The sequence below is a fragment of the Aphelocoma coerulescens genome, chromosome 1A (assembly GCF_041296385.1).
Source record: "Aphelocoma coerulescens isolate FSJ_1873_10779 chromosome 1A, UR_Acoe_1.0, whole genome shotgun sequence".
Taxonomy (NCBI): Eukaryota; Metazoa; Chordata; class Aves; order Passeriformes; family Corvidae; genus Aphelocoma; species Aphelocoma coerulescens.
In genome coordinates, this window is record NC_091014.1 from 53,833,854 (window position 1) to 53,969,549 (window position 135,696).

The window sequence follows — 135,696 nt, forward strand, 5'->3', positions numbered from 1 at the left end:
GGGACCGTGGGAGCGGTGAGCCCTACCCTGCTGCATTACCCAACTCTTCCCCATCCCAGCCTGGTGGAGTGGGGCCGGGCTGGTGTAGAGGGGCTCACCCTCCCCCTCACGGCCAGAGCGGCATCAGCCAGAGGTATAAACCTTGCCACCACGATCCTGCAGCCTTTGGTAATGAAATCTGGATGTTCAGGACAGCGCAAAGTCCCCAGCACAGCATCACTTCCCCTGGCAAGAAGCTTTGTAGAAGCATACGGCATTTTTTTCCTCAGGGTTGCAGGTAAAAGGATACCCCTCCCACCCTGATCTGCACACTGTGGGGTAGGGTGGGCTGGTCCAGCACTCACGTGGGTTCCTTTCAAATCCACTCCCGCCTGGCCGCTGCCAGGGTGGGCGTGCAGCAGGCGGGGGGTGACGCAGCAGGGTGCAATCCCCTGCCACGGTTAGCAAGGGACAGGCTGGAGGCAGGTGGGCTCCCTTCACGTCACGGGGCGCAGGCTTCTGTTTCCGTCCCACGCCAGTGCCCACTCGTCCCAGCACACCAAGCACTCACCCTCCCAGAGCGCTCACTGGCCTCACCACCAGGGCCAGATGCCTGTTGCTTGGGTTTTCTTCACATCCACTTGCTCAGCCTGCTCCATGTCCACCTCCACTTTTCCTCCTCATCATTCCCTTCATCTCTCCCTCTTCCTTGAAACACCCCATCTGTCTTCCTCTCCTCCTCCCCACAGCCTTACAACACCACAAGTCAGGCAGGTCTTGCTGGCTCCAGGGTGAGGGTTTTGAGGGGCTGGGGTGCAATGCATTCGGTGGGGAGAAAGAGTGACTGTACCCTGTCAACAACATTCCCCTCCCTGCTCTCACAGAGCCAAATTTGAGGAGTCTTTGTAGCTCTGGCTCCCTTGCTATCACTCAAATGTGCCTGGAGGGAAAGATGTAATTTTTACCGTTGTTTCATACCCAGCACTGGGGCTGTTTTAAACACACATGTTTCTGCTTCCCTGCCAGCTAGGAAGGATTTCCTGCTGTTACTGAGTAGAGTTTGAGATTGATTTTGTTCGCTTTCCCTCTTCTGCTCCTCTTTTCTCGGCAGGGCTGCATCGCCAAGGCCCCAGTGTGCCTGGGGAACAGGAGAGGGCATGGCACAGCTTCTGTTGGAGCAAGGAGAAAGTGATTGTCTCAAGTAGCTCGTTTATGAGCAGTTCAGACTAGAGTGATGGTGGGCAAGATTAAACGTATTTATTTCCCAAATAGATAACATGAGTGTGAGGGGCAGAGGGTGAGGCATCCCATGGAAGCTCTCTGCAACAGTTCTGTCTGAAGTGGGAGAGCAAGACAGCCAGAAAGTTTGCTAGTTTAATTTTTAGGAGAAAGGCAAGGACGAAAAGGCCCTAAAGACCATCACGGGGAATGACTGATGACGAGGCTCTCACCCTCGGGGTGTCAAGGGGCCCTTTACTTCCAGCCTAGGCATCTCGCAGGGAGAAAATCCTCCCTTGGGCTGTGCCGGAGCAGCATCCTCTCGCCAGAGGCTCCCGCCGGGCTGACTTCAGCGAGCTGGAGTCAGGGCTGGCCCCGTCCCCGGGTGCCCCCGGGGTGTCCTCCCTCCCCTTCCTGTCCCCTTGTCCGCTCGCCTCCCACCGCTCGGACCGTCACCCTTGCATCCCGGGGAGGGTGCTCAGCGGGAAGGGGGGGGTCACTGAGAGGGGCACGGCCGGGGGCACGGCCGGGGCCGGGGCCGGGGCCGGGGCCGGGGCCGGGGCCGGGGCCGGGGCCGGGGCGGGGGCGGCGGCGGGGGCGGTGCGGTGCGGTGCGGGCGGCGCCGCCCGGCACATATAAGCGCGGCGCGGCGCGGCGGGGCCCCGGCGCCGGTGCTGCTGCCGGTACCGTCCTTCCCCGCCAGCTCCCTCTGGGCTGCCCGTCCATCCCTCCGACCGCCCGTCCCCCTCTCCATCCCCGCCCGCTTTGTTTTCTCGCCGTCCGCGGGCTCGGGCCCCCCACGCCGCTGCCATCCTGAAGTTTCTGGCGGTGCTGCTGGCGGCGGGCATGCTGGCTTTCCTGGGGGCCATCATCTGCATCATCGCCAGCGTCCACCCGGCCGGCACCGCCGCGCCCGCCGCCGCCGCCGACAATGATTCGGCCGCCGCCGCCCTCCTGCCCGCCGCCGACAAGGGGCTGGGAGCGCTGCACGGCCCCGCCGAGGCTCTGGCCAGCGCCGGGCCGCGCCTGCCGGGGGGGCCGCCGCTCTTCAGCCGCTTCGTCTGCACGCCGCTGAGCACCGAGTGCCCGGCCACCGGCACCGGCAGCGCCGCCGGCAGCGCCGCCGGCCCCGAGGAGCTGCTGGCGCTGCGGAGCGCGGCGGCCCAGCTGCGCCGCACGGCGCTGGAGCAGAAGGAGCGGATCCGCATGGACCAGGAGACCATCCGGGAGCTCACCGGCAAGCTCAGCCGCTGCGAGGGCGGCCTGCGGAGCCCCCCCGCCGCCGCGCCCCCCGCCGCCGCCGGGCTCCGCGCCGCTCCGCACCCCGGCACCATGGGCCACCCCCCCGACGAGCCGCCCGCCGTGCGGGAGCTGGAGGAGGCTGTCCGCACCCTCCAGGACCGAATCGACCGGATAGAGGTGAGAGGGATGCTCCTGGGGATCTGGGAGGGATTCTCGCAGGGGATGATGCTCCCAGGGAAAGATGCTCCTGGGGGGTCTGTGAGGGATGCTCCCAGGGGATGTTGCTCCTGGGCTGATGCTCCCACACGTGCCATTCCCCAGGCCTGCAGCCACATGCACCCCGAACCAGCTTGTCCCCCTCATGAGGCTTCAGGAAGGTTGTCCTTGCCTCGCTCTTTCCTGAGCTCCCTGCCCAGGGGCAAGGGAGCCCTCCTCTTGAGCCCCCCTCTCTTCCCTCCATGCAGGGTAGTCCCAAAGCACCAGGGCTGCCCCACTTTCCCCCCAGTCTGCACCCAGGTAGGGTACCTTGCTTGCCCCATAGCACCTGCCCAGGACTCCTCCAGAGCAGGTTGGCAGCTCAGGGCCAGATGCTGCCCTTTAGCAAAAAGGTAAATCCCATCTGATGCCTCCATGGCTATGAATGGGATGTCTCACAAAGTAAAGTGCAGTGCCACCCACTGTGAGCCTGGCACCCTTTTCCCACATGGTCCACGGGAGCTGGAGAGAGAAGGGCACAGCTGGAGTCATTCACTGTGCCCATTCCTGTGGCACTGGGCTGTTGGCATTTGGGATGCAGACCCCCGGTCCCCACTCTGCAGCAGTTGCACAGCGTGTGCTGGGCAGGCTCGGCCCTGGCTCAGTCACAAGCCAGTGGCACCAAAGGCTGTCCCGTGATGCCTGTCATGGGGCACATCACAGAGTGCAGATGAGTGTTGATTTATTTGGGCTGATATGGGCTCAGCAGTCCCATGGCCCTTGGAAGACTTTGCAGGATATGTCTGTGGCAATAGTTTTGGCACATATGAGCTGCAAGAGGAGAGTTGTCTGTTCTCCCTGTGGGAATTGCTCCAGGCAGGGATTGCTCCCTGAGGTCTGTCAGGTGTCAGAGCCACCTGCAAGGAGCCTCCTGCAAGTCCTCAACGTTCTCATCTTCCTGTTCAGTTCCTTGTTGCCCTCTCCACTCTTCCCTGGAGCGTGGAGCTAGGAGGGAGGTCATGCAGCACTCCAAGGGGTCCCTCTCCTCAGCTTTGCCCTTCTGCCCCCCTCCCTGCAGCCACGTGGGCACAGCAGCAGCAGGCAACGCATAGGAAATTCAGAGCCACTGAGGTCACAGGCTGAGAAATGAGACTGGGAGAGAGGGTTATTGTAATGGATGGAGATATGAACAGGAATAGAAACAGAGAAAGGCGAATAAACACATGCACACAAGAAGGAAAAGAGCTGGAAGAGCAGAGGAAGCACCTGTGAGTTGCCAGGGTGGGATGTGGAGCCTGTTTGACACGCTGCCCAGAGCCAAATGCAGCCAAAGGGAGGGACAGATCCCCCCCCAGAAAACCCCCTGCAGCCCCAAACAAATGATTTTTCCATCAGTGGAAAAATGCAGCAGGTATGCTCACCTAGAAATAAAGCGGGGAAATAAGTCCCTGCACACATATACCAGGTGATGCACGGTGGGATGGTGCCCAGCATATCAGTTTAGATCTTGTGGAGCATCAGGCCATAGAGCCATGCTCTCCCCCTTCTCCGAGGGGCAGCACCACCCGTGAGCTGCCCTGGGCCCTCTCCTGGGGTCTCTGATGATGGTGGGAGGTTTGGGGTGGAGGAGGAGGGTGAAGCTCACAAGGGCTGGAGCAGGCTCTCGCACGCGTCTGGGGAGCCTAAAATGATGCTGGGAGGAGGCTCATGCACACACTGATGAGGAAGCCAAGTGACACGTGACAAAACATGTTCAGTTTTGTGTTGCCAGGGGCCTCAGGGTCCCAAGTATACTCTGCAGGGGAGACACAGCACCCTGAGGCTCAGTGAGCCCTGCCAGGTGAGGAAATAGGGCACTGTGTTGCAGGTGGGCTTGCTCCTGCCTGGTGAAAAGTGTCACCCGTGTGCACCACACCCCTGTGATGGCTGCAGCCCAGCCAGCTGAGCCTCCTGGTCACACCTCAGCCATCCAGTGATGGTTGCCTGTGGCCTCCCTCTCCAAATTGCCTCCCACCGCCCCCCCCCCCCCCCCCCCAGAAGCAGGCACCTAAAACTTCATGGTGGGGTACCCGCACTCTTCTGTCCCACATGGCTCTACCTGTCAGCCCTGGGAGCCTTCCTGGGGTACCCCATGACATGGGAGGCACTCTCAACCTCCACAGCTATCCTGGATGGTGGCAATGATCATCCCAAAAGGTGACCTGGATGGGGACAGTCCCGGAGTGGCCCCCATGTGCTGGAGACTCTGAAAAACCCATTGGGAAGGAGAGGAAATGCTGCCAAGTCTGTGGTGGCTTAGTCTCAGAAGAGGGTTGACACAAAATGCCATGAGCTGCTCTGGGAAGGCTGCATCCCAGGGAGTCTCCAGGCAGGTTTGCCAGCAGGGATTACAGCTGGATGCTTCAGAGCAGGGACTGCGGGGAGGGGGCTGGTGGAAGATTGCTGATCTAATCTGGGCACTCTCAGCCCTGTCTGTAAGGCATAACAAGATTTATTCGTGTACTGAAAAACCTATTAAGGCATTTGTTTCTTAATTTTGTCAGCATGGCAGAAGGATTTCCCAGGGGAGGATGCAGGGAGGGCCCCCATGGTCTCACTCTTTGTCCCCTGCCATTTCCGTGGGGCTGAGTTAGCATCAGCACAGCATTCCCACATCTTCCCTCACCTCTTCCTAACGTCACCCGAGGCACTGATCATCCTTTCCTCATGCACAGCAGCCTAGTTAGGCTTTTTCATCCTGGTTTTGAGGGTCCCCCCCTTTCTCTCAGCACGTGCTCATGTCTGTACACTCAGGTGCATCTTGGAACACAGAGCCAAGAGACCCAGGTGCTCCTTTTCCATGCTTCTGGTTATTGCTGCAAATGGAAAGGGAGCAGGGAGAGAATCACCTTGGCTGCCCGGGCTGTGCTGAGATGCAGATGCCCCCCTTCTCCCCATCATCCCTTGCAGGAGAGCAGAGCAGGAGTGGGGACAGCCTGATGGGCTGGGGGTACCTGGTGGAATTGCAACAGCCTGCTTGCTCCTCACCTGGTACGTGGCTGTGCCATTGTGGCTGGTGACCTGTTTGCTGGCAGGGAACCCTTGGGTAAGGGAATGGGAATGGTAGTGACCTAGCTGCTTCCCTCCTGTCTGCATCTCCAGCAGTGTGGGGATGTAAATACCCAAATTGTGACAGTCCCAGGCCCCCCTGAGCGAGGTTTTAGGGGGACAGGATCAAGAGTGAGCCCTTCCCTTGTGAGGAAGGGGGAAAGGCTGATGCATCCCTGTTTGTCTTCTACTCCATGCAGTCCCTGTTGGAGTTTAATGATCCCCAAGGTCCTGCCTGGGTTAAAAGAGGTGGCAGGGTCCAAGAAACCTCGGTGCAGCAGGTGTGCTGTCCTGCAGCAGTGAGCATCCCAGGGTGGGAGCCACTGAGGAGTTTTGTGCAGGCTGGAAGGATTCATGGGTCAAGGAACAGAATGGGTCTGCTGTGTGCACGCACCCAGCTGAGCATCATGATCCCTGGCATGTGCCGGGGCTGCATCCTGCAGGTCATGTTCCGTGCTCCTGCCTGCCCTGCCCCAGCAGCCAGGGTGTGCTGGTGACTGAGGGGGAGCAGCAGCGCCCAGATTTTACCAGATTTTACCAGATTTTAATGCCAGTGCATTAGTAAATGAGACTGTGATCTCCTTATGTAAATCAAAGTGTATTTGCTGACTGAGGGCTCCAGCCCCAGTGGCACACTCTGGCATGGCTGCCGCAGCCCCCAGCCCCCACCTCCCCCTCCCCACCCCCTTGCCAGCCACTGACATTCAACGTGATTAATATTACCTGGCATCTTTCAATCTCTTTTGCCGGTTCTGGTGGCCAAAAAGCGTGGAACAAGCCTCCCCCACACCCGCTGCCCACTCCCCTGCTGCCTGTGTGGCGGCAGATGGAAAGCCGGGTGCCTGCTGAACAGCCAGGGAGAAGGCGCTTCCCCCCCTCCCCTCCCCTCTCCTCCCCAAAGGTCACCAGTAAATAACAGCTGCACATCAACCATTAATAATTTTGCAAATGATTTGCCTTGTGAGAAAGATGCTCGAGCAGCAGCTCAGAGATGGGGATCATGGCTCGGGGATGCAGCCCAGCCTGGCATCAGGGGGATCATCCAGCACAGCTTGGCTGCATGGGGTAAAATAGGGACTTCAGTCATTGTCTGGCTGCAGGGATATGGATGGTGTTTGCTGGGATGGCCCTGAAGCTCTGCCAGATGAGTGTACTGGCTACAATCCCTTTCCAGAAGGAGCATGGGGTCAGCAATGGTTCAATTGACCATGTGGCTCTGGCTGCCAACTTGGAAGGACCAGCAAGAGCTGGAGAGAGGGCTGGATGGACAAAAAATCAGGAAGGGGGAAGAAATTGAATGAAAGGGGAAAGACACTGTGTATGTGCACAGAGGGAAGCATCAGGAAGAGACGCTCTGAAGTCAGAGAAATGAAAAAGCCATAGGGAGAAAAGTTACAGAGGGAAGAAAATAGCAGCAAGGAGAAAAGCAGGAGGAAGAGGGGGGTAAAAAAAAAGTACTCAGTCACTACTGACTAATGTAGGGCAGGCTATCAGGGGCTAGTGAGAGTGACAAAATTTCCCAGCCTTTTCTTTTTTCGTCATTAACAGATGGAGCCGTGCATGAAAGCAGGGACGTAGGCTCCAAACCCGCAGCTCGAGCAATCAAAGCGTGCGGCAGACAGGAGCGTGCCAGCCTCCGCTGTAGCCAGGCGGCCTGAAAGGATGAGAAAAGCTCTTGGAGCACACGGGATGTGGCCATAGAGGCAAAGGCAACACCATCCCACCTGTGCTGCCTCTGCCAATGCAGCCAGCTCAGCTTGGGTAGAAATGCAGGCAGCCTCAGGTGGGAATTATCCCTGCCAGGAGGATGAGAATTAACCTTTCTACTTCCCTTCCCTCCTGCCAGCTCTACCCTGCCTTTCATCCAGTGGATCCCCAAGATCCCTTCCAAAAAAAAAGGTAAAAGAGCTAAAGCCCCTTTCTCATTGTCTAATCCCTCCATTTTGCAAAGACCAAAGGTAGGATGCTCTTTGCTGGGCACTTTTTCCTTCCCAGAGAGGTTTTGCTCGCTGCAAGAGCGTCCTTAGTGCTGCCGGAGCAAGCGGGCAGCGAGAGCTGGCATTAGGTCAGGGCTGGCAGATGTCCCCAGCACAACCTCTCCTTTCTTGATGGGTTTTGCTTTTCCAGGTTGGTTTTCCCCACAGAACCTGTGGGTTTGCCCTGGCAGACCCTGCTGGCAGCTCTTGCAGACCTTGGGGCATAACAACTTCTGTTTTATTTGTAGCCTGAGCATGTTGCTGCCCAGAGTGGGTACATTTGTGCTCATACCAATGCCATCTTCTCGCTTTTCCTCTCCCTGCTGTTCCCATCCGCCAAGGTTGCATCCTGCCTAGCCAAACCTGACTTTCTTCCAGCCTTCCCCTCCCTCTGTTGTTTATGTTGGATAGCAAAGATTAGGAGTGACATAGGCAAGCCTCCCTCCCCTTCAGCTTTGTGTGCATGATTATCAGGTCCTGTCCAGCCTGGAGAAGCTGGATGTAAGGAAGAAGAAAAAGCAGGAAGCTACAATCACAGATGAGCATGCTGACCACCTCCAGGCCAGCTCTGAGGCTGGAGGGAGGCTGTTCAGATCAACAGGGATGGTATCCCCCTTGTTCTGCCAGCACAAGCCACGAGAATATCCAGGGTTGAAGTAGCCATGCAGATCCCTCAGTGCTGGAGGAGCCAAGGCAAGGGTCTCCAAGGCTGCTCCAGCACCTCTGGGAAGGTCTGGCAACACAGAGAAGGTGGTTGTCATCTTTCAGAGTCCATGACAGAGACACTAGTGCGCTAAGAACATGGGGGAAGAAGAGGGTTCCTATTTACAGGGAAACCCCAGGAGAATGGCAAAGGGTCACCTTCTCCTTTCTAGACTGCTTTTCTTCGAGCTGGGGTGGGGTCTCTCAGTAAGGTGGGATCTGGGGTCTTTGCAGAGTGCAGTAGCAGCTGGGAGCATCTTCACCAGCTGCCGTGTTGGATTTGCCATGGGAAGAGTTTTGGTCTGAGTGTTAACCCTGATGGGACAAGACAGGCTTGATGTCCCCAGGTGATGGTTCGTGCCTTGAGGACTAGAGACACAACAGCCTGGCACGAGTCCCACTTCTCCCTGGCATCCTGTTGGCCTGGGAGAGGTTGGCTTATGGAGAGCTACCTGGCACACGTGCACACACCCCCACACTCTGGCTGAGCTGGGCTAAGAGGATTACAGCCCCATTAGTGATGTTAACGTGCTGGCTATAGGTAAGCAGCCTCACGAGCAGCAGGAGTGACCGGGAGCTCTGAGGTCCTTCCTGCATCATTTCCTCGTGGGAGGCTGCCTGCAGGAGCAGAGCCAAGGGATGACCCAAACATCCCATCCTTGCTCTGCCTCTGAAGCAGCAGAAAGTCATTAAGAGCAGCAAAGCTTTATTTCGCAGTAATGAACTCAATGGGGGCTCTGAGAGGGGAGGTACAAAGTCAGCTGGAGGCTCTTGGAGAAGACCCCAGTGCGGATATGGGACTGTCATCCCAGCACTACCTGTAGTGCTGCAGGCTGGGCATGTCCTTATTTAAACTCTTATAGAGACACAGTGCTGAATTTTCCCTTTTGTCCCTCCTGTTCCCTCCATCGTGTCTGCCACCAAATGCAGCAGGAGCTGCCAGCCCGCACCAATGGCTCAGCACCCACTGCCCCGGCACTTGCCCGTGATGCCCTCCACACCAAGATGGAGCAGCTGGAGGAGCAGCTCCTTTCCAAGATCCTGACCCTGCAGAAGGAGCGCCAAGCCGCCAGCACTGACCGCAGCCAGCAGCAGCACAACATCGAGAAGGAGCTGAACTCCCTCCAGAACCGGGTGACGGAGCTGGAGCACGGTGAGTCCTGCCCGACGGGGATGGAGGTGGGGCGGGGGGTTCCTACCCCGAGGTACATCGCCAGGAGAGCCCCCGGACAGGTCACCCTCATCCCCGTTAGAGGTGCTGACCTTTCTCTCTCCTCCCCATCCTTGTTATGTAGGACCACTGGGCTACAGCCCTCCTGATGCCTTCAAGGTGACCATCCCAGTGCAGAACAACTACATGTATGCCCGCATGAAGAAAAGCCTGCCGGAGCTCTATGCCTTCACCATCTGCATGTGGCTGAAGTCCAAGGCCCTGGCAGGAATTGGCACCCCGTTCTCCTATTCTGTCCAGAGCCAAGCCAACGAGATCGTGCTGTTGGAGTGGGGCTCCAACCCTCTGGAGCTACTCATCAATGACAAGGTCAGCCCAGTTACAGGAGGGGCAGGAGAGAAAACCCTGCCCTCATCTTCCCTGCTTCAGTCACTCTAGGAAATTATATTCCTGGGGGCACTGGTGTGGGGGAGCTGGGAGGAAGGGGCCCTAAGCTTATGGTGGGAGGCAGGAGGATGGGGAGGATGGCTCTTTGGGGTGAGTTTTGAGAGGGATAAGCAGCACATCTGGTTGTCTGTAGATTTTGGGATGCTACCACCACGGGGGTGCACTGCTTGCTCTGTGAGGGGCTGGGGAGACCCTGGGGTCCCCCAGCAGTCCTACCAAGCACTGGGATCTTGCTCTTCTCTCAAAGGTTGCCCAGCTGCCACTGAGTCTGAAGGACAAGGCCTGGCACCACATCTGTGTGGCATGGACCACCCGGGACGGCAAGTGGTCGGCGTATCAGGATGGTGAACAGCGGGGTGCTGGCGAGAACCTGGCCTCCTGGCACGCCATCAGGCCCCAGGGTGTCATCATCCTGGGTCAGGAGCAGGTATGTACCAGTTTGACACCCAGAGCTGCCAGTTAGCATCGCTCTAGTGGGAACTGGCTGGGGGGAAAAGCCCCTCAATGGGGCGAGGGCAGGGGGCAGTGTGGGAAGGAATGCTCAGCAGGGCATTGGCTCTCCTGCCTGTTCATCCAACCTCCAGGCTCGCCATGTGTGCTCACTGCCTTCTCTTCCCTCTCCCTATCCCTTTGGCCTCCCTGCTTTGTCTTCTTGAATCTCTTCCATGTATCCATCCCCTCCCCTCCTTGCCATCAAGCACTTTGCTCTGCTTCTCCCCAAACCTCTCCCTCTCCCTCTTGCCCTGTTTGCCCAGTGGATGCATGTTCTCTCCATCCCTGTCCAATCACCTCTCCTGCTCTTTCCCAGGACACCCTTGGGGGCCGCTTTGATGCCACACAGGCCTTCGTGGGAGAGCTGGCACAGTTTGGCGTGTGGGACCACATGCTGGCGCCAGCAGAGATCCTGGGCTTGGCTAACTGCACCTCCCACCTCCAAGGGAATGTGATCCAGTGGGATGACCAGGCGGTGGAGGTCTTTGGAGGCGCCAGCAAGGCGGGCTTCGCTGCCTGCGAGGAAGGGAGGAAGGCATGAGTGGCCCCCAGCCCTCTCCCCAGCACCAAGGAGCCCAGTGGCAGCCCCAAAGCAGGGAGCCCCTTTCTCCCCTCCCAGACAGACCAGTAAGCCTTGCTGGGGCAGTGCTTGAGCCCCTGTGCTGGTGCCCCAGGAGGGAGAGGGGCCCCTGGAAGCCTCCCTGTTGTCCCTGTGCTGGTGCTGTGGCTTGTCCTCGTTCCTGGCAGGCTGGCTCCTGAGTCTCATCTCACCCCACTTCTGTTTTGGGTGGACCTCAGTGTACCTGCAGCCGTCCTTGGTACGGTGAGGGTCCTCACCTTGTCAGACCTAACAGAGAGTGGGAAGGAGAACTCCATCTAGTTTGAGTGCAGTCCAGCCTCAGTGGGGTGCCAGGGTACAGGCATCACCTGAACACATCCCCTTTCCTTATTTATTTCTAGCAACCTCACTGTCTGGGTTTATGAGCCTGCATTCCAGGATCTCACCTCCAGCCCCATCCTTCTCCTGCTGCCCTGGTTTTTTAAATGTGGCCCCAGGGAAGCTGAGGGAGAATGGCAGAGAGTCACTGGGACAGCACTTACCCCCCTGCATCCCTTTCCCTGCCTCTGCTGCCTGTTTGGGCAGGGCTGCCGGAGGGGAGCCAGGCTTCTGAGGCTGAGGGAAGGGAGCATTCCCCACCACCTCCAGGCTGGGGCATGGGTCAGCCACTAAGGGAATGGGGGGAAAGGGGCAAAGCATCTCCCCCAGCGCTGGCCGAGGGGGAAAGAGTGCAGCACTGCCAAGGGAGCAAAAGCAAGAAAAAAAGAGACAGAGGATGGTGGTGGTCAGAGGAGCCCTGCCATCCATCCCCCAGTCTTTTGGTACTGGATTGGGCTACTGCCCTTGGTTCCACCCCGGTCCCCTTCTTTAGCTGCTCCTTGCCAGGAACAGGGCTGCCACTGGCCTTGGAAGTGGGAGGGTGAGAGAGCGGGCTGGTGTTTTCCCTGTGGAGTGCCTGAGAATACGCTGTTTCCACATTGCGTGGTCACCAACATCTCGATATGTGAGTGTGTGTATGTGCACGTGTGTGTGTCTGGGGGTGGGGTGGGAGGGTTATTTCGGGGCTCTCATGGTTGCTCAATGCAGTGTTCAGCTTCCAGTGTTCCCCCCTACCCCAAGTCCCACTTTGGGTGACAGCTGCCCCCACCCCTGGGGGAGGCGAAGCTGGCAGAAGGGACAGCCCTGCCACCCCGCATCCCCCTGCCCAGGGTCTCTGCCACTGGTGGGGGACACGGTGGGGATGGGGAGCAGCCCTTGTGCCAAGTGGGAACACTGTGACCTTCGTGCACCCGGAGGAGCTGCCCCCTCTCCCTCGCTCGCTCGCGCGCTTTCTCTAATGCACGTTCGTGAAAAGGGCCCCTGACGTGCACCCGTGTTGGGACATTTCTTTTGTAAAGCTGATGGTGAACAATAAACGTGATGTTTTCTGTTCGAGCCTCCTGCGGAGTGCGAGGTTGCTGGGGGGATGGAGGGGACTGGCCAGCCCAAGCTGAGGTGACCTTCCCCAGGGTGCTTAGGGTTGCATCACTGAAGGGAGTTGGCCGGGCCCATCTCTGGCATTACAGGAATATCATCACAAGGGTTTGGTATTGTTGCCTCGGGGGGGCAGGGGGGTGGTGTCACAGTCTGGCCACCTTTGATCTACTCCACTGCAGAGCAGTATGGGGTACAGGCTGCTGCTGGTGGGGTATGAGGGCTGGGGAAACACCTCTGATGGGGGAGGAGGAACCCCCATCCTGACAACAGGGAAGCAGAAGCAAGTGAGAAATCGTGGCCTCTGGGTCAGAGCATGATAGCAAGGAACTCACATTGAGTATAAATCTAATTAAGTACTAGTAATGAGTTTCTGATCTAGCTAGGCACACAATGGTTCAGGCATGGCTCTTGGAGCACCTATTGTAGAACAATTTGTGACCAGGTCTGCATGGTGCTTTTGCCCCTCTGTGGGTCCTGCTCCTCCTAGGACAGGGACAGCCTCATCAATAGTTGGGGAAAACAGAGCACAAAGCCAGAGGACTGAGTTTTCCCCATTGCTGGCATGCTGGTGGGATCTCCTCCCTGAGTCAGAGCTGGCCCCCCCCCCCTTCTGCTTCTGGAGGTTATTTAATGCCATAAAAGAAAGCCTGGCATTCTCACCTTCAGCACCTCTCCACAAAGTTGGGGGCTTTTTTTGAAGAAGAAGTATGTACTTCAATTGAAGGCTCACACCCCCGTTACTGAGAGGAGAGGGTTCAACAGGTGACATCTGCTCGTGTGCCCAAGTAACAGCAGCATAATTAAGAAGGGCAACATTTTTAGAGGGAGAAATATCAAAAAACATTGCTGGGATCATAAACTCAGAGGTTAAATGGAGGGGAAACTGGTCCAGAAGCCCCTCCCATCAAAACTGCAGAAGCACTGTGAGAGGGCTCTTGGGGCTTCTGGCCAAGGCAGGAGAAATGTGAAAGGATGAACAAGGATGGAAACAGCCTGGCTGCTGATGTAGGCTATTGGCATAACACCCATCTCCTCCGGAGCCCGGAAACCCAGCCCACGTTGAAATTGTGTGTAAATCCTCTCCAGAAAAGCAGAAACAAAGGGGACACCAGAAGATGCTTGATCAGGGCCTTTGGCACTGCCCTCCTCATCCCTGCCAAATGATGCTGGCATGATCCCCATCCAGCCATGTTCCTGGGATGTGGATCTGTCTCTTCTGGAAGAGGAGACTGGGGGGAGCCTGGCGGCACAGCTTCTGCAGGGTGAGCTCCTCTCCCCCAGAGATTCACAGCCAGTTAGGCAGACCTGGGGGCACATAGGAAAACTTGATAGAATTTTCCTAAACCTTTTAAAAGCTTCCAGCAAATTCCTCTACATAAGGCTGTTCAGGAAACAAAGGCATTATGGAGAGATTAGAAACTGGTTGGGAGACACAAATGAAGAGCAGAAATAAATATTTGATCTCCATCCTGCCCTGGCTCTCTGCAGGAAGCAATGTCTCCTTCTTGCCTGTCTGAGGAGGAGGAGAGCAAGATGAGACCATTTCTTTTCGGTAAGCCGAGCCTTGCAAGAGCTGCAAACCTGCAACAGGGCTTAAAAGGTAGAGGAGATGACAAATCAATAGTGTTGCTGGCTGCAAGGAGTAATTACAATGACTTACACATATTGCTTGCTTCTAAATTAACCAGGAGCACTCAGGAGATGCCCTGCGTCTCTCTAAGGGCAGCTGGTTGGAAAACAACCTGTTGTGCACAGAAGAGATGAGGAACAACAAAGTCATCCTTGGCGGGGAGAGGGGGGAAAGAGAAGGAAATTTTTAACAATGGTGCGGAGAAGAAGGTTTTGTGGTTGTGGTAGGTGCTTCAGCTGGTTGGTTGTGTTGTGTCTGGATATCCAGGATGGGGGGAAAAGGTGGAGGGCACCCAAGAGGTGGGCAGTGCAGGGCAGGGGCACTGCTGGGCTATGGCAGTTCAGCAGGAGCTGGCACAAGAGGAGATGGTGTGGGAGACAGGCAGGTGTGATGGATGCCACCCACGTGCTGTCCTCTATCTCCCTGCCAAGGGGCTGTAAGCACACTTTGAGGAGAGGAAAGGGACTGCCATTTCCTTTCCTAATCTGCAGGACTCGCCACTGCAGGGCTTTCTGCTACCAAGGGCTTAGCCAGACTCAAATACCACCCACCCCATACTCCCAAAAGGTTTTGTCCTGCAGTGAAGAAGACCAAGTCAAACATGGCAACAGGAAACCTTCAGGCCTGATGGCTATTAATTATTGTGTTTGGAAGGAAAACGCTGACATTTCTGAACCCCTCTGGCCCTACCCCTCTTTCCAGAGGGCACCACTGGCCACTCAGGCTCTGCCCTCCCAGGGACATGGGCAATCCTGGGACCCCTGACCTCAGAATGGGCTTCGGGGATCTCTTGTGGTCCCCAATACCTGCGACCTCAGCAAAGTTTGCATGTCATGGCTCCCTGCAGTGTGTCAGCCTCCTGGTGCCCTCAAACGAGGTCAAGCCAGCCCATACTTGTCCTCAGGAGGCGGCTTCCAAAGCCCCCATTACCTGCTCTGCCCTAGCAATGGGGCACTGCCTAATTGCCTCCTTCCACATCCCTGTCCTGCTGGGAGCCTCCTGTGCTCCTTCCCAGAGCCAGGAAGGCTCATTAAGAGTTGTGTAGTGCTTGCACAGGGAACGCGCCATGATTCCGGAGCATCTGGCACAGCAACAGCCCCCGCACGGCTGCCAGTGCTGCAGCACAGACCTTACTAACAGTAGCTGTCGTTACTAGAGGTAGTAGCTACAGCATCACGTGGGGCACTGTGTTTCCCAGCAGACATGGGGATCCAGCTATCCCAAAGCAAGCTGTTCTCTGGCACAGAGGCTGAGCTGCTTCTGGCTGCCACCCATTCTTGCACACCATCATCCTCATCTCTGCCTTCCCTCAGCTCAACGTGGTGGGGGTTCTGATCCCAGTGAAATGTGGCTTCAGCATTCCCACGGGGCATCCTGAGCGTTCCTCCTGCCTCCAGAGAGCTGCATCCACAGCATCCTCGGGCAGCTGCAGGGCGGACCTCGGTGTGACCCACATCCCCAGCCTTGGCCCTCTGTTACTACCCAAGGCAGTGGGAGTGGTGCCCAGTCCCTGGGCTGTGGCTGACAGGCTGGACAGCAAGCTCCAGCCTCCCTGCTTTATCACAAAGATAAGAGGAGATGGGGCATGGTAGAGCCTGTGCCCACAGGGACAACAGGGAAGTCCCAAAACCTGGCCAGAAGCAGGTAAGAAAAGAGAGAAAGAAAAGAAAGCTGTCCTCCACCTGATGAAGAGTCAGCCTGCTGTCTGGTCAATGAAGATGGCTAAAAGAAAGCACAAGGCAATATATTTATTCCATATATGTATATTTTGCAGTCAGTGGTTACTTTTCTGTGTTCAGCTAAGGAGTACAACATGCCCTCATGTCAGGAGGCAAATGGCACTTTGTTTCAATGCATTTCACTGTGGCTGCTGAAAACAAAGGGATGAAAGAGTTTCTACCTCTGATTAGTGGCAAATAAGGCATGAGCAGCTGGAGCAAAGCAACAATTCCATCTCCCTACAGATCCACAGGGGTGAATTGGACCCTTGTTCTGGATTTGCTTTCACCTAAGAAGGGCACCTGATCACTTGGTATTGGAAACTAAAGACCAGGTGACGTGCTGTCTCTGCTGTCAGAGCCAGCAGCAAAAGGACCAGTACACACAACCTTTGTTGGCACAACAGGGCTCTGACTGGCTTGCTGAGTTATACAGAGACAACCTCTGGAAACCCTGCACTTGAGGGTCCAGAAACCAACTGCTCACATTTTGTTAAGGCACGGTAGATGGAGACAGGCCAGCAGAATGCTCTCCTTCTTAAGGAGGCATCTCTATCTTGCAGCCCCACTGTATCACCCACAACAATCACAAAAACATTGTTTTTCCTATCTTTGGGCCCACTGCAGGCTTTTTTTGGCCATTTTCCCTTAGATTCCCACCTCGGAGCCACTGATGAATAATCCTCACAAGCAGTCCCAGCATTCCCCGAGGGAAACGCTCCCTGGGGTCACAATGATCAGAACTAAAACACGTTTAATCCAACCCGGACTCACACAGACAAGTGTGCTCCCCCCTGCCCCACGCACAGAGGCACATGCACAGAAACACACCAGCTCACACTCACTTGCTGCTTGGTAGTAAAAGTGGGTGAATTACACAGGGATTAAAGCATTAAAAAAAACACAGCAAGAATACAGTGCTTGAAAGTGCCGTGTCCCTGGAGAGATTAGAGTAGCTGCCTGGAGATAAAGTAATGATGATGGAAAGATCTTCTTCCTCGCAGAGATTCTCTTCCTAATTATCTCGTCTGCAAAGAAAAAATGATGATCTCCCAGCTTTTATCTGTCTCTTGACAATTTTAGCTCTGTGCCTGCCTCGTTGCAAGAGGCCCAAAAGAGGAAGGAGAGGGAATTAGCCCAGGAGGCAGGAATGGTAGGAGAACGAGCAGCACAGGAAGCAGTGCTTCATTTTTGTCACCACCAGCAGCGACAGAAAAGGAAAAGATGAATGATCACTGCAGCTTTGTCTTTCCAAACCCAAAGGCAGCTTCCCTGCCTCCAGCACTGCTCTGTCAGGCAAAGGACAGCCAGGAGGTCGGATCCACTGCTGAACCTGTTAAAGAGATCACAAGGTGTTCTCCCTGTAATCACAGGGCAGAGCTTCATGCTAGGGAAGAGGACTCCTGAGCTGGCAGGGACAGGAGAGCGCCTAGATTGTTCCTCCCCCACTCTTTTCCTTCTCAAACAGCTGGAAAGCAAATTCTTCTTTCAGCAGACAGCGAGCAGCAAGAATGTTTCAAACACACGCCAGCCAGAAGGACCACGTGAAAAAGCAGACCCATGAGCCACTCTGCAAGACAAGGATGGCCACTGATGGATACCCAGGCATCACAACCAGCAGCTGGGGCTTTGCACAGGAGAAGTCTTTCCCTTGGTGTTATCCTGGAGCTTGCTGATCTCCATGTCTGTTAATTTAAGATGAATACAACCCTAGACCTCCCTGAAAGCTGTTTAAGCCCTGGTTTAGAGGCTTATTTGGCTAGCAGGGTGCGGACACAACAGAGGTTTTGTAGCAAGCCCAGAGCCAAGAAAAACCGCAAAACAAACATACATTACAAGCACAAAGCTATGGAGGTTGGGAGGGGATTTTCTCAGTGGGGATGGAGGCTGGTGCTGTAGGAGCTGTTTGCAAACTCATGATTCATCCCCTCAGTCTCACTTTCTTCTTCTTTACACTCCCGTTGACATGCAAATGTGAGCTGTTGCCTCTCCCACAAAATGACAGCTGTGTCCAGTTCTAGAGCCCCCAGTTCAGGAAGGACATTGAGGTGCTGGGGCATGTCCAGAGAAGGGCAATGGAGCTAGTGAAGGGTCTGGAGCACAAGTTCTGTGCAGTTGAGGGAGCTGGATTGTTTAGCCTGGAGAGGAGGAGGCTCAGGCGAGACCTGATCACTCTCCAATCCCCTGAAAGGAGGCTGTGGCCAGATGGGGGTCAGCTTCTTTCTCCCAAGCAACCCGACAGGACAAGGGAACATAGCCTTAAGCTGCACTGGGGAGGTTCGGGTTGGACATTAGGAGGAATTTCTTCACAAAAAGGGTGGTTGGGCATTGGGATGGGCTGCCCAGGGAGGTGGTGGAGTCACCGTCCCTGGAGGCGTTTAGGGGAAGACTGGACGTGCCCCTCAGTGCCATGGCCTGGCTGACAAGGCAGCGTTCGGTCAGAGGCTGGACTCCACTATCTCAGAGGGCTTTTTAAACATGATTCTGTGATTAAAGTAAAAACCAAAATTGCCTCAAATCGCTTCTTGTTCTTATATTTATCCTTGTTGTTTAAAAGAAAAAATAAGTAGAACCAGGCCCCTAAGGGGTTTTAGGTCAGCAAAACATCGAGCTGCCAGACGCCAGGCTGGGGGCCGGCGGGGCGGCTCTGCGGCCGGGCCCGCACAGCACAGGCGCTCCGTGGCCACCCCACCGCCGCCAGCGTCCCAAGGCCCCGCGCGGCGGCCGGCAGGGAGGCAGCCAATCAGACGCGCCGAGCGGCGCGCTCCGTCCAATGGACGCCGAGGTGGGCGGGACTTCCCGCGCCCGTTGCTATGACAAGCGCGGCTCTTCCTTAGCAACGGCGCTGGGCCGCGGCGGCCGCGCAGGTGAGGCCGCGCCCGGAGCTCCGCGGGGCCGCTCAGCGCCGCTGGCCGAGCTCTTCCTCCGCGGGGCCGAGGGCGGCGGACCGGCGTGGCGGGGCTGCTTCGGGTGTGCGGTCCACTCGGGCCGCGTTCCGCTGCCTCACACCCTCGGGCTGTGGCCGCGGGCACGCCCCGGGCTAGGGCTGGGTATTGAAGTGGCTCCCGGGGGTGGTGCTAGCCAGGCGGGGGTTCTGTCCTGCGGAGGTCGTGGTTTGGGACATCTGAGGGTCCCGCGGCCCCCATGTGAGGGTTGGTGGTCTGTCTGACTTGGTGCTTTAGCCAACAGCTCTATGTACGTGGCATAAACGATTGGTGCGTCGCCTGACACCGTGTTTGTTTCGTTTTCTTTTTAATATGGGCTCACCCTTGCTCTCCCTGGGTGGGAGAGGAAGATGCTTTGTTGTGGGTGAAAGAACCAGAGGGAAGACCGCGGTGAAATGCTCTGAATCTCTCAGTCAGTGCTGTGCCTCTGCGTTGCTCGAGTAGAGGCAGGTTGGTAATGAGGCCCTGAGGCACGTCCAGAGTTTTCCCATATGGCCCTCCCCAGCTGGCAAATGCTCGGGGATCTGAGGAGCAAGTGCACAAACGAGACCAAGATGTTCCTGTTAAACATTTCCGTCCAGACAAGTACGCAGATTCTGTGCCTAAAATACTCCTACCCTTCTCTTGTCGTGTGCAGTTTGAAACTCTTGCAGATAATAGCATCCTGGGAAAATCCTTTTGGAATTAATCAAGAGTGGTAGCAGCTGATATATTGTTCTCTTGTCCTCTGTTGAAAGCTGTACCTTGGCTCAGCTCTTCCCTTAAGCTCCATTGGTGCTTCTGGGAAGTGCTGTGCTCCTCACTTATGGAAAACGATACGGGTTAATAGTTTGTTTGCATTAGTGGTCTGTGAGCTAAGGCTCTCAGTGGGGTGTGAAGGTGGTGTTGCGGAAATGGCGAGTGAGTTAGCATGATATTCTCGTAATAGTTTCATTTGCCTTTTGTTTTAATTGAAAGCCATCTGTCTCTTGCCCATGTTTATTTTTGTTGAAGCAGTGTCCTCTCAGCCAAGAAGTGACTCCTCCTGCTGAAGCTGGTCAGAGAGGAGCACAGAGCCCTGCTCCTCTCAGCCGGCTGTGCCGTAGCACTTTGCTGAACTCCAGGCAGCCCCTCCTCCCCTTCCTGGACTCTCTGTGGAAGGACCATGGAAGAAACTGAGGAGGAAAAAAAGGACGAGGCTGATTATAAAAGGCTTCACAGTTTTCCTCTGATTAGGGTAAGGAGGGGGATGGATTACACATTTACCAGTGTCAGAGATATGAAAATCTGCCTTCATTCTTACTATCCTTCTCCCACTGAGTAGCTATTGTGAGAACATGTATACTGATGGTCCTGTGGAGGGATCCTGGTTGTCACTGCTGCTTTCTCCCTGTCCTTGACCTCTCCCAGGGAAATCTAATAGCACTGGTGTTCCCCATGTCAGCCAGAGGAAGCCTGGGGCAAGTGATCCATCAAACAGATTGAGAGCACGCTGCCTTTGGAGCCCTCTCCTGTGTTTTGGATGCAGCTTGCTTTTTGTCCTAGAGAAGCTGGGGCAAAAGATCTTGGTAGCCAGCCAGATAGCAGCAGCAGCAGAAGAAAAGGCTGTGTAATTTAGACTTCTTTGTTACTCATATAGCAATAATTAAGGACTGTGGTTAAAACGGTATTAACATGCTTTCCCTTTATCTTACAGCAGAAAAACTGGCAAATGTCTTGATCTCCTCCTTTAAGCTGTGCTTACACAGTGCTAGTTTTCATGTAGGTAGAGAAGAATTCCTCATTGGCTGGAGGAATGGTTCACTTATAATGCAATAAGCCATTTTCATATTTACTATGTCTAAGCCCCCAAAAGAGCCAGTGCAGAAGTAAGAGCGACTTACTGTTGTCTTGTGTCCAGCTCTTCTTTTTCTGCTTAGTTGCCTTGTCTGTTTGCTCTTCCCAGCACTCGGACATGCCGGAGGAGATGCGCGTGGAGACCATGGAGCTGTGCGTCACGGCGTGTGAGAAGCACGCCACCAACAATGAGGTACTGGCCACCTCCCAGAATAGGCAGCCCGCTGTTACTGCAGCTCAGGGCACCTGCAGGAGCAGGGGTAAGAGTGCAGGGCAGAGCAGTCAGGTCCTGACATCCTATTACTCTCTCTCTGCACTGAGCTAGGGTAGAAGGAGGCAAAGAGCTTGGCTGGACCTCAGATTCAGTTCCCTTGGTCTGCAAGATCCGTAAGAGCACTTTGCAGATATTAGTAGTGATGCTGGCTCCCAAACTTTACCTCCTTGCTTATCCTGCCTTCCTGACACATGCGTCCACTCTGTTCATAAAATGCCCTGTGTCCTGAGGGCTTGGTTCAGAACTGTGTGGAGTCTCTTGTTTTGGGGATGAGTACATGAAATTCTGTTAAGTATTCCCTTTTGGCTTTAGGACCAACAATAAAGGGAAAACATACCTTGCTTGATGGGCAGGGCACCGGCTGTCACTGCAAAATCTTCCTCTGCTTTTTTTTTTTTTGGATCAAGCAGAGTGTGATCTGGGAGAAATGAGCCTTTTAAAAGTCAGCCTACTTTCAGTGTTTTGGTAATTACCTGGAGAAAAATAATGGACTCCTGTAAAAATAGCTGCAGCTTAGTGACCTGAATCGCCTCTCATGGTCACTGCAACCAGCATAACTCCAGCAGCATCTAAAGCAGAACTCTTGCTTCAGACTGTGTGAACAACAGAAGTGATGCAGTTCATTGAATTTCTCCTAGCTGCTGTGCTGGAGGCTGCTGAGAGTTCTACCCTTGGGTGTACCTCTGGGGAGCTCCCAATTCCTGTGGTGCAGCTGCTGTACCTGTTGCCCGTGGCTTGAGTAGTCTTAAAGGGAGGAGAAGACTAGGGGGATGTTGGCATAAAACCTCCTTGGTTGCTTTATCTCACCCTATGTTCTCTTCCTTAACATTCTCCAGAGTGCTGCCAAGATGATCAAAGAGACAATGGACAAGAAATTTGGGTCCTCCTGGCATGTGGTGATTGGGGAAGGTTTTGGCTTTGAGATCACTCACGAGGTGAAGAACCTGCTGTACATGTTCTTTGGTGGCAGCCTGGCCGTGTGCGTCTGGAAGTGTTCCTGACCCCTGGCCGGGTCCCAGACTTGCTGAATACAAGAGATTTCTTCCTGCTCTTGACAAGTTTTGTATGATCTGGAGGTGGGGCTTTATTTTTAATACTTAAATGTCAAGATTTCTTTTTTTCATACTGACGTAACAGTTCTGTGGGATACATAAAGTTGGTGTGTGTGTGTGTATAAACTTGCTAAACTGTCCTGTCCTTGCTTGTGGGATTTCTCATCTGTCTGGCTCTTTCCTTGGTGTTTGAGCTGAAGCAGGGGAGAGATGAGGAATAGGTAATCTCACAACACACTACACAGCAGCGCTAGCAGGGGAAAGCAAAAGCAAAAAGGTGCTATCTAGCCCTATGGTTTTTTAAACTCCCACTTTTTCCACATAGTTTCCTCTCTCCTCTGCTTTCTCCACTACCATGCAGTATGGCTCTGACCAGCACCTGTCTTTCCTCTCTCTGGATCTGCTTATACATTCTTCCTCCCTTCTAAGATGTCTGTGCAGACCTGACAGCACCAAGGGTCTCCCTTCAGGCTGCCTGTGGAGGTGTGAGCCACAGGGAAGCAGTCCCAGCTTGCCCTTCCCTGCTGTTTTGGGAGGGTATAACAGCTGAGCTGCCTGGGTGTAGGAGGTTGCTATGCAAACTGCCCCCTCCTTTCTCACCCACAGCACACGGAGACAGCATGAAAACACAGGCGGCTGACGACGCCTGGGGAGTGGGTGAGAGCTCTTTTTAAGGCTCAAATGCCTCCCTGTCAGTTCCTGGGGGTGTTGCAAGTGCTGTGTACTTTCAGCATCTTGTTTGGAGGCTGACAGAGGAAGGAGGCTCCATGTGAAATATAACTTGGTCATCAGAAACCCAATGTCTTTCTTTTAGCCTGTTTCAGTTTTTAAAACCGTTGGTGTTGGAGGATCGAATGAGCGTAACTATGTTACGTGTATGGCTTATTTATAAAACCTGGGCAACTGTGTTTTTACAATAAAAGTTTAGTAAAATGTCTTTGCGTGCATTTATGTAGGCCAAGTGGTTCAACAAACATGGAAATAAGTAAGCAATGGTGTAGCACAGGCAGAGGACAGTGACAGATCTCCATCCTGCAGGTTTCCTGTGTGACTCTCAGCCTCCCTGTTTCGTTCCTTTTACCAGGGCAAGCCACGATGGTGAGGAAGGTTGCCAGGCCCATGGTGCTGCTGGCCACATCCTTCTGTCCAGGCAGCTGTCTAAGCAGTAGCAGCAAGGGAATGCTGCCCCACCAGTGTGCCTCGACTCTGACCATTGGAGTCTCATATTTGTGGCTTCCATAATTTTCAGATTTCCTCTCAGAATATTGCCAGCTGACACTTCTAGTCCATAGTTCCAAGTCTGAAGGATCTTTCTGCATTAATGCCTGTGGTGGATCAACCTGGTCTTACAATTCCTTTTGTTCCTTTTCTAAACCTCAAGTGTTAGGCTAGAGATGTCCTTTCTCAATTTCATTATGTCAGGGAGCCAGGAATTGGAGTAATACGAAGACAACTAAGAATTATTTCAAATTTGGACCATCTGTGCTTGGCTGGGCCAGGGTAGGTTGGTACCATGATACCTGCCCCATGATCAGGATTGCTGTGCTGTGTAGAAGAGCCCAAATCCTTTGAGCTATCTCATCGTGCAGTTGCTCTGTGTCCCTCCGGCTGGCTGCCTTTACATGAAGATAGTGCTGTTGACAACACTTTCTGCAGCTGGCAGGTGGAAAAGATTATTTCATCTTCTGCAACTTTCTGTCTCTTCTAAATTCAGAGGAAGAGGTAAAGCCAGTGTCTTTGGAATGCCCCATGCTGGAGTAGGATGATACCTTCAGCCATACCACGGTCACTTTAATTGTGCCTCTTTCACACTAATGAATAATTAACTGCTCTGTGCATATGCAGAGACATGCTGGTCATGGGCATCTCTGCAGGGTCGTGGTGACCTGCAGATGACCACAGGGAGCTGCTGACCTCAGCACACAATCTCTTGGACTTGCTGCCTGTTTATCTTTTTGGCCACCAGCTGACCCAAGCTAATGTCTCTGTGACCTGCATTGGCAACAAGGGTGAGTGCTCCCCAGCCTTCTCAAAGCCTGAGTGTGCGAACAGATTGAGGTGAGCTTTGTGTGAATGTGCAGCAAGTCAGCTTCCACACTGCCATTCTCGCTAGGTGAGTGCAAGATGGCTCATAGGAGAGTGGCAGGCTGTTTTTGTTCCCAAGGGTAACAGCTTTCCTACAGGAAGTTACCATGAAGAGGCAAACCCTTGTTAGCTGGTTTGCATGCCCGTTGTTAGCATTGTACCTGAAAGCACAAGCCTCAGTCCAAGAAAAGCTGGAGAGGGACTTTGGCAGGGCCTGTTGTGATAGGACAAGGCTTAGAGGTTTTAAACTAAAAGAGGTTTGTTCCAGATTGGATATAGAGAAGAAGTCTTTTAGAATGAGGGTGGTGAAACACTGGAACAGGTTGCCCCAAGAGGTGGTGGGTGCCCTACTCCTGGAAGCACTCAGGGATAGGTTGGATGAGGCTCTGAGCAACATAATCTAGTTCAAGGTGTCCCTGCTCATTGCAGGGGCATTGGACTGGGTGACCTCTAAAGGTCTCTTCCAACCCTGACTATTGATTCTATGATGCTTTGGAGCCTCTAAGACCTCTCTACTTTTTACTATAAAATTGCTCTGGATGATTTTTACTTACGGCTTTTCAGTGGAAAGTTGGCAGCAGTTTGCTTGCTATTATGTTTCCCTCTCATTTCATGCCCCCCTGCATATTGCTGCCATTACCCATCAAAGCATCAGGCTGAGTCAGATGTAGAAAACAAGATGAAAAATGGAGAGTGATGGATGGGTGCCAGCCAAAATGACTTTTTCTATCCACCCGTCCCCTAAATCTGTGATAGCAGCTCAGAGGCTGTGCCTCATGACTTCATCCCTCCCTGCTGAGGGGAGATGGGAACATCATTATCAGCTGCTGATGAGTCCTGATTTGGAGCCGGCAGTGAAAATGTCCTCGGATGTAGGGCTCCTCCTCCGCCCCAAGGGTGACTTGAATGTGCTAGGAGGATGGAGGAAGAGCTGGAGGGGGGAGATGAGAAGAAAGAGGTGCAAATTCAACCATGTCTCTATGATGATGTCATGGCAACAAGGTACATCGAAGTGCTTGTCAGGTGATCGGGTCAGGCTTTGAAGGTCTCCAGCTCTTCTCTGTTGCTGCAGGCTCATGTCTGACTTGCTGAAAAATCTTTTGGTTAATATTTAGTGCCACTATTGAAGTGCTAAGGGTGGCAAATGCCTCACCCAAGCCCCCTGCCTTTACTTTCCACTGGGATGCTAAATCAGGGTGATGGGGTAGGATTTTAAGCTGCAGTATCTGGGAACGGGACTAACAGTAGGGTGGCTTCAGCCCATAGGGTCCCTGTGCCTATCTGACTCAAGGACATGAGAAGGAAGTTTCTATCCCCTCCAGCCTAGTTTGGAGCTGGTTTGGGGCACCAGAAGGAGGAGGTCTCCCTCTCTTCTCTGTCTCCAGGGCTGGCTCTGGAATAAAGAAATCTGTGGCCCTGCTCAGGGAGCCGAGCCCAGGTCCTCTGATGCGATCATTTAGTACACGGAGTTTTGGTTGGTTGTTTTTTTCCTAAGCCATGACCTAATGATCCCATGTTCCAGCTACAGCCCCTCCTAGGGGCCTTCTTTCTGAACCGTGTGTCCGGACTGAATTCAGCGAACTTCCCGAAGCAAGACGCTGTGTTCCCCCACCCAGGGAAGCCATCTGCTCCCCTCCACCAGCTCCTTCTGCGGGCCTTCGAGCTCGCCAGCCGGGCTGGGAAGCTCTCCTCCTCCTCGCCTGCCCCGGCTCTCCTCGGCCATCTTGTCAGCAGAAGGCAGGGAACGCGGGGCTGGCTGAATCTGGGGCGGTGATGGTGGCAGCCGGAGGCGGTTTCCAGGCAACTGTCGCGCCGTGGGACACGCGAGCCAAGAACACCGGGGACACCGCGTTCCCAGCGCGCCGCCTGGGAGGGGACCGAGACACACACGGAAGGAGCCCGCACAGGACGGTGCGGGGAGGGCAGCAGAATATCCCCTCCTGCCCTCTGATCATCATACTCGCCCTGGCTGGGAGTGGGGATTTGCAAGCTGGCTGCTGGTGCATCACGCGACAAGGAAGGACTATAGGATGTATGGGATTTCACGTGCCTTCTGCACCCTTTGGAAGATCAAAGAGAAAAGAAATATTGTGCCAGACTCTGTACCCCAGCCCCCAGACTTTTTGCAGGTGGTCCTGTGCTTCTCTGTCCCTTATCAAATACAAAGCTCCACCCCTACAAGTCATGAACCATTTTTGTGTACGTATCCCAGCTCTGTGTCCCTGGGTGTCACTGAAAAAGTGAATTTCTTGTAAAAGGAAATGCTCTTCCCTTCCACAAGCTGCCAATCCTCCCCAGCACTTGGTGGGTCCCACTGCCCCTCTGTGCCAATGCCGAAGGCAGTTTCCCCACTCCTGCCTGCCTGCCTCCCCTACCTGCTTTAGAGGCCCTGGGAGCATCCCTGCCCATGAAACTCAGCAGCCTGGTAGCCCCTCCTTACACTGCCTGCCCAGCATTTTCCCTCGCAGCAATGTTGATACCCCCATCCCCTTTATTTCACCTAGTTTGAGTGTTTTTTGAGAGGGGGCTTGAGTACAACTGATTTTGAATGGATGGGGAAGGGTGATAAAATTGATTTGGCTGAGCAATGGGAAAAAAAATTCTTCTGGATTCTGAGAGTGCAGCTATGATGAACATGGGGAATGGGGCTACATAGTGCTTGGCAGGGTGTGTGCTGCAGAGGGGCAGAACCATTTTAATGCCCTGTGTTCAAGGAAATGTTCTGCAGCCCTGTGCAGGTGGCAGCACAGAGAGACAGGACAGTGGGGGGTCATCTGCACCTGTTGCTGCCCCTGAGCCAGCCTTGCAGCTATTGATTTGGAACTTGCCCTGTTCATTCTAACCTTGGCAGTGCCAGCTTGACCCTTATCAGCGCTGATAAACCCCACCACAACCTCATGTCCCATCCTGGTGGTGTCACGCTGTGAGGTGCCGTGGTGACAGATCGTTCCTGTCACTCTGCCTTGCACCAGTTGCTCTTTAGCTGCAATGCTCTAAATCCAGGAAACCTCTCTCCTATTTTTGCACGGAGGCTGTAGCCACACCAACATTTTAAACCTTGTGTGGATGGCCACCCCTTGCTGAGCATTTTGTATGAGGAAGGATGCGGTGCCGGCTGCAAACGCTTTTCCAGAGGAAATTTAAAATCAGCCTTCTCTTTCTTCTGCTCTTGGCCCTTCTTGTGCACCTGGTGATGGATTTGGCTCTCCCCACAGCCCACAGGCCGTGTGGCTGTGATACAAAAGCACCAAAAGCTGTGGGTGTCCTGTCAGGCAGCCCCATGCCGGCCGACCTCAAAAAGCTGAGCCTGCGAATCCTTCAGGATTTCAGTGGAAGCAATGGCTCCTTGGAGAAAAGTTCCCAGCCATGGAGAGTGGGGCTGCATGCAAGGGCTGGAGAGCCAGGGGTCCAACAGCAGCACGAAGAGGGGAATGCAGGGTGGACCAAGGGATCAAAGCTGGCAGCACTCTTCGAGCATCCTCTTTACAACATCCCAATCCCAGAGGTGACAGAGAAAGACAAGCTGTTTATCGTCAACCCCATGGAGAAGTTCAGCCTGCACAGCAGCGGGAGTGACGAATGGTGAGGAGCAAGCTCAACTCTAGCTTGCATTTGGGGGGTATGTGGGCTTGAGGGGACAAGCAGCAGGGACCAAACGTGTTGTTTCCTTATGTAGATCAGCATCCTACCCCAGAGGGACCCCCATTGCTAAGCATGCTCTTCTTATATCTTAAATCCTCTCCTAGCCCTGAACTTTTGGGCTGCTACCCATAAGCTTGTAGCACACAGCAAAGCCAAAGGCAACTCTTGAATTATTCACTGTATTATGGATATCTATTAGGTGATCTCCTCAGCTCCTTCCTTTCCCTAATGCAGACTAGCCCTTAGTCTCTCTCTCTGTATATGAGAACGTCCCTACTCCAGATTTCTAACCAGTTTTATCCCCCTCTCTTGGTATGGTGAAGATGCAAAGCCTGCAATGTAGGTTGCCTCTAACCGTGAGACTGTTTCTGTCCTGCATTTTGCAGGATATTGCCTGACCTCTTTAGGCTCAGCTGTATGGTGAGCTCACTGCTGATGGCTGTCTATTTTTATCTTTGGACTACTAACCTCTAATTAGAAGGGAAGATATTAAAAGCTTTATCATTGTAACACATAGCAGCTTCCATATGGAAAGCACACCTTCCAAAAGTGGTGCCTGCTAGAACTGGGAGAGAATAAAAGCTGGCTTAAGAGCTGTTTTCCACAAATGGGCATTTGCCTTGTCTCTGAGGACCACCTATCGGTAGCCTTGGGTCTGGTTTGATGAAATCGATGCACAGTCTGTTTTTTCCTAGAGGGAGACATGGATTTGGGTTATAGGTGCCTTAGGCTAACTGTGCCATTGTGGTGCCCGTGTGTGCTAGCACAGAGATGGGGCAGATACCCCCAGGGGCTCCCTTGAATGCCAAAAAACTGCAAATTTGCAGGATGCACAGAGACAGGCATAGTGCTAACCCAAACTTATCCCCCTGGGGAAACCAGGGGTGTGTGATAAACCTACCCAAGGGGAATGGGTTGCTGAGGATGAGAGTTCAGGTCAGTGCTGGGGATGACTGGAAAGCTCATGCTTCTCTACCCTTGTTCTGTGGACACATGGAGGGGTGTAGCAGATTGTACTCCTGGGAGCTAATCCATTAGGGAGAAACAATGAGGTGATCTGTTCCGGCAGGGAAATAAATGCATGGATGAGAGAAGCAGGATCAGCCCAGGGATTTTCCATGGGGGATGGAAGAAAGACGTTGTGGCCCATCCAGCCATGCTGGTGGGTCTTCCTGGCCACCAACTTTGTGTGGGATCTGCCAGGTGCCAAAGGCCCCGTGGAGGCCATATGGGCCAGGGGCCACCATGAAACCTGGAACCCATCCAGGCCTTGCTCTGGGCTTTCTCCCCATCTCACCCTCCATGCACCAGCTCCCAGGCTTCAGGACCCATCCTGTCCCAACTAAAAGCTGTCATTGTTGTTGGGGTGGTGGTGGCTGTCGGGCTGCAGGGTCAGCAGCAGTAAAGCCGAGACGCTCCTCCCGACAGGGAAGACGGCCTACGACACCTACCCCACCTGGCTCAAATTCCATGTCGGCATCAACCGCTATGAGCTGTACCCCCGCCGGGACCCTTTGCTGCCCACGCTCCTCTGGGATTTGGCTACGCAAAGGATCGTCAGCTCGGGTACCACCTCCCTGCCTGCACCCCTGTCCACAGCCCTGCCCCCCTGCCTGCTGCCTGCCTCCCTCATCCCCATGTGCCTCCTTTCAGTCCAGAAGTCTGGCGGGACCCAGCTCAAGCTCATCATGACGTTCCCGAACTATGGGCAGGCCCTCTTCAAGCCCATGAAGTGAGTAGAGCCTGGGACAACCCTGTATCTCGCCCACACGGTCCTGTTAGGTAGCGAGGAGTGGTCAGCTCGTGGAGGGAGAAATGGAGAAATACTTCACGCGCTGCCTCGCTTCAGCACCTCCATCCCAAAACTGAGGCGAGCAGAATGGTCCCCTTTCCCTTGCCTTTCCTGGCCGTGCTCGCTGCGAACTGGATGCAGCTTGTGATGGGGTAGTGACCTCCAGTGGTGGAAAGAAGAAGGTGGTCCATGAGGACCATCCAGGAGCCTCCAGTCCATGAGGGCTTACCCACCCTTGAGTTGGAGGCAGGGGTTGCATGGGAGCCTGGATAGGGGGCTTGGAGCCACACCACCCATCAGGAAGTGACTGGAGGAGACTGGGTCTGGCTGTCTCCAGTGTCACCGGGGGGAGAGGTGAGTGGTGGTTTGGAACTAATCCCATGCTTGGAGTGACCCCATTCATGATGATTGCCCCCACCGTCCCGTCTCCTTCCAGGCAGACCCGGGACCAGGAGACCCCCATTGATTTCTTCTACTTCTCAGACTTTGAGCGGCACAATGCAGAGATTGCAGCCTTCCACCTAGACAGGTGAGCATAAGCTTTGCATCCAACCCTGCCCTCCCATACTGGCAAAGCACCAGAGAAACTGCTCCTTCATCCCACTTCCTGCTCGCTGTTGTGAGGGATACCTGTGTCTCCTGTCGGTTTTAATAACTCACTGTGATTAAACCAGCTGAGGTCAGTAAGAAATGGTTCCAAGTTCTGTGTTTCAGGATCCTGGATTTCCGGCGAATCCCCCCAGTTTCTGGTCGTTTGGTCAACATAACAAAGGAGATTCGGGATGTCACCACAGACAAGAAACTGGCCAAGACTTTCTTCATCTCCCCAGGTGACCTTTCATGCTCTCCATCCTCTCCTGTGGCCACTTGGATGGAGCTCACCTGGAGCTCACTGCTGCTGCCCTGGCTCTTCCCACACTTGGACAAACTATCCTGCTGGGGACTGTTCCAGCTCCCATGGTTACCCTGCCACAGGCCTGTGCTCCTCACAGCCTCCCTTGCCATTGCTTTGCTAGTGGCACATGGCCAGACTGGATGGAGCATCCTCCCCTGGCTGCTTGCTTGACCACTCTGCCTGGGGGTCACGGGCTTGTTGCCTTCCTTCTCTTTGTCAACCTTTGCTTTGTCCCCATGGCCAGCGGGTAACGTCTGCTTCTATGGGGAGTGCTCCTACTACTGCTCCACCGAGCACGCCCTCTGCGGCAAACCGGACCGGCTGGAGGGCTCCATGGCTGCCCTGCTCCCTGACAAGACCCTGGCCAAGCGCCGCTCCTGGCGCAGCCCCTGGCGCCGCTCCTACCACAAGAGCAAGAAGGCTGAGTGAGACGGGGCACGGGGGGTGTGGGGACATGGGCCAGCAGAGCCATGGGATGGCAAGGGGCTTCTCCACAGCCGCTCTCATGGCCCCATTCCCCTCCCCGGCCTTTGCCACCAGGTGGGAGCTGAACCCCAACTACTGCGCTCAGGTGCGAGAGACACCGCCCTACAACAGGGGCCATCGCCTCCTCGACCTCATCGACATGACCATCCTCGATTTCCTCATGGGTGAGCCCCTCCATGCCTGTGCTGAGGGCTGTGGAGGTCCCTCAGGACCAAGAGGCCCAAATGGCTCCATGTCCTGTGGTACCATGCCCTGCGAGGTCTGTTGACCAAACTTGTTCAGGCTGCAGTGAGCCTCAGTCTTACCCACAATGAGAGCACAGGGCTGTGCCACGAGGGCATTTCCCAGGCAGAAGTTGAAGGTCAAGAGATTCTAGGGACATCCCAGCTAAGTACCCTGGACATGGGATGCACCTTCCAGCACACTGTCACATGCAGCCCCTGGAGAGCCAGAGGTGGAGATGATGCTGCCCAGGGCTCTTGCTGCCTCTCCTGTCCCTGGGCTACTTCTTCCTCCCTGCACTGTCCCCTCACCGGCATCTGACTTGGAGAGTTTCCCATCTCCTCATTCCTGGCCACCCAGCCATGCCTTTGCCATTACTTCTGCTCCATTTGCTACTGTTGTCCCTCTGTGGGGCTGCTGGGATGAGAAGGGGCCTGGAGGCCATAGGGTCTCTGCTCAGTTCCCCTCCACGGCCATGGCCACCAGATGGACACCCTAGAGGTGCCTCCAACCCTTTCCCCCAGGCTCTGGGTTTCAGTCTCACACCAGGAGTGTGCTCCGTGTCCCTGCTCCCATCTCCTAGCACACAACCTGATGAAAAATTTGTTGGCCCGCCACAGGCAACATGGACCGGCATCACTACGAGACCTTTGAGAAATTTGGGAATGACACTTTCCTGCTCCACCTGGACAACGGTCGTGGGTAAAGTTGGGGAGTAGGGGGAGCAGTCACAGCAAAGGGGGCTGTCTTGCCAAAATGCCATCCTGACACCTCCCGGTGGGCTTCTCCCCTCCCCCAGCTTCGGCACACACTCGCGTGATGAACCGTCCATCCTGGCCCCCCTCCAGCAGTGCTGCAGGTAAGGGGCTGCCACCGCCCACCCCGGATCTGCTGTTGGGGGGAGGCTCCTCCTATTGAGACCTCTCCCTCCTCATCTCTGGCAGCATCAAGAAGTCGACTTACCTGCGGCTGCAGCTGCTGGCCACCCAGCCCTACCGCCTGAGCGACCTGCTGCGGGAGGCGCTGGCCACAGATCCACTGGCCCCTGTCCTGGCCGAGCCCCACCTGTGGGCACTGGACCGGCGCCTGGGGAAAGTGCTGGCAGCAGTGGGACACTGCCTGGCCAGGACAGCCCGCCAGGAAGAGGTGCTGGTGGATGATGTGGGGTCATGGGTGTGATGGGGGGCTGGGAATCCTGCTGGATTGGGGTGTTTTGGTGTGCTGCCAAGGATGATGTGGGGATTGGTGTGCAGCTCTGATTCTGTGTAGCGTCAGCTTTTGATGGTGCCAGAGCTGGTGGCGCGATGAACCAGGAAAGCAGGTTGTAAGGATAGCTGGGACAGGGAGGGAATTTAAATAAAAAGGTTGGTCTAGTGGAGAAGACATGAGCTGTGATCTTCCCCACCAAGGCTGCTTTCCCAGCCCTGGCCTATCCTCACGTGCCTGGACGTGTCACTTCAGCCCTCCAAAGCCTTTTAGGAAAGGGTAGGGATTTTTCCTGCCTTTCCCCGGCAAGAGCTGCCAAACTGGAACAGCTGGCAATCTCCTTCTGCCGCACCCCCACCCCCAGCATGGTGATGCCCTGGTGACCCCCAAAAAGAGAGCCGAGACTCCTCACTGCTGGTGTGGGGAAAATGAGGCACAAGCTCCCAGCCACTCACTTATCTTTGCCCCAGTCTTCCCACACCCACTCAAAAACTCCCATGGCTCTGGCATCACCACCTCCTCCACAGGACCAGGGATGCAGCAAGGACAAACCCCACTCCCCCCAGAACATCTTCCCAAATCCCCTGGGAACTGCTGCTGACTCCCTTTATGCCTGAAAAAGTGGCTCCTGAGGAGGGGATGGATTGACCTGGGGCTGTGCACTCTGCTTAGTGCCTGGTGGCTCAGCACCCAGCTTATCCTCTGAGCCTCACGGGGGGGTTAATCCACGCAGGGGTACGTCAGCTGGAGCAGGTGCCATTGTGACAGCCACTGCCAGGGTACCCAGGTCGGGACATGGGATTGCCATCTGCATGGCCAGAGATAAAGGTGCCACTGGGGAGGGGGGATGTCCTCTGTCCCAGACAGACACTTGCAAAGGGATGGGTAGCCACAGGAAAGGGTGAAAAAGGGCAGCTGGCACAGTGGGAGATGAAGCTGGAAAAGCTAGGCAGAGATTTTGGCTGGAAAGAAAAAGGGCTCAAAAGGAAGAAAAAAAAAAAAAGGGAGACAAAGAGGATCTGTCTGCATTACACAACGGGGCTGGGGACGCTGAATTGGGGTTTGTTGCGGTGTGCCCCCCCCGATACTGACAGCACGTCCTCCTGCCGCTGCATTGGCTTGTGCCCCAAAACCCAGCACACGGAGGAAAAGGTTTCAGGGCTGTTTTGCAATAGGTTCCTCCCCTTCTGCCAGCTTCATTTTTTTTTAACTCTTTATATAAGTACCTTTTTGCCCCATACCCGAAGCCGGGGGGACCATTCTTGCACCGTGCCTCACAAATACGGCCTAAACAACTGTGTCCAGACACAGGTTCCCCTCACTCTCGGAGCTCCCCCAGGCAAATCTTTTTCCGAGGCGCCGTCAAATTTAAAGCGCGGGGCGTGGGAGGGTGGCTGTCTTTTCAGCCTGGTGAGTTTGCACAAGGTCCCAGCTGTGCCGCAGCGGTTCATGGTCCCATGGGAGCAGCCCAGTTTGGCTCAGACACCCCTGACGAGCCAGCCTATCTGCCCGTGGGGGAGAGCGAGGGCAGCGGGGTGTCTGGGACCAGTGGCCCAGGGAGCAGCAGAACACGCCCGCCCAGTCGAGGCGGCGTGGGCGCACGGATGTCGAGCGGGGCTGCCCACGCCCCAGGGACAGGTTCGGCCGTGTCGCCGTGACGGGTGGTGCGTGGGGTGTGGGGATTTCCCACCCCACCAGGACCAGCAAACCAGGCACCCCAACAAAGCCCAAACGGGGCTGGGGTGCAGCCCTGCACCCGGGAGCTCCCATTTTGGGCTGGCATCACCCACGCCCTTGGCTGGCAGTGTGGGCTGACTGCTGCCCGTGGTGGACAAGGCAGGAGGAACCGCAGGGTTGCGATGTTTGGGGACCAGGTCCTGGCGGGCAGCAGAGTGCGGATGGGCCCCCATCATCGCCCCCCCCGCCCCCCCCGCCCCCCCAAAATGATGAAAATAAAATGAAATGAAATTAAAAGAATATGCCAATGGCGGTAATAATAATAAATAGCAATGATGAAGAGGTCCCCAGAGGCCGGGGGAGCGGTGGCTGCCCCCCTCTCCGCGGCGGCGGGCGGGGCGGGGCGGCGGCGGGGCCCGGGGGGAGGGCGGGGAGGCGGGTGCCGCCTTCCCCCGCAAAACAAAAGGGAGCGGCGGCGGCGGCGGCGAGAGCGGCCGGGAGCAGCCGGGGAGGGCGGAGGGGATCGTTCTCCGCTGCCCCGCACTTGCCGGTGGGTTTGCGAGGGGGACGGCGCGGCGGGGGCAAAGCCGGGGGGTTGCGGGCGGGACGGCTCGTACCGGGGCCTGGGGGGGAGATGTGTGGGGCCAGGGGTGCGGAAGGGCCCGCGGGGCCGGGGGCAGCCGCTCCACGCGTGGGCGATCCGCGGGAGGGGGAAGGAGGCGAAGGGGTTTATCGGCCTGTAAGGGGAGGCGGCTCCATCCCGGGGCACCCCACGGCCGCCAGCTCGGGACGGTGTTCGGTGTGGGCCGGGACCCCTGCCACAGGGGTGGGGTCTCCGCGAGTGGGATCCCGCCGGGTGCGTCCCTCCAGGGACCCTCCCGCTGACACTTGCCTCTCTCCCCCGCCCCCTCGTCACCCCCAGGTGAGCCGAGCCCCTCTCCGTGCTGCCGCCATGTCCCGCCGCAGCCAGCGCCTTGTCACCACCACTCGCTATTACCCCGGGGACGATGATGCCACGACCAGCAGCAGCAGCACATCCCTGCTGGGTGGGACACAGCTCCCCTTCAAGGAGACCACCGGCAGGTTAGTGGGGGGCGGGGGGGGGGGTTCCCCCTGCCCAAATCTGACAGGGGCGGGGTATTCCATCCCACACCAGGGACCGGGCACCTTCCTGGGTGGGGTGTGGGGATAGCTTGCAGAAGGGAGCGTGACGGCCAGCCCGACGCATTCCGGCATGGCCGCGGCCGCCTGGGCACTGGCTGTGCCCCTGCTCCAGCGAGAGCCCCGTTCTCCCTGCCCGGGCACCCCTGCGTGCCCACGGGCCCGGCACAGGAGCCTACCGGGGTGGCCGGGTGCCAGCTCCCAGCTGCAGCTGGATGGCGACAGGGAGGAGGAGGAGGAGGAGGGAGGGAGGGAGGTGCGCTGCAAGTGCCGGCCGGAAAACCGCAGCGGTGCGAGCGGAAGCGGTGCCCGGGACGGGCGGGAGGCCTCCGCAAAGCAGAGCTTGCAGCCTCCGAAAGCTGCCGCCATCCGGTGTGGAGGGAAGTGATGCTGGTCGAGGGATGAGAGTGAATTCCCCATTTTCTCCCATGGGTGCACTGTAACACACACCACACCCCCCCCCCCCCAACCACACATGCCTGATGAGCCTGTTCTCGCCTCCTGCAGGACGATCAGGAGGAAATCGAGTAGCACAAAGCGCCTGTCTCCCGCCCCCAGCACCCAAACCTCCTACTACAGCGAGTCCATGATGAGCGAGTCCTACCTGGGGGGCAGCCGGGGCCTTGCTGCCCTGGGCAGCTCCATGCTGGATGATGACCTGGACAGCAGCACATACTGGGGTGAGCCCTCCCACTCTCCCAGGGCAGCTGGACCTCCCTGGACACTGGACAGTGTTGGGGCAGCTGCCTGGGCTGGCTGACTGGGTTGCTTCTTGTGGAAGTGATGGTGGGTGATTTCTCAATGGAACTCCGTGTTTTGGGGCAGGTGGAGAGCTCTCCACCAGGAGGAGAAGAGGCACAGGGGACACTGAGTCCAGTAAGATCAATGGGGTGCTGGAGAGTAAGACATATGACACCTACACGTCTTCATCTGGGTACTCCTCGGAGGATGACTATGCTGGTAGGGATCCACTAGTCTCTCTTTAGTGGCAGGAATGAAGGGGAGGCATCCCCAGGGGGAGCAGCCCAGGGCCTGACTATACCCAGTGTGCTGCCAGTCCCCACTAGATGCCACCCGCAGTGCAAAGCCTTTGCCATGGGCAATGCACTGGGGTGCTGTCTGCATTGGTGACTTGCTTCTTCCTTTCCAGGTCACTATTACTCAGGCCAGAGTAGCTCCGGGTCAGGTCTGAGAACTGCAGCCTCCCGGGTGGGCTCCTTCCTCTGGCAGGTGTTCACCTCCCCAGGTGAGCGGAGGGCTGGCAGGGGCACTTCTAGCAGCAGTGTTCTTGCCAGTCAGTATCTCTACTCTCCAGGTGCTGTGCGTGCTATTCCCTGTTTTATCCCCTTGTTGGTGCCACCCTTGGGCATGGAGGGGACATCTCTGCCAGGACTCCTGATGAGGCTTGTTTTTTCTCCTGGCAGTTCGGTTCATGGGGTGGCTGTTCTCGGGGCTGGCAGGGGCCTGGCACCGCCTCACCGGCACGGCTTCCCACTTGCACAGCGTCCCCTTCTCCAGGTGAGTGTGGTGCTGGGGGACACCAGGATGGGGAAAGCCTGCAGGACCCTGGAAAGGGGAGGCACATTTGGGGTGGTGGGTGTCTTGTGCTAAAGCCTGGCTGGGCTTTGCTTTCCATCTGGCCCCCATCCAAAGGTGGGGGAAGGTGACTGCAGTCCTACAGGCACCTCTTTCTTCTCTGTGCTCCAGGCGCTACCCACGTCTGAAGAGGTCCCTGCTGCTGCTGCTCCTGCTCCTGCTCCTCGCTGCTGCCGCCTACGGTGAGCCAGCCTCACTTGATCTGCTGCCCTGAGATCTGGGGCAATGCAGAGCATCCCACTGCCATAGCTGGGGGATGGGATGGCCTGGAGCTCAGTGCTCATGGCTTCTGGTAACCTGGTCCATCTGCACCCACATGCCGGCGTCTCCTGGTAATCCCAGGGGGTGCTGAGCCTCTACATGTCCATCCTGTCCACTACTGTGGCCTGTTACCAGCCTGTGGTTTTGATCATCTCATCCTTCTGTGCCCAGGAGCTTGGTACTTCTACCCATATGGGCTGTCGACACTCAGCCTGCCTTCCTTCCCATGGTGGGGAGCTGGAAAACTTTCCTCCTCCTCCGATGTTCCTGGGGCAGGGGACCTGACCACGCTGGACCAGGTGAGCTTCAGCAAAGGCATGGTGGTGGCCCAGGTGGGATGAGTGCCTTGCAGGGAGACCTGGGGCAGTGTGATCCGTGGCTGAACAATTGCTTCCAGGGTACGAGGAATGGTGGAGAACGGGCCAGATGATGGCTACACATTGGCTCCTCCAGCTTGTGGCCATCTCACTCTTGGGGTGTCCCTGGAATGGAGCAGGGAGAACATCTGCCCTCTCCTGGGAAGCAGCAGATGAATAAGATACCACTGACTCTGGGGAATGGGTGGGAATAGGTGGTCAGGGTTCCCTCGTGCAGGGGTCCTATGGAGCAGGCGCTTCCCTGGAGGGCTGCATCACACCCTGTTGTTGTTGCTGCAGGGGGGGCACCGGCTCCTGGCTCGCTTCCAGTCCCTGGAGAAGCGCTTTGAGGCACTGGAGGCCGAGCTGTCACGGTGGGAGCTGCGTCGTGGGGCGGCAGCAGTGACAGCAGGGGGAGAGCCACCCCCAGGGGACATCCTTGCGCAGCTGGAAGGGCTGGTGAGCCGCCGGGACGCGGGGCTGAAGGAGCATCTCCGCACCGACATGGCCAACCACCTCCAGGTGAGGGATGTGGGGAATGCAGGGAGATGGGGGCATGCAGGGCCAGGCCCTGATAGTCCACCCTGTTCCTCATCCTTCAGGGCGAGCTGGATGCCCTCCGAGTCCAGGTGCAGAGGGATTTAGACGGGCGCCTGGGGAAGATGGCACAAGCTTCTCGGGTAAGGTGACGAGCGTGTGGTGGTACCTGGACAGGACACCCTCACCAGTGGTGTCACAGGTCTCACCCCTTCCCCTCTTGCTGGCAGGAGATGGAAGCGCGCTTGCTGGAGCTGAACTCAGAGTGGCAGAGGTAATGCTGGCTGTGGGGCAGAGCCATTGCTCTGTTAGGGGCTGGCAGGTAGCTGGGTGAATTTCCCTCAGCCAGGCTGGTTTGCTTGGGACAAAAGAGAGATTGAGAGGCATAGTCTGGGAGGGGAAAGGAAAGAAGGAATATGTGGGTGTCTGTGGGAGCCAGCGCTGTGCCCTTCTGGCCAAAAAGGTAGTGAGTGGTACCTTTGGGTGCATTAGGAAGGGCATTGCCAGTAGGTTGAGGGAGGTGATCTTGTCCCTTTACCCAGCCCTATTGAGGCCACATTTGGAGTGCTGTGTCCAGTTCTGGACTCCTCAGCAGTACAAGGGAGATATGGAGCTCCTGGAGCAGGTCCAGCAGAGGGATACAGAGATGATGAAGGGACTGGAGAATCTCTCTTATGAGGAAAGGCTGAGGGAGTGGGACCTGTTTTGCTTTGAAAAGAGACAACTGAGAGGGGACCTCAGCAATGTCAGTGTCTGAAGGGAGAGCGACAAGAAGTTGGATCCAGGCTCTTCTCAGTGGTGCCAAGCAACAGGACAGGAGGCAATGGGCAGAAACTGCTGCACAGGAAGCTCCACCTGAACATGAAGAAAAACTTCTTTACTGTGCAGTAACCATGCACTGGAACAGACTGCCCAGAGAGGTTGTGGAGTCTCCCTCACTGGAGATATTCCAGAACCATCTGGATGCAATCCTGTGCCATGTGCTCTGGGATGACCCTGCTTGAGCAGAGAGGTTGGCCCTGTAGGCCCTTCCGACCTGACCCATTCTGTGATTCTGTGGCTGGCAGCAGGGCTCCAAGGGCAATAGCAGCAAATCACCTTTGCCACTGTCATTTTGCATCACTGTGAATGTGGCCCTTCAGCCAAGGCGTGAGCTAGGGATGCTTTCCCATGGGATACAGTAGAAGAGGTTCTTGCCACTGGAATTAAAATTGTGTCTGGAGATGGGGTTGAGCATAGATGATGTGGGATGAACCTCTTCCTCCAGTTTGCAGAGGGGAGCTGGGCCTATTGGCATGAGGCTTTGTTACCTTTTTCTCGGCACAGCTCAGTGCAGGAGAGCCTGCGAGGGACCTTCCGGCAGGAGGTGGGCAAGCTGGAGCAGGAGGTGGCAGCATTGAGGAGGGAGCTGGCAAGCCTCAAGTCAGACCAGGAGGTGATGGGGAAGCACGTGGAGGGGATACTGGAGCAGCTGAAGACAGTGCGGGCTGATGTGAGTGCCCAGTCCCCAGCCTGTTCGGCAGAAAGGCAGTCAAGGGTCGCTGCCCCAGGGCTGAGCTCTGCCCGCACCGTTTCAGGTGGAAGCGCAGTTCCCGGTGTGGATCAGTCGGTTCCTGTCACAGTCCCAGCAGGATGGTGCCGCTGCCTTCATCCTCCAGCGGGAAGACTTGCAAGCAGAGCTCCAGGCTCTGGAGCGCAAGATCCTTGCAAAAGTCCTGGAGGACCAGAGACTGTCGGCACGGGATGCTCAGGCTGGGATTGGAGTGGCCCTGAGGCAAGGAGGGACTGCAGGAGTGACAGAGGAGGTGAGTGCTGGCCTGTGCCTCACTTCATGTGTGCAGGGAGCTGGCACGTGTGCCTGGCAGGTGGCAGAGGCGTTGGGACAGCCCCTACAGCTGGGACATTGATCCTGGGCTCACAGGATGCAAGAGCACCCTTGAAACACCTTGTCGGGCTGCGCCTGCTCTCTGGTCTGGAAAGGGTCACAGGTACCTGCAGCTCTGCAAGGCTCTTACTGTCTTAAAATCCAAGCTTCTGCTCATGCATCCTTCACCCAGAACGTGGGGCAGGTGCCAATGAGGCTTCCATGGGTGGAGCATCTTGCTTATCCTCATTCGTCAGCAGCGCCACTGACTTGTTTGGTGCAAAGCATTTCAGCAGAATGACACCAAGGGGAAAGAATGAGCCTGCTTGCTTTGGAAAAAGTTGCTGGCAATTCCCTGTGGAGGTAGTGGAGGGAGGGATCAAGCTGGGATTAGCAGTCCCCATAGTCTGTGCAAGCTTTGTGCACTCCGTAAAGTTTGGACCCAACATGGTGCTGCAGGGTCCTAGCTCCTTAGGCTGGGTTTGGCTCCAGGTGGATGCTCCAGCCATTTCCTCCTTTTCTGGGTGGGAGGAGCTCCCATCAATCCTGTGGGACAGGGCAGGAGGGAGCAGCAAATGATTCTGGGTGGTCTGTCAGGTTGTGTCTGGTAGTTCCTCTCCTCCCTCTGGGCCAGCCCCTCTTGAAGACAGGCAATTGCAATGTGCCTGGGCCCTGCCCCTTCACTGTACAGCTCCTCTCCCCTGGAGTATTTTTAGCAACCTCTAAGGAGGCTTCCCAGCCAAATGCGTGTCCTCTCATTTTTGCTGTGGTGATTCATCCCCTGGCTGTTCTATCCCCTGGCTGTTCTATCTCTTGGCTGTTTTGTGGGAAGGTCCTTGCACCCTCTTTCCCTGCAGGGGCAGGCGGGTGGGGGGCAGGATGCCTGTCCCAGTTCTTCACCCTCCTGTGCCCTCTGCTCCCACTGCAGCAAGTGCATCTCATCGTGGGCCAGGCCCTGAAGCGCTACAGTGAGGACCGCGTGGGGATGGTTGACTACGCCCTCGAGTCGGCAGGTGGGTGGTGGGGACGAGCCAGCTGTCCTGGGGAGGTGACCACAGGGTGCTGGTGTGCAGCTCACCTGCTGCCGTCCTCTCTCATGCCAGGGGCCAGCGTCATCAACACTCGCTGCTCAGAGACCTACGAGACACGGACAGCGCTGCTGAGCTTGTTCGGCATCCCCCTGTGGTACCACTCGCAGTCCCCCCGTGTCATCCTGCAGGTGGGCTCTGAGGGGCAGGACTGGGCTGCTTCTCATGTGGGTGTTTTAGTGGACTTTGGCTGTTGCTCCAAGCCAGCAGCCAGGCTGGTGGGAGAAGAATAACACTGATGGTGGTAATGTTGCTGGTGTCTCACTTCCATGCTCATAGCCAGACGTCAACCCTGGGAACTGCTGGGCATTTCGTGGCTCCCAGGGCTTTGCTGTCATCCGCCTCTCCGGCATCATCCGCCCCACGGCTGTGACGCTAGAGCACATCCCAAAAGCCCTCTCACCCCAGGGGACCATCCCCAGTGCCCCCAAGGACTTTGCTGTCTACGTGAGTGCCCTCGCCCAGACCTGAGGGAGGGGTGGGGGGCCACGGTGGGAGGGCGCTGGAAGGGAGGGATAACAAACCCTATACCTGGCTGTGGGGTGCTCCGGGGGGGTTGGTCTTACCCTGAAGAAGAGGAAGAGGCAATGCTGGTGGGGAGAGGGGCAGCACTGGGTTTCAGAAAGAGTTTGAGGGGACAAACGGGCTTGAGTAGGTTTAACTTTTGGTCTTCCCCCCCTTCATCCTTCCCCACTGGTCCCTGTTCCCATTTGTCTATTTTGACCTGGAAGAGCAGGAGTGGGGGCCAAGCATGCTTGCGTCTCCCTCTCCCTCTTCTGCCCTGAGTGTGTGCATCACCTCTGGTCTCCCTCTCTGATGACCCCTGGTTCTCCCTTTATGCTTCCCTGCCCTTCCATAGGGCTTAAAGGAAGAAGGAGAGGAGGAGGGCCTTCTCCTTGGACAGTTCACCTACAACCATGATGGCGACCCCATCCAAACATTTTACTTGGAGGTAAATGCTTGGAGCACCTGACCCCTGAGAAGAAAATGGGGCCTCTGCGGTCTCTGAGCCTCACAGAACTCTTAGGGGCTCAAGTTTTTCTTTTCCCTCTTCCCCAAGGGTGACTCCATGGGCACATACCAGCTGGTGGAGCTCCGGGTGCTGAGCAATTGGGGCCACCCCGAATACACCTGCATCTACCGCTTCCGCGTGCACGGGGAGCCGGCGCACTGACCCCCGGCTCCGCGCGGGATGAGGATGCTGCCGGGCTGACAGCAGCAGGGGATGCGTCTGGTTCACTGCTTCGCACGTAGAAATCCTGGGATGTGCCAGCAGCCGCCCCAGGAGGCTGCTCCCCTGGGGGAGGAGAAGAGCTGCTGTCGAAGGGGTGAGGCTTTCACTCTTCCAAGGACCGGGGTGGTGAGGCAAGAGCATCCCACGTGGGTCCTAGCGCAGCCTGGCTCGTTTTCAGTGCGTCTCGGACATTTTAACTTTTTAAGCTAACTTTGTATCGGGTCTGCGCTGCCCCTTGTCCCTGTTGTCCCGCTCCTTCCTGCTGGTGTGTCTAGCATTGCCAGGGCTTGGGAAAGGGGTGTGGCATTTTGTGATGTGCTTCATGCGGGCTTGGGTGCAGGAGATGGGTGTGTGTGTGGGATTGTGACTCGGTGCTGCCAGAGTAGGTGGGAGCCACCGGTCATGGCCACCAAGTCCCCTCCACACAGGGTCACTTCTCTTGCCTTGGTGTTGGTTTGGGTAAAGATCTCCAGCCCTTCAATGCTGGGCCGGCAGAGAGGAAATAAGACAGTATTAATGAAGTATTAACATAAAACTAATGGTTTGGGGCAGCAGGAGGAGAGGAGCGTGGCACATGTTGGTGGCAGAACCCATCTTGCTGCTGCCATCCATCCACTCAAGCCCTTCTGCTGCCAGTGGCGGAGTTGGGTCTTGGCGATGCTGTTGGCCTCCCTGGCTGGCTGCCTCCCCAGTGTTAAGCTTGATGATGCTATTGAAATTCCTGTTGCCTGCTTTTCCTTTGGGGTTTGTTCTGATACTTCTTTTTTAAGAGGGGTGGGGAGGGGAGCTATTTTCCAGTTGGGATGTTGGGGTTGGTTTTTTGGGGGGGGGGGGTTTGTAGTAACAAAGGGAAAAAAGACTTTTTCCATGCAATTTGTACTTACCCAGAGAATGTTACGTGGTGCCACTTGGATGAGTGGCTTAGATGTGGAGAGGGCTAGAGCTTTGTTTAGTAGGAGAATAGCGCACACTGTAGGATAAACTAGAGTAAGATGAGCAGAGCTGTTTAAAATACGGGCCTCAAGTTGTTGGTGGCTTGGTAGTTGGACTTGGAAGCTGGGGTCCTCTGTGGACTGCTGCTGGTGGGGTGCTGGAGGCATTCCTGCCCTCCTTGCTCCGGATGTCCTCCGAGACTGCAATGCGTGGCTGTGGCCTCCTGCCCATGGCTGCATCTGTATATACTTGACTGTTAGCAGCAAGTGGGAGCTGCTGCCCCAGGGCTCTTGGGGGGGAGATAGATGGGGCAATCGCCAGGGCTCGCAGCTGCCAGCCTGCAGAGCCACCCCCCGCCTGCAGGGCTCCCTCAGCTCCCGGTCCCCCATGGCAGATGGCTGGTGCAGGCTGACCTCCTTTCTCTTGGAAGGGCTCCCTTTCCCTCCTACCTCTCCTCACTGGCACTGCGCTGTTCTCTGAGCCCTGGCTGTGGGAGGGCTGGGCCAGAGCAGGAGGGGGAGTTCTGCCTGCACTGGGCATGTGAATCCTGCCTGTACTGTTTGGATGGGAGGAGGCAGAGCGGGGCTTTGCAGGAAGGATGCACAGGGACCTTCCCTAGGCTGAGGAGTGCCAGGGCCATCTGGCCCCTCCACCTCCTGGCTGCCTGCATCACATAATTTGGCTTATGTTCTTGGATGGTGTTAACAGCCTCCAGCTTTGTGTTGTGTTTCATTGAAAGAAAAGCTAAAGGGCTCGTGGTCAGTGTTTCAGCCCTGTCCAGTGCTGGTATTGTCCTTCCCCTGGCACCTTGAGAGCACCATGTATTGATTCCCACTCTGGTGATCTCTGCTTGAAGCACTGTAGGCATAGAGGAGGAGAGGAAGGGGCTGAAGAAGTGTCTCCTTTCAGCATCCCCTGATGGGCATCAGGCAGAGCTGCTGAGCTGTCACTCCCTCCATGCCAGCCTGGGAGGGGGAGGATGGTGGCAGCACATCCCTTCTGAAGGGGTCTCCTTGCTCCAAGCAGGGGAAGTGAGCCCAGGGGACAGAGTCCTGTCTCCAGCAGGTTAAATTTACCCTGTGGAGCCTCTTGCAGAGCTGGGAGGCCCTGCTGCAGGGAGAAAGCTGACCTGGAGCCAGATCCAGGGACTATAAATTCTCTCCTATATTGAGCATAGTCTTAATTCTTGGCATCCACAGCCAAAGTTATTTTAAACTTGTCTACAGCTGCCTGCTTGCCTTGGAGTCATGTCCATGAGTGCACTGAGCACATGGAGCTGTGCTTCTATGAATGCCTAGACCTGTTCTGGGCTCAGCAGACCAGCTCCTGTATTTATTTGAATCATAAAGAGAGAGCAGAGATGAAGCTCTCCCTTTTTCTCACCTTTTTCTGGCTGCTGGAGCAAGTGCCATAACCATGAGCCCGGGAAAACCCCTTTTCTTATGTTCCTTCTGGCTCCCTGGTCTCTGGCTTGGACTGTGAGGGCAGACAAGGTCTTTGCCCAAGAAAAATTATTTTGTGGTAAATCAGGCATGCTGGTGAGAGGCAGGAAAGGTGACCTCTTCCCCTGAGAATGGAGTTGTAGTGGGATCTCTGTTCCTTCCACGTGGGTGTTAACTGCTGTGTCTGGGCTAGGGAGCATTTGGCTTTACAGGGCAAGCTTGCCCTGTCCTTTTAGACATGAAAATCTCTGCTATTGTAAGTAAAACTCCCTGGAGACACCAGTGAGAGCTCGTCCTGGGGCTTCATGCTCTTTTCTAGCTGGTTTTGGAGGCCCCACCATGCCATCTGTGTGAGGATCCCCAGGAACATATGCTGAGGCTACACATGGGTTTTCAGCCCCCAAATTCAGCATCAGTGCTGGGCTGCAGCCTGAGCACCTGCACCGAGTGCCCAGGGCTTCTGGCTCTCCAGATTGTAGCTTGCAGCACTTCCCAGAACTGCAAAAGAAGAGGGCACATAAAACTGCTGCTTCAGCATGTGCTTCTCTGCCCGGGGCTATTGACTCCTAGAGCTGATGCCAAAGATGAGCCTGGTGAGGCAGGAGAAATGCAGAACAGCTGTGGGAGCAGATTTCTCTTATTTACTCCATTTCCCTCCTCTATTCTCTCTCCTTCTCAGTTTGCCCTACACACATGTTACGAATTAGCCCTGCAGAAACAGATGGTTACAGACAGGAGTTTGTGTTTGATGCTGTAGCCTGTTGCAAATGCTGCACTGGTTTGTTCCTTTTATTTTTTAATCAACAGATTGTAATTTATGCCTATGCAAGAAAAAAAAAAAGACCAAGACAAATAAATTATATCAAAACTGCCCAGAGTGGTTTGGATGTTTTATAACTCCATTTGCTGTTGGGAATGATGCACAGCTAGTAGATAGACAAAGCTATTATAGCTTTTCTTCCATGCAGTTTTATGGCAAATCCTTAGTTTTGAGCCCGCTGTACTAACTCTAGGGCCAGCAGTTGTCACCTTGTCATTGAGCAGGCCCGAGGATGCAAAAACTGCTTGAAACAATGGTGAAAACAAGACTGACTCCTAAAAACTCCCAGTTCCTTGGGGTGTCATTGACTTCTACTAGACTTAAGTCTGTGATACTATGGCTGTCCTCATTCTGCAGTCAGCTCCCAAGCCTTCCCCTCGAGTGCCTTACCATGAGCAGAGCCCAGCTCTGCCCCAAGGAGCAGCAACTGAGGCTGGGTTAGCAGGGACAAAGCCTGACACAAAGCCCCATTCAGGGTGTCTGCATGCTTCTCTTTTCCTTAACATGGGCTGTTAATTACTCATTCAGCTACAAAGCAAGCAGAAAGGAAATATTTAATTTTCCTCAGCATGAGGAAGCTAGAGCATAACAAAGCCTGAAAAATGGGAAATTGAACTGGCTTGAGGAGGGCCACAACCCTGTCTTCTTAACCTGGGGTTGGAGACAGGCTTATGTTGAGGAGTACGCATGCAGCTCCTCCCAGAAGGCCACTCTAGGACCAGGCTTGCTCTCTGCTGGCCCTAGACCAGCCATCTCCAGAAGGGCTGTGTGGGCCTCAGCTCTGGCTACCACAGCTCAACACTTACCTATGAAAGGGCTGTGCAGAGCAGAAAAAGCCTTTGTGAACCTCAGATCAACTGAGGAGGCAGAAAAAGGCTCCTTGCAAACCCTGGAGAGACCCACTGTAGTTGCAGGAGCAGATGAGGTGCAAGTCCTAGCGAGGTCCCAGGGAGCACAGCACGCAGGCACTGCAAGTGCTGTGCTAATGCTGCATCTGCCAGCAGTTTCTCTCACGGGGCTGGCCCCAAGTGCTTTGCTAGAGCTGCTCTTCACACCCACTCGTACTCATCTCACACAGCACAGCTCACACCACACCCGTGTTCTCATGTCACCACTCTGCCACCGAGGTGCACTTCATTTTGGCCAGAGTAAAAGCTGCCAGGGCTATGCAGAGGCGCAGCAGCAGCTCTCCTGTGCTGTGCCATGCCCTGCCCTGCTGTCACTTATGAGCATAGCCTCTTCTCTTGTAGCCAGCAAAGGAACCTGCTGCTAGGCAAACCTGCTTCCTTTGGATTTCAGCCTGGTTTTCCAGAGGGACAAAAATCAAGAAGCCACACTTTTACTTGGAACAAACTTATTTAAAATTTATTTTATAGATCACACCAGCCTGAGTGATCTGTAAATGCTGGTCACAAGAGAGATCACACCACCTCCTTTGCACAAATTGAAGTGAACCTTCTTTCAGTCTCAGCAGTCTCCTTCATTTGGAGCACAAGGAATGGAGAAAGAGAAAACCGCCTGGAGCTCCCTGCTCCCCTCAGAAGCAGAGGGCAGTGAAATCAGATGCAGTTCAACGCTGCTACAGGGCCAGAAGACAAACAAGCCAGGCCCTCGTGCCCTGCTTAGCCACACCTCACACCCCCTCACAATGCGGGTGCTATTAGTGTTGTAGCCGCCTATAGTTCCTCCCTCGCCAGGAGAGTGCTGGTATTTAGGCACATAGCTTGGAAAAGGACTGTCTGACCTCCCCCTTCTGCCCACTGCAGTCTCTAAGGCAAAGGACCCTTGTCTCCAAACCATATTTCTCACCTCTCCCGTGCCGCTTAATGCTCTTGGAGTGCTGGTGTTGGCAGCGGGAGATGCGCTCTGCCACTCAGCCAGCCTGGAAGCCTACCCCGAGTCACAAGGTGAACTGGAATGAACTCCACACAGGTGACACAGAGTGAGGAACAGGAACAACTCGCTAAGGAGGGACAGAAACTTTGCAGTCTCCCTCTAATTAAAATAAAAGTCCTTCATTGGAGGAGGAAGCCCTCAGAGAAACTGAGCCTGACCGCGCCTGCTGGGGAGAGCCATGATTTGCTGAGGATTCCACCTCCTCCTCAAAATGCTACCACGCTCCCAGAGCTCACCACAAGCTGGCAGAGGATAATTCCTGTCCTCATCGGAGCCAAGCGAGGAGGCAGGGTTAGAAGAAAAGAGGTCAAAATAAGCAGGGAATCAATCACTTGAAAAACTCACTAAATGGTTAAAAAAACCATTCCAACAGTAATTTGTAAATTGTCCTTGCAGGGCCGCCTTGGAGAAGCCAGAATTTCTCATTAAGAAAAATAAAATATTTTAAAAAATTAAATGAAAGTCAGACACATTACCACATATTTCCCACCTTGAAAGCACTTCTATAAATTTGGTACCAATTAATCACTGCCCTCTTTTGCCAAGAGGGGAGAAGACAAATCCTACCTCTTTGCCACGGCAAAGTTTGGCCAGTGAGTTCCAAAAACGTTTTGGAAATCTTGGGGTAAACAAAATCAAGGGGAGGTCATGTTAGCCTGGTGTCTCTGTTCCAAAGGTATCTTGCCCCCTGTGACCTCTGTCTGTCGAGGTGAGAAGGCATTCTCTGGCTCAAGGGACGGACGGAGTGCTCCTGCACTATTCTTAATACTGTCAGTGGAGCTGCTGCAGCCTTGAGAGGCAGGTTAGATTTGCTCCAATGTGCACTGGACAAACACTCGGAAAAGCAGCACGATGGGAAAAGGGGAACAGGGTGGGTGTCTGCGCATTTAACTCTGTTGCTAGTTAAAATTTTAAGTGCTATCAACATTATTTGAAGATACTGAGCATAGGATCCCTGAACTTAACATCAACAGCTGCTTTACAATTTGTTTTCCTCTTAGATCTCCAATTAAAGAACTTTCTCACCATCTCCTTCAAATTTCAGTCATTACAACATTAAATTAAATCCACTTAGAAATAGTTTAAGAGGGAGGGAATCCAAAACATATTTGGCATGAGGCCACAGTGGTGATGACATGATGCTCCATGGAGCCATCCTAAACAACCTGTTTTAACCTTCGCAAGTGTGAAATTTCAGGCATCTGATAACCCCTGGATCTGAGACAGCCAATAGGGGAGAGCAGCAAGTCCTGTGGACAGAAAGGGGTGAGGGAGGAGGGAGGCAACTAACTGGCTCTTTGCAGCTCTATCCAGACTCTCCTCTCATCTTCATGCACACAAAATATAATAAAAACTAATAAGAATAAAAACTAAGCCCATGATGTACAAAAATGTGTCAACAGGGGGAGGAGGAAGGTGTCAGTTACTCAGTTCTTTGTCTTATCACCTTCATTAGCTTATAAATTATGCTCCTCTCCATCGCTTCCAGCAGGGAGGAGGGACGATTCTTCTGCAGCCAATCAGCTGGGATGGGTTTTGGTTTATGCTGCTCTGGATCTTTTGGATAAGAAATGAAGGGAAAGGGAGGAGTTCCTCAGAGAGAGGAGGAACAAGAAATTCAGCAGCCACTGGCAGGAGTCACACAGGCTCCCTGAGATTTCACTTTATGGCGCTGACCCCCACGTCGACGGCCTCCTCCTCCGACTTTTGACTGAAAAACAAGAAGACTGACTTTAGTGCAAAGCAACACCTCAGCTGGGATATCAACACAGCAGGAGTTCAGATGGATCACACACACATGCCAACAGTGGCAGGGCAGCTGTGACTGCTCAGCTTCCTACTACTGCAGGAAGGAGATAAGGCAGAAGGGAGGCAAACACACCATGAGGAAAGGAGGAGAAACAGATGCACCATTGAGTTTTGCCCTTCAAGCTGGGAAGACTTTGATTTCCCAAGTTTCTGAATGCTTCACTCCCATGAGAGCCAGCAGGTGCCATGGGGTTCAGCATACAGGAAATCAAGGTCTCAGGCTCCCTTGACTTTGTGCAGAATTGAAGGAGAGCCCCCCACTCCCTACCATGGCTCTCTTGCTAACCTCTCTTCCCAACCTCAGCAAACCCACTGTTTCTCTTTGAGAGCAGCCAAATACCTTATTGCCCTCACGGATGTGGGGCTCTTCATCCAGTGCAGGCTGAGGGGACGCAGCAAGGAGAGAGAGGAAGACGTAAGCAAGAACAAAAGCAACCCGGAGTCTCAGAGGGAGGGATGAAACAAAGAGCACTACTTACAATCACAGTGACACCACAAAAAGACAAGGACAAGATGGAGGACTGGTGTGAAGCCCCAGGCATATGCAGAAGGAGAGAACCCCTGCCAGGGGGTCCTCTTTGATGAGCAGTCTGGCTCAAGAGGGTGAAATTTGACCATGACAACTAACATAGCTAGAATTAAGAAGGGGAACACCCTGTTGCTTGATGGAGTTGGTTCCTGAACCCTTCACTTACTAAGGAAGTACCCTACAAGGAGAAGACCTTTCTTCTATCAGTAATAAAGCTGGTAAATAGGCTCCCAAAACCTGCAGTGAGAATTGAGTTTCCATTCCTTGCAGGCCAGAAACACTAGGTATCCTTCATGGACAAGTTCAGCTGAGAAGTCCTAACCAACAAAACAACCCGGATAAATTTCTCTAAAGAGAAATTTAAAGCCTTTCCTTCTTCTTGGATGTCCCCATCCTCCCTCTTTGACAGAGCAGATGACCTAGGTTGTAATTTCTCTAGTGTAGGGATTTTCTATCTCTCCTGCAGGCATCAAAGACCCCTTTTGTGACTGGTTGTTAGATGTTTCACTAGTTCAGCTACTGGGTTTGTAGAGACACTGTGCACATGGTCAAAGTAGTGAAACAGGTTAACAAGGGAGGTTGTGCAGTCTTCCTCCTTGGGAGGTTTTTGAGACATGACTGGATAAAACCCTGAGCAACCTGGTCTGACCTCACAGCTAATCCTATTTAGAACAGGAGGTCAGACTAGACACTTCCTGAGGTCCAACCCGAATTGTCCCAGTACCCTGAGCTGCTGTCTGCTGGAAGGTCAGCCATGGACTCACCCAGTCATCAGAGAATTATGATTTCTGCTCTGAGACTACTCATATTTCTATTTATTTCTGTGGCAAGGTGAGTTCAAGGTGTGAGGGGATAATGCTTGTGCTTTAGACTGCCCTTCCTCCAACAGGTGAAACCAGGACACAAACAGCTCGGACAGACACGGTGTTTTCCTCACTTACCAATGGTTGCAGGGCAGTAGGTGTCAGTGGTGCTGCAGCTGTTGAGGGGGCCTCATCCCCAGCTGCTGGGCCTCCAGCTGCCATCCCAGAGGCGGGAACACCATCCTCTCGTTTCGTAACAGCTCCCTTCTTCGTTGACTGCATCTTGATCTGCTGTGGCTTGGAGTTCATTGGTGAGTTATTGGTGGTCTGGAGTAGCTGCAAATCGCAAAGGGAGAGGCCAAACTCAGCATTAAAATAGCCAGGCTGATCTGGCAAGGTTCAACGTTGCTTTTTAACGAAAAGTCTCAGGAGAATTTATAAAAATAGCTCTAAGGAGAAGAATGCAGCAGTAGCAGCAACTGTTCAAAGAAACCTAGAGCTCTGAGCTCCCACCCTTGGAAAGGGCCATTTGGCTGAGGTGGCACTCTAACCTCTACAACATGACTCAAAGAGACCAGCTACAAGATGGTCTCAGAAAGAGACTGAGCCTTAAGAACCAGCAGCATCTGGCTCTGCCTCACCCTTTACATTCCCTCATTGACACCAGCTGAAGACCCACCACATGACAAAGCACACTGGTCATCTGCGACCCACATCAGGCCTGACGCTTGTGGCTGAAGCACAGCCTCTCTTCCCTCACTTTTCCAGAGCTATCCGGATTCTCCTGCTGGCTTCTCAGTGTAAGAAGCAGCTAATGGGCAAAGCAAGCAGCCCTTGGCAGCCTTTACCTTAGTGATGGTGCCCACAGCTTTGGTGCGGCCTTCCCGGAAGACCAGCCGCTGGTCTATGTGTAAGTATTCCGGGGTTTTGATGAAGCGGAAGTGCACCGTGGCTTTGTCCCCTGTCCGCAGGCAGTCCTTGTCCATGCTGAGAATTGTGGCTGTCTGACGGATGCTGCCACAATGCACTGTGAATGTAAAGCACAAAGGCTTTCAGCAGCCAGGGCCATTAGTGCAACGAGCTTCAGAGACACATCAAAGGCAGCTCCTCACTCTTCAGCAAAGACCATACGGGTCACGATGCCTTTGTTCCATCCCCAAAAAGAACATGCACATAAGCTAGCATAGCTGCCTTCAAATTGTGCCTGGCCTGAAGCACCCTCTACAGAATTCTACATGCCAAGCAGCTGGGCTAGAGGGCAGGACCCAAAATGAGTCTTTCCATCAGCATTTGGAAGTGGAGAATCTTTGCACCATGGATATACAGCACAGGCAGGTTCCAAGTACACCTGAGGGCACGCATCTCCTTTTTACCTTATAGCCCCCCCCACTCTCTCTTCCACAATGCTGGGAAAGGCAAAACCAGGAACTATGGCATATATTCAGGTTGGCAGAGACATCAGGAGCAAAATTATCTCAGGGTAGATCTGATACAAACTGCTACCACTGGGAAGCAAAGACAAACCAACACTGCCACACATACCCATGGCCTGATATCGTGGGCTGATGGTGGTGGGGTGATGGAGCACCAGAATCTCTGCTTCAAACTCCCACGAGGCTTGTGGATTCAGGCGGGGTGACACCATTACCATGCCTTTCCGGATGGAAGAACGCTTGATCTGAAAACAGAGACACAGAAAACCTTAGCATGATTCTCCAGGGAAGAAATCTGCTGCTCTGGCTGACTGCATCCAGCAGAATCCTAAGGGATTTCACAGATACTATCTCATGCCCACCAAAAGGCAAAGCAAGAGCCGCATAGCTGTATGTTACATACAGGATATTATGTAAAGGTTGCAAAAATCAAATTCACCTTAAGCTCACAAAGAAGCTTTAGAGTACTGGAAATGCTGGAAATTGACACATTTACCTCACTGATCCTTTAAAAGCAAAACATACATCCTGGTTGCACATTACCCAAGGAAATATCTCCCCAAAATCATGATGTTTGTTAATATAACACGAGAAGTCTGAACACATGAAATATGGTGTAGCTTAAACTATATTCCCTTAAAATCAGTGCAGCTTCTATTGACACAAACCTTTTACAAGAGGAATTTTGCTGATTTTTAAATCCCAAATCATGCAGCTGGTCTTACAAGGCAAGAGGAGTAGTGCAAATACGCTGCCCAGGCTACTAATGCAGTTCCAGCACAAAAGCAGACTTTTCTTGCAATGCCTCCACTTTCTTAGGTAACTCCAACATCATTACCTAGTGGCATTGCTACCCCGTGGCAGCTCCCAGGAATAAAAACCAGGATGTGGAACCACAGATTCTATGGGATTTCATTCCACTGCAAAATGAGGCAGCTGAGGTTTGTAGAAACAGCCTTACTGCAGCTGAACTCCGAGAGCGCTCAAAAACCAGGACGGCAGTTCCTGTTCTGGGGTCTAGAGGAGATCATCTCACCTTCTTCAAGGCAAAGGAGGCGGTCTGGCCTCCCCGCACCTCCTTGACAGGCATCCTCTTGCGGTGGATGGACTTGACAGCAATAGGGAGGAAGTTGCCAAGGGGATCTGGCCCCAGCAGCAGGGTATCATTTAGCTTGATTAGGCCTCTCAGTGTCGTCCCAGAGACAACTGTTCCTACACCCTACGCCAAAAAAGAAAAAACAGGAATTGTGGTTACTCAACCAGGCCAGCAGAAGAGCTCTAGAACTCTCCTCTCTAGAGGAGATGCCTTCTTCAACCTAGAAGAGGGAACAGAACACTGTTCCAAATACCAGGCCCCTTACCGGGACAGAGTAAGTATCGTCTATCTGGAATTCTGCTGGCTCTTCTTCCCTGTAACTGGTCCGTGGAGACAAGAGATTAAGAAACATCTTCAGCAAATCTAGATTCTCCCCAGTGACATTTGAAATCTGGAATATTGGGCACATCCTGTAAAGGAAAATTGATGAAAATGGAGTTAGTTCACCTTCCTACCTGGCTTTCCACATGTAGGGAGACATCCAAAATCTTGGGACTGAATTCAATACACAGTGCTAGGAAGGGAGAGCCTGGCAAGCAGTCAGATGCACAACACCCCATGTTTGAAAACCTGAAACATTGCCTCTGCCTTCTAATGACATTTGGGAAAAGGTGTAAGGTTCCAATACTGAAGGAAGCTGAATTCCCTGCTGTCTTCTGCAGACTGCCCAGAAGCAGCCTCTCATTTCTGCCTCAGAGAGGGGAACACAAGCAGGTCAACCTCAAAATCAGCACTCTTATGGAATCAACACACCACATGGCAGATGCAACCTCCACACATCTAGACAATGGGACTCTCTGAATCTCCTCACCCAGTCTCCACATAGGGTTGAAAGAGAAATGATTCTCCTCTACTCCCGTTACCTCTCTGAGCTGAAGTTGGAGGCTGTTACAATGACATCATCCTTGCTCTGAACCAGCACGGGAATCTTCCTGCACCCTGGGGACTTCAGCAGTCGCTGTAACAGCTTCAGGGTTTCTTAAAGGGTGAAATGAATATTGTTAGGGCAGCATCTCCTGTCTTTACAAATCACTTTTGTGGGGTCTCTCCCCGAAGGGAGATGGGTGCTCTGGCCACAGATAAGACAGGAGAAGATGGCTAAAGGTGGGACTATGAGTTTGCTGCAGCCCAGGTAGGACTTAGGAGCCATTCCATCTTCCATTTCATGCCAGCTAGCCTGCTGCCAAGCGACGCCATACATGAAGAGACAGACGAGTTTGCAATGCTGTGAAGTAGACATTTTATAGCTGTCTATTAGTAGCTTTAAGCAGTTATTTCCTCTTTCTAGAAAGGATTTTTCCTTGTGAATTAATTGAAAACTAGGACTCAGTGACAGAAATATTTGAGAATATGTGAATTGGAAATCAGTTTTGACCAAGCAAACCTCAATATATTTTCCCTCGCAGTTAACTTGCCCTAGGAGGCTGAAGAAGCATGCAAGAGGCAAAGATGATCATCATAGACTGGGAAAATGTGGGTGGACCATATTCAGAAATCAGTGTTTTGGGACAAATCTCATGGCTCCCAATTTTCAGCTTTTGCCTCTTTTTAACTTATTTTCTAAGCCTTGTATCTAGCAGCCAGCAGGGGCATTACCTGATGCACTAGCATCAGCCTCCTACAAAGTGCCTGACAATAAACAAAGAAAAAAACAAAAAAGGGTACTAAGGGCTTAAAAGAGCAAATCATTTATGTTCAACAATTGTCATCCAATTAGGCAGAGTTTTGTAAACAAATGATTGCCTATGGGAAAGTAATGGTTTGGATACAGAAACACAAACATCTAATCAGGCCATCTGCTCTTCACAGATATACTTGAGTCAAATCTTGTGTCTATTTACTTTAAACAGAGCATGTTGAGGGAGTAGCTTCTCCCAAGAGCAGCTCTTCTCTCCTCATGCTGAGCCAAAGGTTCTCCTTCCTTCCCAGTTATTATCTTATGGTCAAGCCTTATGCTTATTTGCCAAACATCTAGTATAGAGATACACAGATTATCTTCTGATCACATACCTATTTGCCTGACACATATTTAGGATTTTTATAGTAATGAACTGAACTACAGACAGTACCAGGAGCATTCACTTCCCTGATCCTTAGGACTGATTATCAAAAAAACCCATTGCTCCAATTAACCACAGCGTGTTTCTGAAGGTCTGTGAAATGCTTAAAGAGAGTTTTAGAAGTGAGAACAGGTCACAGCCCAAAAAAACATCATGCATGGGTTAATGGGACACTGCTGGGGTTAGAGGTGCTGCTTTAACTCTGCTGAGAACAAAAACACTAGCCCATGCTACTTACTGCCATCCCTGCTTGTGTCTAGTCCTGCCTCCCATCCTGCTACCATAGCCCACAGGCAGCTGCTTTAAACCATGATTTATTAAGTGTTGTTTGGTTGTTCAGACAGAGGAAGGAGCTGCTGTAGTTATGCCAGTGTACCTGAGAAGCGCTCAGGTGAGCAGAAGGTAACAGGCAGCTGCCCCTTCACTAACAGCTACTGCAGATCAAGTCCGATCACAGCTTAAGATCACATTCAAACTTTTCCTCCAGGTTTAAATACCCAGAGAGAAAACAAAGCCCAAACCCCAGCTGTATGCTGTTTCTCTTAGAGCTCAATTAAGCAAAACCTTGTAGCAAACACTTTTGGGCTGCTCAGCTGAGTCCTCAGCATGGGTAATTTTGAAATCGTGAGTGTAAGTGAACCACCTGCAAAATGAGCAAGGGAAAAGGATAGATTTCTGGAAGGTGTTTAGGATGCAGTCAGAACCAGATAAAGGAGCTTTCTTCCAGCAGTAATTCCTGAACCCAAGCAGGGGACAGCAACACACACAGAGGTAAGAAACAGCCCTGGAGAGAGCCTGTAGGACTCACCTTGCAGGATGTTGGCAGGGCACATGTCAATCTTGGTCACCACAACAAAGACGGGAACATTAAGTGCAAGCGCCAGGCCTAAGTGCTCCTTGGTCATTCCAACAATCCCAGCATTACTCCCAACCTACACCAGGGATATAAAATACAGGGATGTCAATGCTCCTTCTGCAATAAGATGGATTACAAAGAAGGCCTTGTGTCAGATGTGCAGTAGATTGCGATTAGGTTGTAGATGTGCCACTGGGACCGTATGACCAGGCCCAGCTCATCTCAAATGTTGTTGGCCACTGGCAGAAGACTGACTCATTTCTTCCCAGTTTTAACAAGGTTTTCTAGAATTCAGAAATCTATCCATTTTCAAGAATCACAAACCTTGGGCCTGTTTGAGACTGACAGTGCTGGGGCACTTGCCTCAGAGTACAGGAGAGACAGCCACAGAGGCTTCTGCTCTCCAGCAATGTGAGATGCTGCCTCCCTCCAAGACACCATAGGCACTTTGCAACAGGAAAGAAGTCGAGGCTGTTAAAGCTGTGAACAGCCCGCCTCCAGCTGGTAGGGTCCATCTTTCTTGCTACCTACCATAAGCATGCAGAAGTCAGGCAAGTGGCCGGTCATGCCAAAGACGGTGGTTTTCAGGTACTTTTCATGACCAGCCAGGTCAATGAAAGTAATGACCTTGGTGGATTTCTCACAGATCTTTGTCCATTCCAAGCTGCCACCGTGGCTGTCGGGTTTGTTCACCACGTTGCCCTCGCTGTCGAAGCCCAGAATGTCATTGCCCACACTGCTGGTGCGGCCTGACTCGATCTCGTGCTTGTGGCGGAAGAGCTTTTGCCGAGCAAAGCCCCGGCCATTGTCTAGCTCGCCGTGAGTCAAGACACCCAGCAAGGTGCTCTTCCCTGCGTCCACATTGCCAACCACTGCTACCCTGCAGGGGAAAGGAAAAAGGAGCCTGGTAAAATACGGTACCTGAAGAAATGAACAGAAGTGATCAAAAAAACCCAAACATCACTGCTCTTGCAAATGGCTTTTTCTCCCTAACCTTCAAACAGAGATTAAAAAATGTTAGATCTTCACAAGCAGAACAGAGATTCTTTTACAGTTATTAAATAACAGTGGAGATCCCAGACTCTGGGGACTGGGATGTAGAAGACTGTGGAAACATGTCACTGGTGTTTAGAACACAGTCAACTGAACGTGACACTGCTTGATGCCATACAGAGTGTCTCTATTCCAACTCCTTGTCTCTGCAATCCAACATAAACACTGTCGCAATTCAAAAGGAAGACTAAATCCCAACTTCGTCTAGAACACCTCTGCCTTTCTCACATTTCTCATGCTGCAACAGCACCAAGTGCTAAGTAGAGCACAAAAATTAAAATCGTTGTTCCCAGAAAAGGATAAGCTAAAAAAACTATGAAATATTTTAGGAGATAGCCGTGTCCTCCAGCAAGCTCCTTCTTTGACTCTGATCAATGTGGCTATTATGGCTGTTGGCAAATGTTGGAAATCCACTCCATCCAGGTCTGGGCAGACTCTCAAGTCTTGTTATATAAGCTAATATATGTCCATTAAAAGGTGACTTGGATCATCACAGCCTTGGAACAGAACTGGATCCTTAGTCAAAAGTACTGTGTTCCAGCAGTGAGCACATATACACATACATACAGCCACACATGTGACTCCCTTCTGGCATCCCAGCATACAAAAGATCCCCCAACTGTGAGGCTGTCACCCAGAGAGCAACAGCCCTCTGCTAAACACAGGCAAATTTCCACCAACAGTTTGTTCACAAAAGAGACGGCAACAACAAAAAAGGCAATTTCATCAGCAAGGAGTGGTCAAGCTCAACTCCCCTTGTTGGGTAGCTCCAACAGCAAGACTCGAAGCGGCATTGCTGGCTCAGCACCACGCACTGCTCACACGGTAAAAATGCAGCTGAGCTGCTGACTAACCGTGTCTCCACCCGGCTCCTCACCTGACCTCCAGGAAGTCGTTGTCACCCACACGTTTCCGAACGAGGTAGTCGCGCACCTTGCCCCCGGCCTCCTGGTGCTCCCGCAGGAGGATCACGTCTGCCTCGATCTGCTCTGCCATGCTCTTCAACGTGGCGTAGGACGCCTCCATGTCTGCCTCACTCAGACCGTACTCAGTCCCATCTAGCGTGGTGTTGAGGAGACAAAGAGCAGTCAGTGTCATCCTGCCTGGGACCTGCCCACCCATTGGGATTTATACGTGGACTGGAGATGCCGGACGTGTACGCAGAATAAGCACCCTCGGCCCAAAATGAAAAGGGATCGTCTTCACTCTAAGGCTTAAAAGACACTAGAAAAGCACCATCTTCCATCTAGAGGAGTTTTCTTCACAATTTTTACAAGTAAATACATAGGGATTGGCAAGGAAGACACATTTCTGTCTAATTCCCTTACTTCATGTATGGAAGGTACTTTGTGTCCTTCAATCAGATAAAGTATCTCCTCTCACATTGCAAGAAAAGGTAAAGCATTAACAAAAGGAAAGCTCAGACTGAAACATCACCACAATTAGCCATTAGTGGTAAATGTGGGACCACTGTAAACAATTAGCTTATTTTATAAAACCACACCCCAAATAAACATATTTTGCAAGTCTGACCTGCACAGCAATTTCTTTAGCCCCCATATACTCCAGTTAAAACAATGCTTCTGGCATGTTTCACTGCCTTCATCCTAGCACTTGAAAGAAATGCTGACAGCACATAAGACCAGAAAAAAACAAGGAGGCACTGCTTCCTCTGAGCAGCTCACCCAAGCAGAAGAGCTGACAGTCAGAGCATGACAGTGGCAACTATCTAGACATGGTCAAGGCCACCACTGTCTCTTTTCCAATGCAGGTGCTGTGAAGGTGCACAGATTTCACCCCAGAATCTCCTCTGTGGGTAAAAAACACCCACAAAACAACAAACAAAGGTGGAGAGCCACACTGCACCCGTATGACCAAAGTCATTGCCATGTGTACATGCTCATATGCATGGCTGACTCATCAGCTGGTAAGCAGGAACTGCAGTTTGCATGAACTTATCAGCATTTTAATTACTGCCCAGCTCTAAAACTAGCAGAGTTACCAGGCGATTTCCAAACTTGCTCATGAACTGGCTGAGACTGAGGAAAACTAAAAACCCCATGTCTTGAGCCTCGGGTTATAGGAGGGGAACGAGAAGTAGGGGCCAGGAAAGGGCAAGAGCCAAGGGAGAACAGGAAAGGTCACTACTGGTGAACTAATGAGCTTCCTGTGTCAGTCTTCATTCGCTTCTCAGTCAGCTGAGTTGGGTATCTGGGATGATGAAAATCAGATGCTGAAAGGGAATGAGAAGGAGAGACAGTGGCAGGGATACTAAGATCTTTTCTCTGTTGAAAATATCCCCATCTTCCTCGACTACGCTGCAACCCAAAATGAAGTCAGTTTAACCTCCTATTTTAAGAAACAAATGCTTACTTCTAAGTATATCATTGCAACAACCACCAGTTAACACTCTCACAAGGTATCCTAGAAGAGAAAGCAGGTACTAGCCTGACTAGCTAGATCTCCACTCCAGATGTGCTTATCCCAAACACCAAGGATTCAGACTACATGTGGGAAGCTTGCTTGGAGGCAAGAGCATAATCCCTGTGATATTGGCTGCATGAACACTGGCCATCTAATTCTGGCTTCTCTTCTGAGTTGGCTGCTTCACAAAACTCCAAGAAAACCCAAAAAGCACACAGTTCTGAGGTTACACAGCTCCCCCCCCTCCATTATTTCAGCCAACCCTGGCACTGACAACCAGGGTTTCATATTCTTCCTCAAACACAGCAAATGTCTGAGCATGACAACTTCATATCCAGTAGACATCCAGTATACTTGAAACATGCCTTTAGCCTTATGATAACTACAGACAATTATTTTATATTCAGAAAAGAAATTTCAATTTCAAAGCAAGGGCATGCTCAGTATTATTTTACCAGCATCAGATGCAAATATTCAAATTGTCAAAAAGAACAAAAAGGTATTCCATGCTAACTGCTAAAATCTGCAAAGGCAAATGACTAGCAGCCACACACAAATTAATGTGACAATAAAGGTCTCATGCTGAGCAAAGGAAAACCTTTCCCTCCACAGTACAGACACATACTAACAAAGAAAGTCAGCAGCATATATTTTGGCTATGTGAAGTATCTATAATACATTCCTGTGGGGTAAAGACATGTTATTTCCAACAGAGCAGTGAACAATATCAGACAGAACAAGATCTTCGCAGACATTGAGGACGTCTGTACTAAAGCTGTTACTATATTTTTAGATTCTTTGTCTTTTCCTGGTGTGCTCAGACAAGATATGCATTATTTCCAAAAAAGAACTTGCATGATTTTATAAAAAAAATATGTTTAGCTCCACTACATGAGACAGTTGTTGGCAGGAATAAAACAAAAGAATCTGTCCCACATATTCTGCTATATTTCATGGACGTTATTCTGGAAAAGTAAGCATTACCTTCAGCAGCAGTCTGGTTAGATGAACTATGTTTTTCTTATAATTTTTTGTTGTTTTGCTGGGGAAGCTATACTCACCTGATCCTTGTCCAATGACATAGATGGTCTCCCCACATCCCTCATCGATCCGTTCTGACATCTGCTGGAGCAAACTGTCATATTGCTCTGAAGTTGGACTCACCATCACCAGCTGGAAAAAAAGATTGAATATCCATTTGCAGATGTCAAACAATTTCAAAACCAGCTTCAGCTACAAGCACAATCAATCAATGTGCTTTGTTGAAAGAGAAGGACTCTTTTTCCAGGACCGCTTTGCGATGGTTTTGCTTTGTTTTTTAAACCAGCTTTGCTGACAGCTATTTCCTTGTGACACTGCACAAGGTTGTTTGTCTGAGCTCAGAGTTCATTTACGCTGGAAAATACACTTCAAAGCAAATAAGAATACCAAGCTTCTCATTTTGATGTAACCAGTGTTTAAAAGCCACATTTAAGTGAACACTCCAACACGTTTTCATGCAAGGAAAACAGAAAGGGGAGGAGATATTTTCTCCACAGAAATTCCTTAGCTGGGTACACCACAGTCTCTGCTGCAAAGAGTGCTGCTGCTCCCCTGAAACATGACTGGACAGCCAGAGAAAGCCAACCAGACCTCACTGCAGAGAACACCTGGGCATCAAAATCCAGAGCTTCTCCTAAGTCTTTCACATATTTGATGTCCCCTTCTGTTTTCTGAGGGGGCAGAAGGAAAGGAGAGAACATGAATAAGCATTCTTTTCAATTTTTAGGTACTTTACACTACAGTGCTGAGGGGCAGACATACAAAGCAATTTGTTTGAGCACATCTGGAGGTTTCACCAGTGGAGAGCTGCAGTTTTGTAGGCCAGCAGCTGTGTTACCAACAAGCTTTGACTGCAGCTACTGCAATAATCAAACTTCCTTTGACCTTCCCTGCAGGAACATCAAGAGAATGAAAAAATAAAACAGAAACAAAGCAGAAAATGAGGACAAGAGAGGGCTTCAGGAATGATTTTTCTTAGAACTGAATGGTATACCACCATTTCTGGCAGAAACCTGCATTGCTTACAGAGTACAGCTGAGGACACCTGCACAGAGCAGCCACAATGGTGGCATGGCAGTGACAGACCAAGGAGACCTCCATCAGCCACTCTACATGCTCTCTGGCTGCCTCCATGCTTACAAATCTGTTGGTGGCTGAGCATCCCAGTACAGTAGCCTGATAGCTATAGGGATTGAGACAGACATTTCTGTGAAAAAGGCACTTTTAGCAACAGTTATAAAGGCTGTCACCCACCAAGAGCCCTATGGGCAGGCACACCTGTGCCACACTACAACAGTCGATGACATCCACAGCTGTCCCTACATACACATACCAAAATCACACCCAGAAAGAAGCACTTCCCTTCACTATGCACTGAGACTGAAATCTGTGCTAGATATGCCTAAAACATATGGTTTACAGCAGTTGACAATAACATCCTCAATTCTGCCCAACATTCTCTAACACAGCCTGACTTGCTAGCACAGTTAACACAATGTGTTTTCAAACAGAAACTACCTCTCCCACTACTATTACTACCACTATTACACACTTGATGAAGGCTTTTTTTGGAAATCTAGAATGTAAAGGAACCCAACCCCCCCCCCCAAATAACGCTTAAGCAGCTTTCAAAACTATAGTGATGCAAGCTGGGGAACTGAAGCACAGACAGCAGGTGCTGGTTAGAAGGTTTAAGGCTTCCAAAGCAATGCTTTCCTCAGATGTTAAGGGTCTGTCTGCAAGGGCCAGACAGCTACAACAGATACAATCACCTTCACATGCCCCTTTTGGACACATGCCCTACCTAAGCCTTTTAACTACTTGGCATGGTCTGCAAAGGGTACCAAAGCACTCTTATCTGGAAGGTCACAGTCCTATTTCATGCTACAAAAGACTGAGTTTTGCTTTTATTAGTTTTTCTTTCAGTTCCATTTTCCTTTCAGTTTCGTTGTCGTCTTGAGGGAAACCACTGGATGTGAATGCATTGAGAAGGGAATCAGCAACTGTTGAGAGGTCCAATCTGGGCAGGAATGGAAGGCTGTGTTTTGATGTGTAGGGCTCATTTTGCTCTGCAAGTACTTTCAGGAATTCCTGGAAGCACAGCAGACAGGATCACTGTTTAGGCCAGTGCACCAGCACAAGTCAGGGACTCGGAAGATCTATTAAACAGGCTGTAACACACACAAAGATCAATAAAATAACAGGGGCCACCGGTGCAGGGCACACCAACTTCAGTTTCTTCAAGTCTCATCACCAGCTCAATTTTTCTATGAGTCCAAGTGCTTCAGCAGTGTGAGCAGGCAGGGTGTTGTAACAAGTACCAAGGCACTCAGCAGCTCATTGTACCCTTTCCTCACGTTGCCAGGCAGGAGGTCTGGGGGGTCTCAAACAGCACAGACTCACTCACATCAGCTCAAAACACTGTTCCCCCACACTGCTACTTCCAGTGCCATGCAAGGGTGCTCCTGAAGGGTGTTCCAGTGGCAGACTGCCTCCAAAGTTTACTCCAGGGCCGACGAAACTTACAGCTGATATGACATAGTAGGACATCAAGAGAAGTATCTGTAGATAAAATAGCAGCTTTCATGGGTCACACCTTCCAATGTCACTCGGTGCTTCTTACAACTATTTCTGCAGTCACAGCCCCAGCCAGTTCTGCAGTTTCCTGGGTCACTGCAAGACTTGACGTGCTGTTTTGAAGATCTCTTTAGCTTCCTGGATGGAGAGCCTGTTCTCTGTCATCTCTTTTGTTGAAGAGAAGCCCTCCATTTTGGCCCCTCTGTTTTTTTTTGCTTTTCACCTTTGAGCAACCCCCTCCATGCCTGCCCTATGAATGCATGTTTTTAAGAGGTTTTCACAGAGTCAAAAACGTTCAGTTTTGTTCTTTCCACTTTGTCAGGCACGAGCAGTTATCAGTAGGAGCCATGCGGGTCTAGCAACCTCAGGTTTCCTATAGGGCAAAAAAGTAACAACTAGTTATTGTTTTATTCTTAAGACAGCAGAAGGAAACATACCTCACAAGCTTGAAATGCCACCTCTCAAGTCCCTTCCCAATCTCCGGGGCAAGGCGGCTTTGCCTGCCTCTCCTCCGATCAGTTTGGAGATTAACACACACCAGAGGTCAGTAACAGCTACAATTGCCTGGGCTTACTCCTGGGGGACACACTGGACTGTGCCATTCTGCACTGCCCAACAGCAAGCAAGAGGCCATAGCTTTAATTAACAGCAATTTCAAGACACCGGCGAAATTGAGCTCGGGTTATACCAGCACTACTACAGGCAGTCCTTACAAAAAAAAGCATCCTGTATCCATGAGGCAGACAAACTATAAGTATTAAAGGCAAACCAAATACTACGTGGTACGTAGTGCTGCTCTTTATTGGAAAAACAGAGCCTGACACTTTGCATGGCTAGAAGGCCACCACGAGCCATCGAGAAGGTGGGGGAAAGGCATCTTCTGTAGTGTCATATTTTGCTTTCTATGCCCTATAGACATACATTGTTCAGGTGCTATTAATGTTCTGTTGTCAATGTAGATCTAATATAAGTATCAGGTTCACTAACAGCCTTGTGTGCTATGGTTTTTCACCTGAAAGTTGATTACTGCTGCAGTGTGTTGGCACTGAAGGGAAAACAAACACCCGTTAAGATCAACATGATAATGAATTTATGCTGATGAATGGAATTGTTTGCCTGACCAGCTGACAAGCTGCACTTCATAACAGAATCTCAAAGTGTTCCTCTCTGAAAGAGAGCTCACTTTACAGTGAATGCCCAGGGAGAGGACCGGGAGAAAAGTATTAACAACGCCAGGGGGTGGGCCAGAAGGACCAGGACAGAACTAGCAACTATCAGACAAACTGACTGCAATGGGAGTCCCCATTTTAAGTAGGGACTGGAGTGGAACAATTCAAGTGAGAAGACAGAAAAGATGAGGGGGTCGGGGAAGCGCAGGTTAGCTACTGCATTCTCACCATATGGGATTGCTGTTTTGAGCACACAGTGGGAGATTAACTTGGAAACATGGAGCACAGCTCACAGTTTTAGCTCTCATCCAAGATGGGGATGAATGAAAAGTCCAGGGAAAAGACAGCAGGTGCACAGTGCTGTATGGAAAAGCACATTGTAATAAAGGTCAAAAAATGCTTACCTACCACCTCCACAGCACCTGCAGACTTCTAGGAACGGAAAACAGACTGACACCACAAATAGGAGTTTGTGGGAGAAAAGCTCTCTTCTCTCTTTGCCGGAGTTTTGGTCAGGTTCCTGGCTGTCAAGAATCAGTGATGCTCTCCTTGGCATCCTCCTTGGCCCTCTTCCACAGCAGTCACATCCAAGACAAAGCACAGATCAATATTGGCATCCTGTATAAAAATCTTGTCGAGCTCATTAAGGCACGAACAGGTGGCTCAATAAATACTACAGGTTTGACTTCTATTCTTTACTATCTTATAACATATCTTCGTAACATTTGTTTTAATACAGTACCACATTGTAAAATACCCAGTCATGCACTGAAAAAAAATTTTCCATGTCCACAGACACAATTCCTCTTTCTGTTTCTCTGTGCAGAGATGGCAAGAAAGTCCAGGACCCTGGACCAACTTAAGCTGGAAGCATGAAGAGGAGGGATGACACAAAACGAGGGGGAAACACCAGCTGTGCTGACTTCTGGATCACATAATTACAAGTGGACCGAATGAGGTTTGCAGGAGACTATTTAGAGTGGGAGATAGCACCACAGTACATCAAAACCCCCGTGGCAGCAAAACGTAAACAGGTTAAGAGATCAGCCAATTAGGAAAAAAAATAGCAGACAGTGACAGAAGGCAGCTAATGTAGTCTGTGGCAGACTCTGGCACACACACATTACTACAATGTACCTTCCTGCAGGATGGAAGTGAGAACTGGTTCTGACAGAAATAAGACCACCACACAGTTTTGTCACTGGGATCCTAGAAAGGAACTGCACAAGATGAACAAGCCTTTTTTGTGTTGACTTAACACTGTTTGCAAGAGCAAAGCACCCTTGTCACTGGGCTCTTGTGCTCAGAAGTTACAAGCTCTGACCTCCTTTTAAGATTGTGGAGAAAGTCCCAGGAACTAGTACAACTGGCAGCAGAGATAACTACAGAGACCCAGCGCGGAGGGCAAACGTCAGCGGGACGTTGCAGCAGATGACAGCTCCAAACCCTGCGCTTCCTGAGGATGCTACACCAACTGCGGGCTGGCGTTCCCCCCGGCAGCCGAGGCGGGGAAGGCGCAGGGCGGAGCAGCCTGCCAGCACCCTCCTGTCCCGGCCGGGGTACGGGACAACTTTACTGCGCCTCTCCCGGCCGCCTCCACACGGCACTGCTGGCTCTGCCGCCCGCCCAGGTGATGCTGGGGCCGGGGGAGCGCTCAGGGGAGCCTCCCGTCCCGGCAGAGGTAGGCGGGCCCCAACCTCTCGCTCTTCTGAGGTGCGGGGAGCGGCCAGGCTGGAGAGGCAGCCCCCCGGGCAGGGCCGACCGGCAGGGAGGAGGGCATCGAGGGCCCGGCGGGTTGATGGCGCTCGCCGCCGCCCGCCCCCCTGCCGGGCCTACCTTACTGGTGAGGTCGATCTCGGGCTCGCCGTTGAGCGCCTCGCCGTCCTCGCCGTCGAAGGCTGCGCGGAGGGGACAGGCGGCCGCCGCCACGCGAGGCCGTCCGCCCGGGGAGCCGGGCTCCGGGGCGAACATACAGGCCGGCACCGGGGACCCCCCACGAACCGGGGATCTGCTCCGCTCCGCCGCCGCCATCTTCCCTTCCCTGCCCGGCCCTCCGCCCCTCCGCCCCGGCACCGCCCCCGGCCCGCCAAGGCGGCGCCCGCCAATCACTAGGGGCGCAGCGGCTAAATTTGCATGTTGCCATGGCGACAGCGGGTGGCTCGTGATTATTCATGAGGAGAGGCCACGCCCCCTCGAAGCGCGCGAAGCCAATGGGAGAAGCACTGCCAGCTCGGCTTGTTTTCTACACATACACACACACAACAGAGCCCGCTCGACGTGTCCGGGACCGGCTGTCCAATGGGAGAGCTGGGCTTCGTGACAAACAACCTTGACAGCCAATCGAATAGGGGCTTCCAAGGCCTGGGTGGGACCAGGTGCCGCAACAGAGCCCGCCCTGGTAGGTGGGCATTCTCACGGGATAGCCAGTGAGAAAGAGGGGGTTTTTCACTGATAGTTGTGTCAGCCAATGGCACAGGCTGGGAGCGCGCCGGCTGTTCCTGCAGCGGGACCGGCTGTCCCGGACCGTCGTGCCGCCAGCTCCCGGGCTCGCAAAGGGCCCCGCCGCCCGTCCCGCCCTGGGCTCCCGACAGAAAACCCCTACGCCTGCTCGCCATGCGAGCCCACAGTGTTCATTCCGCCGGCGGGGGCCGCCAGGCAGGACGCCAGCGCCAGTGAGGAAACCCCTCCGGCTGAGGGGCTCTGCGGGCTGGCAGGTGGCCCCTGCAGAGCGGCGGGGGAAGCTGCCTGTCCTGCTCCTCCGCTTGGCCACACGCACGCTCGTGGCACCACCGCCACAAGCGCCAGCCTGTGGCACAGAAGGAAGCCGGGGGAGGATTTGCGTTTGTTTATTCAGCGGGCGATGAGACCGCTTTCGCCCGCGGCCCGGCTCGTTTTATCGCTGACGCCAGAGGGGGCGGGGCCAGCGCCGGCGCGTGCGGGGGGCGGGGGGGCGCGCGCGCGCGTGTGTGCGTGCGTGCGCGACAGCGGCGCGAGCGGAGCGCGGCGCGCGCGTGCGCCGGCGCGGGGCGGCCCGAGGGGCCGAGCGGGCGGTGAGGAGGAGGCGGCGGGACCCGACCGGCCCGGCCCGGCCCGGCGGGGCCCCTCCAACCCTCCCGAGGGGAAGGGAGGGCGCCTCGGCCCGGCAGCGAGCCCCGAAGGGCTGGGTGGGAGTTAGACGGGGGCCTCTCCTGAGCGCGGTGGGGCTGCGGGGATCGCTGGGCCTTGGTCGTGGGAAGCGGCTCCCGCACGGGTTGCTGCTGCTGCTGCTGTTGTTGTTGTTGTTGTTGTTGTTGTTTTGGTGGTGGTTGTGAGGACGTAGGGTGGGGAGGGGCGGGGAGGAAAGGTGCGAGGCAGGCCGTGGGGCTGGTCCCGCCTGCCCTATCGTCGCTCCCACGGGTTTTGTGCTGCTTCTCGTTGCTAACGGAGACTTCCCTTTGTCGGAGCGCAGGGTGACCTGTGAGGAATCGCCTTCCCCGCAGCCTGGACTTGGGTTTCTCCTGGCCTAGCAAGAAGCGGTTTCCTTTCCCGAGCTGTTGGCATCTTCCTGTCAGGATTCAGTAGTTCCCAAAGGAATGGAAGAATGCAGCTGATAAGTGCTTAACCACCCTGTGCTCCCATAGGCAGCACCAGGTGCTGGCTTTATCTTCTCCCCTTTGGCACTTTGCGGGTAGGCCTCTCCTTCTGACGTGGTCTAGGTACCTTTTTTAGTGGCACTATAGACCAAAGGAGATGGAAGAAAAGGAGCGATGTGATAAATTCCAGCTGGTACCTTTACTCTAAGGAGAACTGTATATTTTGACATTTTAATTTTTTTTTTTCTGTGGAGGGGAGGTCAATACTACATTTTATGGGGTATGGGAGGAGGGAGGAAAAATACGTTGCAGATCTTCATGTGGTTTTTAAAACCAGCCGTCAGAGGCAATTACTGAATAAACTGAAGCACAAGAGGAGGGTTTGTAAGCTGGAAGCAGTGCTTGCCCACAAAAGAAAGGGGCAGTGGGCTGCTGTTGTGACTGTGGAGGCAGAAACTTCAGCCTCCTTCATTTTTCACCACCTACTCCGCATCCACCCATCGAGAAAATGAGTTGTGTGCCATGGAAAGGTGACAAGACCAAATCGGAATCGCCAGAGCCATCCCAGCTACCACCACAGCATATTTACCATGAGAAGCAACGCAGAGAGCTGTGCGCCCTCCATGCCCTCAACAATGTCTTCCAGGACAGCAACGCCTTCACTAGGGAAACCCTGCAGGAGATTTTCCAGAGGTAGGATGCTCTCTGTACTGACATTAGCTTCCCCTTGTCCTCTGCTGATTGGAGCAATTATCAGGTGTCATTTGGGGGGAAACAGAAAAGAAGGGATTGAGACTGTGCCACTGCTTTGAACTGAATGCATCTTGGTTTTTTTTAACTCCAGCCTTTTTTTTTCCTCTCCATGCAGAAGTTCTTTCTCATTTTACTTGTTTCTTAACCTTTTCTGGCTGCCAGTTTTGGGTCCAAGGGCTTTATTGCAGATGCTGTCACGTGGTTGGAGTCCTGTCTTTCTCCCTACTCATCTTAATGCATCTTCTACCTGTCTTCCCTATTTTTGCCCCTGCCTTGTGTAGATAAATTATGTTGATGTTAATAATGGATTTGGGGATTACCTTGGGAGAATGAAGGCAGCAGGTCATCATAAAAACTTACTGGCTTAGTACTGCAACACTTGTCAGTTTTTTGAAAATTAGGAGTTTTGCCAAATGAGTGACTCCTTATTCAAGAGGTTCAGTGAAGTTCTTCAAGTATTATGGGCTTTTTTTCCCATGCAGCAAGACCCTGTGTACTCTTTCAAACTGGATTTAATTTCAGTAGCTGGATGCCTGTTTCCTGTGGCATTGCTAAATGTTTCCCAGCAGCTTCAGATAATTAATAAAGTGGGTTTGAGTTTTATAGGGATAAATATAAATTATTAATGTGGCCTGTGCAATAGCTCATATTTTGCTCAGTGTTTATCTTGTGGTGTTTTGGTGCTTTGTGGAAATTCTCCTGCGTGAGCCCAAGTTCTGGTAACCCACCACTGATGAAGCTAAGTGATGATGTAGGAAAAGGGCTCTCCTCTGATACTCAATCTGCAGATGTTGTCAACATGGTGTAAATTATGGCTGAATACCTGTTACCAGCTGTTGCCAGCATCTTATGTTTGTGACAGGTGGGAGATCACACGTCATGGCAGCAGGTGCTGTGGGACAAAGCAATTGCGGTACCCTGTGCTGATGAGCAGGAAGCTGTGTGCGTGTTGCTGCTCTCATGCCAACTGGCAAATTTATGAAACTGGTGCTTGATTCATCAAGCTCATGCCTGTCTTTGTCAAAAGAAATGTGGTGAAGGACAACAGCAAATATCAGATCAAGATGCTATTCATTATAGCATTGTAGATAAAACTCCTGCTGGTGGAGTGGAGCTGGTCCATGGCAGGCTCAAGGCACTCTTTGTCCAGCGTAAACACACTGTGGTTTTGTTCCAGAGCAGCAATTGTCAGAATCTTAATCACAGCTGGATTGCTCTTGGCCTGAAGCAAACAAAGGCAGTTCATGTGGTAGAAGGAGTGTGATGATCTAATTAGTTGGCTTTCATTGTGTTTGGTGAGACAGAATTAGTGTGCAGCACGAAACCTCTCAGAAAAAGACTGGATATTAATCTTGTTGGACCTCTTCCCCTAGAAGGGAGAGTTTATCTTTCATTCCAACCTGGAGCTGTTCCATCCTAATACACGCATCAAGATACACAGATTGATTCAGCCCCATGGTAGTATGGAAATATACATGGATATTCCTCCTGGAAATGGATGAACTATAAGATATGCATAGGAATTGCCGCTGCCTTTCTATTTCTGTTGGGTGACTACTGGCGTGTAGCTCTTTGACTTGCCTTTAAGAAGCGTGGATTTAGTTGCCCTTTGTATGTCACTTGTCTTTCCTGTGTCCACTCATATTCTGTGTATTGATAAAGGACTGATGAGTATTTTTAATAACCTACAAAAGCGTTGAGGTCTGATTTTTAAACCCAGTGTTGACAAGGTAACAAAATCACAAATAAGCTCTCTAGCTTTTACCACATTCCTTGGAGAATGATTGAACCACATTGCTTAATCATTAGCTTCCTTTTTGCTGCATCCTATTATGTAAGGCCAGGGTAGTCTGATGATTATCATCTCAAGCGTATGCCAAAACTTGGTCCTGGCACCCCTCTGATTTTGTAGTCTTTCTCTCCTTTTTCCTCTAAAACAAGAAATACCTTTTTGATGTTCGTCTGGCTTTTGTTGCAGGAAGTGTGATTGAATGTTCCAAGTGCTGCATGGAGATACAAACAAAATCTCTTTGCTTCACTGGAGTCTGCGTATTGAGACCTGATTAGGAAAGACAGCTGCATGCAGGAATCTTGGAGCCCCTTGTGTTAAGACAACATGCTAGTGAAAGTTTCTGATGGAGAAAGATCAGGAGGATTATTACCTGGATTTCTGTCCAACTTTGTCAGTCTTCCTCAGCTTAGTGGCTAGATAAAAAAAACCCAAACCAACAATTTAATTCCTTGCCTAGTCAGAATACTTTAGCTCATGATTGTGGGCTACTTAGGTATGTGTGAGCCAAGAAGTTGAGGTGGTTCTTGGTGCAGGTTCGCTCAGGTGCCAGTTTTTTGTTGCCCATGCTGGTCACTTCATTGCATGTCTGGGGCTCTGGAAGTTACGTGGAGGAGCAAAGATACATGTGTTCTTTCACCTCTTGAATAAACTTGTCTCTGTCAAGTGGTGCCACGAGAGGGTGCTTCTGCAGCCCAAAGGGCTCTCTGAATTGTAAGGCTTTCCTTGCTTACTGGCATTCAGTACGGTTAGTAGGTTGAAGCAATGATCTTGAGGAATTAGTTGCAGCCAACTTTATGGAGATTCTGGAAGAGCTGTGACAAGCTGCAGGTTCCATCTCTGTGATTAGTAAAATACAGCCCTATGGTGGATATTAACAGCTTTTCCTCTTACCATGGTATTGTGGGCTCCTCTCCCTTCTGTGCTGAACTTGCTTCCCTGACTGTTCTGCTGCAGACTGCTCCACTGCAGAAAAACTCAAGCTGAAGCCAAAAGCTACCTGTCAGTAGCCTCTCCAGCTGCAGTTGCTCTGAAACTCCCTACTCAATCCACTGCTTTCTTCTTGTCAAATGCCTTATGCTTGTACTAGTTTGAAAATAAACCAGTGAGAGGCACCAAGTCAGAATAACAATTTAATGGAAATTAAAGAAAAGGAAAAAAAAGTAAAAGAAACACTGACAGAGCCAAGATACAACCTGAATCCCTATTAGGCAGGGTAGTGGTAGCAGTCTGGTGGAATGGTGGCTGCAATCCTCTGAAGTGGTGATCCTGTAGTAGAAGGGGTCTGCTCTTCCTCAGAAAGTCCAGCGGTGGCTGTGTAGCTCCTGTCCTCTGGAAATCCAGTGGAGCCCGTCCCTTTGATGCTCAGAGTCCCAGTTATATCCATGATGGGATGCTTGGTTCCTCCCTCTGGGTGGAGCATCTCACAATGGGGTAATGAGTCATGAGGCCAGGTGTTGATTAGGCTCGTTAACAGAAGATAGTCCGGAGGGAGTTATCTCTGAGTCATGCAGCAGGACAATGATGGGCCATTAACAGAAAGATAGTCTGGGGGGAGAAGGCAAGGAAAACACTGCCCCACCTAATTTCAACAGCTCATGAGGATGGTAATAGAATACACCTCAACCCAGGACATTATCCACCCCTTATTCTATTACCATCTACATCATCCCAAATCAATACCTTCTTAAACTCTAAACACACATACATATATATATATATATACAATGAAACCCTACACACCGTTCTCACCTAAGATTAGGTCTCCCTGTGGTACACAACGGGTTTCCCCATCTTTTTGCATTACCCACCAAGTGCAACCAGGTCCTTGAGCAAAGACAATCCCACGGATAGGTTTGCCTTTGCCTGAGGTGGGATTAATCCAAACAGTCTTTCCTAAAATACCTCTCAGGTGTACCACAGGGACTCTATCTCCATCCACTGTGTGCAAGGGTTCAGACTCGGCAGGACCAGCTCGATTGATGGACCCTCGGGTATTGACCATCCAGGTAGCCTTCGCTAAGTTCGCTTCCCAATTTTTGAAGGTCCCCCCACCAAGTGCCTTTAGGGTGGTTTTAAGTAGTCCATTGCAGCGTTCAACTTTTCCGGCAGCTGGTGCATGATAAGGAATATGATATATCCATTCGATACCATGTTCTCTGGCCCAGGTGTTGATGAGGCTGTTCTTAAAATGAGTCCCGTTGTCTGACTCGATCCTGTCGGGGGTGCCATGTCTCCACAGGACTTGCTTTTCCAGGCCCAAGATGGTGTTCCGGGCTGTAGCATGAGGCACAGGGTAGGTCTCCAGCCATCCAGTGGTTGCTTCAACCATGGTCAACACATAGCGCTTGCCTTGGCGAGTTTGGGGAAGGGTGATGTAATCAACTTGCCAGGCTTCCCCATACCTATACTTTGACCATCGTCCACCGTACCACAGAGGCTTCACCCGCTTGGCCTGTTTGATTGCAGCACAGGTCTCACAACTGTGGATGACCTGTGAAATGCTGTCCATGGTAAGGTCCACCCCTCGGTCACGGGCCCATTGGTATGTTGCATCTCTCCCCTGATGACCAGAGGCATCATGGGCCCAACGAGCTAGGAATAATTCTCCCTTGTGCTGCCAGTCCAGATCCACCTGTGATACTTTCACCTTGGCAGCTCGGTCCACCTGCTCGTTGTTGCGATGTTCTTCATTAGCCCGACTCTTGGGTACGTGCGCATCCACGTGTCGAACCTTCACGGTCAGCTTCTCTACTCGGGTGGCGATGTCCTGCCAAATCTCAGCGGCCCAGATGGGTTTCCCTCTGCGCTGCCAGTTGGCTTTTCTCCAGCGAACCAGCCATCCCCACAGAGCGTTAGCTACCATCCACGAGTCGGTGTAGAGATAGAGCCTCGGCCACTTCTCTCGTTCAGCAATATCCAAAGCCAGCTGGACGGCTTTAAGCTCTGCAACCTGACTCGATCCACCTTGTCCCTCGGTAGCTTGTGCAACTTGCCGTGTGGGGCTCCATACTGCAGCTTTCCACTTCCTGTTAGTGCCTACAATTCGGCAGGAACCATCAGTGAAGAGGGCATAACGTCTTTCAGTCTCCGGTAGCTCATTATATGGTGGGGCTTCCTCAGCACGAGTCACTTGCTCTTCCTCTTCTTCAGAAGATAATCCAAAAGTCTCACCTTCAGGCCAGTTTGTTATAATTTCCAGAATCCCAGGGCGATTTGGGTTTCCAATACGGGCACGCTGTGTGATGAGAGCAATCCATTTGCTCCATGTGGTGTCGGTGGCGTGATGCGTGGCAGGAACCTTTCCCTTGAACATCCACCCCAGCACTGGTAGTCGGGGTGCCAGGAGGAGCTGTGCCTCTGTGCCGATTACCTCTGAGGCAGCTTGGACTCCTTCATAGGCAGCCAAGATTTCCTTCTCTGTGGGAGTGTAGTTGGCTTCAGATCCTCTGTAGCTTCGGCTCCAGAATCCCAGTGGTCGGCCACGAGTCTCACCAGGCACCTTCTGCCAGAGGCTCCAGGACAGACCATGGCTCCCGGCTGCAGAATAGAGCACGTTCTTCACCTCTGGTCCTGTCCTGACTGGGCCAAGGGCTACCGCATGAGCGATTTCCTGTTTGATCTGGGCGAAGGCTTGCTGCTGTTCAGGGCCCCAGTGGAAATCATTCTTCTTGCGGGTAACCAGGTAGAGAGGGCTCACGATCTGGCTGTACTCGGGAATGTGCATTCTCCAAAAACCTATGGCGCCTAGGAAAGCTTGTGTTTCCTTCTTACTGGTCGGTGGAGACATCGCAGTGATCTTGTTGACGACCTCGGTGGGAATCTGACGTCGTCCATCTTGCCACTTTACTCCCAGGAACTGGATCTCTTGGGCAGGTCCCTTGACTTTGCTCCTTTTGATGGCAAAGCCAGCTTCCAGGAGAATCTGGATGATTTTCTCTCCTTTCTCAAATACTTCCTTTGCTGTGTTTCCCCACACGATGATGTCGTCGATGTATTGCAGATGTTCTGGGGCCTCACCCTTTTCCAGTGCAGTTTGGATCAGTCCATGGCAAATGGTGGGACTGTGCTTCCACCCCTGTGGCAGTCGGTTCCAGGTGTATTGCACACCCCTCCAAGTGAAAGCAAACTGGGGCCTGCATTCTGCTGCCAAAGGAATGGAGAAGAAGGCGTTGGCAATGTCAATAGTGGAGTACCACTTCGCTGCTTTGGACTCCAGCTCGTACTGAAGTTCCAACATGTCCGGCACAGCAGCGCTCAATGGTGGTGTGACTTCATTCAGGCCACGGTAATCCACTGTCAGTCTCCATTCCCCGTTGGACTTACGCACTGGCCATATAGGGCTGTTGAAAGGTGAATGGGCCTTGCTGACCACCCCTTGGCTCTCCAGTTTACGAATCATCTCATGGACGGGAACCACAGAGTCTCTGTCGGTGCGGTATTGCCGACGGTGTACTGTTGCTGTGGCGATTGGTACCTGTTGTTCTTCAACTCTTAGCAGTCCCACGGCAGACGGGTCATCTGAGAGGCCAGGCAATGTACTCAGTTGTCTGATATCTTCTGTCTCCACAGCAGCTATCCCAAAAGCCCAACGATGTCCTTTTGGGTCCTTGAAATATCCATTTCTGAGATAGTCTATGCCGAGAATGCACGGGGCCTCCGGGCCAGTCACGATGGGGTGTTTCTGCCACTCGTTCCCAGTTAAACTCACTTCAGCTTCCAGTACAGTCAGCTGCTGGGATCCTCCTGTCACCCCACAAATAGAAATGGGTTCTGCTCCCACATACCTTGATGGCATCAGAGTACATTGAGCGCCTGTGTCAACCAAAGCCGTGTATTTTTGTGGGTCAGCTGTGCCAGGCCGTCGGACCCACACAGTCCAAAAGACCCGATTATCCCTTTCCTCTACCTGGCTAGAGGCAGGGCCCCTCTATTCCTGGTTCTGGTGCATGTTGCTCCCTTCCGGTGAGTATGTTCCTGAGGTCCCTTCAAGAGGATCAGTCATACTATCATTCTGGTACCGTCTGGAGTTCTGTGTGCGAGAGACCGGAGCAATGTTGACTCTAGATGCGCTTCTTGTGGTAGTTGTCCCTCTTTTTAGTTCACGTACCCTGGCTGCTAAGGAGGAGGTGGGTTTTCCATGCCACTTACTCATGTCTTCTCCATGTTCCTGAAGGAAAAACCAGAGATTACCTCGTGGCGTGTATCCTCTCTCCCTGGTTGGGGGGCGCCGGCTCCTAATGGCAGAGACTCTTGTTGGTTCTGGCGAGATGTGATAAATCTCTTCCTTAAGCTCCTTTTTCAATTTCTGATGGCCTTCTTCAACCAAGCTCCGGACTTGCTCAGCCAAAAGACTTGTTTCCACGGATGAGACATGGGTGCGAAATGGGGCTGTGACAGTGTCCTCGTAAATCCTCAGCTTGTTCACCAAGACGCCCACCCTGTCCTCGCCTTCCCTCCATTGCAGCGTTGCCAGGTAACGGGAGTATATCTCTGGTCCAAGGCGTGCGAACCTCAACCACATCTGTGATGTGCACTGGACACCATCTGGGCTCTTAGGAAATCTCTCATCTTCTGAGAAAATGATCTCCAGCACAGCCAATTCCCTCAGGCACCGGATACCTTGTTCCATTGTGCTCCATTTTCCTTGGTGTACCTGGAGGTCTTCTTTACAAAGGTACCTGTCCCTGACACTTGTAAGCAGTCGCCGCCAGAGGCTGAGGGTTTCTTGGGTTCTCCCGATCCCCTGGTCAATGACCACATCCCGGGACAGAGATCCCAGTTGCCTGGCCTCACTTCCGTCTAGAATAGTGTCATTGGCTGCAGCGTCCCAGATGCGGAGCAGCCAGGTCAGGATGGACTCATTCGTCTGGCGGGTGAATTCCCTCCGCAGGTCACGCAGCTCACCCAGGGATAGTGACCGAGTGATGATCTCTGGCTCTGCCTCTTCTGCTGGGTGCGAAGGTCCTGCTGCATCCTCGTCAGTCACTATGCGGACTGACTTGCTTTTTGATTTCTTCTTCTGCACGGGGGCAACTGCAATCGGTTTGGGCTGTTCTGGTTCAGTGATGGTTTGCGTGGGGATGCTGACAGTACTTTTGGTTCCTTTCTCCTCTGTGTCAGTCTGCGTAGACATGGGCGCTGTTGTCTTGCGTCTGGCTTCTTTCTCCTCTGTGTCAGTCTGCGTAGACATGGATGCTGTCGTTTTGCATTTGGTTTCTTTCTCCTCTGTGTCAGTCTGCGTAGAGATGGACACTGTTGCTTTGCGTTTGGTTCCTTTTTCCTTTGTGTCAGTCTGCGTAGACATGGACGCTGTTGTTTTGCATTTGGTTTCTTTCTTCTCTGCGACAGTCTGTGCAGACATGGTGTTTGTTGCTCTGCTCTTCTTCCCTCCCTCATCCTGAGGATGCTGTGCCATAGCTCTGATTCTGAGCATGGTGTACATGGTGCAGGCTGTACAGAGAAGACAAAGCAGAACTGACAGCAAGTTTATGCTATCTTTGACATCCAGAGGGAGTTCAATATTTTCAAAAACTGCTGTGCCTGGCCTGAAAGGCTGGAAGAAACCACTCTCTACTCCTCCCACCAGAGGCTGGGTGTGATTGTTGAGGAGATCCCAGAAATAGGAGCCCAGACTAGGACAGCCAAACAAAATGGAGTATATTTTCCGAATGGCATTCATCGCCTCGCAGGTTATTATGCTATAGACATAATAAACCATTAAAGCAATTCTCATACCATTCCCTGGTTTTAACAGGAGTAATACTACAGGCAGGTAGTTCCCCATGTGAGGAAAGATATAGAGAGCAAGATACAGTACCCATGCAGACAAGCTGAGCACCATGGTGAATACAAAATTGTAATTCTGACTTTCTCTCAGAGCAGGCCCCACGTTGGGCGCCAAATTATGTACTAGTTTGAAAATAAACCAGTGAGAGGCACCAAGTCAGAATAACAATTTAATGGAAATTAAAGAAAAGGAAAAAAAAGTAAAAGAAACACTGACAGAGCCAAGATACAACCTGAATCCCTATTAGGCAGGGTAGTGGTAGCAGTCTGGTGGAATGGTGGCTGCAATCCTCTGAAGTGGTGATCCTGTAGTAGAAGGGGTCTGCTCTTCCTCAGAAAGTCCAGCGGTGGCTGTGTAGCTCCTGTCCTCTGGAAATCCAGTGGAGCCCGTCCCTTTGATGCTCAGAGTCCCAGTTATATCCATGATGGGATGCTTGGTTCCTCCCTCTGGGTGGAGCATCTCACAATGGGGTAATGAGTCATGAGGCCAGGTGTTGATTAGGCTCGTTAACAGAAGATAGTCCGGAGGGAGTTATCTCTGAGTCATGCAGCAGGACAATGATGGGCCATTAACAGAAAGATAGTCTGGGGGGAGAAGGCAAGGAAAACACTGCCCCACCTAATTTCAACAGCTCATGAGGATGGTAATAGAATACACCTCAACCCAGGACAATGCTGTCAGGGTGTCACTGAAAATGGAAATAAACTCTCCAACCAGTTGGTTAGGTAAGAAAGCTGACATTACTTTATTCAGTGTGCTGGGTGCATGGGGATTGCTCCACCTAACATGTGCACCCAGCAGCCTAACAGACCAGGTTATATGCATGAAACCAGTGTATATTCACTGCATTTCTATTACATATGCATTACATTTCCTGAATACTTGCATATATGTTAATTATTTCCATGGATTTATTTGGATATCCGTGGGGGTCTTTTGAGGGTCTTTGATGGTCGTTTGGGAACATCCCATTCCCCAAATTTTCCATTTATGGTTCTGGACCCTCTAATGAATCTTTTCTCCTTGAGAATATCTCAAGAATGTCATCAGGTCACGATGCACTTCTCTTACCATCTTTGCCCTGGCACTCTATCTTTGTTCCCAAAACTAAGACATCTGCTAGTACATCTTAATCCCTGATATAGGTAAATAAGGAAGTGCTAGATGGTACAAGACTATTAGTCACAGATGTAGGGAGTTAACACAAAGCCACATTAATCTCTGGCATTTGTACAAAGTACTATATGGTACAAAACGAAGCATTAGTCACAGATACGGGGATCAAACACTACTGTGCTAAAGTTAAAAAGAATTTTCCAACATCTTCCCCCACTGCTGCATGGACGCCTTTTTAAAGAAATATAATTTGTTCAGTAACAAGGGCAGGAATGCAGAAGGGCTGAGGGATTTTCAGTGGATGAAATACGCCTGCAGAATATGCAGTGTGCTAAATAAAGGCCGAGCGAAATACGTGCAGGAACATGAGGAGTTTTGGGGATGGAGTTCACAGGAGGGGGAGACAGGTAAAACGTGGATGTTTGGATGATATGAAATCTGAACTTTGCATTAGCAGAATTAATAGAGTCCTTATCAATGGAAAGAGCAACTTATCACAACAGAACTCATCTGAGGCTTGACTTTCTTTGGATTGGCATTAAGTGACTTTGCTATTCTCTGTTCCCAGTTTCCCCCGTGCTTGCTTTTCCAGCTGTCATCTTCATAATAATACATCCTGTTTTCCCTCCTTAGAAAATTTCTTAGGCAGAGGGGGGAAACATAAAACCATAAAAATGGCTAACAGGCTTTTTTGCCATGCATCTCCATGTTATGTCTCACATCCGTTATCTGAACTTGTGCAAAGGCTGTTGTATATTTTGGCATGTAACCTCATAGCAGCCCACAGCTTCCTCACAAAGGGGAGGTGGGGGAGCCGGCATTGATCTCTCCTCTGTGGTGACTTGAAGGAATGGCATGAAGCAATATCAGAGGAGGTTTAGATTGGATATTAGGAAAAGGTTCTTCACCCAGAGGGTGGTTGGGCACTGGAGAACAGGCTCCCCAGGGAAGTGGTCACAGCACCAAGCCTGACAGAGTTCAAGAGGTGTTTGGACAATGCTGTCAAGCACATGGTATGATCCTTGGGGCTGTCCTGTCTGGGACCAGGATTTGGACTCCGTGTGGATCCCTTCTAACTCAGGATATTCTGTGGTTATATGAACATGATGGATTGTGGTTCAGCATTTTTAGATGCTGTGATGCAATTGATGTCTAAGCAAACTTAGAGGTCAAAGCTGAAGAGATTTGTTCGCATCAGGATTATCTGTTTAGCTACCTGCAGCAACAGATATTTTTTTATCATCTAGCAACAGCAACACTTTAGAAAGCTCCCAATGCCAAGTGTCTTCACAGCTTTGTGTCTGAATACTTTTTTCATTTACCAGTGGAGGAGAAAGGAGAACGACCTTTCCTGCTGCCAACTTCCCCTGCCTCTTTTTCTCATCCAGTCTTCAAGACTGGTGTCGACTGTTGAACTCTTGAAATTGTAATAGCCATTGTCCTAAATAGCAAACTGGCATTTACTCCAACTGTAAATTGAGGAAAAATCATAATTGAAGCATCCTTCAGAAGTACCAGTCCAAGGGGCCAGGGGGGCAGAGATTTGTGATTTCTTTTCCATCAAAGGCAGGATTTTTGGAGGCATCAAAGTTTTTCTTAATGTATTACTTAGTTCCCTCAGCCCGTTTGATGAGGGATAAGGGGGGATGGAATAGTTTGCATTTAAACACAAAACCCCTGAAAATGGGCTTCAGGTTATACAGCAAGTAGTCCCTTTCCAGCTGTGGAATACAGGTTCAGCAAACACCTGCTAGAGCAGTGTCCTCTTCTGTTTGCAGGCTGTCTCCCAACACTATGGTGACCCCCCACAAGAAGAGCATGCTGGGGAATGGGAACTATGATGTGAACGTGATTATGGCAGCACTTCAGACCAAAGGCTACGAGGCGGTTTGGTGGGATAAGCGCAGGTACTGACAAGTTGTGTAATTCTGGAGGCGGCTACTGTTTGTAAAAATGAGAAAGAGATTGAAGTGAGGGCACCAGAACATAATCTTGTTGATGTCTTGTTTTCTGCACTCTTACAGGGATGTTAATGCCATTGCCCTGTCTAATGTGATGGGCTTCATCATGAATCTGCCCTCCAGCCTTTGCTGGGGCCCCTTGAAGCTCCCCCTCAAGCGACAGCACTGGATCTGTGTCCGGGAGGTGGGAGGCACCTACTACAACCTCGACTCCAAGCTCAAGGTGCCCGAGTGGATTGGAGGTGAAAGTGAGCTCAGGTAGGATTTCCTCAAATCCTTCCCTGTTGGAGGTAAGAAATCTGTCCTTAAACAGCTGGCGATTGAAACATGTATGGCTGACCTTCAATAGTAAAAATTTGAGAGTAATAAGGTTCTTGTGCCTCCACTTGGATTTATGCCCTGTTTGTGCAAAGCTAGGGAAGTGTTTTGGCAGTGGTGTCCCTATGAGCTCAGGAGAGCTCGACTTGGCCTCTTATGTGTCTGGCTCTGTCAGTGGTGAAGGTAGAGGCCAGCTCTGGTATTAGTGGGTGACACCTGCAACAAGATGTGCTGTGCCCTGCTCCCTCCTCAAACATGAGTCTCAGCATTCTTTGCCTCTGTAGTACTAATCTGTATGTTTCCAACAAAAGGCTTTCCAGACTAAAAGTGCAGCCTTATCCCTGACAGCAGTGAGAGCTGTTTGTTAGGAATAACTTTTCCTATGTAAGCATATGCTGCTCTTTCGGCTTGGCTCCCCTTCCCTCTTCAATCTTAACTCAAGATAGTTGTTGTAAATACTTTGTAAATTTTCACCTGCTCTTGATTGCTGTTCAGCTTCCATTCCATCGTGCTGTAAAGCCTACTGGCAGCTTTGGTGCCTTGACTAGACTTGTTTTGAGATAGGGATTGCACATGTGTAGTATTTGCAGAGCCAGCCATGCCACTGAAGTTTTGGTAAATTTCTGGAGTAAAGTAACTCTCTTAGGAAACTACTGTGCAGAGGTTCTGGTGGATTTTATCTTAGGTGTGTTGTTCTTCAGCAATAAATAAGGGCTTTCTCTACTGGGAGTTTTGGACATCTGGACCAAAGGATATTGGAGAAAACATTGATTTGACTTTTGTATTTATTGGAAGTGTAATCCAAGTTTGGTATTAGAAGAAGCTTAGGTGCAGAAAGGGGTTTAAAAAAACATGTCAAATGACCAGGTGGTACACTGCTGCTAAGGACATCTAAATGATGGGGTGTTCTTTTTTCACAAGGAAAAGATTTTCCCCAGATTTGTTGGAATTATTTTAAGTTACGGTGTGATTCTTGATCTTGGAAATATGAAGAAACTAAACTTGGTTTTAATTCTGTTTTTCCTACCTTGGCAAGTAAGAAAGTAGCATCTATATAGACTCATCTCTGCTGAGGTTAAGATAATGTCTGTCTGATTCTGAGAATTTTCTGGGTAGAGATGGTTGAATCTATTGGGGCAAGTTTATTTGTGGGTTTTTTCTGTCATAAAATAACTAAAGACTGGGGGTTTCCCCCCATTTCTTGTCACATCTAAATAGTTAGTTGCATTTAGTTGTTGTTGCAGATGACAAAGTTCTAAATTCAGTAGCATTTGTTGATATTTCTCTTTATGATAGGAAATTTTTGAAACACCAGCTGAGAGGAAAGAACTGTGAACTCCTATTGGTGGTGCCAGAGGAGGTGGAAGCACATCAGACCTGGAGAGCTGACGTGTGACCTGGGCTGACTCTGTCCTCCCACTACAGTTCTTCCCCTTTACCAAACTGATGTCCTAAAACCTGGATAATGGGTGCCCCGACTCTTCTCGTCTGGAATTTCCTTTGTTAGGCTCTTCTCTTCCTTCCTTGGTGCAATAGGGCAATGGAGCAGGACATTGGGGGTGGTGGGTGGGGAAGAACTGAGGGCAGAGTGGAGGAAACTGGAAGGCAATCACTTTAATTACAAGGCTGATGAGCTGCAGTGCCCTTTGGCCAGCTGGAAGGCATTGTGCTTTTGAAAAAATGGATTGGGGGAAAGAGTGCCTGGAAACCCTTGGCTTCCCTTTCCCCATGTGGTTCAAGGCTGCGTGTGGTGGGACGCTGCTCCCTCCAGCGCTTGTCAGGAAGGAGCAGGGGTTGAGCACGCTGCCATCTCTTTACAGTTTTCTCCCTCCAAAACAAGTTGTTGTGAAGACATTTGCAATTCCTAAGGGTCTCTCAGGACACTCAAAACACTAGGAATGGTACGGTGCTCAGCACGACCTTCTGCTTTTTAGGGCTGGTTTGTGCCAGGAATTAGGAAACAATAATAAAGCCAGTGTCATCTTCCAAGAAATTCTTCAGGTAGCTAGAGGATTCTTCCCCAGGGTCTCCAAGGATTTATGTATGTGGTGAGCGGTTGTTTGGCAGTGTGTGTCTGGCTAAGGTCACGTGGAAACAGCAAGCACAGGCTGACTGAGGAGTATCAAGTTTCTGGACTGAAGAGAGGCCACAGTCTGCTTAGGTTTCTTCGTGCTACGGTAGGGTTTTTTTTTAGTATTTTTTAACAGTTATTTTGGTTTTCTGCATGGTCACCCAGTAGTTTAGGGGCTCCTTGGAGAGAGGAATAAAGCGGAAGAGGTTTTCAAAGAAATTAATTCCCTTTTCTTTTCCTCTCTCCAAAAGTCTAGCCTACAGTCATGGATATCATGTGAAATGAAAGAGGTCAAGTTATAAAATAAAAATGGGCTGAGGAGGGAAGCCTTTATAGCAGTCAGTTTTGCCCTCTTGTTGCTACCAACCGCTGGTGTGGGAGCTGCAGAGGGTCCACCAGAACTTTCAGGCATTGGAAACACCCTGGCTTGGTAGTTGAACCAACCTCTCCTTTAGTGTTGGCCAACAAACATTCCATTAATGGGTGAATTGCTTTTTCCTGCCTTCCATGGGGGAGAGAGACTAGACATGGAGACACCAAGAGGAATCTCCAGCAGCTGTTTTCCAGTCACCCAGGCGAGCTGTAGCTCAGCCATGCCTTCCATGGCAGGAGGAAGAAATGGTGAATTTGGAACTGACTCATTGTGTTTAGCGCTTCCTGGCTGAGCTGCTGTTTGCTTCCATCTTTACATGTCTTGGTTGAACAGCAACCTCTGGGACCTGATGGAGCTCGAAGAATCCTGTTCCGTCATGCAGGAAACTCATTACTGGTTTGAGCTGGTGAAAGGAGGGCTTGTAACAACCTTTTCTCAGTTACTTTTCTCTCCAGAGCTCTGCAAACACATGAGCAGGTGCTCGAACATAAGAGACCACCTAAATGGCACCATCCCAACAGAGAGGCCACATGAGGACGGGACGATGGTGTTTGCTGACCCCTGGACACCTGGCAAGCACTCTTTTGCAGTCCATTGAGCACAGCCTCCCATAGTCAAGGGCAAATGGCTCTTAACGTTTTAAAAAGTCCTATTTCGTAACACATTCCAATGACCAATACCAGCTGGCAGAGTTTTTAAACACTTTCCAGGCAGGATGTTCAGCCTGCAGGCATTCTGCTCCTGACTTGAAGCCATTTCTTCAAGAGGGGAAAATATTAATCTCAACAGCAACATTTTCTATGCTGATTGAAGTTGCACTTTGGAGAAAAACCCTGTTTGCATGGAAACTGCAAGCCAATGGATCAGTGCACAATATGCAAAGATGTTTTAAAATACTTTGGGGCTGCTTTCCTCTCCTTGTATGTCAGCTGCTTTCCCGGGGGAGAAACAGTGTGATCCAGCTGCTCAGGTAAAGGGAAAGTGTATGATCACATCCCCGTGGAAGGTGAGGCTGCTGTGCCCGAGGGTGGGTGAGCTGGTCCAGTCCCACTGCTCGGGGGTGGGGAAGCCCCTCTTTGTTTTCTTGCTTGTTTGGTTTTGTTAGAGCCTTGTCTTGGGTTTGTTTACAGAGATGTATTTTGTTTAACCAAATATTAAAAATGGGAAAAAAAAAAAAGTTTCCATATAAATGTCCTATCACTTCTGTATGTTCAATTGAATTGTTCTGTAACAAAGTATGTAAAGGATAAATAAATTTTTTTTTCTTTGGTTATAAAACCACCTTTTTGTGAGTTAAGAACTTTGAACGGCAGGCACTGGTGCTGAGGTAAGATCACCTCCCTGAGAATTCCCTTAAGCCATGCAAGGCTTCCCCACCCCTCTGAAGGTGACAAAGCCACGTTCGTGCCTTCCGCACTGCCAAGCTGTGCATGAAATGGAGAGATCCCTACCCAGCAATCCCCGACAGCTCTGAAAGAACTGAGCCTCCCTCAAGGACATCTATTAAAACCACACTGCTCAGGTTGGATTTATTTAATATTCCATACAAAAAAATACGCAGCTGATGTCTGTTCTACTTCATGAGGCAGAGAATCTGCGTGGATGTGATCGTCTCAAACCTGGCCTGCTGCTCCCTCGGTTCTCACACACACACAGCTGCAGTGAAAGTGTTTCTGCAGATGCATCTTCCCAAAGAGTGTTTTCCATGGGGTATTGATTGCCACCGGCACCCCTCCTTCCTCTGCTGGGAGTCACACTTCCTGCCACCACTGTCCTTCAGCTCCAAATCAGGCAGGAAAGCATTTGTTCTGTCTGACTGCTGCTTTTCAAAGCCTGACCTGTGCCCCAGGGTGTTTTGTGGGGGCAAGAAGCTGGCAGAGGAGCTCCCCCGGTCCAAGTCTGTAACTGGTTATGGCATACTGATTGAATAAAAGGAAATACTCATGATTTCTAAAGGAGAGGGGGATGCAGACAGGAGCCATCATCAGGTCCAGAGGGGGGCTTCCCTCCCTTGTTATGAACAGGTCAATGTCCCAAAGGAGAAGCAAAAATAAAAAGAAAAAAATGCCCTGGCCCAACAAATCAACAGTTCAATATATCATAATTGCAAGGTCTTCCCACTTGATATGAATCCAACTCAGCTCCCGCAAATTAGATTTTTCCAGACAGTGGAGGCAGGGCCCCTGGCATTCCCCCTGAGAGCCCTGTGTTGGGTCCGAGGAGGATCTGGAAAGAAAAAAATCGATTCAGGGGTCTCAAGGACACAAGATGCCTTCCCATGCTGCCCCCCCCTGCCAGGTATTGGCAGCACTTTGCAGCACCAGTCCCATGCCTGCTGCAACAGCCAAGGCCAGTGCCTGACAACAGCCCCTATTTCAGCCCCTCACAGCAGATTTTGGCTGGTGAAAGCCAGGTTGGGATTGCCGCCAGCCTGGCACTGCGAATTGGCACGATTGTCCTGTTAGAACATCCAGACAGAGCAGCTGGTGGGATGGGTGAGGCCACAGCACACAACAGACTGCACCCTTCTTCCCAAGCTCCCTCAGCAGCTGCTCACAGCGGGATATGCAGGCACTCCTGGCCAACTCTGCAGGGCCGGCAGAGAGGGCTGGGCCTTCCTGCCTCACCTGTCGCTGCTGCAGCTGCTGCTGTTGCTCCATCTGCAGTTTTTCGGTTTCAAAGACGACAGGAAGAACCAGAATCATGAAGGAGGTGGTCCCAATCCACAGAGCTGCCCTAGAGAATCTACCAAGGAGAAAGAACCTTAAGAATCAGTTCTTTAGCCACTTCTTTTTGGCACAGTCCCGCGCTTCCCTTCCGTGCCTCAACCATCAGCCTTCCCCCAAATCCAACCCCGAGCTCCGGGGTATCCCCTTATCCCCGCCCTTCCCACGCCGCCCATAAACAAAAAACGTGGCTCGCCGCTCCCCGCAGGCCCCGCACTGCGCTACCAGCAGCAAAGCCACCGCGAAAGCCGGCGGAGCCGCCCCGCGCCCCCGCTCTGCCCGCCGGGCCCGCTCCGAGGGGCTCCCGCCAGGCCCGCCGCCCCCTCACCTGTACATCTTCTGCGCTACCGTCAGCGACAGGTCGAACGTAGCCCCGGCCGCCGATCGGACGCTCTCGGGGAACATCTCCGTGAGTCCCCACAGCCGCTCCGCCAGCGTCTCGTCCAGCTGCGGGCGGCACCACCATGTCAGGCCCCGCCGCACGGCCCTGCGCACCCCGCGGGGTCACCGCGCCCGCCCGGCCTTCCCCGCCGCCCGCCCCGATACCTCCTCGTCGTCCTCCTCCTCCTCCTCGAGCTCGTCCTCCAGTTCCTCGGCCTTGCCCGCACCGCCCTTGGGCAGCAGCTCCTCCGGGGACACGGACGCCGCGGCCGCCATCGCCACCAGACAGGACGGAGGGAGCGGCGGCTAGAGCGCCGCCGGAAGCGCGGCGGCCCTCCCGCCACCCGGCCCGGGAGAGGCAGCGGCCCCTGGCGGCGCGGAGGAGCATAGGCCGCCCCCCGCCCCGGCCCCCGCAGCAGAGCGCGACGCGTTACAAACACCCTCAGAACCCGGCTTTAATTGCAAGGTTTTATGTGAAATATGCAAAACTCTCGAGAACGAGCAACTCGAGCATCCCGCTCGCCCAAGGCAGACGGTGAGGCTTGTACAAGCACCCGCAGGCTCCCCAGGGGGAGCGGGCAGAGGTCTCCCTGCTTTTGTAGGCAGAGAAGGCAGGAGGAGCCCTCATGGAGACAGATCTTCTCCACCGCCCGTTGTCCGGCTGCTTTAAAGAATAGGGTACCTATGCTGGGCTGCGGTGAGGAAACATATAAAGGTAAAGTGCTCTGAGGAAAATCGTGTTAATTAACAGTGCTGTGGTGCCAAACCAGCCATTAGCAGTACCCACGGCACCACACGGCGCTGGAGGCATCTTGGCACTTGTGGTCCCATGAAACAAAGTACCTCCACACAGTACCAACACGGCTGGGAGGCCCAAGCCAGCCCCAGCATCCCGTGGGCCAAGACCCAGAACCAGCCTGGCCACCTCTTGTTCACTTCTTTTTCCGGCTGTGCTGCTTCAGTTCCTCCAGCTCCTTCTCCATCAGGTGGGACTCGGCAGTGGTTTCAGAGAGCTGGAACACACAGCAAACAACAACAGGAGTGAGTTAAAAGCTTGTGAGGCTTTTCCAACCTCACAGCACAACCGAGATTTACAGCCACAAGCCAGGACCTGCGGGAGGGAATTTGTTCCTGTTGAGCAAGGGGGAAGCTGCCATTTCACACTTCACTGAGCTCGCCTGGAAAACCTGGAGAGCAGCTAGGGCTTCTGCTAAGTGTTCCAGCCACAAAAGCCACTTTCCAGTTTTAAAACACGTGAAGAGTAAGGAAAGAAAATATTTGTTCAGACTGACATAAAGGCTAAATCACTTATGACCTGAGAAGAGATGTGTGTTCTATTTCACTGAATGTCTCTCCAGATTTTAAGCACAAAAGCTGTGATCTCTGGGTAAGGTTGAAATTCATTCATCCACAGGCTTACACACAGAATAGGTGTCACACTCCTCATGACATCAGATGGAAGCTTTAATATTCTGTGACCAGAGAGGATGGCTGTAACTCAGTTTCAAAGTTAGGGCAGAGGACAGAGTGGCAAGAAAAATGCCATATTCTGTGCAGAAAGGGAAAGAAGAGGCATGGCACTTGCAGGGGCTTCTATCTCCTCAGTCACAGTGCTCTCTCAACAAGCTCTGATATGGGGAAAACTGTCCCCTCTTCTCACAGAAGGGATCAGGCTTTATTCCCACAGCCACTTTGCCATTATACCTGTGTTGCACGGCAGCGTAAAGCAGGAAGTGGGGTGCAGTGAGAGCAGCCTTTTTCAGGGGACCCAGCACCCCTTGCTTGGGCATCCCCACTGCTATGGGCAGGCAGGAGTTGGGCAAAGGCTCACCATGTCCAGCAGAATATCCACTTTCAGCCGAAGTAGGTTGTTTTCTTCCTCTAGCTGCTGGTTTCGTTTGCGCAAGCGCTGCAATTCCCGGCGATCCCCCAGGAAGCTTCCTGATTCTTGGAGGAAAGAAGGAGGTCAAAATACAGATTGTCAGCCAACTGTGGCTACTTCAAACCAGAGCAAGCTGAGCTGCACTCTACCTGACACCCACTGGCCATTTTCAAACTTCAGGCTCTGGCCAGCAAGGTTCATTGTGGGGGTGCCGTATTCCAGACCCAGCTCAATCTCACGGGTGGATCTATCCTGCAGGGAGAAGATCACACTCAGCATTTCACAGAATTTCAGAGCCACCCCCTTCTCTCCCACTTCTTAGTGACTGGCATGGAAGATGCTGGTCCAAATGGCCTTGGAGCTTGAAATCCTACTTTGGTCATGTACTGCTGCAGTAGATGGAGGACTGGCTCCTCTCACTACCGTGAGAGGTACCCCTACACTTTCTCCCACCCACACACTCATCTCCCTGCACTTGGAGACCATTGGTGAGAAGTTTTCGGTGGCACAGTTCTGGATTGCAAGTGGGGTGATGATGATTCTTCCCTGAGCTATTCCATTTCTAGCTTTATGTATAGTCAGCAGCGATCAGGAACGGTGCTGCACCGCAGGAAGAAAGCAGCACAGTTGGAATAATAGAACATACTGAGTTGGAAAGAACCCACAAGGATCACTGAGTCAACCTCCTGGCCCTGCACAGGACCATCCCCAAGAGCTACACCATGTGCCTGAGTATTGTCCAAACACTTCCTGAACTCTGTCAGGCTTGGTGCTGTGACCACTGCCCTGGGAAGTCTGTTCCAGAGCCTGACCACCCTGTGGATGGAGAACCTTTTCCTGCCCCAGAAGCAGCTGGGAGCTCTTGTAAGGATTATGGCACACACAGCAGGAGCCACCCACCCGTGCCACCAAGGAAGCACTCCTGCAGCAAGCCGCAGGTGCTGGGACTCACCAGGTGCAGGTTGGACAGCGAGGCCCATTTCCTGGGGGGGGTCTTCTTCGGGCTGAAGGAGTTCCCAAAGAGAGGCATCGCACGCTGCTGGCCAGGCTTACACGGGGCTCCTGAAGGAGCAGGAGAGACACAAGCGGTCTGAGGCTGTGGGCCAAGAGCAGCGATGTGGCAAGGCGGCTGCTCTCCGCAGGCGGAGCCCCCCGGCTCTCAGGCCAAGACGGCGATCTGAGGGGGGTTCTGGCCGCCTCCCCGCCACTGCCACAGGGCAGCACCGGCCCTCCACGGGCACGGCCCTCGCACTTCCACCGCCACGTGACCGAGCTGGGCAGCGGGCAGCGGGCAGAGGACGGACGGTGCGAGGTGTGACCCCCTCCCCCAGCCCCCCCCCTTCCCCGCGCTCCCCGCCCTCGGCCGGTACCCCCAGCGCCACGCGGCCCGGCACCTCGGGGGGCACGGGCCGTACCACCCTACGGGCACGCCGAGGAGCTGGAAGACGAGCACCGCGGGGCGCTATTCCCCGCACGGGACACCACCGGAATGCTCCTTTTTTCTGTTTTCCCTCCCAGCATCTCACTGGCGAAAGCAGCGGGCTCGGCAAGAGCAGAGCCGATGAAGAATACCCCCCATCCCCCCTCCGCCGCAGTGGTAGGGTCAGCCCCACGGTGCGGGGGCGGTTGGGCCGGGCTGTTCCATCGAGCTTCGCCTTAATTCCGGGGGGGGGCCGCACCTCTCCGTCGGGCCGCGCCTGCTCCCGGCGCTCCCCGTCCGCCGCCGGTGGGATCCGCCGCGTGTCCCGGGAGCGGTTTGCGGCCGCCGCGTTGCCGTGGCGACGGGATCTCCGCTCCGCCTCCTGTGGTGGAGGGAGACGGGGACGGAGGGCCGGGCAGCGGGCTTGGCGGTCGGGCTCTGCTCACGGGTGGGCTGCGTCAGGGTAGCGCCGTGCTGACCGCGTTTTCCTTAACACCTTCCCTAAAACGCTCGACTCGCTTGGAAGAGTTTTTCAAATTGTTTTTGGTGGGGATTTTTTGTTTATTTTTGCGGATAAATAACTAAACGCCGTTAGGCAGAGAACCCCTCCTTGCTTGGGAGCGTGGGAGAAGAAGTGGAGGAGGTCTGGGGTCCTGGACTGCACGGGGTCAGGGGGTGATGGGTGAGGAGTTGGTGAGAGAAGAATCATACAGAACACAGAATCAGTTAGGTTGGAAAAGGTCTCTTGAGACCATCAGGTCCTGTCTTTGACCGAACACCACCGTGTGAGCACGACCGTGACACGGTGCCATGTACAGTCTTTGCTCACACACCTCCAGGGACAGTGACTCCACAGCAGCAGCTCCTCACACACCTTCCTTTGAAGCAGTCCCAGCATCCTGATTTCTTGTGCACATTGCAAAGTCCTCCCTTTCTGCACGTGACGGAATAAATTTATATTCATTGTGTTACTTGCTGCCTTGTATTCCATGGGAGGTGGCAGTGGCAGTTGGTTTGGATAGTATTTTGAATGAATGGCACGGGTGTGTAACACGTATCACCAGCACTTTTTATGTTGCAGAGGCAAACTGCCACTCCTAAACTATAAAATAATCCTCCAGTATGTTAGAATAGTGATCTGAAGTTACTTGCTTCATTGTTAAAAAAGCTTATGTTGAGGACTTCCTGGGGCTTTCTTTAGAAAATTTTGGATTAATGAGATACTAAGATGCTGATTTTAGTTAAAAGGGTACAATAAAGACAAGGAAACAAAGAAGGGGGCAGGCAGATAAAAGGAGGAGAAAAGAAAAGAATCACCAACATCTGAATTTGGTTTGTACATGTATTAATACTCCAGGAAAAAAAAAATTATCTAACTGTCTTTCATTCCCAGAGTGCTTAATTGGCACCCTGCCTTAAGTGAACCAGAAAATTGCTCGCTTGGAATGAGAATTGGAAAAATAGCACAGTTAAACCTGGTGACTTGAGACAAAAAAATCTGGTGCTGCAGTATCTTTTGGTAGTCCAGTTAACCAGTATCTGGTTCTTGCACGGCACATGCTATAAAACCAGTTGCCTTCTGACCCAGTGTACCAGAGTCTGCGCACTGGAATGCAGTGATTTTTGCAATAAGAAAAGTCATTATAATGGGGTGGGGGGGGGAAGTCAACACCCTTAAAAGTAGAATAAAAACTCACTGTTCACAGCAAGGTATTTGTGAAGTAGTTGTGGCTTCTATCACCATTTACTATCCATATGTGTATGCATATATTGGAAAAGAAAGATGAAAGGAAGGTCCAGAAAAATGAGGGTGAGGACTTTGGAAGAAAACCTGAGAGAACGCAGAATTACAATTTTGAAATGAAAAAATGAAGGCAGCTCACCTCGGTGCTTGTAAGAGCCAAAGACCATACAGGATAGTGAGGGACTGAGCTCTTAACACTCATATTGGTTGGGGTTTTTGTCCAGTAATGTTCACCTTCCTAGAAGAAACCTGTATGTTTCAGCACAGTTGTTGCTTGAATTCTCCTTGCATTGAGCAGGATGACTGTTGTAGTAACACATTGTAATTATTGTAAAACTAAAACTGTCTCATGCATCTAGGGTCTCAGAGTGATTCTCTGACTGCCTCTTTCTGTGGAGCAGAGACCTGGAAAAAGCCAGGCAGCCCATCCCCAGTGCTTTGGCATGTGAGGTGAATGCTTCCTTCTGTGCCTGGTTGCTGTGTCCACGGTGGGTAATACCTGTGTGAATGGTCTCATGGTTGGTAGGACTTGTCAACAAGAGTTCAGAAAACTTCCCCTGGAGACTAAGAGAAGGAGGTTCAGTGTCTGATTTGAACTGTGATTTGCTACAGGAATCTTTCTTCTTCTGCATGGTTTGACTAAATTTCATTTCTTGCCATACTCCATTTCCTTGAAAAATGCTGTGGAATTTCCTCACTGCACCAACCTCCCAGGGTATTTTGGCAGCAGCTTTTCCTCATTGTTTCTCCACCTACACACCAGGTAGATACCGAGACAAGAACTGACTGTTGTTGTTTCTAGCATTGTCTCTCCGTGTATTGCAAATACATACATATATATATATATATATATAGTTTGACATATGATTTTCAGCTATGTTAAAAGCATTATGGTGTAGTACTGTGCATCCTTCTGTGTCTGTCACTCTGTGGGAAAAAGAACACCTAGCACACACTCTTTCTCCCAGGATAATAACTACAGAGATCCCTTGGGAACTGCAAAAGCCCATTAAATGGTGAAGAGCCTGTATGGTACAGTCACTGTATAAGGAGGCTGCCTATGTTCCCAGGAAGACATCTTTGGGAACACTGGTGGAAGGCTGAGAGATTGACAGGATGAAGATAGGGCTGTAGCACATGGCAGTGTGGAAATTTTGGAATAGACCCAAGCTGTTCTTGGTAGCCTAATTTGGAGCATCTTCTTCAGTGTTTTTGGCTCACAAGTGATAGAGAATCTACAGCTTAGATGTTCTCAGAGCTGCTTTTAACTCCACAGTGTTCCTCTTGGCTTTTTTCATGTAAACTGCAGGATTATTATTGTTCTCTGTTATATCAATAATTACAGGGAAACCCCATTGACTGGTGAATTCAGTAGACTTACTCTAGACTAACTCTGACATCAAAGAGAATATTTATTTTAGTTATTGTATAGAAAATTGCTACATTGCCTGGTGGGATAAATGAGACTGAGTTTAAAACCTATAAAATAAAACTTTTTTTGGCATATTGAAATTAATTCCCTGCCCAATTAAATTTTTCAGCAGTGAGGTAATTCCTGTTGCCCCAGTGCTGGCAGCTAATGATGTCCCTTCTTTTAGAATCCTAGATGTTAAATACCTCACCTATATTTCACTGACAAAGCCGACACTTCCTTTTCTCTCTCTGTTTTTTTGTTTCATTATAGCTAACTCAAGAGATAAAAGAACAGCTGTTTCACTGCTTTCTAGAGAAATGTGCCTTTCCTCCCGCTTGACTGTTACAGATTCCACCACCAGGAGGCCCCCATTCCAGTGCTTATAGCTAGGCAAAGAAAACACCAGGAGAGTGAAGAGAAGTGGAAAAACACATCCGCACAAGAGTAATCTGAAATTAATACTTATCCTATAAATGGAGGTTTTCAGAGTACTGTGCAGGCATCTATTAATTAATTATTGCAAGTGTCCTAATATCCAGCTATTTTGGATGCCATGACTTTTGGAGATAATGAAGTGTTTGTCACAGAGTGGGACCCTTCGTTGAACAGCCGAGTGATAGCCAGGAAAGTTCATGCCTCTGTCTTCTGGATGGGTCTTAGTAACCTAAATAAAATAATAAAATGCAGTAAAGCACAGGTTATATTTCTCATCCCTCATGTGTGCCCTCTATCACCCAACAAATGTGCCTTCACCTACTTTGCCTCTGCCTTCTCCCTTTTAGTTACTTACTTATTCACAGGTTCTTAATTTCCTTTCACTTTTCACAGCTGGCTTTTATCGTCTCCTAAAGTTCTAAATATCTGCACTAACACTCTTTCTGATTGTTCTATTTTGCTAACCAGACCTTTAAAGAAAGGAGGAAGGAGAAATGTTTTCATCCTTATTTTTTTACCAAATCACGTACTTCTTCCCTACTGGCTTTTCAAAGCTACAGTTGTTACTTTGGCTGAAATGTAGACTTTGCTATTCAAAAGAACACTGTGTACATGATCTCTTAACTAAAAAGTATATAGAGTTGTCATTCTTTTTTCCTTAAGCCCTATTTTTTTTCTCTTCACTGCTGAGTCAAGCCTTGTGTATCTGCTTCTGTGCTTGTTTCCCACGTCTCAGTACTGATAAGTCCAAGACTCAGCTTTGCAATGCAGTTTCAGAACGAATGATAGGTGAGAACAGTTTTGCTCCTGTCAGGAAATGCAGCTCCTGCAAGCTGTAAGGTTGCAAACTGAGTTACCCCTTGTCTTTCAAACTCAGTTCCTGCCCTCCTTCCCTGAATTCACACATACATACTACATGTTTACATTTGTTTACTTGGGCCTCTCTAATATGTGCTAACGTGGCAAACATATCCTCTGCTCTAAGAAGTAGAAAAAGTGTAAATTAAGCCATGATGTTGTGTGCAGGCAGTTGAGCCACACACATGCTCTGGAGAGAATCCACTGCTTCCCTGACAAGAGTTTGCCACAAGGCTGTACTTGGTGTCTGGGAGACCAAAGGTTCAGAGATCATGTGCAGCCCACAGCAGCGAAAGCTTGTGTTAAGCTTTATTTCACTCTGTTCCTATTACCTGGCTACTCTTTGCTTGCTTCCACATCTGTATTTCATTAATTTCCTTGTCTCTTACTTTCAGAGTCATCTGTTTCCATGGCTCACTTAAGATGTCCTTTCCAGGAAATGATGAAATATTAAACCTCCAGTCTGTAGGTTCCTGATGGGCAGATGCAGGGAAAGGGAATACCAGGGAAAGGGTCTCAAGCATCTCTCTGTATGGGTTGGTGTTTTGGTGCTGTTGTAACCCTTCACCACTGGCAGCAGCTGCAGACAAGATGTTGGGCCTTTGGACTGTGCTGCTGTGTTGTTTATAAGGGAGAGCAAACAGGGTCTGCATTCTAAGTTCCCTTCCAAGCTGATTTCATCTCAGGCCTCAGATGAACATAAATTGTGCTTTGCTCATACAAACAAGTGCACTCGTGTCATGAACCGCATTGTGAGATACTGTGAAGCTCAGTGTGTATAGCATGCTATGAAGATAGGAGAGAAGGGCTAAGTATTCTTTCCTCTTCCATGTTCTTTCACCATTCCTTCTATATCTTCACTTAGGCACACTAACAGCTCCAAGAAGCTACACTAACTGGGACTATTCCCAGTTGGAACCAGAAAAATTCAAGATGAACAAACTGCTGTCACCAAAGGGAGAGTCACACAAACATTGAGGTAAGCATCCTCCCTAGACCCTGCTAATCAAAATAAGAATTTTGTATCCAACCCAGGTGGTCATTTTTCCCCCGAGGGTGCCTTGATCTATAGGTCTTACTCTACACCAATTCTTTGTGTTAGAAAGGTATGCCTGTGGATGGCCTGTTACCAAATGCAAAAATTGGAAGTAACGTGGTCTTTAGATGATGTGGTGTCTACAACAACATGAGACCAGAAAAGTCTGGGCCCAGAAAGTCCTTTTTGGTATCTGCTGCCAGCTCATATGCAGATGAGGTTGCTTTTCAGGCTTTTGAGGAATGCAGATGACAGCTCACCCATGGTCTGCACTACTCTAGGATGCTAATTTAGAACCCATTCCTATGAGACCTGTGAAGGCCAGGTACAGTAGTATTTACAGCAATAAATGGGATATCTGGTTGGTTTTGGTTTCCTGTCCTAATTCCATGTTGTTCCCTGGGGTAGCAAGGGATGCAAATATGACACCTATTAGGACCAGGTAGAAGGTGATCTTGGTAGCTCAACAGCTGTCATACAAATAGCAGCACAGTGTCAAGTGTGTTCAGCAGCAGTAAAGGAGGATCTTCATTGCTTCACAAGGGAAAGAAATACTGAAAATATAAATTTTGAATTTGCATTAAATGCCCAAGCAAAATGAGCCTTAATGAAGGCTCTCTCTGCATAAACATAAAATAAAACATAAGTCTTGGATTCTAAACTTAGGAACCGTGTTTTTCATTCTGCTTCCCTTCCCCAGATTCCTTCAAGATGACAAGCAGTTCAGAGAAGACTGGTAGGAATGCAGGATAAAAATATATTCACAAATATGTGCGGCCAGCGTGTGGATGTGTCACAGAAGCTCAGTCTTTCATTAAAAGTATTCATTGCTCTTAAGGAAACTTTCCTTGTCTGACCATCCAGAAGCCACTCTGTCGGTCACACTGGGACTGAAGCCCTTTCTCAGCAGGCAGCTCCAGTGACCCAGTGAGTCCCTCGCTTGACTCCCTACAGCCCCCACACTCACACAGTCAGACCAGGTTTCCTTACTGGCTCGAGCCGGGGTTTCCCTTAGCAGAGTCTCAGACATCTGGATCCTTAAATAATTTAATCATGGTGCAACAAAAAAATAGCAGCTTGATCTGGGTGTCTCCGAGGAGGCACCCCAAAGAAAGCCCTGGGTTTTTATACCCTCCCAGTCTGCGTGTGACGAAGTCCTGGCTCTTCCAGCTGAGTCCTGGCTCCTGCTGTGTCTCAGTGTCCGGTCACCTGGCTGTGCCACAGGTCCTGTGCCCTCTGTTGTGCAAAAGGTCGGCGCCAGTTCCTGGCCTCTTGCCTGGGGCTCTCACCACCCAGAGCTCAACCTGCGGCTGACACTGCAGCTGCACACCGAGCTACCTGCACTGAATGTGTTCCTCAACACTCTTCATCTTGTTACTATAACTGACAAGTTTATCAGTTTGGGTTTGTTGGATTTTTGTTCGGTTTTTTTTTTTTTTTTTTGATCAGTTTGTCAGATGACATGAAACAGGAGTTGTTCTGTAACAATTCAGAAAGATTTTCTTGAAGTCCTCGGCAGATGTTCTATCCCCCTAATTTCAAACACATTCCCACAAGCACCTTTTGCACGTCCTCTGCTGTTCAGGGATTCTTATTTATTGCAGGTCATCATTCCCCAGGCAACACTCAGTGCCTATATTGTACTCTCTAGCCAAGATCCAAGATACAGCAGACATTTCCTTTAGAAAAGAAGTAAGGGAAGAATGTGGTACAGGGAAAATTATACTTAACTTTGCCTTACACTTACCAAGTGCTTAAATATTGTGAAGAATCTCATCTTTTTAACAAGAGGGAAGGCATGTCATATTTAGAAACTGCTTCCCAGCTCACACACCTGTGTAATTTGATTCATTTTGGAAATAAAAGCAAATGAAAATCTGAGTCTCTGAAGATTTAAATCTTTTCACTCTGAAAGAAAGGGAAATTGTTTTCATGGGTCAGCAGACAGGCTGTTCTCACAATTCATTCATTCATTTACAGTTGAAGTAATGTGCTACTTCAGTTCCAAGGTTAAACAACTGGTAGTGATAACTTGTTGTAAGGGATCATGTCAGGATGTCAAGCCTGGTGTAGAACACGGGAAAGCTTGTAATCGAAATTGAGACAGGTGAGCCAGTGTGCAGTGGGCTGCAAATAAGGATAATCTGCCAGTAAAAAAATGGAGATTGCAGTATCCAAATACTTTGATATTTAGTCACCTAGGCAAGTAGTGACTTTCCAAAATGGTCCATAATAAGCATTTATTTTGCAGTCAGTGGGAACTGCAGGTGCTCACCACTAACCTTTTACTGTTTAATTATGAGCCCCTGATTTAACTCCTGGTTTGGTATCTTGAGACCTGAATAACCTGGATGATGGAGTATAATGCAACAGCATGACCACTGGGTAGAGAGTAGCAAATTACTTTGAAATGTCTAACAGAAAACCATGGGAATTTTGGACATAAAAGGAAAAAAGCTTATTTGTCACACAAAAAAGGGAAAGGCTCTAAGCACAGAGAGCAAAGAGAGTAAGGGAGAAGGAAAAAAGCAAGAGAAGGATATTTGGGCAAAGCAGCCTTCAACAAAGTATGAACAGTGGAAGGAATGGTAGTGGTAAATGTACACAGAGGCTGCATTGAATCAGAGGCTGGGAACGCTGAACCGTATACAGAAGCCTGTGAGGATATTCAAAGCCAGTGTTGATAGAATCAAACATTTATTTCTCTACAAATGCTTCAGAAATAAACTGAATTATATTGGTCTTAAATTGAAGTTAAGAACAATGCCTATCTTATTATTCACTTTGGGAGTTTTCCTGTATTGTACATTGAAGCAGGGAGGGGAGGAGGGGTGAAAAGAAATAGGTGATCAGCCACAAGTCTGTCTGTTCTGTTAAAATCCAGAGCCCTTGAAAGCGAGCTGGCAGGAGAGCAAGTTATTCTCCTTAAAATCTGAAATTAGGTATAGCAAACATTTTCTTTTCTATTTACTCATGCTGCCGATGTCCTCTTGGTATAACACACAATTTACTCACTTTTCAACTTGCTGATTTCTACATATTTTTGTAATGAAAGTTTGTGTTGTCACATGTCTGCCAACAAGTGGAAACAAAATCTCTGGCTTCTCTTGACCAAGCTGAATTGAGTTTGGTTTAGTTTTTCTTTTAATAGTCACTATTAGAGTAATGCTGATGGAATCCAGCTCACTTTTTATTTTTTGGAATCCCTGTCTTTGCTTATGTTTAAGTATCATCCCAGTGATATTGCCGTGCTGCCAGCCACATTCCTCCTGCCACAGGCAGAGCATTGCCATTACAGCATGTTAGAAAAAGCCCTTTAACCGGTGCTGCTTTGTCCCCATGCAGTGGCAAGGGGGAAACATATTTCACTGAGGAATTATGCAGGAAGTGGAATTTGGGAGAGATTAGTTTGCTTATAAAACTGTCTTAGAAAAATACAGTAACCATGTGATGCTAGTGCCATTTTTTATCCAGACTGGCAGACTGAAACACACAAGTGTGTTGTGATTTGTTAATTTTGTTAAAGCGGTTTATGGAGTCAATAAATCTTGGGGGAAGAAACATTCCAAACTCATTTCTGTTGGAGACAACTGACTTGGCTGTGAGCTTTATGGAATAATTCCATGAGTTGCTTTTTACTAGATAAGGACATTCCCTGGTGTCATAGCTATTTTGCAAGCCTACAGTTGCCTTCTATGACCCTGAAATTTCTCCGGCCATTTCAACAGGAGAGGATACTTTTATTCTTTTTCCCATGACTGCAACGTGGTGCTGCTAGCACTAGTGGAGCTGCATTTTGCCCTAGAGACAGCTATATTTCACTTGGGGATGGCCAGGCTTTTTAAAGGGAATGCATTAATTCTAACAATATGGTAAATCACTGAAATTTTTTCTGCATTTCATTTCTCTGCATTTCATTTCTCTTGAAAGAACTGAGACATGGACAAGCTTCTAGCAAGTACCATCCTCATCCAATAAGCAAATCTAAGTCCAAACAGGTAAAATATAAGCCAGTGATTTTTCCAGGTATATAACAGGGAAGAAAAGGTTAAACACTATTTGTTTTACTAAGAATTTTCAGGCTTGTTGTTGTGAAGGCCTTTGCTATGCTATAATATGTGCTCCCGAAATGTGAATCAGGAGAGTGTGTATACACAGATGTGTAAATGTTTGTCAATCCCAGACAGCTGGAACCCATCAAAGCTGCTTGTGTGTGTGTGTGTGTGTGTATTCCTTTGTGTGCCTAAGTAGTGCAAATAGCTTCCTTAGGTTTTGGATTCACTGACATGTGCTAGGCACAGGGAATCTGGACTGCTAATATTTAGTATTTCAGACCTCCATACCCAAGATGCAAAGCTTGAAAAGGACAAGAAGGAAAGCATTTGGAAGCAGACTCAACATATGTTTGAAATTAGAGGACTAAAAACAGTACCTCATCCTGGAGAGGTAACACAGTGTTTGGAGAAGGATAGGACATGATGTCATAGGTTGAGTTAATTTTTCTCTCTCCTGCTGACACAGCTGATTTGTTGGCACCCATATATGCCCTGCAATAAAAAAAAAAATATATATTCTTAAGGACAGTTGCTCATGTAAAGGCAGTGTGGAAGTGGGTTTGCTTTGCACATTTTAGTGCTGCTTTTTTGTCAGTTTTTCTCACAGATTCTGCCCCTAAACCAATAAGGCCCCTCCCCGTCAGCACTTAAACCCTTTTGTTTTCCTGAGAAGAATAGGTGAGAGGACCTTACTCCTTTCTCTGTAAGCAGGTCCTCTATCCTTTCAAATAGACTTGAATTCCTCCTGAAGTGATATCTGGAAAAATCACCCAGACAATTCAGAATCTTGAGCTGATCTGCAGATGCTTTTACTTCAGAAAATGTTCTTCAAGACCACTCAGTCATTTCTTGAAAATGCCTGGGATGAAAGATGGTTGTTGCTCTCTTCAGCTTCTTATCTCCAATTTGCTTTTGCTGCATCAGCACTGTGATAGCTGAGGCTGGGGAACAGTGGCTGGTCAGTTAGGAACATCTCATGGCTGCAGTTCAATACTGAATACAATTTTGAAATCAAATATTTGAGTGTCTTGTGACTTCCTTCTTGTTTGATGCTCATTGCCCTAAGAACAGAGGTCATGTGTGAAATTTGGTCTCAAAACCCTGATCTATTCCTCTGTCTTGGATTGCCTGATTGTTAAAACAGGAAGTGCTGCCTTAATAATCCAGTGGAAGAACAACAGTGGAGGACAGACAAAATAGGAAGAAAGACTGCAGTAGAAAGTACTGGTGTATATTGAATCTCAGTGGGAGTTGTTATTGAGTAGGAGTTGTGCACCTGCACAGAGTTTCAGAAACACAGATATGTCATTTATAATCACCAATTCAGCAAAAACATGATAAGGAGAGATTAACAGCTTTTTTTTTTTTCAGATTTGGGCAGAGAAATGTTTAATAAAGAACTCACTTCCAGTAAGGCTGGTGAAGAAACCATGGTAATTCAAGGAAAGGAAAGCAATGTATTAAAAAAAGAATAATCAGGCTAATGAATATCTGAAGTTTAAAGGTTTGAGATTGAAGAAGATGATTGGCTGGACCATTACTGAAGATTAAGGCTCTATTGTAACCAAATCAAGGAAAGAGCATTTTAAAGCCAATTACAATTCCTGAGACCTTTAAATATTATTCTGAGGTAAAAAATCCTGAATGATGTTGTACTCAATGCCCATCCAAGTTCTGGGGTTTGAAAAACCAACTGCTTATGATCTCTTGTAGCCAATACCCTGGCAAACATGGAACACAAATGGAGCAAGATGAGGGTTTTTATCTGTGGTTTACATACAAACTCCACTGCGGAAGCAGCAGGCAAAGCCAAGAGGAGAAAACTGGCCAAAGGAAGAGCATGTTCAGTTCTGCAGCATGGCTGGTTTAAAAGGAAAGCTGATACCAACCCAGAGGCTAAGCTAGAAAGCCTGAGTTTTTCCAAACTGATAAGGAATGTGGAAAGACTGTTAAATGTATTCGTTTTTTGGGTAGAGGCTCTTCAAAGTTTGGGGTTTTTTTTTAATGAAGAAAAGTCTGAAATACCAGTGCTGAATTTCTCCCAATGTGAATTTAAAAATGTTTTTCCTGTAATATGTCGTTTGTTGATGTGACCAGTGAAATCCACCATGACCCAGAAATTTAAAATTTTCTATCAGCTGCACTTTAAATACATTCTTCTTTCAGAAGCATGCTAATGAAAATGTTGTCCTGAGTACAAAACAGAGCAGTGTACTCAAAATCATTATTCACCCTACTTGACAACAGAAGCACTCAGCTTCTTTGAGCTGAATGCATTAAAGGGGGAAAAAACATTCAATGAATTATGCTTTTTTCAGCTGTAACACTGAAAACTCTGCTGTCTTATGTTTGGTTCATAAAGCTGCTTTGCTTCATGCCTTTTTCTGACTGATTTTCAGTGCTAGGGTGTGAATAAGTTAAAGAAGCATTGATTCTTTTGGCCATAACAGTTAAGACAGTATTTGCAGTACTTCCAACTTTGTTTGCATTAGGAGTCAGAATCTCTTTGTGAAGAATACTCACACAGAGTCCTATGTTCTGCAGCATAGCAGATGAATCCACGAGACATTTTATTGGTTTAACTCCCTTTCTCATGAGTTATTGCAGTTAAATCAAATTTTCTGACTCAGCTTCCTGCAACAAATCCTTGTTGCTTCTCTCTAATTTTTTATTGTGCACCAATGCGTTCAGCTGCTGCCAGACAAATTCTACCCCCTGTATTTGCATTCAGTCCCAGAGAAGTCCCTCTGTCTACAGAAACAGTGACAGTCCATCAAATGGCAAAACTGATCCAACACCATGCCAAGGCAGCCTTTCCCTGTCTCTCTCCCCCATCTCCCAGCTGCCTGATTCCATCTTTCCTTTTTTACTGCTCAGATAAGCACCAGCAGGAATACAAATAGGAGAAATGCAAATCATAATGCCTTGCTGGGTTAAAGCTAAGCTGAGGCTCGCTCTGAGAGCTGGAACACAGGGCGCTAGTGAGGGCAGCGTAGGAGCCTGGCCATGCTCTGTACTCTGATCAGGCCCCTGGTGCCAGGGACTGGCCGTGTGATGTATTTCATTCCCTTGGGGAATGGCTTCCCATTTAATCTCTGAGCAGAGGATTGTTTAGTCAATTCTTCTGGTTTACTTAGTGAAATGAAGATATTCACCCATGGACTTTAACCAGGCCTGTGTCTGAGCTTTGATTCAAATGCAAGCTAGTCAGAGGCATTGTCACCAAATTTGAAGACTGATAACAGTTTCATATCAAACAAATTTTATTATTGCTTTCTTCATCCTACTTTTATCTGATCTTGGAGGTAATTCAAATGAACAAAGATACATGCAACTGCAATCACTACTCCCACTTTGCTACATATGTGGGCAGTCTTATTTCATAATTAGTCTGTTACTTCTGTTTATCATAAAGTTAATATTAAGCTGAAGTAGAACAAGGTGCACTTATTCCAGCACAAAAATCTATGTATGTGGAGTTAGTCAAGAGCAGTTATTTTGGAATTTGCAACAGCTGTTTAGAAAGCTCTCACAGTTAAAAAAAGACCTGCACTTCCCAAAGTATACATTTCATGATTCAGAGTAATATATTTTACCAACTGCATTTCGCTTTTTTTCAATAGCGATTAAAATAGAGATTCAATTTTTTTGTGTAGAGACTGATAAACTGCAAAAGGTCACAGCACCAGTCGCTCAAGCAGAAAGAAATGTTAAAAATGAAAAAGCTGCTTTAAAAAGATGTGTTTTTTAAAATATCTGTTAGCATAGGTTAGAAATGTGCTCAAAGGGTTAGGGTAGTGATTAGGGTTAGGTTTAGGGTTGAGAGAGTCAGAGTGCCTACAGCTCCAGGAACACTGGGACTGGAAAAGGCATGCCAAGGTGATCCTGGCAGGGCCCCAACATTGCTGCACTTACATCCCAGCAGCACCAAGCTACATCTGATTTTATGGCATGTAGTGCCTATTATGAATGTTACTTTTTTGTTATTTTGGTTTGTGGGTTGTTTTGGTTGGTTGGTTTTTTGTTTTGCTTTTTTGGGTTTGTTTGTTCATTTGTTTTTTGGTTTTGGGGTTCTTTTTTGGTTTTTTGTTCTCTTTGTTACCCCTAAATCCAGCTCCAGGTCAGCATTTCTTCGACTGATCACTGGTGACTTGTTCACAGCCATCGGGCCAGCAGTGCCAAGCCTGTGCCTTGCCTGTTACATTTATATCCCTGTATTCCTCAGAAAATCTTGTGCCCCCACTTCTCGAGGCTTCTGCTGTTGCACCAGGCCTGCATTTCTCTGCACTGCATGGTTGTGCTAGTCATAAATCTCTTTTTCTACACAGAATAACTGTTTGTTACTTTTATTTATATAAAATGATGGCTGTACCATCAGAAGTAAAACATATTAGCTGTAGACCTGTTTAATTATGGAAACTGCTGTGACAGCTAACCAAGGAAAAGATACAGAAGGGTCGAGAGAAGTTCAAACAAAGCAAACCTGACAAGTCTCAGTCCTGGGGCCTTGCACATTCAGTACAAAGCTTTTGGCAAATTACTGAGTGGCAATACTCTACTCCAGGGCTGCATATTTCAGCCCCAAAGGTCCTGAGCAGGTAAGAGCAAGATGTACACACTATTACATAATCCATCATGTTTGGGCATTTTTTAGAATTGCCTATGCTGGCATCTTTTCTTTTTTGGGGTAGAAAAAAGCATGCAAGAATTAGTCTCAGTTATCTGAACTTTTAAAAGTAGAAGTTAGCTCAAATATTGCATAACTTTTACAGATAAAATTGCATAGCATAGTGAAGGGTAGACAACAAGGGAAATGGCAAGGATAGGCAAGCACTGAAATTGGTTCTTTCTCAAAAGATAAAAGAAAATCCACAGCCTCCCCAGGCAAATGAACATCTGATTCTACTTTGAGCTAGATAATCTCTTGATGTCCCTTTCAGTCCTATTGTTCTCCATTACTAGTTTGTTTTTTTATCTTAAATAAAAAATTCCTTGTGCATTCTCAAAATGGACAGTTTTTCTTATGTCCTTTGTCTTTTTGATAGATCCCATGTGATCTACTGATGCGTGTCTCCATAAATCCTCTAACTCGGTTTAGGTTTTGCAAAACTTGAAAGTGGCCTTGTTCGCTTTTTAAAAAATATTTTATCATGTCATTCTTAATTATATATAGAAAGAATTGTTAATTTCACAATCACCTATTAAAATAGTAAATCTTGTGGTGCTTGGACTGCTATCACTTACTGTATTTGTATAGTTGACATACAGATTATTTATTTTTCATTTAGAAAAATACCCATTCCTGAATTCTCTAGTTGGTGTTTTTATATTACTGTTATCTTCTTTTCCAGTCACATACAATCTGTTGTGTTCCTTACTTTACCTGGCATCTCTTTTATATCAGTGGGCACAGCACTCTAATTCATCACTTCCTCCATAGATGCAATGCTGAACCATGATCTGGACAGGAAATCTTGATAGACAGAAGGGAGATCTCTAATCCTGTAACATATCCTTAGTGATTAACTCAAAATAAATTAGGGGCAGCAAAATCTGTGTCTTTTTAATGCAGGGTCACTCCAAATACTGTAGTATTGAATACTTTTGTCAAGGCTTTGCTTAAGGATCTCAAGACTGTGATGGAGACATAACTCAGTCTCCCAGTACCATCTCTATTCCTTCCAGTAATTCCATTTCAACAATAGAGCTCTCCTGTTACTCCAGTCTTAATAATGAAGCTTGGCTGAGCGGATTATTTTCCCAGTCCTACCCTGAGACCCATTGTATGCACAGAGCTTTTCAGTTCATCTTAGTTCTGACCAAAGAGACAGAAAACAAAACCCCAACAAAAACAAAACCCCTCATGATTTCCCTATTGCAACCATGGATGAAGTTCATGAGGATGAAAAAAAATCACCTGGATACTTAATATTTTATGGTAATGGTTTGACTTGGTTCTTGTCTAAATTGGCACGAGATCTCAAGTAAGAGGAAATGCGTATCACAGTGGTGTGTCTCATTCCAGTACCTCCCTCAGAGTTGGAGATGCACTGGTTCAGCAGCAGAACCTGTAAAATAGGAGACAACTGAGGGATACCTCTACTCATTTGGGCCAATGTGTAAGGGGGTGGGCTCTGTGGGGCTATTGTGCAACACCAGCTGGAAGCTGAATGAGCAATTAATGATAACACAACATTTTGAATTTGTAGAATGTAATTTATTGCCCAAAGTAGCACTTTGGAGTGGGAAATGGTCTTCAGATTCTGGGCATTCATTGACCTTTCTGAGAACCATTTTACAAACTAAAAGGATAATGAAGGGAAGGTTGTTTACAGAGAGAGGTATTATCTGCTGCAGAGCTGCTCAGCAGCACCAGAAGGGTCACCCTCTGCATGTGCATTCTATTCTGGAATAAAAGCATACTTTGTGAAGGAATTCGCCTTTAAAGGGCTGTCTGCCTAAGTGCTCTTCTGGAATAGCTCTTGTGGAATAATGTGGTTTTCAAAAGCAGTGCCAGCCACTTCCTCTGTATAGACAAAGCCTTGAGCTCCCAGGATTAGACTTTTGGTACTTATATAAATCGCTTGATGTTTCGAATGGGGACCCTGCGAGCACTCCTGTGGTGTGCTGATGATGGCACAGGGCCGTGGGTTTTGTTGCTTGGTTTCCTGACTTGGCTAAGAAATGGCTTGGAAAGGGTGCCCTTAGCCTCCCACAGACAGAGGGTGGGGAAGTTTTCACAAGCCCCTTGAAACAGGCTGAGATGCTGCTCCAATGCCTTCTGCCATTTCAAGCCCCGACAAGGGGCAGCCAGGAACTCCTCCTGCTCGCAGGAGATGTGATGTGTCCTTGACATGCAGTCCCGTACCAACTGTGCTACCCGAGGCAAGCTAAAACGGGCGATTGCTTTCCAAATACTGTCTCCAAGATGACTGCAGATGTCTCGTACAAGTGTTCATATCCTAAAAAGCACCTTTTCCATCCTTTTAAAATGGCAGATTAAGTCATGTGTATGACTCAGCCTCATTTTCTTGTCCTGTGACTCCAGGCAAGTCACTTCTCTTCCAGCTCTCTGACAGGTTTTGGCCATCCAATCCAAAAACGCCGTGTGTGCCTTGTTGAGGAAGATGCGTGAGTGGCACCCTGGAAAAACAAAAGGCAGAGCTGCGTTGAACTAAATGCCCTCCAAACCAACGTGGTTTTAACTAAGGCTGCCTTTTCCAGCTGTAGAGTAAGGCCCCTGCCATACTCCTGGAAGACGGCGAATATAGTAGTTGATAAATCACGGGCGACGGAGCGATCGAAGACGGGGATGGCAGCGCCTTTCAGCGCGGGGCGGGGGCGAGGCGAGGCGCAGTGCCCGGCCCCACCGGGAGCCCGCGCCCGCCCTCACGGCGCCCCCCGCGGCCCCGCCCCTCGGCGCCGGCGGGAAGGCGGCGGGGCCGTGCCCTCAGGACGAGGAGGAGGAGGAGGAAGGCGGGGGTCTGTGGCGAGCCCGGAGCCTTCGCCCCGGGTACTGCACCCACCCACCCACCCGCCCCGGAGCTGCCCCGGCATGAGCTGGCGATTTGATTACTGTTCTAATTTTCATGGGGAATTACGGTGCTCCGCGCAGGAGGGAGATCAGTGATTCCTCGCCCTTTGGGAATAGAAATATACATCTCATGAGGAGGCAGCTGGCAAAGAAAAGCCAAGTAAATCCGTGTGTTGATGACGATTAATCAGTTATTTTCCTCTGAGTCAACAGATGTGAGATCCCGCCGTGGAGCCCCTTGGGGCAGGTCAGATCGCCCCCGGCCCTCGGCCCAGAGAGCCGAGCTCTGCTGCCATTTTCTGACAGCCCAAGCCCAGGGGGAATTGCAGGGACCGGCTCCCTGTCACACCCGCAGGCTGTGAGGAGTGTGGCATCCAGGTCTTGTTCACCTACCCTTGGGTACTTGAGGTGGCACAGGACTGTTGGTGGTTTTTCATGGATGTGCTCTGTTGTCTCAGACTTTCACCCTTTTATCTGCTTCCCTGCAGGCAGTGGTGACTGGAATCCTTCAGGTGTGCCAACACACCAGCAGCAGGAGAATGCTCCACTGAGCAGGAGGATTTTTTTCGTACCTAAAGCTTTTAGTAGGGTGAGGTGTAATTTCTCCATTTTCCCTTGTAGCCTGCAGGAAGGCACAGGTCTGGGTCTGCCTTGTTTTTCTGCTGTGAGATGCCAATTGCCTAAGGATGGGGAGTAGGAGAAAAATCCCATGCTTGGCGGTGATTGAAGTGCAGGATTATGTGCATTTTGTGAGGACCTTTTTAATGAAAAAGGAGATTGTAATATAGTTTTAATGCTTCTTGCATTACTTGTTTTTCTTCTTTCAGTATTTGAAGCTAAGGGATTTTTCAAATCTCCCCAATTATTTTTTAATAATGTTTTGCTGTAATTATGTGAAGACATGATTTGTCATTCCATAATTGTCAGGGTCCTGAAATAGAAATTAAATATATCCTGATACTATCAGAAAAAAAGATTTTATAACAATATTTCCATTAAATACCAACAGAATAAGATAATTCTGTAATTCTGCTATTTTGTTCCTTGCTTTCCCGGCCTCTATATACATAAGATTCTTGCAAGCAAATTAGTATCCATTTAGAAGCTGAAAAAAGGCTTTTTGCAGATATTTAGCTTAAGCTATCCAAACCTCTGTTAGACGTAGCCCATCTTAGAGATCATGGATTTTGTTAACAAGGATGAGCAAGTAAATGTATGCACACATTTTGATGTGGTGGTCTGCAAAACTTTTGATCATCCATAGCTAGAACACCAAATGTAAGCTCACAATTTAAGCAGAAGCAACTTAACCCATTTACAGAACCACAAAAGTGATGCAGTAGTTTGGTTATAAGATCGTATTTCAAAGGAGCTACTTTGTATTCACTGTTCTTGCATTCATAAAATTTAAGGAGGTCACACTTTGCTTATTTAACCATGCTATCACAAAGTGCCTATTCCAGTTCTAGGCCTTGCTTATAGGAAGTCACATAGAGAAGGCAGTGAAGCTGTGGTGGAGTACAGACATCACAAGTTAACCATGAGAAAACATGAAATGAGCTCTCTGTATATGGGTTTGCATAATAAAAGTCTCAGATTTTTATTACCCTTCTTTTGTTCTCTCCATGCAAGCATACTCCTTACAGGCATTACCTGCACATCTTCAGCACTTATTGGTCATTTTGAACCTCAGCAAGAACTTGAAAACAAATACAGCTTTAACAGTATGCTCTCAAGATAAATCACTAAGGAGCTATAGCCTTCTCAGCACTGTTTTGAGGGTTTTCTGTCACATCAAGATGGGGAGGCTGAGCTGTTGCATTGCCTTTCCATTACCCATTCTGTCTGCAACTATGCTGACTTTTGTTATAAAAATACAGACTATCTTTCGCTTTCTTACCAGAATAAATTCCACTTGTGATAATTCATTTCAAATGTTCCCACGTCCAAAACTCATCTCTGACCCAAGATTCTCACAAGGGAATGAGATCTCTTTTCCTAATACCCGTGAAGCCCTTTCTAGCCAAACTGGTTCATGTGAGTGTAAAGCCGTGGATTTTCTCCTTTTGGGCTAGTAGGTCAGATAATAAAGAGTTGGAAGCAGAATCCAAATTTAAATCCATATCTGATGTCATACTAACAAGTTTCTATAGTTCAAGGACTTCTTAAAAGCCCTTTTACAGACATTTACTCATTTATTACCCCCCCAAGACTGTCTCTGTTTGCATTTCCCAGTAGCGATCAATACTGCGTGCTCTTTCGTGATGAAGGCCATGGAGGATCAAGTAGTCCAAGAAGAACCAGGATACCAGGATGATGAGGTAAATGTATGACTGATTGAAAACTATGTGCAGCAAATGTTTGAAGGTATTTTGATAGTGTTACGAAACCCATGGAGGGACAGGAGGTTCCCAAAAACCATCAGGGAATTCAATGCATTTAAAATTTTGTTCCAGTCTACTACCAAGAAAATCTCATTCCCCTAATCCCAATACAGCCTGGCTCTTCAAGTAATCTTCATTAACCTTTCAAAAGCTATGCAGTTTTTAATGGGATTATCATTATTTCATCGTATTTTACACTTCTATATTAAATGCAAGGGGACTATCAGTTAATTTTCTGCTTCCGAGGAATGATCATCAGCATGAAAAAAGAGTGAGAAACTCTGCAGTGAGACAAGCTGCAGATTATGATGATGATAACACGAGTTTTAACACAGCAGAGGATTAATTGTCTGTGAAGATACACTTTGTGGAAAAATGATAGGCCTTTTTGGCTTCCTATGCTTTGCTTGTTTCAGTTGTCCAACAAGTTATGTATTATTTGTGAAAAATCAATAAATGTTTACAAATCTGAAACAGTCACATAGCGAGATAGATGTAATAACAAGAAAAAACAACATCTATTTTTTTTCTGCTATTTTGTTTAGGAATCCTTTTTTCAGGATATTGACCTGCTGCAGAAGCATGGAATTGTAAGTATTAGCAATCACTTGATCACACTGAATTTTCAAGGACAGAAGTCCTTGAAAAGCTACTGTGAGGTTGTTTCCAAAATTGTATACACATTGATGCAAATAACTGAAATTCCTCCTTGCAGTAAGTTCTAACTCAGTCAGCAGAGGCAAATTTTGCCTTTGGTGATAAGACAGATTTTTAGAAAATCTCATTCACATCAGATTCCTAAATAGAGTGTCAAGATACTCAAAGTATTTAGCACCTAGCACTCTTGAAAAACCAACTGCTTGCTAATTTATTTGAAAACTGTGTGATAGATTATTTCCTGTTCCTGCCAATCTTTGTAATTACTCCTGCATTTTTTGTGCCTGTGAAATTACACTGTGACAATTGTTGCTATACTATTTTCAGCATGCTGGTGCAGGGGGTAGAGTAGGAGTGAGGAAAATATTAGTAGCTAGAGAAATAAGTGGTTAGTTTTCTTCATAAAATGTGAATTCCTATCATTGTTACCATCATCACATAAACACCACCTATTTATTTGAATTACTATTATTGTATGTTTATTTGGAGGCTGGCTCATGGGTTGGAATCCTATTCTACTCAGAGTTATAGAAGCAGAATAAAAAGCTGGGTTTGCCCGATGTAGTGTGAGATTTGACTCTAATTAGAATGACTACAGACAGATACAGATGGGGAGGACATGTCACAATGACTCATCATTAGTCAGCGCTGTTGTTACTGGACTGGGCATGTCAGCAGTGCAATTGCTGACAATTTTTTTTTATTGGCAGTTCACTGGCAGTTTTAAAGTTAGTTCTGAAGAAGGATCATATGGTTGGGAGCTCAAACTATGGGGCAACATAGGAAAAATAAATTATTGCTTTAAAAATTTAACAACTTGATCAAAGAGGGTGACCTGGGCTGGAAGGGAGCTGTACTACCCTGTCAGTATGAAAGGAGGCACAGCATTCACAGAATGATACAAATGTATGAAAGAGTTTGAAAACTTAGAATAATGATTTAGGCTGTTCTTCTGGAGTTAATAAGGGTTTTCTGCTCCTTTCCATTATTTTTTTCTTTCTTCCAAGTGGTTATTCCCACACCTCAGGGGAAGTTTTTGTTCTCAGCTGTGCTAGTTAAAAGCATTGTGCAAACACATGATGACCCATATCTGTTAAATTCATTTACCTGAAGAAATAATTTGTGTGGGCTTGGAATTTTTTTCCAAGGAGTAGAGAGAAAAACATTTACTGTATCTGCCAGTGTGCCCAAAAAGAGAATCAGATTAGAACAACTGAGACTGTGGTTAGATCATCAAAAGTGTTTTATAGGATTTAAGGTGCTGTTACCCCTCAGCCTCTGCTGAGTGTCACACACATATCACAGGATGAGAAATAAGCTTCCAGATAAACATGACTAATTTCTCACATAACCCCCCTCCCTTCTTATGCTCTACGCACCCACACACTCTAGATAAATGGATGATCTGTCCAGTTAATAGGTTTTTTTCAAAGGAAAATCTTGGCTGGAAATTGTAAATTGATGTATTATCCCATACCTTTCACATAGTATGTTTTCTTGTGAGTAATCTGTTCCTGCTTTTACATTTCCACTGATGTCAGAATCATAAAATGAGGTGAGGGAAGGCAAAATATGTCAGTAGGGTGCTGTCTGAAGTTGTGCTGTTCCCAATTTATGAAAAACTAGTAGCTCACTCCAGCCCAAAGTGTCAGTCAGTTCTGCAGGATACATATGTTTTAAACTGGACATACAGAAACAGCACAGCAGTTAGACTCAGCTTCCAATGATCCTCATGAATCAGCTCCCAGCTATCCACCATCAGATTATCTGGTTTACAGATTAACTGTGCTAAGGGACCAAGGGCAGACTGAGTGTTACAGGTGTCCTAGGTTGGGCTCCACACTATCTGAAATAATTCTGTACTGTTTCTTTACTACCAGCTTTGATCTAGAAAACCTGACACTGAATGGGGAGAAGTAAATACCCAGACACCTTTCTCTCAAAACCACCAGGAGCTGTTCTCTGCACCATGAACCCTCACACCAATGTTACTCAAAATTTTGTTTTGTTGGTGTCACAAACTACACAATGAAGAGTTTACTGTAAATGTTTCTTTCTTGAAAACTCATGCATATGAATGTAAACTTAAAATATGTTTCAAAGGTTTACTTCACCTTCTAGCTGTTAACTGTCTTGAGTACTCAACAGAAGGGAAATTTCTTTGCAGAATGTAGCAGATATTAAAAAGCTGAAGGCAGTTGGGATTTGCACAATCAAAGGAATCCAGATGACCACAAGAAGGGCACTGTGCAATGTGAAGGGGCTCTCAGAGGCCAAAGTGGACAAGATTAAAGAAGCTGCAAACAAACTTGTTGTAAGCCTGTCACTTTCCTGAGAGTTTGAACTTATGCTGGCCTCTCCAAAATGCTGTGCAACGTTTCCCTTAGCAGATTTCCCACTGCATCATCAAAATAATTTTGAAAATTATTCTGCCTGTTACTCTAAGGCATAATATTTTATACTCCACAACAACCAGACAAATGCTGTGGTGCTTTTTATACCCAACCCACGTGAATGAGGCTACGGGGAAAAGATATTTATGTGGGATATTGCACTTTTAACTTCAGGTTAAAGCTAAAATAAACCTCTCATGTTCTCTTTGGTCTTTCCTAGGAACCAGGCTTCCTCACTGCCTTTGAGTACAGTGAAAAACGGAAGATGGTATTTCATATTTCCACTGGCAGCCAGGAATTTGAGTAAGCTTATCTCTTATATCCTTCCTTCATCCAAATGTTCCCAATAATCATTTTCATTGTCTTTAATGAGACACAGAAATATAAGGGAATAAATACTCAGCTAGGACACATAGATCCCCTTGCATTTGGAGTTAGTGCTGGCTTAAAGAAGCCTGCATCAGTAGGCACCAAAACCAACTCCTTTTCTGAGGGTAAACTGGACTTTTTACAGTCACTGAAAATAAATAGTTGGCATCCAGAAATATTGAATGTATAATTTTTTCACCTAGCAAAATAATCTGCAGGTTTCAGGTCAAAATTACAAGTCTTCAAGTTCTCCCTGGAGATATTTTTATGGAATGTTATCTTTTCAAATGTTATTTTCTCTCCTTTCTTTGCAGTAATAATTTCTGTAGATCTTTCCCTTGCACACAAAAAGGGAGATAAAGACAGAGTTAATTCTTTATGAATCAATGATCATTTAGAGCCCTGCACTTAATGCATCAAGTGAGGGGCTTTAGGGCAGAAATGACTTTCCCTAAAGTAGTAAAAAGGTCTATTTTTTTACTTTCCTTATGTGATTTTTTGGGTTTAACTACATCATAATCCTCTCCCTTTCTGCAGTAAACTTCTGGGTGGTGGGATTGAAAGCATGGCAATTACTGAGGCCTTTGGAGGTGAGAGAACCCCATTAAATGAGTATTACCGAACAAAGAACTGCAACTTACTTTTGATTTTAATTCAACTTGGATTACTTCTATCAAATTTACCACATTGGAGTTACAAAGATGAGTACCTACATCAGTGCAAGAAGAAATAATCCACTTCTCTTAATGTTTTCCTATTTTTCCTCTTCATTTGCTTGTTTGAGCTGAGTAATCATTACTGTGCATGCTGACTCAGTACAAAAAATATCTTGCATTATTAAGACTATTACTAACATGCCAAAGTTCTTCCTGATGCAATGTGTTCCTTTCCCATAACAAAATTGCCACAAAAGGTATTTTAGTTATGCACACTTAGGATACATTGCATTTTATGTAAGATTTTGAAATGACAATTAAGCTACTATTACAGTACACTTGATTAGTTGGTGCTTGACACTTCAGCAGTAAGAGTTCATAAAACACAGTACTCTTCCCTTTAGAAAAGATAAACTGGAGACTAATGTGATTTGATAGAATGAGATTAATAAACTTGTACGCTTCTCCTTGATCATTTTACTGGAAATGAAACTGGGCTAGGTTAATGGAATCAGCCATTTCTTCCCACCCCACCCTCCCTGCTATCACTGTTCCACAGGTGCCAAGTGGTTTTAACTTCTATATACAAGAGAATAAATCACTTTAGCAGTCAAGCACGATCAAATTAAAGCATTTCAGATCTTTCTTTTCATGTAACACATTTCTCCTGCACAGAATATGATTTAGAAATTGAGGTTAAATGATTTTAAAAGGTAGAGATAGAAATGAATTTTGTAAGCAAGAGTGTTTCTAACTGCAGTAATTCCTGAATCTGTCGAAGTTGGAAAAAGAAACCCTGACTCTTTTTTCTCCTTTTCTTTATTTAACAGAGTTCCGGACAGGCAAAACCCAGCTATCTCACACTCTTTGTGGTACGTATAATACCTTAAAAGAGAGTGATGTTTCTTCTCAGTGAATCCATTGTTTACTATGGATATAGTAACTGACTATATCAGAAGTAAACATATAGAGACAAGTCAGAATCTTTTATTTTTACAAATACAGTGAAACAGACCTTGGTGACTCTTACCTCCATAAGAGAGAACTCATATAAATGGTTACTTTTTAATACTGCTCACATCCATGGAAGTTTTGCCATAAGGAGAGTGAAGATATTAGGCTGTCTTAGATAAACCAGTGAAACACACCATCTGGAAAAGCAGAGCACAAATATGGGTCACATGTAGATGGGAGCATTGCTCAGAAAAGGGCAGAGGCAAAATTTTTTTTCAGCAACTCTTTGACTGTCCTGGTTTCAAGAGGTTTTGCTGAATATGACATTCTGAAAGGGCACTGAAAGGATACTACTGGCTGTCAGTAACTGGATAAACAGACTTTGACAGTCACCATATTTGGGCAGTGCCAAATACAGCAGGACTCTGATTTCCCAGAGATATCTCTCAATGTGTAAATAGTAGTAAACAATCACATATAACTATTAGTGCTGCTGGAATTACCAGACACTGGGTAGGCAGATTCTCTTAAATGAACCCTATATTGTAAAGTGAAATATGGCATGTTCTGGAAAAATAAGGCCTCTTCTGGTTAGTACAGTGTAATGGTCAGCAGTCATACCCTTTTGCATGAATGATTACAACTGGATTGAGTATTTTAGCTTATTCACTCCAAAGAGACAAAAATCCACAATCAGCAACTATTTGCATATCAGGAAAAATTCATATCCAAAGAATTTCTGATCATATGAGTTACAGCTGGAAAAAGTCTACTAAGCCAATAGAATTAATTTGGGTAGAGGATTAAGTGTATTTGTGTGTAAGAACTTACTAATAATATCCCTAAAATATACAGATTTAGTCATAGTACTGAGTAAAACAGTTTTGACATCATTTATTAAATCTCATCTGAGCTGTAATCAAGAAAAGCGGCTTGAGTTTATTCTCAAGATGGCAGTAAGACATTATACTCCTGATTTTCACATGGATTAAAACTGACAGTTCTTTGTGATATGGATAAACAGTTGTATTTTATTTAAAAAATAATAATAGATGGAGTAAGAAAATATTTTTCCTGCTTTTTCATTTTGATCTTCTATGATTCTCCGTAGTGACAGCTCAGCTCCCAGGACCAAATGGCTACACAGGTGGAAAGATTATCTTTATTGATACTGAAAACACTTTGTATCTTTTTGACTGTTAAAAGCTACAGGTGTGATGGACTGGAAAGACAGTTCATTTTGTATAAGTAAATAGGAGGCTCCTGATAGCTTCATACACGTAAAACATTATGACTGGCACAGAAATCCTGGAGAGCACAGTGTGTAGTGGCCCACAGGGAAGTGAGCTTTTGATGTAATCCAACCTGGAAAAATCAGAGCTAGAAATTGGATTTTATTTTAACTGGGGTGGTTTTTTTGTTTGTTTGTTTTTGGGGTTTTTGGTTTTTTTGAGATCTAGTAGGCCTCCTACAGGTTATAGCAGCTTTTCTATTCAAGATAAATATATCTAAGTACTAAACACTATTTTTAACACGTCACATTTGCAGTAGACTGTGTATAAACAGGTTTTGCTCACAGCTAAATTCCTAGAGCACAGATATCCATATGTCACCCCCCCGCCTCAAACCCTAAACACAAAACAATTATCATCGTGAGCCCTCAACTATCTTTAGGGTACGTGGGACAGCCTGAAGACAAAAAGTCAGTCTTCTCTAGGATTAAAATAAATATTCTTCTTTTTCCCCCATAGTCCTATTTTGGAATGGAGTTTTATTATTTTCAGAGCATGGTTTGCACACGGAGAAATCCTTAACTCTGACTGATGCCAGCCGACCAGACCGCCTGCGTGACATTGCTGATCGCTTCAATGTTGACCACGAGGCAGTACTTGACAACGTGCTGTATGCACGTGCATATACCAGTAAGGCCATTTTTGCAACTGGCATGATATCTAGGTTTTTTTTCTCCCAGGTACCCATTTTAATAGTTCTCGGTTTATTAACACTTCTCAGTTTATTAACAGTTTCAACACACTCTGTCACAAGACACCACTTTAAAACTTCGAGAAAGTTTGAAATGGGACTTCTTCTTTGAGAGTGCAATATAAACATAGTGTGATTAAAACATTTTCTGTGTGTCATTTAATTCAACATTAAATTAAAATGTTTATATTGCTTTTCAGTTCTTAACACAACAAAAAATTTTGTTCATGCACAGTGAAGATTTTCACAAAAAATGTTTTGTGAGATGGGTGAGAGGAAACTGGAACCTGCAAAGTAGATTGTCACTGGGCACTGGATTTAAAACTGCTGGCAGTGAAAATATAACCAGTGCAGACATTTAAAGTGGAATTTTAAAGTTCAGGCTTTTGTTCCTTCACAGTTCTTTCTGGTCCTAATTTCTCTTGGCAACTCTGCTTCCCACTAGGTGAACATCAGATGGAATTGCTTGACTATGTAGCAGCCAAGTTCCATGAGGAAGCTGGTATCTTCAAGTTATTGGTACAAGACTTTTTTTTCTGTATGCTTACTGTTTTCAGAATAAATGTTCCTATTTTCTTTCACTATATTTACTTATCTAGCATGATTACAATGCAGATCATTGACTCCATAATGGCACTTTTCCGTGTGGATTTCAGTGGTCGTGGAGAGTTGGCTGAACGACAACAGAAACTAGCTCAGATGTTGTCAAGGCTCCAAAAAATATCAGAAGGTAAGGGAAACATTGCAAGATTTGGAAAACATGGACTGGAGTCACTACCAGTAGCTGTTGGTAGCACAACCACCTAGTAGTCCAAGTGTATTATCAATCAGGCCCAGGGACCTTTCCTCACTTTACACCTCTGTCAGTTACCAAAAAGATCAAACCGATAATATATTATTTCAAGAGGACAGATTGAGAAAACTTCTGGACTTTTCAACATTTAGAGTTTTTCTAGAAATACTGTCAAGCCCTAAATGAGATAACAGGTTGTAGAACTGGACAAATATTCAGTAAGAGTAATTGTCTCCCCCAAATTTCAACAGTCTAAGTACAAAAGAAAGACAAAGAATAGAAAATAGGATGAAGGCACAGAGAAATAAAAAAGCCATGCCTCTTGCCACTTTGCAATGCTTTGAGGGATGATGACAGGATGAATAGAGTTCCTTCTCTTTGGAATGTCTCAGAAATGTTGATGAATAAATGCTTTTTTCATGAAGTAAAAACAAAAAAAGGCAAACAGAGAAAGGGAAGGAGAGGGAGCTGAGGGCAGGGAGCCAAAAGAGAAGATGGGAACTGAGAAAGACTTGTTCACTGGAATTTTTGGCATATTACAGCTGGAGCCATGCAGGAGCAAATCTAAGCTGTCTCCTGATTAACTGCAGCCATCAGTCATAAAGAATATTTTCTTCTCATTCATTTGAAATTTGAAGTGCTCCAGCAGAAGCCTCGTTTTTACCATGGATGAGAGAATATTTTGGAATTCTGATTGGATGTAGTCTACCTTCTTTGCATTGTTTTCTCTTGCAGAATATAATGTGGCCGTGTTTGTGACCAACCAGATGACTGCTGACCCAGGAGCAACTATGACGTAAGATATTTTTTCTCTCTCTTTTAAAAAAATTTCCTGTGTTTTGTGTTACTTATTTAACAGAGATGAGAACTGAGATTGTATGGAGAAAGAGGCACTGAAATGAAAGCTCAGATTGGTCATTGTTCCCTGTAGTATTAGGAATCATAAGTTAGTGACACCTGTAAGTTTCTCTCAGTTTTTGGAATGAGCTTTTTTATGTTTATCTGCTGCCTGGCATGGTGGTATGATTTCACTGTGACTTAAACGAAGAGAACAAGCTATAAAAAGTATTGAAAAAGTACCACATTTTCCTTTGGAGCAGCTTATATGTGCTATTTAAGGTGTGTATTTCTTAAGCCTCTTGAATTTAATGATAGGAGAATGATGCCAGCATTGAACATTTGAACATCTTATGTTGAGGCAAGTGTGTTAAAGTCGGGTTTCTAATGTATATCCCTGTTGATTATTCATTACTGAGTTGAATAGGGCTCGGTCTGACAGTTAATCACAGTATTAACCTCTGGAATTTGCACAGTGAATCACCACAATTTTCTTGCTAATTCAGCTTTCAGGCAGACCCAAAAAAGCCCATTGGGGGCCACATCCTTGCTCATGCTTCGACTACCAGGATCAGTTTGAGGAAAGGGAGAGGGGAGCTCCGGATTGCAAAGATCTATGACAGGTAAACCACCTTTCCCTCATGGGAGGGAAGCTGTGTTATGAGCAACCCTAAGGTGACAAAGTTCAAGGTATTGAAGCTCTCTGGATGGTATGTTGGGAGAAAATCTGAAAGGACAAACTAATTAACAGAGCAAACAACTAATTAAAGTTGTCCTGCGTATTGCATACATTAAATTACATAATCTTTCATCATAAATCCTACTAGATGCTTAGCTCTTAATGAAGACCATCAAATACTTTGGTAGTACTGGTGGTCCCTTGGCAGGAAAATTCTGGACGTTAAATTCCCAAGTTTCCCTGACAGGATAATTTCACATTTTCTGATCCTGATGATATTGATCACATCCTACAGTTTGCACATAGGTATAAAGGCACTGATGTATTCCAGGTTGCTCACACCCACAACATTTTAGAGACTATTTCAGAACTGCATTTTACATGGGGAAACCCACAAGTTTCTTGTTTCTTTTTCTCCCAGCCCTGAGATGCCTGAAAACGAAGCCACATTTGCAATAACCGCTGGAGGGATTGGGGATGCCAAAGAATAGGTAAAAAAATGATGTAAATGTACAGCTAAAAAACAGCTGGGTAGTTGGGATGAAGATCTGTGCAAGGTTGACAACTACCTGGCTGCATTTGTAACTTTTGGGAACTATTTAGGATATTTTGGGAGAACACTGGGATGAAATTTGTACAGTTCAGTTTTCTTGAACTAGAATTTGTTTCATTTAGGATCTTTGTTTTTCAATTGAACTTTTAGCACACAAAGATATAAGCAGTAAGATTGTGAATAGTTCTTAGAATCCTTTTCCTATGTTTTGTGAAAATCAAACCTGTCCTTTCACATGAGAGTGAATATACTCTCTCTTAATTTATTTCAAAGAGAGTGTCTAAGTGGTAGAATTTAACAGTGTGAAATGCAACAGAATTGGAATAAACTCAGTTACAAAATCGACATACATAGATGGAAAAGGCAGTGGGAGGAACAACAGCTCAAGAACTTGATGGGTTTTCATGTACTGTAGAGGAACAAATACATTTTTAAGCAATTTTATCTCGCCTAGATGTTTATGTTTTTATTTAGCATTTTCTACTTTTTGGACGGAATGTTTTAAACCTGTTTTGATTAAAGTTAAAAATAAAGACTGAATTAGAACAGAAGTCTGACTATGTTTGGGTGCTTTGAATTAAACTCCTCTCAATAATCTCATTGATCTTTCATGAGAAAAATAATCTGGGTGCAACCCAACACCTTAAAACCTTTTGTCTAGTTCTCTAAAGAAACAAACTTGATAAAATTGACTTGCCATTCTTCTAGTATAAGTAAGAATAGTAAAGATTACTATTAAATAATAATAAATATTGTTACTACTAAAAAGAATAAAACAAATCCTGTGGCTAGATAGGAGAGAGGCTGGCACCAGCACTTACACCAAGGAAAAGGCACTTAAGATTCAGCTTGCTGAGGGAGCCAGCAGCACAGGCACAGCTCCGAACTAGCCAGAGATGTAGGTCACAGGGGGCAAAAGAAGAAGCTGGAAATAAAGAGGGAAATAAGGCATTGGGGGCCAAAATAACAATTCCATTTGCAATACCTCCAATACTCATGGAACTGCTTGTTTGAAGATAAACTAAACAATACACATGCACACACACATATCTATATATATATAAAATGGGAAAGTCTTACTTTGGTAATTACAATGAGTCTAATTTTGGTATCTGGTCAGAGAACTTGTCCTCACTGGCAAAAGAATTTTTCTGTTTAGATTAACAAATGCATGTAAGATAACATCAAGTAAAAAGGCAGCAATGAACAGAAATTCATGCAAGAGAAGCCTGACATTTTAGCCAGGCTTGTCCCAGTGACCGATCTAGAGGGCTTGCCTCCCTTAAGTGGTTTCTTAACAGATAGTTGGTATTTTTCCCGAGGTAAAGCACTATTTTTCACAGTGGAGAAAAGTGTAGGGAGTTGAAGGCTGGCAGGCTGGCTGATCTGAGAGAGTCAGGAATGGATCGGCCATTGTCATTTAATGCAATGTCCAGTCCTTCGCATGTGCCAGGCTTTCCCACTCTGGGCATTTGTATCCAGTGCCCAAGTACCCATCAGTGAGAGCGTGCAGTGTCACTTGACTCCCTGCCACCCACTTAGAAAGACACAGGTTTCTTCCAGTGTTTTATTTTAAGCACTAAGATTGCTTTTTGCTTTCTCACACATGATACATACATACGTATATCTATAGCACGTGAAACTAAAATGGTAATCTGTGTGTCGTTCTAGGCTGTTATTTTTATCCAAGGGTCTGAAAGTAAAGGGGACTTGCTTTCCCTTCTGCCAACGTAATCAGTATTTGATAACCTGACAGCCCAAAAAGCACTGCTGCTAGCGATAACAGGGTGTGGGCCAGGGCTGGGTTTGGCTGCTGTAACCCCACCATCCATGGGACACGGCTCCTTGTGCCAGGACACACGGACCTGGCGATAGCGTACACACAGCACAAAAGGATTTATGGCCTGTGCCACGTAATCGCCGCATGGATTATTCTGTCTTTCAGCGAGGACTGTCTGGCTCATCTGGGGAATTCTCTCCCTGCCTGCTGGCGCTCAGGCGACAGCAAACATCATGGCCGCTGTCACTCTGCTCCTGCCCCAGCGCCGCGCCAAGATCCCCCTGCTAATCTGACATGGAATAACCTCGGCCCGCCGGAGCCGCCACAGAGGTCCAAGGGGCCGCTCCCGCCCCACCGCCCAGTGTCCCGTTATTGTCCCGCCATTGTCCCATCATTGTGTCCTCAACCCCACCGCCACCTCGGCGGAGCCCGTGGGCGCGTAGACGACGGGCCGTATTCTTCAAACCCTCTGCGCAACCAGCGTAACCCTCCGGCCCGGCCCGCACGGTCCGTGTAAGACTGTTACGCCAAGCGCACCGGGCTCTTCCCGCCCTACGCCAGCCTGAGTTACGCACCTTGCGTACGCCGTGCACTTACGTAACGTGCGCCTCAACCCAGGTGTTCCGCACCGTGCAGAAGGGGTTACGGAGAGCGCTCCTTGCGCAGCTGACTTTGGGGAATAGCGTTACTCCTCCCCTCCGCCTTCCTCGCGCGGGCCCCCGGCTCTAAGCAAAGAGCGTTACGCACCTTTCGTAGCCCGCCTGCTACTGCACGGGGCGGTGTTTCCACGAGCGCGCTTAGTGCACAGTTGGGTTCCGTGAATAGGCGTAGGTGTTTCGGAGGGCCGCACTTTGCGCAGCGCCAGGCCGCCCGTAACGTAAGCGGAGCGGGCCGGAGCGGCGGCGGCCATTTTGTGCCGGGAGCGCGGAGGAAGAAGACGCTGGTGTCTCCACACTGCCCGGGCCCTGGAGCCGACCGAGAGCCACGCCGTTCCGGCCGCTGACGCCCAGCGGGTCTCGGACCCACTGACCACCTCTTCTCCTTTTGTGTCCCACCAAAGAGGCGAGGTGGCGCAAAGCGAGGCCTCCGAGGCGCAGCCGCCTCTGGCTGGACCCTCTCCCCGTACCCCCAGCCCCTCGCCGTCCCCACGGCCGGCGTTCCGCTGCCTCTCGCCCACCCCTCCGGGGGCGATGAGAGGCTTCGGGGACCGGGGCCGCGACCGAGACCGCGGCGGGTAAGGGGGGGTTCGGCACGGCGGGGGGGCGGTGGGGGAGCCGAACGCTTGCGTTGGGGGGCGGGGGGGAGGCCGCGGGGCAGGGGGGTGTGTGTTGGAGTGTCGGTATTGGGGGAGCCAAGATCGCGCTTGTGGGGATTTTCCCCCCATAGGTTCTCATGTGGGGGCGGGGGTAGTTGGAGACTTACCTGTCACCAAGGCGGGGTGGTGGGTTTTGAGCGTTTTGTGTTTTTATTATTTTTTTTTTTATTTAGCTTTTCCACCGCTCATGTGTAACTATTTCTGAAACTTGCTTGCAGTTTTAAGGCCTGCATCCACCCTGCCCCCTTAATTATTTTCTGCCAGTCCTCTTATTTACCCCGCGACACCCGTGGCACCCTCCCCCCCCGCAAGCCACGAAGGTCTCGGTGGCCCTGGCAGAGCTGGTTGTCCCTCTGTCTGCCCTTCTGGTTGTCATCGCTCCTTCTGGACTTACTAGAAATATGGCAGTGGGGGGAAGATCTCTCTCAGCTGCGCTCCCAGGCTTGTCGTGAGAGGAAATGGGATTGGAAACGCTGCCATGCGGGGGACTTGGGTACTCGGGAGGGTGATCTCGATGAACACGGTGCTGGACCCCACTTGCCAAGCTTACATAGCGCTACAGAAATTGTTTGTGTGGTTCTGTAAAGGCCTGGTGCTTGATACTCTTGAATCTCTTTTTTAAAGGAGGTTTGGCTTGAAAAAGGCTTTTTCAGGTTTGATTTGATGTGATGTTTTTCTTCTGAGAATGACAGCAATAAATACAGTGGCGTTATACTACATAACTAGATTGAGTCTCGAGGTTTTTAAGGGTTGAAAGTAATAAGGCGTTCGCGCCAGGCCTTTTTAAAGAGAAAGTTAGAACTGATTTCTGACAGTGGCATTTTCACATCACAAGTAGTTTTCAAGGATTAGCAAAAAATATATCCTGTGGCTTCTGCTATATGGTCAGCTAGATGTCAATTAATGAGTCTTCTCTCAGTTTTTTTTCCTTTTTTTTTCTCCCCCACTTCCTTTTCCTCTAGTTTTCCCTTGCCACTGGGAGATTAAAGAATATTTTGCTATATATTGCAATGCTCTCTGACATTCAGTTTCTCGTTGTCTGTGGAGGGAGATAGTTGTATCATTGCTTTATCTTACACCCACATTTAACATTCTGAAATTAAAAGATACTTTCATTTTTTTTTTTCACAGAGAGGAGGGTTCTGGTGTTTTTCTGCTAAGAGATTTCCAGCTCAGTTTAACACAAGGACATTGGAGTAAGCGCTTTGGCAAGTCTGAGATAGATCAGACCACTGCTGTTTTTGGAGTTTAGTGAGTGAGTTTGAGTATGCAGATTTATATACAGTTACTTAAAAGAACACTGGCCAAAGCGTTGACACAGCACTTGATGTGCCTTAAAAGTAGTGTAATTTCATTTTCTGTAAAGTCTTTAATTATAGTGGGTGCTTCACTTCTAGATCAGGGGTTTTGCATGAGTAAAAGAAGTGCCTGCCTACTTCTTTGTGAAGTTTTTGGACATTTGCATGAAATTTTTTTTTTTTTGGCATATTATCCTGGAAGCTTTAATGCATCAGGATTCAATTTGTTATATACATCCTTTTAAGGTATGAAAATACTTGTAACCACTAAGAACCATCTTACTTCATAAATAATCTCTGTAAAATGTTGGGCCACCCAGTGTGCTGGTTCAGCACCATCTGAAAGTTTATCACCACTTCTTCTGTAGGCTGATCACATACAAGCTTTCTGGTTTCCTCTTGTCAGGAGTGAGCTGTAGGTGACTTCTTAGGATGGAAAATTGTTACGTTTTGCTCTGGAATGCATCAGGTTTACTCAGTTCTGTCCCGGAAATGATGGCACCAGTAATATTAGGGAAGAATGTTTTGAGCCAGCCTAATTTACCTTTGTAAAGAGAGCTGTTGGCAAACCAGGGAAATATTAGATTTAAATCAGCTTAATTGGAGTTGGAATCTCATTTTACCCGGAGTCAGACTGTGAAGTGTCAGTTACTGCCAGTTTAGCAGATAAACCCCCACAGAGGCAGTGTTCAAGGGCTGCTGTAGGGCTTCTTTCTTTCAGGTCAGTATCCAGGCATATTGTGTACAAGAGTGGAGAACTAAAACTATGTGCCTTCTGTGTAAAATTTTTTCCCTCTGGATAGCTGTGGAGCAAGTATTCATAATACCCAGCTGTTGCAGTGTCCAGTCTTGCAATCAGCCCTGTCATATATTTCCTTTTGTTAGGGAACTTTTCAACCCTTTGAACCTATGGTGGACTTGAGTGAGGCTGTGGGTTTTGTAGGAACTACTTGGGTACTGAAATTGTTGACATTTTGACCTCAAGTTAGCATGATCAGTAACAAACATCATCACTAAAGGTGAATGTCCCTGTAAATGAAAGTCTGTGCCTTTCTTTTCCTTTGACCTGAAAGGAAACAATGCTTAAATGCATTTTTGAAGTTGTGTTTCACTGTCTTTTTCATATGACGAAAATTGATGACTGTGCAGGCTGTCTGGGGGATCTGATAGATACACTGATCAGAAAATAAGGGATATTTATATGGAAGGGAAGAAGCCTAATGCACAGTTGCAACACAGCAGACATTTTAAAACTAACTTAGCAGTTTTTAAGTTAAATTATATCTACTATACTTGGCTTTTCCAACAATTTAACTGCTTCTTGTTAGAATGTTGATTTGAGTTCTGTTTCTTTGGTCTCTTAGTCACTGTAATTTGTAGTTTCCATTGGGAAGTGGTTTAAAGAACAAATGTATTTAATGTTAGAGCAGATAGTCTTGTACTTAAGATAATTCAGAAATTTTTTTTCAGCTCGTTTATTTTTTGGTAACTCTTCCACCCCCTCCTTCATCCACAAGTTACTCCTTTAAGAAAGTTGCTTAGGGATTTTTGTTGCTTTCAGTTTGTTTCATTACCAGGTTTTTATTTATTATTGTACTACTTGGGTAAGGTGCAGACTCTTTGGTTTTGCGGTCTAAAAGTTGTTTCTAACAGGCATGTCTCATGAATTCATGTTTTGCAGAAAGCTGTAGCTTTAGGACAAAAATGGACTTGATAGCATTTGGAAAAGTACTTTCTGCCAAGTTTGTACAATACTGATGAAAGTGCTGTAACTTTTTTTTTTTTTTTGATGTTATTTTAAAATCCAATTCATGGTATTTATGGTAAATAATCATTTCATGCCACTGGGTTATTAGTTACTCTTACAGCTTGCTGCCAGAAGCTCATGTTTTGGCTATTGCATTAGCCAGTCATTACAGTTAGTTCTTAACATTTTGAAGTGTGTAAAATTAACTGGATAAAGAAAACTTAGAGAGAAAGAGCAGTAATTTCTGAGTCGTTCTGCTAGTGAGAAATTTTTTATGAACATTGGCTTCTTACTCTCTTCAGTCTTCATCACAATGCACTTGAGAGCAGATATGGCTTTTCCCAGGTTTTTTTTTTCTTATTTTTTTCCTGTTAGGTTGTGTTTTAAAAATACTTTTTAAAAAATTTTGTTGATTACAGAATTACAGATGGACTTGCAGGCTTGGCTGGACTTGTTTACTTTTTGTTCTTCATTCTGTTGTTTTTCATTTGAGGCATACTTCTTGATAAGAAAGGAGAGAAGATATAGAGGGGGGAGATAGTGAAATAGCTATTTAGTGTAAAACTAACCTTGAGAGAGAGAGAAGGAACTTGGAAGGAGAGATTTTTCTCATCCCTTTTATGTAGCTACTTTATAAGTGCACTGTTGGTTTCAAGGCAGGTGCTGTAGGTGTACAGCTATAGGTGTACACACAGCCATGTCCTAGAGACAGGAGCTTTGAAGGGGTGAATTACAATAACATGGTTTTAGGTTCAGAATCAACCTAAAGCAGGTTTACGTTATTTCAAGAAGTTTTATACCATCATAGTGATTGGAGGGGGTGACTTGTTAGAATGTTGTGCTCATATGTCAGCTTGGGGAAAAGACAATGGAAAGTGGTTAAGAAAATTCCAGAGTAATTTTAAAATAGTCTTAAATACTAGTAGTATTTTTTAAAATAACTAACATTCACGTTCACAGGTTTGGAGCGAGTCGTGGAGGTCCTCTTCCTCCAAAGAAATTTGGTAATCCAGGGGAACGTTTACGTAAGAAAAAATGGGATTTAAATGAACTGCCCAAGTTCGAGAAGAATTTTTATGTGGAACATCCAGAAGTGGCCAGGCTTACTCCGGTAAGTTCCATGTTGTCTACAACAGAAAATATCTCAAGTTGAAAAACTTGTCCTAGGAGGTTTGGGACAGCATGTAAAATAGAGCTGACTCTTCTTTAAGTGTGTTTGGCATGTGTACTCTGTAGGATACTTGTTTCTAGTTGCTGTTATTATTTAACATTAGCAAAGGATATGCTTTTCTTCGTAGTTGTTTTTATATGAGATATTTTATATTCTGTCATTTGTAATGCATCATCATCATGCTTGTCTGGTCCAGTGATTTGTCAGTGGAGATGAAATTTGGAGAGTTACAGTACTGGAGAAACCCTGAAAAAACCTAAGATAATGAACTAAAAGTGACAGAAATACATGAGAAATGTTGGAAAAGTAATATTTTGTCATAAGAGTAATTTGGGCTGAAAGAGGCCTTGGGGACACCTCTAGTCTAATCCTCTGCTGAGAGCAGCACTAACAGTAGAACTAGAGCAGGTTGCTTAGTGCCTTGTCCTTTTGAGTTTGAATACCCCCAGGGATGAGGAGAATTTATATCCTCTCTGGGTGGCTGTCTCAGGGCTTAGTGTTTCTCATGGATTTTGAACATCTTTCCTATAGCGACCCATCAAGTAGTTAAAAGTAGCAGTTAAAGGCCACTGTTAGCCCAGTCTTCCCAAGCTAATCAAATCTGGCGCTCCCAGTCTGTCTTCATTGTGGTCTGTACTGCAGCCTCCAGCTTTCCCCCATAATTGGACATGCCATGTTAAAAAAATGTCCTCCTTACATCGGGGGCTCAAAACCAGGTGCAGTACTTTGTGTTTACTCTCTCAATACAGTAATCTTCCCTTCCTACCTAGCTTGAGTCTGGTCTTCTATTCTCTCTTGCAATGTATTTTTATAATTAGAAATTAAGGTATTTTGTTCTTAACGCGAGGCAACAAGCACAATGTCATTATCTGATTGCATAGATTTACAAATCCTTATGTGAAATATGCATATGGCATAAAGGAATTGAGGGGGGTATCAACTTCTTAAAGATACCACAACTTGAGCTACTGAACCACGGTTAGCATGAGCTGCTGTAGCTGTCCTTGGCTTAGCCAGCTAAAAGGATTTTCATGTTTTCCCCAGTAGTCACTTTCTCTTTTTTACCTTTTAATTCAAGCTCAAGAGATTCTCAGAAATAGTGGATCTATTGCTTTGGATAAAGTACATATTAGGTATTGATGTGTCTCTATTGATTTCTAATAAGCGTTAGAATAAGGTCATGAATTGTTGAAGCATGTTGCAAAGGGCAGTTGGGCTTAAAAGATAACCTAGACAAAAATAAAACACTTTCTCTAATCCTGAAATTATGCTTATGTGGCTACACATTTCTGACATAGTACAAGAAGTTCCTTAAAAAAATTGTGAGGTCCTAGGGTATCATTATGATGTTGTCAGAGCTTCTTTCATTCTCTGAAACAATTCCAAGCAACATTTGAGTTGCAAGTTATCCAGCAAGAACTCTGTATTTATCTACCTCTGCAATGTGTTAATTGTAGGAGAAGGACTGCCCTGCCTTCTGTTCATGGTATATTAGGACCTATTTAGTTTGTTTAATTCTTAACACTGACACATAAAATGTGTTTCTTATCCTTTGTTTCTAATCACTTTTGAAGCTGTTGATCATTTCTGGCTTCTGGAAAAATGCCTAAAAATGTTCTGCTAACTATACTCTTCATTTAAAAGGGTTGGTTGTAAGAAGAGATTGACATTAGTCCTTCTAGGCTATGTAGAGAGCTCATACCACTGAATATTGGAGAAGCTGTACAATAAGTCGCTCTTAAAGTAAAATCTTTAGAAAAGCAGTTGTTTTTACATCCTGTTTTAATTTAGTTCTCTAACAAAGCTGTTATCCAGAGGTGAGAAGTGAGTTAGTAGTTAGGAACACACACTTTAAGTCCCTGCTGATACTTGGCATTTATTTTTTCTTTTTTTTTCTTTCTTCATTAATAGTATGAAGTTGAAGAATTGCGAAGGAAGAAGGAGATAACAATTCGGGGAATGGAGGGCTGCCCCAAGCCAGTGTTTGCCTTCCACCAGTGTAGCTTTCCACGTAAGTACTTTTGCCATTTTTTAAGATCATGATGATGGCTCAGAAAATACCTGAACAGTTACTGGTTCTATTCTCTAAAAAGTTCTCTAAAGCCTCAGTTATTCTTTAAGAAATATATTTTTTTCTTAAATTCTGAAGAGTATGTGATGGATGCCTTGATGGACCAGAACTTCACAGAACCCACTCCAATTCAGTGCCAAGGCTTTCCGCTAGCCCTCAGCGGTCGTGACATGGTGGGCATTGCACAGACCGGCTCTGGGAAGACACTAGCAGTGCGTATTCTTTCCTTTTATTTCTTCAGCTAGCTTTCCTGGTCACCTGGCAGAAATTACCTGTGGGTTAGTTTTTGGCCTTGCCAGTACTAGCAGCAAGATGATTACATTTTTAAAGCTTGTTGTATTGCATCGTGGGGGACAGTTGAGTTCCAGCTCAACTACAAGCCTGTTGTATTCACAAGGGCGTATTATGTGCGTGTCTTCCTGTTTGGATGCTTAGTCAGTTCTCTATGCTTACATTGTGGTTTAAAAACCAGAACATTCTCTTTAGCACATTTGCTTCGTAAACTATGCAGGTTAAAATAAAAGATGGTTGACTTTCAGCATATATATTAATTTTAGCTGTAGTGTTAAAAAAGATTTTTATCCTTTATGAAAAACATTGGCTAGGACCATGATTACTCAGTTCCGCTAACTTATGCTCCAAATTTAAGAGAGCCTTGCTTTCAGAGGTGCTGAGCAGCCACATTCTGTGCTCATCCGCCAAAGCAGATACAGTCGGTCAGCAGCTCTTAAAAATCTTCTGTTGTGCTGGATAAATGCAAGTATCTGGTTTTGCAGAGTCACAATTTGTATATGTTACAGAATACTGTTTTCTTCTGTTTTAGTACTTGTTGCCTGCAATTGTTCACATCAACCACCAGCCATATTTGGAGAGAGGGGATGGCCCAATTGTAAGTGCTTGTTGATTCTCTTTGTTTTTGTATCTATAGCATGACATTGTTAATGAGATGGGTGTTTTATTTAATTGATGTATCAGAATAGTAATTTTTCATATCCTGTTTCTATCAGAATACGAATATTTACTATCACAATGTGAACATCCCACTCAGTTGAAATTCTGTGCAACTGCTGATGTACTCTAAAGATATTTAAATGTTTCAGCTAATAAAGAGCAGATGGTCCAACTTTGCTTATGGTTTTATGTTAGGGATGTGTATGCAGCTTGACTCTTCCTGAATAATTTCCTTTTGCAGTGTCTGGTTCTGGCACCTACTAGAGAGTTGGCCCAGCAAGTGCAGCAGGTGGCTGATGATTATGGCAAATGTTCAAGACTGAAGAGTACCTGCATATATGGAGGAGCACCCAAAGGTCCCCAGATCAGAGATTTAGAAAGAGGTAATTTTAAAATGGGTGCTTGCAGTTTCTGGAGGAAGTGGTATTGTAAAATCTCTGTAAAAATAAAACTTCTCAAAACCTGTTTGGAAGGGGACGAGTGTGAAAGAGTGTCTTTCTCTTTTTCCAGTTGCAATGACAGTTCATGAGGTAGTTCTTTTTTTTGTTGTATAGTGGCTTGGATATTAGATTTTCTTTCTGATTGCTCTTTGAACTTTCCACTAGTTAAGATCATCGAGGTGTAGAAAGGGGAAAAGGAAACTTCACAGAAGGAGAACAGGTTCTTTTCAGGAAATGCAATACCAGCAGCATGTTTAAGGAAGGATTTTTTCTAAGGCAGATTTCAAGTTTTCTGCCTACATTTGTTCAAATAATCAAACTTTGTTTCTGAATCTATAAAAACTTCTTTGGACAGCAGAAGGGGTGTGTGGTTTTTTGTTTGGTTGCAGTTTTTTGTAGTTTTTTTGTTTTGTTTTTTTTGGGGGTTTTTTTAATTGTTTTTAAGCACTAAGCACTATGTACCCTGTAAGCAGCTACTGTAACACAGTAGTGCTTAAGTGACCTATAATTTCAAATGCAGCAATGTGCTGATGGCTTTCATCTTCACTAGATTAAAAAATGTAATAGAATTATGTGAAAAGATGCAAGAATTATTATCAAGGCAGACATACATACAGATCTATTCAAGACATCAGAAAATTTTGCTTACCACTGCAGTTTGCAGGGTCCTTATTGCAAACTGCAGCAGTGGGATAAAGGCATGCATTGTAGAAGTCTGTGGATATCACTGTTCAACAAAACAGTGCATTCCAGTTCAAAAATAGCATCTTCAGTGGAGGAGTCCAAGGTTTCATGAAGAGTCCTTGGCAGGATCAGCTTGCTGGGTTTTGCACACCTTTCTGGAGTGCAGTAAAACAGATATTCTGCTTAAGAAGAAAATCTTTGCATGCCTCCTCTTCCTTAAACCTACTTTCTGTGGACATTTCAGTGACCCTGAAATAGTCACCTGTAAAATTTGGGAATTGGTGGAAACCAGATCCTCCTTTTAAGGAATGTGTAAATTGCCCAACCCGGTATTAGTTAGGAATATTTGAACTCTCTTCTTATCCCCACAAATGGTGGCGGGATGGTTGTCTCTCACTATTGGTGTATAATTGCTCAGTTTTAAAGCCCATGCTTTGGCTTTATATATTAAAAAAAAAGTGAAAGTAATTTGACCCATATAGAAAGAGGAGCACTTCATGTTTGAAAATGACTCCTCTCTAGACTGCATAGTTCTGGAGGAAGGTGGGTCAGGCTTGTGTAGAAGCTTGCTTCACTTCTGGTTTTTGGAATGCTCTTCCCTGGTGTTTTCCTGGCAGTAACCTTTTAGTTTCTGTACTGCATTTATTATTCTAATGGCACTGTAACAGTAATTTCAGAATGGAAAAAATAATAAACAGAACTAGGGCTTCTACTGAAATGACTCAATCTTGGGTACGAATGAGGGTGGTGCTTTTTTTTTTAAAACAATTTTTCTCTGGGAGGTGATTCATTCTGACTAAAAATACCAGTTGACATTCAAATGAAGAGCCTTACTCTTTCCTTATTCTGTTCTGAAGGTGTGGAGATCTGCATTGCTACACCAGGTCGCTTGATTGACTTCCTTGAGGCTGGAAAGACCAACCTTCGTCGCTGTACATACCTGGTGCTGGATGAAGCTGACAGAATGTTGGACATGGGATTTGAACCACAAATTCGTAAAATTGTTGACCAGATAAGGGTGCGTGACCCTTCTGGAAGGACAGCCTCCTTTGTTTTCCTATTTGAAATGTAGTATCGTAAACAAATCTGTTTTCCCTTTTCCTTAGCCTGACCGCCAGACTCTGATGTGGAGTGCCACCTGGCCAAAAGAAGTGCGCCAGCTTGCCGAGGACTTCCTGCAGGACTATGTTCAGATCAATGTGGGAAACTTGGAGCTCAGTGCCAACCACAATATCCTGCAGATAGTGGATGTATGCATGGAAAGCGAGAAAGACCACAAGTAAGCTGATGTTCCCACCATTTCACTTTCTTTGGTTGTACTTAAAGTGTATGATGCTTTGTGAGCCTTCTAGGAATTCCAAATAGTGAAGTTACTTGTAGTACTATTTAACCTTTGAGTGTTACAAAGTAAGTCAGTCTTGTAATTAACTAGTCTCTTGTGTATATTTTGACCATACCTTTGCACAACCAGCAGAAATTTCTGTGATACTAACTTACGTGGATGTGTGTTGTGTGTGTCCTCAATGTCCCTTGATAGAGAGATCCTTTATTCTGGTATGTGTGCCTATACATCTTGGCTCTCATGTCTGTTTTAGACTGATCCAACTGATGGAAGAAATCATGGCAGAGAAGGAAAACAAGACTATCATCTTTGTGGAGACAAAGAGGAGATGTGATGATCTCACTCGAAGGATGCGCAGAGATGGGTGATTAGCTTTTCCCCTTCCTCCACTTCTTTCTAGTGGGAAACAAAAATTTTAATCAAAAGCAGTAAGGCTTAAATGTTCTTAATGCTATTGTTGGGAACAACTTATCCATTATTTTTTTGGCTGAATTCAGTCATTGTTTGCCAGAAGATTCCATTCCATCAAAGCATTAGTGCAAGAGAGAGTTTTCATAAGTAGTGCAGCTTTTTTAGTGTATCAGAATCCTGATATGCTGATGGAGACTGTATCAATATAGCAAATGTCTTTTGGCTTAAATGGCTGTTTATGTAGGTGGCGGGTTTACAGTACACATGCTGGGTAGATAGAGGGCAGAGAATAAAATATTTCTCAAATCTTACAGTTTTTCCCTTTTAAACAAAATGCCAATAAAGCTTCCTGTTTGCTTTAATGTATGTACTTTCTATCTATACTAATGTATGTCTCTGTTTGGCAGTTGGCCAGCTATGTGTATCCATGGAGACAAGAGTCAGCCAGAAAGAGATTGGGTGCTTAATGGTGAGTCCGTCACTGACAGGAGAATAACTTAGGCTGCTCTACTTAATTTACCTAGATGTGTTTTTCTCTGGTCTGGTTTTGGTTTTTTTATCTCTAGACCAAATAGACACGTTTAAAAGGACTTCTCTTGCCTTTGTACTCTTAATTTCAGTATTTGTGCCTTTTTTTGGTTTGTTTTGATAAAGTTGGAAAATTGTTTAATGCAGCTGGATTTTGAAAAATTGTTGAGGTGTTATATCCTGACTTGTGGGGGTTTCTGGAATTGACCCACCTTATGTAGCTTCTGGAAAATGAGCATTTAGTGTAAATCAAGTTCAGGTAACTTTATCTTTTTGAAAAATCTTACTTCATAGCATGCTTTGTTTTACAGAGTTTCGTTCTGGAAAGGCTCCTATCCTCATTGCTACCGACGTTGCATCTCGTGGGCTAGGTTTGTACACATAGACCACTCTTGCCTACTGCTGCATATTTTTCTTCTTTGGACTGAAAAATGTTTCTTTAAAAAAAAATTCAAAGCGTGATTTTCCCCCACATGTGAAATACGTTTTTTAACATTAATCTTTTTTTTTTCTTTCATATTCAAAGTCTCTTCCTGCTCCTAATGAACAGGCTTTGGTCTGCAGCAAGGCCTAGGCATGACCAATCGATCGCCAAGAGGGAGAAGAGACGTCCAATTATGCAACCCAACCCTTCCACCACACTCACTTCTTCCCCAAATCCAGCTTTTGTTGCTGGATGGTAGGGATGGATTGCTCTCAGTTCAGAGCGTGTCAGATAAAGTTCAAGTAGGAAGTTGTGGGAGAGCATTTCAACAGCAAATAGCGAATATTCTCCCCATATGACACACCACAGATTTGAACATACCAACCCCAGTGTACTTGCATGTTTACCCTGCAGATGTATTCACATCTGAGAAAGCACTGCTCCAGATCTTTGCTCTTGACATGTAACCTTCCCTCCTCTGTGTTCCTTCTAGGCAGGACCACTGAGATGATATATGGCCTTTAACATCTTGTTACCCAGATGTGTAATTGAATCAAAATCGCACAGCTCTGTTCTGGTGGTATGAAAATGATCTGTCTGGATGCAACAGTTGTGCCCCCTTTTATAATAAGCATATTTGTGTTGTGAAACACCGTGTGCTCAGCACAGTCCTTATGCATCTGCCCACCCTAGAGGAGGAGGATGGCTGCTGAAGTGCTCTGAGCTTAATAACAGACATTGAATACTCTGCCCACCCTGAGTTTGGTAGACGATAAACTACTTGGGAGTCAGTGTCTCATTTTAGTAAATTGTAGACAAAATTACTGCGAATCAGTTGAGATTTAACTCAGAGAATCTAGTTGGTTGAAAGCCTCAGTTACCTGAGCTCTCTTTGTATGCCAAAAGGGTGGCTGTGCTGTGCATCATATGGTCACTTTAATACAGGCAGACCATTAATAGGCTTGGCAGCCTTTGTTCACACAACCTTCACCCCTCCTTCCCCTCCCCCCTCAAAAAATGTCCAGCACTTCCTCAGGAAGTGATTATATGGACTTCAGTCTCTGCCCTCTAGGGTCATGTCTGGACCTGTGCAGTTAGAACTTGGGCCTGTTGGGAGAAGGGACTGAGGCCTGAAACTAGTTTGTATGAAAGAGAGCTGCTTTCTCTAGCAGCATTTTTTAAACAGGCTTGCTATGTGCTGGTAGCTTCTTTGTGCATCTTGCCTAGACATTTAAAACAGCCTCATCCCCCTCAAAAAAAAAAACAAAAAACCAACAAAACCAACACCCTCCCCCAAAACGACTCAATTGGATAACACTTCAGAAAACAGTCTCCCTACTTCCCATCGTCCACTTCACCCAAGCTAAGGGGGAAAGGTATCAGAGTCTGTTTCTTGTTACTGAACAACATCTCTGCTTGTTTTGGGGCCCTGAGTTTGCTGCTTAAAATAAGTCACTTAACTGGCAAACTTCTGGACGACTTCCTCCAAGATCCTGGAAAGTGAAGGCTTCTACCTAAATAACATAAAACAGGGGCGCGCGCCTTTTGGCTGAGTCACCAGGGCTTTCCCTCTTCCTAATGGAACATTGGTTTCAAAAAAGCTTCTTTCAGGTAAGTTCTGAGTCCCATAATGACTTCTTTGTGATAATTCCCTGGAGTGAGGTCCTCTCTCTGCACTGATTTTTTTTTTTTTAAATTTATTTTTTTGTTCAGTCTATTAAACTAAAAACATTGAATTTGTTTTGTTTTGTTTTCTTTAACAGAAGCTTTGGTATCAGCTGCAGATCATTCTCAGTGCAGGGGTGGGGGCACATCTACAATGATGGTCTAAACAGCTCTCTAGACTAGCATGTTTGCTAGTTTATATCTGTCCCGTTTAATAATTTGAGACTGTCTGTGCCATATGGTGTTCTGATGGTCTGACAAAGGGATTGTTTCCCAGGTAGCTGCTAAAAATGATTTACAGTCTCAATTCTTGATCCTGCTACATTATCTTCTAAAAGTGCAGGAGGATTGCGAGTGTGCGCAAACACTTTGGAGCATGCTAGACTGGAGAAGCCGAGTCTTGTACCACGCTCTGGTCTTCAGCGAGCTGCGTGCTCTACCAGGACCACTTTCCAGTCTGGAAAACACCCTTGCATCTTCCTCTTCCTGCCTTCCCATTCTTTCTGCTCCTCCCCAGTCAAGGCAGTTCTGTCTGCATGGGTAGCTACAATTCCTTGTGCTTTCTGACAGGAAAGCACGTCCTTGTATCCTCTCTGATAATTCAAGTCACTTGCTACTGGATGTGCAAAACGGGACTGGCTGAGGACCATGTAGCCTGGAGCTTGTCAGTCTAGCTACACCCCGGCTGTGAAGATGCAATCTGTCACACGTACTCCTCTCTATACTTCACTTTCCCTTTTTAAAAAAACTGTTGCATCAAGGACCCTAGCTGGAGACTCGCGCAGCCCCCTGTGAAACCTGCCTTCTCACTCCCTTTTTTTGGTGTGATTCAGGACTTTGGAGTCAGCAAAGACTGAGGAGCCCCCCCTTTGCTGTAATAAGAAACAGACATAAAGTCCCCCTCTTGTCACAACAACCCTCATGTTTTTATTTTTCCTGCAACCCCTTTGAAATTGATGCAGTCTGGGCAATAGATGCAGTCTGACCCTTTGGATGTAATTTTTGTATCTTCATTTTTTTGACAATTGCCCCTAAGAGCCCCAAATAGGGGACAAAAAGCGTTGGAGGACCTGAAACTTTTACCTGAGCCCAGGTTCTCCGGCGCTTCACAACCAAATGGGGCTACAGAGAAGCGTCTAAGCCAGTTCACAGAGCGAGCGTGTGTGGGGACTTCTCGCTGCCACGGACCCTTGATGCATGCTCCCCGCGCTCCAGTGGTCCCGTGTCAGAGGGCGGAGTTTTCGAAAGGAGGCCGCCAAAAATAAAAGGCAAAGAGACGGGATCGGCTGCAGCGGTTTCCCACAGGAGGAGGGAGTGTGCATCGGTCTGGTAACAAACAGAGAATGTTTCTCTCTTTAAGAC

At 48.5% G+C, this 135,696-nt stretch overlaps 10 protein-coding genes and 1 long non-coding RNA gene across 26 annotated transcripts in view; 7 read left to right on the forward strand and 4 right to left on the reverse strand.

Annotated features, from left to right (window-relative positions):
* The first annotated feature begins 1,876 nt into the window (after positions 1 to 1,876).
* NPTXR (neuronal pentraxin receptor) lies at positions 1,877 to 12,502 on the forward strand. The gene is made up of 5 exons (XM_069002770.1): positions 1,877 to 2,616; positions 9,330 to 9,552; positions 9,695 to 9,939; positions 10,265 to 10,444; positions 10,826 to 12,502. The coding sequence occupies exons 1-5, from the start codon at positions 2,044 to 2,046 to the stop codon at positions 11,048 to 11,050; spliced, it is 1,446 nt and encodes a 481-aa protein (XP_068858871.1). The 5' UTR covers positions 1,877 to 2,043; the 3' UTR covers positions 11,051 to 12,502.
* A 6,201-nt stretch (positions 12,503 to 18,703) lies between these two features.
* DNAL4 (dynein axonemal light chain 4) lies at positions 18,704 to 22,915 on the forward strand. 6 transcript variants are annotated; one of them, XM_069002774.1, is made up of 4 exons: positions 18,704 to 18,759; positions 19,834 to 20,053; positions 20,762 to 20,845; positions 21,763 to 22,915. In XM_069002774.1, the coding sequence occupies exons 2-4, from the start codon at positions 19,982 to 19,984 to the stop codon at positions 21,925 to 21,927; spliced, it is 321 nt and encodes a 106-aa protein (XP_068858875.1). In that variant the 5' UTR covers positions 18,704 to 18,759; positions 19,834 to 19,981; the 3' UTR covers positions 21,928 to 22,915. The 6 variants fall into 6 exon arrangements, with proteins under 6 accessions (XP_068858875.1, XP_068858878.1, XP_068858873.1 ...); XM_069002777.1 differs by having other exon boundaries at positions 18,745 to 18,759; positions 19,831 to 20,053; XM_069002772.1 differs by lacking the exon at positions 18,704 to 18,759 and adding an exon at positions 18,767 to 19,422 and having other exon boundaries at positions 19,831 to 20,053.
* Positions 22,916 to 27,103: 4,188 nt separating this feature from the next.
* On the forward strand, positions 27,104 to 32,438 carry LOC138104709 (extracellular serine/threonine protein kinase FAM20C-like). Its single transcript, XM_069003938.1, has 10 exons — positions 27,104 to 27,645; positions 29,096 to 29,271; positions 29,359 to 29,437; positions 29,934 to 30,026; positions 30,212 to 30,327; positions 30,637 to 30,817; positions 30,933 to 31,042; positions 31,721 to 31,802; positions 31,900 to 31,959; positions 32,045 to 32,438. Exons 1-10 carry the CDS (start codon positions 27,167 to 27,169, stop codon positions 32,277 to 32,279), a joined length of 1,611 nt encoding a protein of 536 aa, XP_068860039.1. The 5' UTR covers positions 27,104 to 27,166; the 3' UTR covers positions 32,280 to 32,438.
* A 2,011-nt stretch (positions 32,439 to 34,449) lies between these two features.
* SUN2 (Sad1 and UNC84 domain containing 2) lies at positions 34,450 to 42,884 on the forward strand. 2 transcript variants are annotated; one of them, XM_069002778.1, is made up of 18 exons: positions 34,450 to 34,533; positions 34,906 to 35,066; positions 35,652 to 35,824; positions 35,970 to 36,104; positions 36,295 to 36,390; positions 36,569 to 36,662; positions 36,852 to 36,922; positions 37,173 to 37,300; positions 37,658 to 37,879; positions 37,960 to 38,037; positions 38,125 to 38,168; positions 39,221 to 39,386; positions 39,472 to 39,699; positions 40,687 to 40,771; positions 40,862 to 40,977; positions 41,126 to 41,293; positions 41,706 to 41,798; positions 41,907 to 42,884. In XM_069002778.1, exons 2-18 carry the CDS (start codon positions 34,936 to 34,938, stop codon positions 42,018 to 42,020), a joined length of 2,142 nt encoding a protein of 713 aa, XP_068858879.1. In that variant the 5' UTR covers positions 34,450 to 34,533; positions 34,906 to 34,935; the 3' UTR covers positions 42,021 to 42,884. The 2 variants fall into 2 exon arrangements, with proteins under 2 accessions (XP_068858879.1, XP_068858880.1); XM_069002779.1 differs by lacking the exons at positions 41,706 to 41,798; positions 41,907 to 42,884 and adding an exon at positions 41,583 to 41,698.
* Positions 42,885 to 46,612: 3,728 nt separating this feature from the next.
* GTPBP1 (GTP binding protein 1) lies at positions 46,613 to 66,063 on the reverse strand. 5 transcript variants are annotated; one of them, XM_069002782.1, is made up of 13 exons: positions 65,159 to 65,817; positions 64,426 to 64,590; positions 60,296 to 63,225; positions 57,688 to 57,868; positions 56,289 to 56,637; positions 55,710 to 55,833; positions 53,705 to 53,819; positions 53,107 to 53,251; positions 52,782 to 52,964; positions 51,855 to 51,990; positions 51,161 to 51,339; positions 50,451 to 50,648; positions 46,613 to 48,882 (listed from the first exon to the last, which is right to left on the reverse strand). In XM_069002782.1, the coding sequence occupies exons 3-13, from the start codon at positions 60,399 to 60,401 to the stop codon at positions 48,790 to 48,792; spliced, it is 1,809 nt and encodes a 602-aa protein (XP_068858883.1). In that variant the 5' UTR covers positions 60,402 to 63,225; positions 64,426 to 64,590; positions 65,159 to 65,817; the 3' UTR covers positions 46,613 to 48,789. The 5 variants fall into 5 exon arrangements, with proteins under 5 accessions (XP_068858883.1, XP_068858882.1, XP_068858885.1 ...); XM_069002781.1 differs by having other exon boundaries at positions 64,426 to 64,639; XM_069002784.1 differs by having other exon boundaries at positions 60,296 to 60,407; positions 62,080 to 63,225; positions 64,426 to 65,817.
* Positions 66,064 to 67,016: 953 nt separating this feature from the next.
* JOSD1 (Josephin domain containing 1) lies at positions 67,017 to 82,702 on the forward strand. 2 transcript variants are annotated; one of them, XM_069002786.1, is made up of 5 exons: positions 67,017 to 67,071; positions 67,470 to 68,286; positions 79,820 to 79,948; positions 80,066 to 80,260; positions 81,617 to 82,702. In XM_069002786.1, the coding sequence occupies exons 2-5, from the start codon at positions 68,102 to 68,104 to the stop codon at positions 81,714 to 81,716; spliced, it is 609 nt and encodes a 202-aa protein (XP_068858887.1). In that variant the 5' UTR covers positions 67,017 to 67,071; positions 67,470 to 68,101; the 3' UTR covers positions 81,717 to 82,702. The 2 variants fall into 2 exon arrangements, with proteins under 2 accessions (XP_068858887.1, XP_068858888.1); XM_069002787.1 differs by lacking the exon at positions 67,017 to 67,071 and adding an exon at positions 67,078 to 67,185.
* A 1,561-nt stretch (positions 82,703 to 84,263) lies between these two features.
* TOMM22 (translocase of outer mitochondrial membrane 22) lies at positions 84,264 to 86,183 on the reverse strand. Its single transcript, XM_069002788.1, has 4 exons — positions 86,037 to 86,183; positions 85,819 to 85,937; positions 85,392 to 85,509; positions 84,264 to 84,990 (listed from the first exon to the last, which is right to left on the reverse strand). Exons 1-4 carry the CDS (start codon positions 86,145 to 86,147, stop codon positions 84,916 to 84,918), a joined length of 423 nt encoding a protein of 140 aa, XP_068858889.1. The 5' UTR covers positions 86,148 to 86,183; the 3' UTR covers positions 84,264 to 84,915.
* Positions 86,184 to 86,268: 85 nt separating this feature from the next.
* CBY1 (chibby 1, beta catenin antagonist) lies at positions 86,269 to 89,509 on the reverse strand. Of its 5 annotated transcripts, none has more exons than XM_069002789.1 (5): positions 89,433 to 89,509; positions 88,706 to 88,815; positions 87,903 to 88,005; positions 87,703 to 87,818; positions 86,269 to 86,884 (listed from the first exon to the last, which is right to left on the reverse strand). In XM_069002789.1, exons 2-5 carry the CDS (start codon positions 88,781 to 88,783, stop codon positions 86,804 to 86,806), a joined length of 378 nt encoding a protein of 125 aa, XP_068858890.1. In that variant the 5' UTR covers positions 88,784 to 88,815; positions 89,433 to 89,509; the 3' UTR covers positions 86,269 to 86,803. The 5 variants fall into 5 exon arrangements, with proteins under 5 accessions (XP_068858890.1, XP_068858893.1, XP_068858891.1 ...); XM_069002792.1 differs by lacking the exon at positions 89,433 to 89,509 and adding an exon at positions 89,280 to 89,298; XM_069002790.1 differs by lacking the exon at positions 89,433 to 89,509 and adding an exon at positions 89,169 to 89,264.
* Positions 89,510 to 104,933: 15,424 nt separating this feature from the next.
* LOC138104053 (uncharacterized) lies at positions 104,934 to 121,021 on the reverse strand. The gene is made up of 3 exons (XR_011147927.1): positions 120,863 to 121,021; positions 113,739 to 113,859; positions 104,934 to 105,858 (listed from the first exon to the last, which is right to left on the reverse strand). It is a non-coding gene; the product is annotated as an uncharacterized lncRNA (long non-coding RNA).
* Positions 106,161 to 119,104, forward strand: DMC1 (DNA meiotic recombinase 1). The gene is made up of 15 exons (XM_069002796.1): positions 106,161 to 106,228; positions 106,738 to 106,838; positions 108,488 to 108,570; positions 109,179 to 109,223; positions 111,458 to 111,604; positions 111,904 to 111,986; positions 112,590 to 112,642; positions 113,539 to 113,580; positions 114,774 to 114,846; positions 115,493 to 115,584; positions 116,091 to 116,164; positions 116,261 to 116,375; positions 117,174 to 117,234; positions 117,782 to 117,898; positions 118,376 to 119,104. The coding sequence occupies exons 3-15, from the start codon at positions 108,514 to 108,516 to the stop codon at positions 118,443 to 118,445; spliced, it is 1,029 nt and encodes a 342-aa protein (XP_068858897.1). The 5' UTR covers positions 106,161 to 106,228; positions 106,738 to 106,838; positions 108,488 to 108,513; the 3' UTR covers positions 118,446 to 119,104.
* Positions 121,022 to 121,202: 181 nt separating the features above from the next.
* The window catches only part of DDX17 (DEAD-box helicase 17), a 19,708-nt gene continuing 5,214 nt past the window's right edge, over positions 121,203 to 135,696 (forward strand). The window contains exons 1-11 of the mRNA XM_069002795.1: positions 121,203 to 121,521; positions 125,608 to 125,758; positions 127,730 to 127,829; positions 127,968 to 128,101; positions 128,713 to 128,778; positions 129,082 to 129,223; positions 130,822 to 130,982; positions 131,071 to 131,243; positions 131,560 to 131,670; positions 132,125 to 132,186; positions 132,557 to 132,616. Coding sequence (XP_068858896.1) covers positions 121,478 to 121,521; positions 125,608 to 125,758; positions 127,730 to 127,829; positions 127,968 to 128,101; positions 128,713 to 128,778; positions 129,082 to 129,223; positions 130,822 to 130,982; positions 131,071 to 131,243; positions 131,560 to 131,670; positions 132,125 to 132,186; positions 132,557 to 132,616 — 1,204 coding nt within the window. The 5' untranslated portion in view covers positions 121,203 to 121,477. The remainder of the gene's footprint in view (positions 121,522 to 125,607; positions 125,759 to 127,729; positions 127,830 to 127,967; positions 128,102 to 128,712; positions 128,779 to 129,081; positions 129,224 to 130,821; positions 130,983 to 131,070; positions 131,244 to 131,559; positions 131,671 to 132,124; positions 132,187 to 132,556; positions 132,617 to 135,696) is intronic.

What these genes read in the sequence shown, in the direction of transcription:
- NPTXR (XM_069002770.1), top strand. Translation starts at nt 2,044, where the DNA reads ATGCTGGCTTTCCTGGGGGCCATCATCTGCATCATCGCCAGCGTCCAC. An exon ending in ACCGAATCGACCGGATAGAG is followed by an intron (nt 2,617 to 9,329) that starts GTGAGAGGGATG and finishes CACCAAATGCAG; the next exon opens with CAGGAGCTGCCAGCCCGCAC. An exon ending in TCATCCTGGGTCAGGAGCAG is followed by an intron (nt 10,445 to 10,825) that starts GTATGTACCAGT and finishes GCTCTTTCCCAG; the next exon opens with GACACCCTTGGGGGCCGCTT.
- DNAL4 (XM_069002774.1), top strand. Translation starts at nt 19,982, where the DNA reads ATGGAAGAAACTGAGGAGGAAAAAAAGGACGAGGCTGATTATAAAAGG. An exon ending in ACAGTTTTCCTCTGATTAGG is followed by an intron (nt 20,054 to 20,761) that starts GTAAGGAGGGGG and finishes TGCTCTTCCCAG; the next exon opens with CACTCGGACATGCCGGAGGA. An exon ending in AGCACGCCACCAACAATGAG is followed by an intron (nt 20,846 to 21,762) that starts GTACTGGCCACC and finishes AACATTCTCCAG; the next exon opens with AGTGCTGCCAAGATGATCAA.
- LOC138104709 (XM_069003938.1), top strand. Translation starts at nt 27,167, where the DNA reads ATGCGGTGCCGGCTGCAAACGCTTTTCCAGAGGAAATTTAAAATCAGC. An exon ending in GCCCTCTTCAAGCCCATGAA is followed by an intron (nt 29,438 to 29,933) that starts GTGAGTAGAGCC and finishes GTCTCCTTCCAG; the next exon opens with GCAGACCCGGGACCAGGAGA. An exon ending in GACTTTCTTCATCTCCCCAG is followed by an intron (nt 30,328 to 30,636) that starts GTGACCTTTCAT and finishes CCCCATGGCCAG; the next exon opens with CGGGTAACGTCTGCTTCTAT.
- SUN2 (XM_069002778.1), top strand. Translation starts at nt 34,936, where the DNA reads ATGTCCCGCCGCAGCCAGCGCCTTGTCACCACCACTCGCTATTACCCC. An exon ending in GGACAGCAGCACATACTGGG is followed by an intron (nt 35,825 to 35,969) that starts GTGAGCCCTCCC and finishes GTTTTGGGGCAG; the next exon opens with GTGGAGAGCTCTCCACCAGG. An exon ending in GCAGGTGTTCACCTCCCCAG is followed by an intron (nt 36,391 to 36,568) that starts GTGAGCGGAGGG and finishes TTCTCCTGGCAG; the next exon opens with TTCGGTTCATGGGGTGGCTG.
- GTPBP1 (XM_069002780.1), bottom strand. Translation starts at nt 66,052, where the DNA reads ATGGCGGCGGCGGAGCGGAGCAGATCCCCGGTTCGTGGGGGGTCCCCG. An exon ending in CTGACTTCTGCATGCTTATG is followed by an intron (nt 55,834 to 56,288) that starts GTAGGTAGCAAG and finishes TCCCTGGTGTAG; the next exon opens with GTTGGGAGTAATGCTGGGAT. An exon ending in CTGTGGGCACCATCACTAAG is followed by an intron (nt 50,649 to 51,160) that starts GTAAAGGCTGCC and finishes TGCGATTTGCAG; the next exon opens with CTACTCCAGACCACCAATAA.
- JOSD1 (XM_069002786.1), top strand. Translation starts at nt 68,102, where the DNA reads ATGAGTTGTGTGCCATGGAAAGGTGACAAGACCAAATCGGAATCGCCA. An exon ending in CTGCAGGAGATTTTCCAGAG is followed by an intron (nt 68,287 to 79,819) that starts GTAGGATGCTCT and finishes TTCTGTTTGCAG; the next exon opens with GCTGTCTCCCAACACTATGG. An exon ending in GTTTGGTGGGATAAGCGCAG is followed by an intron (nt 79,949 to 80,065) that starts GTACTGACAAGT and finishes GCACTCTTACAG; the next exon opens with GGATGTTAATGCCATTGCCC.
- TOMM22 (XM_069002788.1), bottom strand. Translation starts at nt 86,147, where the DNA reads ATGGCGGCCGCGGCGTCCGTGTCCCCGGAGGAGCTGCTGCCCAAGGGC. An exon ending in GTAGCGCAGAAGATGTACAG is followed by an intron (nt 85,510 to 85,818) that starts GTGAGGGGGCGG and finishes TCTCCTTGGTAG; the next exon opens with ATTCTCTAGGGCAGCTCTGT. An exon ending in AGCAGCTGCAGCAGCGACAG is followed by an intron (nt 84,991 to 85,391) that starts GTGAGGCAGGAA and finishes TTTTCTTTCCAG; the next exon opens with ATCCTCCTCGGACCCAACAC.
- CBY1 (XM_069002789.1), bottom strand. Translation starts at nt 88,783, where the DNA reads ATGCCTCTCTTTGGGAACTCCTTCAGCCCGAAGAAGACCCCCCCCAGG. An exon ending in AAATGGCCAGTGGGTGTCAG is followed by an intron (nt 87,819 to 87,902) that starts GTAGAGTGCAGC and finishes CTTTCCTCCAAG; the next exon opens with AATCAGGAAGCTTCCTGGGG. An exon ending in TGGATATTCTGCTGGACATG is followed by an intron (nt 86,885 to 87,702) that starts GTGAGCCTTTGC and finishes TGTGTGTTCCAG; the next exon opens with CTCTCTGAAACCACTGCCGA.
- DMC1 (XM_069002796.1), top strand. Translation starts at nt 108,514, where the DNA reads ATGAAGGCCATGGAGGATCAAGTAGTCCAAGAAGAACCAGGATACCAG. An exon ending in AAGCTGCAAACAAACTTGTT is followed by an intron (nt 111,605 to 111,903) that starts GTAAGCCTGTCA and finishes GGTCTTTCCTAG; the next exon opens with GAACCAGGCTTCCTCACTGC. An exon ending in AATTACTGAGGCCTTTGGAG is followed by an intron (nt 112,643 to 113,538) that starts GTGAGAGAACCC and finishes TTTATTTAACAG; the next exon opens with AGTTCCGGACAGGCAAAACC.